The sequence below is a fragment of the Malus domestica genome, chromosome 16 (genome assembly GCF_042453785.1).
Source record: "Malus domestica chromosome 16, GDT2T_hap1".
NCBI lineage: Eukaryota > Viridiplantae > Streptophyta > Magnoliopsida > Rosales > Rosaceae > Malus > Malus domestica.
The window spans coordinates 4783886-4905990 of NC_091676.1; the positions used below are offsets into that span (position 1 = coordinate 4783886).

The window sequence follows — 122105 nt, forward strand, 5'->3', positions numbered from 1 at the left end:
CCAAAAATGTATGTACCTAAATATCAATACCAAAATGTATGTACCTAAATGTATTTACCAAAATATAATAATTGATTTAATGTACCTAAAAGTCAATACTAAAATGTGTGTACCAAAGTGTACGTAACGAAATACATTATATTGACCGAAATGCATTATATTGAATCAATGTAACTACATGTTTGTATCGATGGATATACCAAAATATTCAAATGTATTAATGTACCTAAATAAAGAACATACAAAATTGTTATCGGAATATATATTATAAAAAAATTAGTTGCCTAAATGTAGACATTAAAATATATTATGATGAATGAAATAAAAATTAAATTTAAATGTAATTAATACATTAAAATAAAAATAAAAGGATAAAATAAAACATCAAAATACAACTAATAAATGATATGATTAAATGTGCTAGGGACTAAAATTGGATTTTAATCTTACATATGGTTATAATCTAAAAATCATCTTTTTTAAGGATTAAAATGAAGTTTTCTATTTTTTTTTTTTTAGGAAAACTAATGAAAATGTCTTGAAAACTTTGAGTTTTAACAATAAGGACAAAATAAAGGATAAAATGAATAATATCAAGATTGACTTTTTAGTATAAAAATACGGTTTTTCTTTGAAGTGAACAATACTGGAAACGTTTCGTTAAAGTTCTATTTTTTTTTTGGTAAAGATTACATGTTTACTTTGGCAGTTGGCAATCACAACGTTTTATGGTGGTGGTTCTACAAGTTGGTTGTTTTTGCTTCATCATCTATGATCTATCTAACCTTTCAGTTCGTTTAGTTTGAAGAATCAATGGGATTATATTTATGGGATCATAACTTGGAATCTGAAAGGTAATCAATAATCCCCCTCCCTAGTATCATGTGAGGCAACAATATACTTTTGGCCCCCGAATCAAACGGTATGCCAAAGCAGAGCCGGTTGTCCCAAGGAATGCATCCTTGGGAGTTCGAACTAAACCAACGCCTTGGGGTTTTGTCCAAGTATAAGATAAACTATCCCTCTTTGACAAAAGAAAAATACGATAAAGCACCATTTCCTAACTGAAATGACACACGAATAAAGGTCACGAACCAAAACGATACATGGTTGTTTAGATATGGGATAAACATACCCTTTAGTGATATGGGATAAACATACCCTAAAATTGTTCACCATCCATTATTTTGGTCATTCCATTAAAAAACTCCGTTAAATGGTCCCTAAGCTTTTTAATGGAAAAACCAAAATGATGGATGATGGACAATTTTAGGGACCAAAGTTATGTCTTATGCAAATCTCAGGACCAAAATTATGTGTTATGCAAATCTCCGAGACCAAAGTTATGTGTTATACCCTTAACTTAATGGAGTTTTTTAACGTAATGATCAAAATAATGGATGGTGGACAATCTCAGAAACCAAAGTTATATATTATGCAAAACGCATGAACCATTTTAACTAAAAAAACCAATAAATAATACTTCTACAGAAAGCTTCAAGAATTGAGTTAGGCATTGGTGGGCTGAGAGTTCAGTCCAGTTCAAACAGTACACATCCTGAGCCTGCGGCCCATAACTACCAATTTGATACAGGATTTCATCTCCTACTTAGGCTATGTCAAAAAGGAATGTGTTAGAGCAGTTCCACCGGAGGTGGAATAGCCCAGCACCCAGTCAAAAAACCAAGCTGGCACCCTGTCAATTCACTCCATCCCGTGAAATCGACTGGCACCCAGCCCAAGCCAGTCCACAAGCCGGCCTAAAATCGACAGACCTTGGGACTGGCCTATCTGACGTCAGCGTGGCGTCGAAGGAGAATCCGAGCACCGAGACAACGAGCGGTGAATCGCTCTGGAGCTCGTTCTGGAACTTGAGCTCGCGCTGGAGCGACCCGGAGTCCACGAGCTTGACGGCGACGTCTTGGCGGGTGTGTGGGATTATGCCGAAGAACACGGACCCGGAGCCGCCTTGGCTGAATCGGTGCGTCGAAGAGAACGAGTCGGTCGCTCGGCGGAGGACGGAGTAGGAGTACCGGTGGGGGGGCTTGGAGTTGGATTCCGGGGCAGTCCGTTTCTGGGTGATTTTTCGAAAGCAGACCAGGAGGAAGAGGAGGAGAGAGAAGGCGGTGGTGGTGGAGGCGACGGCGAGAGGGTGGGGGAAGCGGCTGCTGACGCGGGGTTGAGGCTGAGGACTAGCTGCGGGCTATGGCGATGGGGAGTGAAGGAATTGGCGCATCGTGGGGACCAAAGACAGTCGGAGGAGTTGAAGGAGGAAGAAGAAGAAAGTGTTTATAATAAAAAATAATAATATTTTAATAAAATTGACTAGGCTATTTTTTTTTTAGGAGTGGAGATGCATTGGCCTATTACTGTTTATTAGGGTCTATTACTGTTTATTTGAGTGGATAAATGCGCTAGGTGCTGGCACAAAGTCCTTAGGGGTGGACTTGCTCTTATCCACACTCCATTTTACTTCTCACACACCCCTTGATAATTTCTATCCGTTGATCTTCTTCAATTCATCCGATCCGACGGCCGAAAATTAAAAAAGTGTGTGATAAGTAAAATGAGGTGTGGATATCACCCCTATCAAAAATGGCAGCTAAAGTTAATCACAGGTGTAAAGCTTTGAACATATAACTAGTCTATCTATAACTGTAAGAAAGAGGAGATCATACGAAAAGTGCAGCCGATATTTTCGCACTGAATATTCCTACGGAATAATCTAATGGGTGAACTGCAACTTGCCTATGCAAAACTAACTTGCTCTGCAAGAAGAAATGTTCAAGGGCTAACTGATTCTTCTTCTGTTTTGTTTTGAGTTTGTTTTGTATTGTTTTGTGTTTCAAATACTTTGGGACATATTGAGGGGACAAATTCCAAAACACAACAGAATTTCACTGAAAAGTGAATCTTTCTTCATTGCATATTATGAAGGCAGTAATCTTGAATGCTTGACAAAAGAAGAACAATTTTAAAAGAGAAAGAAAGAAAGAACGAAAACTCACGAAATTGATAATCCCATCGTAAGGGCATGCTGGCTCTGTATAAGCTTCAATTGACATGGAGTAGTATTATCAATGGAAGCCTGAAAGGTGAGAGCGGATGGCAAGACTCATCAGAAGGAAGAGAATCCTGCAATTTGTCGAAACTTCTCATACGAGACCCAGAAGACGAATTGCCAAGGACCGAGCCTTGCCCACGTAGGAAAGAACCCTTTCCACAGTGCACTTAAACCTTCAACTTTGACAGTCTTAACCAGACAATCATACGAATTGTTGTACATAATCTTACCTTCCTTGCTCCTCGATTGATTCATCATTCTCGTCTTTACCACGTCAGCTGGACAACTCAAAGCAGTTGCCGAAAGGCCTGACATGATCGACGCCAAAGTGTGAGCGTATATGTTGTCTTCAGAAATCCGATTCTCGATCACAAAACGTTTTGCCTGATCATAACAAGCCAATTCTCCCATGTTCACCAAGAATGCTCTTTGGACATTAGGGAAAACCCCTTTCCAAAGTCCCCCAACGCCTTCTGCTCGTACAATCTTGTTCAAAGCATCGAAACACCCGGAATACCGAGGCTGCATACCTTGGGCCACCGTCCGACCGTCTGCTTGCATCCTTACCTTAACAAGATCGGCAGGGCTTGCTACCAACTGCACTACTAGCAGTAAACAGAAGCATATCATTACTTCCGAAGCAAACGCAGAAATCAAAACAATTATTGCACCATTTGATTGGCAAGGAACCGCACGGCTAGAACAATCATGTCGAAAAAGCTTGTACTTTTCAGTGGGGTTTTTGTATGTGAAGTCGCAAGCTTTCATTTTTCTTAATTGTCCACTGCAAAAAGCTTCTTTACATAATTTTATGAATTTTCCCAATTCCCAAATCCAAATAACTTATCAAAATTATAAATTCCAAAAAAAAATTGAAAACCCAACATGTTAAGCACAACAAGAAAGCAAGTTACCTGAGCAACGACGCCGGAGATTCCACCGGAGAGAGCTTTGGCGGGGAGAGAGAGGGACCCACCGTCGCTCTTCAGCGAGCTTCTGAGCTGCTCGTACCCGACGATCCGAATCGGCGTGTAGAAGAGGTGTCTGAGAATCGCCGGTGACAAGCCCTTGTACAATCCGACCGGACCTTGCTCCCGCACGATTTCCGAGGTGACCCGGAACGCGTTGGTACGCCCGGTTGACCCAACCGACACCGACTCGCCGTGCAGCTGAAGCCTCGTCTTCGTCAGGTCGACCGGAAACGTTGTCGTCTCCGCCACCATCGCCGAGACCGACGCCAGTAATATCTTCCTGTACGCTCCGGGGTCTTCGCTCTGTTTCATCGTCGACGAGCAAAAGCTCGGAAATTGAATCAGTAAAGTTACTATAATCTAATCGCTGTAAACGACATCCCTTTTCAAAAACGACAGCGTGTTCTGTATGTCGTTTATTTACTATCTGAACTCTGAAGTTTGAACTCTCTGCAGCGTTTGAATTGGAGGGTTTCCAGTTTCGAGCTTCCGCGGCTTCTGCAATGGCGGATTCGATTTCATCAGTGTGTAACCTAGCGGTTCTCGACAAGCTCAGCGACGACTCCATCAACGAAATCCTCGAAAGCTACAGTGGCTTCTGCGCCGCAACAGACACCCTTCTGACCGGCGCCGGCGACCTCTCCGCCGGTCAGCAGATCGTATCACACGTGCACGGCCTCTGCAAGCACGGGCTTGAGTCCCTCCTCCGCGACTACTTCCTCGGTGCTCTTGAGCGAACCTTCGAGAAAAATGGCGCCTTGAAATTTTGGCGGCATTTCGAGGCGTACGACGGCGACGGTTCGATCGAGGAGGAAGTGTTCTACAACGCTCTGGAAGAAATAGCAATGGAAAAGCAGTACCAGGAGAAGTGCTTATTGATTCTGGTTCACGCTTTGCAGTCTTACAACCAAGGAAGCCATGATTCTGATGATTATAGAGCGCAGCTTTTTGCTAAGTACCAGTTATCAGTGTCATCGGTTCTTATGGCAACTCTCCCTCGACATTTTCCAGGTACCGAAAAGTTCATAAAAATCTCGACTTTGATCGATTTACATTTCCCTTTTTCTAATTTGGTTCTGCAATTACTGCAAATTTTTTATGCCTCAAATTTTCTGAATTCTAGAGGTACTCCACTGGTATTTTAAGGGAAGGTTGGAGGAACTGAGTACTATAATGGGCGGGGAATTCCCGCGTGACCACGATGAGGATGATGGTGCAGATGATATGGATGTGGATGACAAATGCAAAGTCTCATACAGGAGTGGACAGATGGAGATTGATGAGTGCTATCCCCAAGGCAGGTTCTTGGACAACAATAAATTGGTGAACAACATTGGGAAGGTTGTTCGCGATCTTAGAAGTCTCGGTTTTACATCTATGGCTGAAGATGCCTATGCCTCTGCTATATTTTTGTTTCTAAAGGTGATCACAGTCTCTGCTGTTTTTTTCGTCTATTACATTTTACTTTTTATTTCATTTGTCTTTCTAACTTCTAATTGTCTTGTTTGAGTGGCAGGCCAAAGTTCATGATCTTGCTGGTGATGATTACCGGGTTTCTTTTTTGGAGTCCATTAAGCGGTGGATACAGGTTGCTTTCGCGTGCTTGTGCTGTCTTTCCATTTTGTTGTAGAGTTGTGAAGCCACAATTATGTCGCACATTAATGGTTTAATCATACGTTAAGGCTTTACTTTATGTTTTCATAGTGCAAAGTTTTCTGTTATCATTTCCAATGTGTATTTTGCAGGCCGTGCCTCTTCAGTTCTTGCATGCTCTTCTTGCTTATCTTGGTGACACTGTTAGTTATGATAGTGCTTCATCTGGTTTCAAGTCACCTTTGGCTTCATGCCCTAATACATTTTATCCTGGAATTGACATTCCATCAGAAGGACTTGTTAGATGGCAGTTGCGACTTGAGTATTTTGCTTATGAAACTTTGCAAGATTTAAGAATAGCCAAGTTATTTGAGATTATTGTGGATTATCCTGACAGGTATGTGCTTGTCTTAACATGGGGTTCCCTTGCTTTCCAGTTGTTGAAGTCCACCATGATATTTAACTGGTTAAGGAGGGGGAATTCAGTAACTTTTACGAGCTGTATTGTGGCTTACCATGACCACTTTTTGTCTTTTTGGGGTTTTGCAGCTCTCCTGCGATAGAAGATTTGAAACAATGTCTTGAATACACTGGACAGCATTCTAAGCTTGTTGAGTCATTTATCACTGCACTGCGTTATCGTTTACTTACTGCAGGTGCCTCAACCAATGACATTTTGCATCAATATGTTTCCACGATTAAAGCACTCCGGACTATAGATCCAGCAGGTGTTTTCCTCGAATCAGTTGGTGAACCAATAAGGGACTATTTGAGGGGAAGGAAAGACACCATAAAGTGCATTGTGACCATGCTTACAGATGGCACTGGTGGGAATTCAAATGTGTCTGGAAACACTGGGGATAGCCTTCTTGAAGAATTAAACAGAGATGAAGAAAATCAAGAGAACACTGGTCTTGATGACGATTTCCACACTGATGACAAGCAAGCATGGATAAATGCGTTGCGGTATGTGCATCGAAGGCTATAGTTGAAGATTGAAGTGTAATTTAGTTGCTTTCAAATTTTGGCTCTTACTGTATATAGATGATGTAATTTCTGAGTGATTCTGCCATTTCAGCTGGGAGCCTGACCCTGTAGAAGCTGATCCCTTGAAGGGTAGCAGGAACCGAAGGAAGGTTGATATACTTGGGATGATTGTTGGCATAATTGGTTCAAAAGATCAACTCGTTAATGAGTACCGTGTTATGCTGGCTGAAAAGCTTCTCAACAAATCTGATTATGACATTGATACAGAGATACGTACTCTTGAGCTCCTCAAGGCAAGTGCTTCTTTTAATTATTATTTAAACTTGTGGTTTCTTTGTTTAATTGGGTCTACTGGATGAAGTTAGGATTTATTTATTTTGTGTTTATACTGTCTATTTTAATGTGTAATCATTCTTCAGATACATTTTGGAGAGAGCAGCATGCAGAAATGCGAGATTATGCTGAATGATCTGATTGATTCTAAGAGGACTAACAGCAATATTAAAGCAACCATAAGTCAGCCATCTCAAATGGGTATCTTTCAAATTTTATGTTTCCCCCATGAGTGATGGCTTTGGGACTTCTCTCTCCAGCATTACGAGAAGACCAGTTATTTTATTTGATTCCGCTAACTTGGGGTGGATGTCTTAGGTACTGATCTGGGAGATAAAGGGGTGTCCATGGATAATTTTGATGCTACAATCATCTCTTCAAATTTCTGGCCTCAAATCCAGGTAATGAATTGTTTCCTCTGGTAATATCATTTATGTTGAAGTTTTTGATAGAGGGAAAAGATCTTGGATCATGGATTTGCATGCTTCTAATTTGAAGTATCTTTATATAAATTTCAGGATGAGTCCCTCAATGTACCTGGGCCTGTTGACCAACTACTATCTGATTATGCAAAGAGGTTTAATGAAATCAAGACACCCCGTAAACTATTATGGAAGAAAAGTCTTGGTACTGTCAAGGTACGGTGCTTGCACAATGTCATCTCAAGCCCTTTCTATTAGGAGTTTTTTGACCTGCTTACTTTTTCTTTATTCCCTTGAATCACTTAATCTACGTTAACAACACGTATGGTGGTTGGTGCTGTTTTAGTTGGAGTTGCAATTCGACGATAGGGCAGTGCAATTCATGGTTGCTCCCATACAAGCAGCAATTATAATGCAATTTCAAGATCAGACAAGGTATCATAAGAAATATCTTAATATACTTTGTTATTCGTTACCTATTTTTTGCTATATTTATATTTTCTACTTTCAGCTGGACCTCTAAGGATCTTGCAGCTGCAATTGGGGTTCCAGTAGACATACTTAATCGCAGGATAAATTTCTGGATCAGCAAGGTATGCTTGATAAACTCAATACTTTCATGTTTCACGATGTGCTTCTCGTCATTCAGTACATAAATAGATAAAGAGTATTAGAAACTTTGGATTCAGCACCATCAGTTAGTTAAAATGGATCCTTACCTGTTATTAATTGAAGTTTTGAGATTTGAAAGTCTAGAAGAAGGCTCATGCACTCGTCTCTTTTTTCCTATAAAGGGAATTCTTGCAGAATCACCCGGTGCAGACTCTGAAGACCACATGTTTACACTAATGGAAGGCATGGTTGACACCGGTAAAAATGGTGGTAACAATGGGAGCATTGAGGATCTTGTAGTTGGTGATGAGGAGGGAGAGAGCTCTGTGGCTTCAGTAGAGGATCAACTGCGCAAGGAAATGACTGTGTATGAGGTATGTGATGTCTTCGAGATTTTCCAATCTTGCTTTCAGTAATGTATTGTCATCTGTAGATACGAGGGTAAGGGGGCAAAATTGCCGCTCATGACACTATTTTCCAAATAGTGCTGGATAATTGTGTCGAGTATTGATCTTGCGTATGTAAACTGTTAAACGCATGATGCCTTTCTGTTCCCAGCTTTTAAAACGGTATTTGGTTTGTTGCAGAAATTTATCTTGGGGATGCTCACAAACTTCGGAAGCATGGCATTAGATCGAATTCATAATACTCTCAAGGTAAGGATGATTTCAACATTCCCCGCGATATTTAGTTTCTGCAAAGCTGTTTTTAATATATCTCCACACACACATTCCTGCAGATGTTCTGTATAGCGGATCCACCTTACGACAAAACTCTCCAGCAGCTACAGAGTTTCTTATCGGGTCTAGTCTCCGAAGAGAAGTTAGAACTAAGAGATGGAATGTACGTTTTGAAAAAGTAATTACTAAACAGATTTGCAATGTATTCTTTAGCACCCTAATCATTTGGTAAATTTATAGAGCTTGGCAAAAAGCATCGGCTTCATTTCGTACACAATGCGTTGTTTTCCGTTTTGGTCTCTCTAAAATCTTTTCGTAATCTTTTAAATTAGGTACATTGAATCCTCTACATTAGGTTCATCATGTGAGAGATTTATCAGTATGCACTCAGAGATTTATCATATTGAATCTATACATTCTATATCTGTGATAATCTCCACGACGTCGTTCTGCTTTATTTACTGGCCATATCTTACGACCTCGTCAAGATCGACATATCCGTTTAACGTTACAAAAAATGCAGAAAAAGAAAAGGCAATGTGTTGGATAAAAAATAAAAAATAAAATAAAAGGCAATGTGACCGTTACATGTAATCCCAAATTCAAAAACTACAGGGAACCGAAACCCTCATTAACCCCAACAGAATCGAAAATACAGAGATGAGAGAAGAAACCGAACAGCAAGATCAGCTAGCAATGGCGGCGGCAGAAGAGCAATTGCAGCAGCTCCGATCCAAAGCCACGGAGCTCTTCCTCCGTGAAGAATGGCAGGAGTCCGTACAAGCATACTCTCACTTCATCAACCTCTGTCGATCTCACATCTCAAACACCCTTCAAAACCCCGACCCTGATCATCTCCCCAAGCTCCGAAAATCTCTCTGCCTAGCCCTCTCGAACCGTGCAGAAGCGCGATCCAGACTCCGAGATTTTGCAGAAGCTTTGAGGGATTGCGATCGGGCATTGGAAATCGGGAGGGCCCATTTCAAGACTCTTGTCTGCAAAGGGAAGATCTTGCTGAATCTGAACAGGTATTCGATGGCACTGAACTGCTTTCGAACAGCTCAGCTTGACCCGCAGGCTAATGGGAGCTCGGTGGACCTCGATGGGTACTTGCAGAAGTCCAAGAAGCTCGAGCTGATGTCGAGAACTGGAGCTTTTGATCTCTCTGAATGGGTTGTTAACGGGTTTCGCGGGAAGCCTCTGGAACCGGCTGAGTACATTGGTGCAGTGCAGATCAAGAAATCAGAGATTAGAGGGCGTGGACTGTTTGCGACGAAGAACATTGATGTCGGAACTTTGATGTTGGTTACGAAAGCTGTTGCCATAGAGAGGGGGATTTTGCCCGGTCAAGAATTGGATGAGAATGCCCAATTGCTCATGTGGAAGAACTTCACCGAAAAAGTTATGGATTCCATGGCTAAATGTTCGAGAATCCGCGATTTGATTAGTACATTGTCGAGTGGAGAAGATGAGGATGAGCTTGAGGTCCCTGAGATCAATCGCTTTAAGCCCGAGGCGGAGCACAATGGCGGCTGCCATAATGAGAATGAGCTTGATGCGAGCAGGATTTTGAGCATCTTGGATGTCAATTCACTTGTTGAGGGTGGAATTTCTACCAAGATTTTGGGGAAGAACAGCGATTACTACGGTGTTGGGCTGTGGGTGCTGGCTTCATTCATCAACCATTCATGTGTTCCGAATGCAAGACGTATGCATATAGGAGATCATGTAATGGTCCATGCTTCTAGAGATGTCAAGGCCGGAGAGGAGATAACATTCGCATATTTTGATGTGCTTTCGCCATTGGGAAAGCGCAACGAAAGTTGCAAGACATGGGGTTTTAGATGCAACTGCAAGAGGTGCAAGTTCGAGAAGAAACTGTATTCTAGAGAAGACGTGAGAGAGATTGAGATGGGTCTCGAAAGAAGAATGGAGGCCGGCGCTGCGGTTTATAAGCTGGAGGAAGGCATGAGGAGGTGGATGGTGAAGGAAAGGGAGAAAGGGTACTTGAGAGCATCGTTTTGGGATGCATGCTCTCAGGTTTATGGCACAGAGAAATCAGCAAAAGGGTGGGGAAGACGCATACCACCGATGGAAACGGTGGTTGATAGCGTCGTGCAAGCGGTGGGAAGCGACGAGAGGGTGTTGAGGATGGTGGCAGAGAAGTTGAAGAGAGGTGGTGGAGGAATGTTGGAGATGGAGAGAGCTTTGAAGTTGGGAAGAGGGGTGTACGGGAAAGTAGTGAAAAAGCAAGCAATGAAGAGCCTTGTTGGTTTAGGCATTCCTTAACCAATGCTATTAACTAATAGCCTAGGTTTATATTTTTCTTGTATTAGCCAATAATCCACCGATGAGCTGATTTTTTGTTCAACCAATGGAATACATTACGCAGGTTTTTTTTTTTTTTTAAACACGTAGATATTTTGAACTACTCTAAACAACGAAGAGGGAATTTGAATTCGGATGCAAAAACTTCAGAAAATGCAAGGGAAACAAATTTAATTGTAACATTGAAAGCCCCATCTTTAAGTTCATTCCCTCCTATCCTTGTGAGAAATCGTCAAAGGAAAATATACAAAAAAAATTCGGAATCCAAATGGCTTAAAACCGCAAATGTCAGTCATCTGAACGAGCTCTCTGTAAAAAAATGTGGCCGTCAAAGGAAAATACAAGAAATTTGGAATCCAAATAGCTTAAAATCTCAAATGTCGGTCATCCGAACGAGCTTTTTGTAAAGAATGTGGTCGTCCCTCCCGGTGTTGCTCTCTAATAATGCACTCTGCACAAGTTCCTGATGCAGAGAAACCAAGCATGACTAGACTCTCAACGGAAATAATACGAAGAAAGAACTGAGGCAAAAAACGTAAAGAAATTCACATGATTCTCACCTTGACATCCCTGTGGGAGAGGAATTTTCCCAGGTTGTGGATTATCAATCTCATATCTTCAACCTGAAAAAGTAACTAAAACAATTCAGTTCTCTCGCTTTTATTTTTTGGTAAACAAATCAGTTTTCTCTAATAAGACCACAAAACAATATCTGCACTGAAGATTGCATCTTACCCTGATGTAGCCGACTTGATTCCTGTCAAAGAACCTAAATGCCTGTTTCAGATGGAAAAAGAATAAAAAGCAAAAGGATGGGATTAATGCATTGATCGAGGGAGCACAACTGTTCACAATCGAACTATAATAATAAAGGTAGAAAGCTTCCGGAAGATACCTGCAATAGTTCCTTGTCAACAACCTCTTTTGCCTTGGGAGTTTCTTTCTTACCTGAATCCACCTTCCCCTCTATTCTTTCACCTGCATCTGCTTCGTTCTTGGCCTTTGTTTCTGCAGCCTTCTTGTTATCTTGTTCCTTGACATTTAGTTCATCCTTCTCATTTCCAGTCACTGGATCGACATTGCTCTTCCCCTCTTCACTGTTCTCATTAGAGGAGTGATGTGGAGGACTAGCATCCTCCATTTCTTCATCTTCTTCTGGATCTTCCTCTGGGTCTTCTTCTTCTTCTTCATCTGCTGTAGGCTCCATCTTCACCTCACCGACATGATCAACAGAGCTATTATCTTGGGGAACTGTTTTTCCTTCATCTTGTTTCTCGCCACCTGGCTCAGATGAACTCAACGTTTCCGATGATTTAACAGCCTGGTTCTTCACAGGGAGTTCATTCACTTTAGGGTGCTGAGCAGGTGATTTTTCATCATTTTCTTGCTCGTTCACTTTAGGGCGCTTAGCTGCTGATTTTTCGTCATTTTCTTTCTCAAGTTTTTCTACTTCTCTTTGCCTCTTACGTTGGTTTCTCTTGGTCACAAATTTTATGCGCAACTTCTGAAAAAACAAACTACATAAATGAGGATACTAATGTCACCAAGAAAAAACATTAAATCATATCCGTACTCAGATTAACTGTGTCAAACCAACCTGTAGAAATGTCAAAAGACGACACCCCATCTGATATTGAAGCATTTCATAGAGCGTTTCACCAAAAAGTGAAAGCTGAAAAGGAGGAGGGAAAAGGAAGGAACAATTAGCTCTATTTTGCTACAGGCATAATGAGAAATTAGCAAAGAGAACACGGATCCAAAAGGTCGGTCATAGAATTAAGGCAGACATTAAGACCAATAGATGCCATGAGAAAACATACCTCAAAACTTGATTCTTCAATGTCCTTGTCGGTATAGTCCAATAGCAAATCAAGTGAAAGTGATGACGAACGAAGCTGTTGCCAGATTAACTCACGATTAGAAAGAGTGAGCAACGAATAATAGATGAGGTTAACATGCAAATATAGGTAATGCATACAGTAAACAAACTGTACTATTCAGGCTATAGTAAACCTACTTTAGAATCCTTGTTCCACTTTGTTTGTAGGATAAATCCAGGGTGTCGAGGAGTTTCTTCAGGCTTTCTCTCTTTCATCTCTTTATTTGATTTGCTTTTAGAATCATCTTTCCCATCTCGGTCTTTTTTCTCCTTCTCCTCTTTTGATTTTTCCGCATCTTTCAACTTTTTCTTAGGAGCTTTTTGCGTGTCTGTCGCAGTCTCCACTTTAGTCACAGAGCCACTATTCTCACCAGCTGCCTTCTCATCTTTCTTTTCCTCCTTAACATCCTTTGCATCAGCTTTAGCTGAATTGGCCGCATCAATTTGCTTGTCACTGACTTGTGTTTTTGAAGCCTTTGGTTTAGAAGCAACCTTTTTTTCTGTTTCTACAGCATCGCTTGCTGGCTTTTCTACATCTGCTGTTTGCTTCCCCATACTATCATCTCCAGCAACATTTTTCTCGTCCCCGTCACCATCTTTCGTACTCTTAGCAACCCCTTCATTCAGTTCAACACCAGTGACCTTTCTTTTAGGTACCCTCTTAATTACTTTCTTCTTTACAATTGTTTTCCCACTTGTATTTGTAACACCGCTCGGTGGATCAGCTTTCTCCTCAGAGCAGCTGGCATCCTTCTCATCTTTGACCTTTGGGCCAGTATTATCCTCATTCTGAGCAGCCTTCGCCACTGGAACCTTTTTAATAACTTTTTTCCTCACAAAGGTTTTCACTGCTGCAGGATCAGCAGAAGGTTCCTCCTCTTGACCAGGAGTCTCTGAATTACCTTTCGTTCCTCCTTCACTGAGACTTTCAGGCTGCTTGGTTGTACTATCATTGGTTGACTTACCAACAACCTTCTGTCGGACAACCTTCTTTATAATCTTCTTCTTCCCAGTCTTCACAGTTCCCGTTGTCTGAACTTCGGCAATTTCTATGTGTTCCTTTTTATCCTCAATCTTGGCTTTGTCTGCTCCAGTCTCATCTTTTTTCTCAAGCTTCTTGTCATTCACATCACTCTTTCCTTCAGATGCATTCCCTTTCAAATTATTACCATCTTGCTCCATTTTCTTAACTTCTTTTGCATCTCCAGTGGATGCAGACTCTTTCTTTTTATCGTCTTTCTCAACTTTTTTGTGTTTTGATGGTTCCGTTTCCTTGTCTGAATCAAAAACCAACATAGGTGTGATGATAAACTAGATTATTGATGAACATCAAATCAAAAAAATGCAACATCATACACAACAAGAATACAAACTCCATTTACCTTGCAGCCCTTCTTTGTCCCGTGACCTCTGAAAGAACAAACATGCTAGTGTTAAAAAGCAAGTAAACAATAAGCTGGTCAACCTAAATCCTGCTGTTAAATGTTTTGGGAAAATAAATAAAAAGAGACAATATGATACTAGAAAAGCATTTATGGAGTGTTCAAGAGCTTCAGTCAAAAAGAGTGGTCAAGAAGACTATGCTGTTGGATGAAAGCCCAAAAGTTAATAAAAGCATTACTATAAGCTTGCATCCTCTGATCCTATCATTTTACTTCTTATTTTCCATCCAATGGTTAACAACATGGCAAGTTTGCTCTTAAAAGTACTTTGACATCAAGTTCTCAAATGTGTGTGTACCAATGATCAGCAGCAGGGTTTACAGGTAAATATAGGATTCCATGTAGTTAATCCCAAAACAATTTTACTTTTTTTTTTTTTTTTGAGAAGAATCCCAAAACAATTTTACTAAATCTTCTTAATCAGCAGTAGGACCCATGTTTAAATAGTTCCACTGTAGGATAGCATGATTACATCATGCTTGTCATAAATGCTAAAATAAGTAAATACTGAAACAAAGAAAACATATCCCAAACCATTTTACCGAAAATAAATCTATACAAAATCCAGGGAAACTGCAATTTCAAACAATAGAAGCAACAAACCTCTCTTTTCAAAGAAAGTTGACGCTCTCTTTCTGCAACAGCTTTCTTGTGAGCAAGCCAGCGGTCTCTCCATAAATCCAATGAAGGGAGACATTCAGACAAATCTGGGACAAATATTACAGTCACTTCTTTATGGCTAAAGAGTCCATCATTACCAATTCTGTCATAGTGTATCTGCAAATTTCAGATGGAACTGACGAATTAGTCGTGAACTAAACACCTGCAAAGTTAAAAGGCCTTGCAAGTGGAAACTAGGTAACTATCACAACCATTACATGCAAAAATTACCTCAAGAAAACGATTCCAGTGCTTGCAGTTCTGCAGATCAAGTTTAGCAACATCCTTTCCATATCTGCAAAGAAAAACTCATTCAAACAAATATAAAAAAATACTACTACTCTCCGTAATCTGTATCTTTATAACAGATAACAGACAGCACACACCTTACGGCAGTTTGAATCAAAGCACTATCATCAACTGATGGATCTCCACCATCAGCAGGATTCCATGGACCACCAATTGCCATGCATGAACGGTCCTTTTTGAGAACGGCAAACCTAAGGATATTGCAGATGTGAGATATGCGATCATCGGAACCTCTTTCAGATGACAGCTCTTCCAAAGCATTCCTGCTAAGTCCGCTCATCAAGATAATCTGAAAGGAGAAAGTAAACAACAGAAAATACTGCTCAAGCAAAACAATCACTGCTATGGCAGAAACAAAATAATAAGGTGGTACAATTACAATTTCACTCAACCAACATTTTAGTGGCTTACCTTCGCATTCCACACTATATCTCCACGTCTTGACTTTTCAGGTACTTCAACCAACATTTCAGTCACTGGCTCTGGCAGCTTAGCTGCACCATCTTCTTCAACAAAATCATGCTCAAAACTGTGCCACTCAACAAGGTAGTACAATTACACTTTCATTCCTTCTAGTTTCTTTAAATAAAAAATTAATGTTCCTCTTTTTAAGACACTTCGGGATTATATATCCTAAAGCAGAATAAGAACTCCAGAAAATTAATTAACTGACACAGCTTCAACAAGCAAATTACCTGACAGGTGTATGGATAGACAGTTGAAGGTTCTCCCTTGGCCAGTTCACAACAACCTAAAACAATACAAACCTCACTTAAAGTATGTACTTAACTATGTGTCCATAACCAATGAATGAGAAATGAAAACATACCTTGCAGAACTCTGAGGGTATAAAGAGTCTGGGATATCGCTTATCTATGGAAAGATAATCCCTTTCTACATCCATCAGACTGGTCGAGTAAACCTGCAAATAAATAACATTGTTACCAAAATGATCGAAACCGTAAAGACATTTCAGGTTGTAGACAAACCCTGTAGTTTACACTGAATGATCAGCCCACATGTTAAAAATTCTTAGACAACTGTATATTTCGTTTGCAGAGTTCGATCGGTTTTTGTTGTAGAAGGTAACCTTCTTCATTTGCAAGAGCTATTACGGCAACTGAAAACTATTCACCTTTATCTAAGATCCACAAAAACTTATATAAGATGATTTGGTGCAAGCTCTGGATTAAATTAATCCAGAAACTCCAGAATCAGCAATGGTCTCCAGGATGAGGAGGAATGTACAAGAACAAGCCCACAAACAGGAGAAAGAAGGTATAGTGAGAAGATAGAGGTGCCAAAGAACATGGTGGAGCCAACTATAAACAATAAGCCTAGGAAGGCAGAAATACAACATTTGCACATAGAGCCAAAAGACAAAGAGGAAGCAAAATCGAAGAGAATAGAGAGGGGTTAAGGATACCCAGGAATTAAGAATGAATCCAGAACAGAAATAACAGGAAGCATCACGATTGAAACCACTGAATAACTCAATTCCAAACACAAGACTAAGGGCAGATTTGAAAGGAATATATTTTCAACATCATTGAATGGCTAAGCTCTTGCAGTGGTCCTTTTACCTTGCAGGCATAATCTCTCCTTTTATCTTTAACAGGTGAATGACGCCTTCAGCATAACAGAACACCAGGTTAGTTAGAAAGGCTGTGAGACAAAGAAGCTATTTTCAAGAACTAGAGCAGGACGCAAAATAAAACATCAAGATCCACCTATGCACAGCTTCATGATGTGGGGAATCCCTTCGTAAAGGTTTCCTCTCCTTTGCCAAAGAGGACCCGCGGCGATCCTTAGAAATAGAAACTCTTGGTGGAGTTCGTTCCCGCCTGGTTTCAAGTGCACGCTTGCGCTCTCGCTCTCTCTCCTTCACCCGCCGCTCCAAAAGACGTTCTCGTTCACGCTCTCTTTCTCGTTCACGTTCGCGATCGCGTTCGCGTTCCCAATCCTTGTCCCTTTCTCTGTCTCTCTCTCTCTCACGCAAACGCTCCCGACGGCGCGCCTCCTCCATTAGCTCAAATTCTTGAAGATAACTAGCCCTGTCATCCTTGCGTTCATCAATTCGTGGATGACCACCATGAGACAAGCTGCTCGGATAATCTGACTCAAGTGATGGGCCACGGAGCCCTTTTCCCGTGGCATAGTCCCTACCAGGAGGTAAGCTCACTCCATAACCAGGATTTGAGGAACTTTGTGAAAACATGAGATCATCTGCATTTCTCCGTGGAGCTGCCCCTAATATTGATGGAGCGGGTTGTCCGCCATATGAAGAACCACTAAGCATCGATAAACTCCGTGGGTCAGCATCCATTCTTCCTCCAAAAGAAGTAAGATCTTGAGTGGGATGACGACTAGCGGCACCCCTTGCTGCAAGATAATCAGCTTGTCTGCCAGAAATGTGTTGCCACTCAGTCTAATTAGAAATATATCACCATCTAGCATTGCTGTGGACAGACTCATTATTAAGATTCAGATGATTTTGTTACTGAGAAAGGAAGAATGACGTCCTCTGCTATTAGTTAATGGGGAAGGAAAACAAACTACTAGTGATAATAACTGATCATGAAATGAAAACCAAGTTCCAATCACAAATGTAGCACAAAATCAGCAGATAAAAGTACCTTGCACTCCCATCAAGAGAAGCAGACTGCAGTGATTGAGATTTGAGCAATTGTTCTTGCCGAAGCAGCACCGCCTTGTCAATGCGATCATAAATCTCGGACTGTTGAAAATTTGATGTGGAAACAAAAAAACTAAAAATCATGACTTATTCAAAGAGATACAAAGAAAATAACAAATTTTCTAAATTAAAAGATGAAAATGCAAAACCTGATGTTGAGGACCAAAACCAATGGAATCGGCATATCGACTAGTTGGTTCACCTTGCAAGTCCATCCCTATATAAGTACTATGACGTTCACCATATTGCCTTCTGTCTATCGCTGGATACTCAGGGGCCTTTTCACCATACAATTGATCCCCTTTATGACCATACCTATGACTTGAAGATGTGATATAGTCACCAGATGAGAACTTTGGCGAATCTGTTTTAGCTGAGGCATAGCCACCACGACCTTCCAAAACCGATGGTCCAGAAGCTTTAGTACTCATTGAAGGAACCTATGCACAAAACTCCAAATCAGGCACCAGATGGTTCAACAAACACTTCTCCACAAATCAAATGTAAGCTTGGTTGGGAGAACTACCACATGACTCAAACAGTAATTTCCATGAAACCAGCCGTGCGAATACCACCAAAATACATTTAAGTGAAAAAAAAGGCAGAAAATTTAAGATTTTGAGGGACCGGGCTACACATTTAAGACATATAAGGCTTACCAAAAACTGGATGTGAAAAAAGCGAATGGACATTTAACGCATTGAAGGCTTACAAAAACTAGGAAAGCAGTAGGCGTGCAAATTACACTACCCAAGTCACTTTCCTATGGTCTTCTGTTATTCCACTCCACTTGTATGTGGGAAGTCTTAGGTTCAACTCCCGTTAATGGCAAGTTCGATACCTAATTATTACAGCAGGCCTATTGTGTGGCTTAACCCAAATCCCCTACCCCTTAGTGTAAAAAATATCGTTTTATTAAAAAAACTAGATTCAAAAACTGGATGTGTTGTCAGTATTAAATTTCAACTTTATGAAGATATTAAAACAAATGAAAATTTGATTTATGCTTTCCTAAAGTTGAATCAGAATAAAAGGAAAGCAGAAAGGGAACAGAAAGGAAAACTATCGTGGAGATAACTGTGGAGTACAAAGGTTATATGACAGGTCATAATGTTACGAACTCCTCGGTAGCCTATTCTTCTTTGCAACATGTATCAGCGTAAAAATAAAGCTCACATTTCCAAATACACAAACACGAGTTATAGAAGAAATCCACAAACCTGAGTTGCGGTGCTCAAAGCAGCTGAACCATAGAGAGAACTGTACTGTCCCCCATAATGAGCTGCAGCTGAAGGGAGAGGTCTATAGGCATCAACTTCCTCCGAACCACCTAACATTGATGTATGCCGCGAAACCAATGGAATTTGCGAACTCCCGTCAGTCGCTCCAGCTGGATTTCCAGAATAAGCAGCTCCCAGCTTCAAATATCACAATAAATAAGAATAAGATCAAAAAAGCCCCCTCTTTCCGCATGCTTACAAAAAACACCCGAATGTAATCAATTGGACGAAGAACAAAACAACTTAACGGAAATTCTTAAAACAACAAAGCGAAACGAAAATTTCCTATAAGGGAAAACAAAATATCACAATTTAAAACACACCCACTAAGAATAAATACAAAAATTCTGTAAAAAAAATTCAATCCCATGAAATAAATGAAAATTATATAACAATTGAAGTGCATAGGCTTACATTTTGGCCATATGCAGATTGACCACCATATGACTGTTGACCGTACGCATTATTCCCTCTGGAATACATGACGTCTCGAGTGCAACCCTAATTCAAAATAATTGAACAAATTAATCAATTGCAAGAAAAATACGCCAATTCGAATTCTGTACGGAAAATTCTGGCCAATAAGAGTAATGAATTTTCAAAAAAAAAATTGATTAATCGAATAATTAAAAGTATAAATAGATGAAACAAACCCTAGGGGCGACGATTACTGAGGGGCTGACGAACGATTGAAGCTTTCTGTGATGGAGCAAACGAAAACCCTGAATCTCTGATTATTCTGAAGACTGGAAGACGAGACTCTGTTATTTCGTTTATCCGGGGTTAGGGTTCGCGGTTTTGACTTTTGACCATACTTGGATTGGGCCTTGGTGGGTCGGCTTGTAATAATGGACGGGCCCAGATAACTGGCCTTAGAGCCCTAAATGGGCCCGGTATATCTTTTATCATGGTTTGAAATTTATTTTAATTTGGGAAAAATTGCACATACGGAAAGTAATTTTTACACATTCTTATTAATCCCGACTATTGATTATATATCGTTTATTTAATTCGATGATCAGAAATAAAGATGAGTGTGAAAAGCTAAAAAGTGCATAAAATCACTTTCCTTGTGGTAGTTGAATTTGTTCAGGTTTTGAAATTATCGACTGAACTAAAAAAAAATGGATATTTTAGATGCGGTCCCTAATCCTTAACATTCTTTGACTAAAACATTAATAATATTCAAAGTTTGATCAAAGTCCCTTGACTTTGTACACCTCATTATATTACAATTTATATTTATATTTTTATAGTTTTGACATTAATTGTTTGATATTTTATGAGATTTATAATCTTATAAATTTAAAATACCTCATTATAATACTATTAGAAACGATTACAATAAAAAAATTCAAATATTTTGATTGAATAAATGGATAAAAACTATGTAAAAATAAAAAATAATAAATGGCAAAAGAATATATCCATAGTGTTAAAAAAAAGGAAGTTTTAACGAAAAGCCCGTGATACTGTTCACTTTAACGAAAAACCATATTTTTACACTAGAAAGTCAACCTGATACTATTCACTTTACCCTTTATTTTGTCCATATCATTCAAACTCAAAGCTTTCAAGCTATTTTCATTAGTTTTCCTTTTAAAAAAATGGTACATTTTACAAAAAAATTGGTACATTTCACATATAACAAAGTGGTACATTAATAAAGAATGTGTACATTATAAAAAAATTAGGGTACAGATAAAAGATTAAAAAATTATGAGTACAAATGAATTTAAAAAAAAAAATATAGGCGCTAAAAGAAATTAATACATAGGTACAAAATAAAACTAAAAAGAAAATACTACAAATTTAAAAAAATGCTGCAAATTAAAAGTGGGTACAAACTAAAATATAAATATATGATACAAAGTTTAAGTATAAAACATAAATATATCATATGTAATTTTTCTATCATTGATTAAATATACAATGTCAAGTAATGGTGTACACATGAGTACAAACACAAATAAAACTTTACAAAATATGGGTACAAATTAAAAATGAAAAGAAAATTGGTACAAATTAAGAATAGGTACAAACTAAAAATAAAAATATATGATAAAAAATTTAGCCATAAATATAAATATACTAATTTTAACATTTTTAACACTAAAGGAATTTATTTAAAAATAAAAATATTTTAGGGAACTTTAACGAAAAGTTCCCGGTACTGTTCACTTTAACGAAAAACCACATTTTTACACTAAAAAGTCAATCCTGGTACTATTCACTTTACTCTTTATTTTGTCCTTATCATTAAAACTCAAAGTTTTCAAGCCCTTTTCATTAGTTTTCCTAATATTTTATTATTCAAATAATTAATTATGTTATTAATACCAAGGACCTTGATCAAAATTTGAAAATGAATAGGATTTTAATCAATGACGTAATAAAAAGAACGATATGAACCTAATTTCTCCTTAAATAAATGCCTCCAATAACCAGATTGAATTACAGACTAAGAGATCAGTTTTTTTTCTTCTTCTCGTCTTTCAGCATCAACCCCTGCTTGAACAATTGCATGGAACCCGGGATGCAGCTCATTGCCGAAGAAAGCTTTGCAGAGTCTGAAGCAACGAAAGAAAACTAATGCTCACATGACTTCAAAGTTTAAAATCCATCAAAACTACCTCAAACGGAAGCAAGAAATCCAGAAGTTACCTTCCAAGAGAGGGAAAACCCGAGACGGGTTGCAAGTAAACAGCCAGCAACCCAGCAAATCACACAAAGCAGAGCAGCCATGGAGCCAGCTTTTGCATCCAAACCGGCATGAAACACCGAACAGATTAAAGCCAACAAGACGCCAATGTTGAAATTCACAGCAACATGGTTCCCAAACACTGAAAACCCGAAATGCAGCAGCTTTCGCAATCGATAACATTTTTGTATGACAAAGAACTCTACTGCATAATGCACCTACAACAAGGCCACTATTTCTTTTCCCATACAACATTGGAGGGAAAGTAGAAACATCGTTCTAATGTAAAACAAAACTAACTTTCAATTAACTAGGACAAGCGAACGTTATTATACGAACATAACCTAGCAAGAAAAATTAGGAAAATCCCATTCATTTTAAGCAGAAACAAAAGACACCACTGGGAAAAATTATGTTATTAATCAAAGGGAAAAACAAATCTCCGAGCTCAAACGCAGAATGGAGAAAGATTTATAAAGTCTTAGTTGAAGTCCTTCAATCTTTTCTTAAGCACATCCATTGATTTCTTACGAGCGCTTTGCTTGTTATTCCTGTTTGAAAGGCTCCCGAAAATACCATCAGCAGAATCCTTCAATTTCTCACAGATACTAGCCACCTTTTTATAATCCAGAGCATTGTAGTTCTTCTCCCTTATCACAGGATTCATGAAGTTCTCTGGCTGACTGCTCGACAAAAGGTTTATCAGTTGTCGTGCTTCTATCAAGCAACCTCTAAAACTACCTTCTTTGTAAATTTCGCTCAAGCCGGTACTCTGAAACCTCTCGTCTGCAAAATTCTCCAAGCTCTTCAAATCATTGTTGATACCCATAACTGCATTAGCGGTGAACCTCTTGACGCTATCACTTAGAAGAGTCGACACTATAGTGTTAGAAATGTGATCGAAAGCCCCACTACCGACCTTGTACAAAGCATCCAAAGGCAAAATTTGTTGTGCTGTCGACATAAGAGTATCGAGGTAAATAACAACTTCATTCATATACTCATTTCCATTCTGCGGCATTTCCTCCATAGTCCAATCGATATTCTCTGTAAGTGCCATGAACTCATCCAACTTAGTGTTTACCAGATTCAGCAAAGCAAGATAAGCTTCATCCCTTGAAGTCTTTAGAACCACCTTAGCAGTTAAACTAGCTTGAGGCCTCTCAACTGAACGGATTGGGATCCCACAAAGTTGGGCTGCATGACGAAGAAAATAGTCACAAGCTCTTTCAACTACAGATATGTTTGCAGCAATCTGCATGGCTTGAGAGACACCAATGTTACCACCATGAATTGTATTGAGTATCACCTCATTTAACACATCTATCAAGAGTTTGTCCAAATACTTCCTCACAACATCGTAATAACTAGTATGTGCCCCATGAGACAAGTAATCAACAGAACCTTTGATGAATGATCTGACAATTCGACAGGTGTCAGGTACTGCAGAGGAGAATGGTGCAATGTATGGAAAAGCCGGTATTATATCTGATGTCTGGAGATTGAATGACAGGACATTAATTTCGTAGTCAGTGTCCTTTTTCAAGACCATCTGTTCATATGTATCATTGGCAATAACATTTGCAATTTGTTGACGACACTCTTCTAAAAGAAGCTCGTGGTACTTCTCTCGGCTCTTGTCAAGCGTTTCAAGAAGTGGTCCCACTTCATACCCATATTGTCTGAGAGTAGAGCCAAGAAGAGTCACATAATCCTTCACTAAGAGAAGGTGGGTTACTGAATTCATATGGGAGAATTGCTCCTCTAACAGAGATTTCATTTTCGCTATAGCTGTGTCCCACATTGTTTCAACTCGCTCAGCTAACAGTAGGCCCCCAGCAGTCCTCAATACCCGATCCTCCACTATGAAGTATCCAGCAATTTGAGCCAAAAATGTTTGGTAGGATTCAACAAAAGGCTGTGCTGAAGAGATCTGCAAGTCTGAATTAAGCTGCAACAATCGATTTCTATAGTAATATTCCCAAAACTGCTCTTGGATTCCTAGGCAACTTTGGATGTGATATGCCCTGTATAGAGGAGTCAAGTCAACCTTCAAAATAGATTCTTCATCAATCTCTTCGACATCTAAAGTATATGTGAAATCTCCCAAACCCGAAAGATTCTGCTCCTCAGCTTTCCTTTGGCGTTCGAGCGTTTCCTCATCCCTCTGACGGACTGATGCAGCATGGCCTATTGCTGTTTGTCCAATATCCTTTGCAGAACTCCTTATGTGAACCAGCCATTCATTAAATTGACTGGTTACTTTCTTCTCAATGTGCAATTTAATGATCGGAATTCTCTTCTCTATAACCATTCTTAGTGTCCTGACGGGAACTTTCTGCAAGTAATTTTTCTCAATTAAATCCAACGTTTTCAAAGCTGGGTAAAACTGACCTTCAGATATGTGTTTATTAAACTTGACACAGAGCTCCAACACCTGTACGCAGTTCTTGGACATTTTGATAGCTTCAGTCACATTCTTTTTTATTGAATAAGATTCAAGAAGCTCCTCGAGTTTAATCAACAAAGCACTCCCAACCTCCTGCAACTTGAAATTATCGCTAGAGAGCTCGCTTTTCAGCTCCTCGGCGTCCACCAACACACCACGAAGCTCGTCAACTGCAAGAATGAACTCCTCATAATGAGTCTTGCAGAGCTCCTCAATTTCAACTTCCTTCTTTTTCACAACATGCTTGAGCTGGTGAAGGAGTGATTCCGGCCTCCCCATCTCAAATGCGTGCCGGACAATAGGACCGAGGTCATCCCCATTCCCAATCAATGTAGCAAGAACCAAGTCCTCACCAGTATCCCCATTCTCTGTAGGAATTCTTCTCCTCGCTTTTGACTCCATTATTCTGAAGAAAAAAAAAACATAAAACAAAACAAAACAAAACACTTCGAAATCAAATTACACACAATGAGAATAAAATTAAGTAGAAAATTAAGATGACCAAAAAACACAAGCAAAGCTACATCCTAAATTAACCCTAATTAAGTTACCCAATTACTAAATCAGAAAAATAATCAGCAAAACAGGGGGATTTGGTGATTCTCAAAAAGGGGGCTAAATCCACATGAGAACAACAACAACAATAAAATCAATAAAAATGGAAACTTTTTCTTAATATGTTACAGGAACACTCTATTTCACCCTAACTATCGACATTAATCACGCAATCACAGCCTAAAAAAGGTGAAAAATCGAAACATCAGTAAGAAAAACCAAGATAAAAACAACCCAGAAAAGGGAAAAAAAAAAAAGGAATTCAATCAATCAATCCAAAAAATACAAGAAAAAAACATAGAACAAAAAACCCATATGTATTCTCGACAAAATGTGAAAGCTTTGATTGTTAAAAGCGATAACTTACAGAGACAAGCTGTTTATTTTCTTCTTCTCCTTCTTCTTCCTCCAAATCTAACAACAAAAATACGATGACTCCAAATAATTATTCGGAAAAGGGAAAAGCAAAAAGCAAAAAGCAAAGGGTTTGCTTTTCCGTTGTTTTACTTTCTGTATTTTTGCTTTTCTGCGTGCAACTTTTGGAGCTGGGAATTTGCCATTCCGCAACAAAGTTTTCAACTTTTCATCTTTTCGCGATGCTACCTATGTGTGTGAGGTGGACTCCGGTGTCTTTGGTCCATGGAGCTTTTCGTGCACTCGGCATCTTACTGGCGGGTGAAAGAGAAGGCGGGCCGGCCATTCATTTCTGGGTCCCATTTGTCTCTCAGTTCTCGACCGGGTTCAAATGTTTATTTTATGGTTGGACTAAAGTGAAAATTTGGAAAAATTTCAAGGACTACAATGTCATTTGACCCCTTCTTTCTAGGCAACCACTTCATTTCTCTCGTAGCAACATTTCCATGTTTCATTTTTCTATCTTTACACATAAAAAAATTATTTATGTAAATAAATAAATAAAATCATATAATAGATATACATAGACATATCCATAATAAGAATAATAAAAATGTGCAGAAATAAGTTTTCTTTAGGTTTGTAGCTAGAATAGTTTATAAGATTGGCATAACTTCTCATTTTAGTCTCTAGATTAAAAATTGATAGAAGTGGTCCTCAAATTTGTATACCATTAATCATTTTGATCCGTTTGTGAAAAATCTCTGTTAAATTGAGAGTATTTTTGTCTTATAAACATTTAACGGAAATTTTTCACAGATGGTGGACAAATTCATGGACCACTCTATCGATTTTCAATGTCAATGACCTATCTCAGTGACCATTTTAACTCACTCAAGTAGTTAAAACACATTCACTAATTTTTTCTTAAAAATAAAAAAAAAATAGAAAACCTCGAAAAAGCATTTACTACATGCATGCACTTGAAGTTCTATAGACGAACTCTTCTTGTTTCAATATTGTTTGTATAAAAAAAAATTGTATATAGTCATTTATTACGTAAGTGATAGTATCAATGTGATTAATACTACTAGTCGGAATACTTCAAGATAACATTTTTAATTTAGAGCAAACGCGAGCAAATCTTAACCATTCTCTAAATCGAATGACTACTCTTGACGTGTTACAAAATGCTTAACATAATCTTGATTTTTGGATAACCTATCTCCCATAACTTTTGGAGCTTAACATAATCTTAATTATTGGATAGCCATTCTCTAAGAAAAAGCATTCACTGCAATTTTTTTTTTAAATTAGAAAACCTCGAAAAAGCTTTTACTACGTGCATGCACTTGAAGTTCTATGGCCGAACTCTTCTTTTTTCAATATTGTTTGCATAATTTTTTTTTTTGTATATAGTTATTTATTACGTAAGTGACAGTGTCAATGTGATTAATACTACTAGTTCGAATACTTCAAGATAACCTTTTTAATTTAGAGCAAACGAGCGAACCTTAATCATTCTCTAAGTCGAATGACTACTCTTGACGTGTTACAAAATGCTTAACATAATCTTGATTTTTGGATTACCTATCTCCCATAACTTCTACAGCTTAACATAATCTTAATTATTGGATAGCCATTCTCTAAGAAAACTAATCAAAAGACCAATTATACAAATGAATACATATTTTATTCCAGTTTCATTTGCATATGCCATGCACATGCCATAACTTACCTCATCAACCCTAAGATTCTAGGACCCACAACACAAGCGTTTACTATATGTTATATTATATGTACCCTGCCATAATTTAATTTATTTAAAGTTATTTACAAGGTAGCTTTTATTTTAGGAAATTATTATTAGCACTCCAAAATTCTCATTTGTCGCTCCATACTTTATATAATTATAAAAAAAAAATAGACTTGTGAATAATGTATAATGAAATTTTTGGAATGCTAATAACAATTCCCTTATTTTATTGGTATTTATATTTTCAATGTAAAGATGTTTCGAGATTAAATTCTTCATATCCTCTTCACTAATAATTATTAGATTGCCAAAAACTCAGTATATACGACATTACCTTTTTTGCGATGATTGTTGCAAACCTTTTGGAATGAAACTAACATCTTAGAGCAACTTCACCGTTGTTTATTGTCTTGGGAATAGGTAACTCAATCCACTCCTCCCTCTCCTCAAAACACTCCAATTCACTCGGGTAATTGGGTTCAAGGTGAGCCCGATAAAGAAGTTAGGCAAAAATCACCTAGCTCAACACCCTGCCTATGTGATGCAAGGCTGATGTCATCTGGATGTCAGCCACAATTTAAATTATTAAAAAATTTATAAAAAAAACTAATTAAAATATTAAAAAAAACTATAATTCTTTTCTATAAACACCTAACCATATTCTTCCACTTTACACTATATTTCAATATTTTCAAATACTTTCAACTAATTTTTCATTATTATTCAAAATTAAAAATAAAGTTATCTTTTATTATTTATAACATAAAAATACTAATATTTTAATACGAATTGCCTGGATATTCAGTTAGGGGGGGGGGAGAGATTTACTCGGGTAATTACCATTCAGTGCAAATATTTACTGTTCATTTAAAGAGATTGAGTTACCTATTGTCAGGGGCTTTTACTACATTGGAAGTACTCTTAAGTTAAGGACAATACCGATTTTGGATCCTTAACCTGTCATTTTCAAAAATATCTTAATTGACATGCATCAAACTCCATTTGTTGATCTTCCATTGAGTATATACACCTATCCTTTTTTTGTTCTCGATTTATGAAACCCCTGTTTGGGTTTTCATAAAACATGATTTGGCTCTAATATTATCAAAACAAAAATTATACAAAGAGGATTATGATGCCAACTAATCATGATTAGGATTAACAAGTTCTCATAGTAACTATTAATCCCAATTATAGAAACACTAATATATTATATTTATCAAACGTCAATGAAGTTAAGCCACCTAGCACTCCCGTTCATGCTATAATGGGAACGGGCCCGAGTAGAGTACAAAGTAGGCAGCCGAAATATAGACTGTTAGTTTATCTCGTTGAAATGGGAAAAGGATCATCGCTGGATCTATTTGTTTGGAATTTGGGGTATTTCGTGATCATAACTGTTTATTGTACATCATATAATTAATTTTCGTTAGGTATTATTTATATTTAATTTTTAATTTTTAATACCTAATGAAATCTGATCGCAAGATATACGATTAACGATCATGATAACGGGATTCCCCGGACCCTCAGAAATAGAATCCGACGAGAATCTTTTTTCGTTGAAATACTCATTAACATTTTTTATTTTAGTTTATTTTAGTTGATATAGCTTAGATAATATTAAAAAAAGAAAAAAACATGCTGCACACGTGACATTTAAAAAATAATAATCGAATCAAACGGCTAACGCCCATCCACTGCAGTCTTCAGCATGGGCCCCACGGATAACATGGCAAGATAAGCACCACAAGTAAACCCGCCCACAATTTTTATCGTTGTGCTTATCCTTCCGGACCCATCTTGGAAAGGACACGCGTCAGCTCCAGTAAATGGAAAGGCTATCTACCCCAGCCTACCTGGTAGACTAGTCATTATTCTACGCTCCCGTAATTCCTCGAGTAGGAATAACCGACCTACTCGCTCTCCACCTAACTTTCTCAATTCTCAATTTTCCACATTGTGATTTACTTGAAGCTGAATAATGTTGAATAGAATAAAAAATAAATTTGATTGTTTTGTATTCGAAGTGTAGTCAATTACGTATGTATTAAGAGAAAAATATTGTTTTAAACATGTGTTTATTGTTAGTAATTTTGGCTGGTAGTTCGTATACGCCAAAAGGTTACTGTTATAATATTTGTCTAAACATTGATGAATAATCGTATAAACTATGTGAATTGCTATACATGTTAATAACGTATTATTTATTTATTTATTTTTTTGTAAATTTGACTTAGTATTATAGACATATGTTATTGCATGTCAATTCAAATAGTACCCTTTAAATAGTTACTAAATTATATCAAATATTAAGTAATACACGTACGTTAACGTATAGTTACAAGAGTTTAATTTTTCTTGACTTATTATTTAAAAATATTCAATGATTTCATGTGTACAAATCTGTACAATTCAAAGATTTTAATTTCATTTTATATAGGCTCTAATTACGTGTCTGTTTTATTATTTAATAAAATAGTTTTCTTTTTACTAAAGCGATATTAGTGTTCAAATTAATATGGAAAGACCAAATCAAAATTGAGTTTACATATGAGTAACACATTATGAATACATGTACATCGGATTCTTTATGAAAAGAGTAATGCTCGGAAGACCTCATCAAAGTCACATTGGTGTATCATCTCATGTATCAAGTGATGCATACAACCGACATCCAGTTAGATATATTCATTAATTGACATAGCATATACACATCGCTTGCCACGACAGATAATTCAAAAATGTGGTATTTCTAACATTTCATGTCCTTACTCCTACTGTTTTATTGGATTTAAGTTGAAAGTACCCTATAGTCAAAATACTACAAATTTTCCATTGAAAATTTTCACACCATTTATTAAGAGTACTTAGCAATTTTCCTCTTTGGGTTTTTTTTTTTTTTTTTTTTTTGTCAAGCGATTGATTTGTTATATTAGGAAACCGATAGGATTCGATCCTACCATGTTGGGCAAGAACACTTTCAGAATTCTTAATATTTGTCTTCTTCTTCTTTTTTTTTTTTCTGAGAGAGCTCTGAAAATGGAGGCAAAACAAAGCTCTCAACTTCCTCTTGGTTGAGAATTCTTAATATTTTTTTCTGAGATAGCTGTGAAAATGGAGGCTAAACACTTTCAGAATTCTTAATGTTTTTATTTATTGGATTTAAGTTAAAAGTAGCCTATAGTCAAAATACTACAAAATTTCTGTTGAAAATTTTCACATCATTTATTAAGAGTACTTAGCAATTCCTCTTTTGGGGTTTTTTTTTTTGTCAAACAAGTGATTTGTTATATTAGGAAACCGATAGGATTCGAACCTACCATGGTGGGCAAGAACACCCCTTTTTTGGGTTCATATGTAGTGTGAAAGAGTGGACAATTGCAAAGGATATTCCCAATGAATTATGCTATCCGGATAAAGTTTGTGACAAGTGCAAGGAACCTTGGACAAAAGCCGAATTATTGGAAAATATCAAAAGCGAGTTTGGTTACTTGCGCGAGTACGCTTTCCACTTCCCATCCTAGGTGTCAAAGTCAAGGGATCAGCCAATCAAAAACACGTGACGCACACAAAACGACAAAACAAATCAACCATAAAAGGAGCAACCCTCTCCGTTCAAACATTTCAAATGCCCTCGTTTCCCCTCTATTTCTGCAACCCCAGAACCTAATCCAAGCAGCAGCTAAACAGTTTCAGAATTCTTAATATTTTTCTTGTTTTTTTATATATTTATTTTATTTTTTTCTGAGAGAGCTCCGAAAATGGAGGCAAAACAAAGCTCTCAACTTCCTCCTGGTTTTAGGTTCCACCCAACTGATGAGGAACTCATCATGTTTTACCTCAAATACCAAGCCACCTCAAGGCCCTGCCCTGTGTCCATCATCCCAGAAGTTGATATTTACAAGTTTGATCCGTGGGAATTGCCTGGTTAGTAGCGTAAATTCGTAATTAAGACGTCCAAAGCCAAGAAGGACTTACCTACACGCTCGGGATGTCACAATGATAGTATCCGATCCCAATCACGCTCCCCACCATGCGAGAAAGTCGTGATTGGCTTGAGATACCGCTATAGTGGCAACCCGTGCGCTAAGTAAGGTCCTCTCGGCAAAAGCGGGCTTTGAAAGAAGCCTTGCTTACCATAATTTTGTATTGGTTACAAACTGGGATTGTTTATGTTGTGCAGAAAAGGCAGAGTTTGGAGAAAACGAATGGTACTTCTTTACCCCTAGGGACAGGAAGTACCCGAACGGGATACGCCCGAATCGGGCAACCGTGTCGGGTTATTGGAAAGCCACGGGAACAGACAAGGCGATTTACAGCGAGTCCAAGTACGTGGGGGTGAAGAAAGCTCTAGTGTTTTACCAGGGCAGACCGCCGAAGGGGGTCAAATCCGATTGGATTATGCACGAATATCGCTTAGGCGACACTCGAAAACAACAGGCCAACAAGCAACTCGGGTCCATGAGGGTAAGCCGCTTTGCCAATTCGTGACATTACATTTCTTTCAGGCATTTTATCAAACAGTTGGGCTGCAATCTGACAATTGCTATGTATTTGTTGGATTTTAGCTGGATGATTGGGTCCTCTGCAGGATCTACAAAAAGCGGCAACCGGGCAAAGCTTATTTGGATCAAAAAGTGGAAGAAGATGAAAAAATTGAGATGACAACACCAGAAACAGCGAAAACCAATGAGGAACAAATGATGTTGAAATTTCCACGGACTTGTTCGATAACTAGTTTACTGGACATGGACTACTTGGGCCCGATGTCCCAACTTTTGGGTGACAATAATTCTGGATACGATTTCCAGAGCAGCTTGGCCGGCGCAGGAGCTGGCCACGCGCAAATGTTTCAGTTCGGTGAAATGCCTAATTACCAAACCACGACGGACTCCGGGAAATTCCAGGCGATGGCTCAGACTAACGTTTTGAACCACCAACCGTGGTTTGGACCGTAATTAACAATTGAATTTGGGGTGTTTTAGATGGGAAATTAGGTTGGGAAATTAGGATGTTGTAAAATGGTGGGTTGTGAGAGGAGGGGTTGAATTAGTTTAAACAAATATGAAATGGATTTGAGTTGTTTAATTTGAAATTTTACAAAGAAGATGATTTGGGTAATTTTTATTTTTACCCGTATTCTAAAACTAGCACCGTTTATTTACATTATAAGTAACTATCCTTCATGCACGCGCGTATAAATAAAATATAAATTAAAACATGTTAAAGACGATAGTTTTCAAAAATGATATTTACTCACATAAAACTAATTACATTATCGTTAGTAGTCGTTGTACATGAGTCTTGTCATACAGTTGTACGACGCACCTCTATTACAGAATGTGTCATCGATATTATCCACATTGTGTCTAAAAAAATATTATTATTACCTTCATGACTAAAAGACAATGAAAACATCCAATTATTTTAGGTACCGAATCCAGTTATATCATGTTGTTTAATTTTGATTGCGGTTTTTGTTTAAAAATAGAGGAATGTTTGTTTTTTTTCAAGTGTTTATTTACTTATATAATGATATATGATTAGGGATGGGCAATGATTATGGTGGGCGGATAACTGTGGTTATTTATTCATAATCGTTTATTCTCATACCCGTATAACCGTTTTTCCGTTGGGTAATTGACTAAACGGTTATAAAACTATATTGTACTAGCTACAAAAATCATGCATTATAGTCAATAACATTATTCTAAGTTTTGTGCGATAGGGAACATGGTTTGTATTAATTTTACATATATAAAATAAATAGGTAAACGGTTACCCATTTATAACCGCTGTTAATATCCATAACTGCCCATTTAAATTTTGCGAGTAAACGGTTATATCTATAACCGTTTATTTATCTAAACGGTTACCCATAACCGTAACTGTAAAATTTAAATAGACGGGTAACTGCTGTTACCCATAACTTATAGATATTTGCCCATTCCTACATATGACGTATATGTTAATGTCTGTAAACTAAAAAAATCTCACATGACAGTGGATAAGATCGGTCAAATAAACCGGGTAGAATTGTAACTAGAGGTGGCGCATACTAAGGACTGCGTTTGTCGCGCGTGCATGGGTTGAAACTTGAAAATGAAATGTTGATGGGGCTGCTGATGACGTTTCAGGTTTCTATTTTGGATTTTGTCTTTGTGTTTAAGATGCTCGCCGGCTTTTTGTGGCGGAATTGATGGATTCGGATATTTGAAGGTAGCTTTAATGAAAAGTATCTGGTACTGTTTATTTTAACAAAAAATTATATTTTTATACTAAAAAATCAATCCTGGTACTATTTACTTTATCCTTTATTTTGTCCTTATTATTAAAACTCAAAGTTTTCAAGCCATTTTCATTAGTTTTCCTATATTTGAAACAGAAAGATATTTAGAATGTTTATAAATTTGGGATATTTGAAACGTTCAAGAACAAGATATTTGAGATATTTGGGATATTCAAGAGAGATATTTAAGATATTTAAGATATTTAAGATATTCAAGAGAGAAATATTTAAGATGTTTGAGATATTTGAGATATTCGAAACATTCAAGAGAGAGAGAGATATTTAGAATGTTTATAAATTTGGGATATTTGAAACGTTTAAGAGCAAGATATTTGAGATATTTGAGACATTTGAGATATTAAAGAGAGAGATATTTGAGATATTTGAAACATTCAAGAGAGAGATATTTAGGATGTTTAAAAATTTAGTGCTCCAAATTTTTAAGTCAGTGATCAGGGAGTCTCGACTCTTTATTATAAGAAAAATTTATTCATAAGAATCATAACTGAACGCCACTATAGCAATATACCAACCCAATCAAGCATGATATCACGAGATACATGTACCATGAGGTGTAGCTTTTACATGAAACATTACTTGACCGGTTTGAAAAACCGCCACAATAACGTATGAGTTAATAGTAAATTTCTCCTATCTCACCTCAACCTCAAGTCATGAATTTCAGCAAGCTTTAATAATAATCAAATTAAAAAATATGTTGGAAAGAATTAGGGTAAGAACGCAAAAGAGGTGAAGCTCTTTCTTTTATCTTTATCAACATGAGAGCATGTAAAGATTGTTCGTTAACAAAGCCATAGCTAATTTCTCACTAATCCCCAAGTCCCAACCACTTAACTAACTAATTAGCTAATTAACCTTTTAACTACTTCATCTTTGCCATTACAAAATCAACATTGCCTTCTATGTGAGGCAGTTAATTAATAACTTCCTCCTTCTTCCCTTTATTTTTCATCCTCTGATCAAATGGAAGATCAAGAAAGTAACATTTTGTTAGCCTTTTCTTCCCAAGATGGTGTTTTCATGGTGGTCTGCAGGGTTTTGTCATGGATAATCATCCACAGATGGAGCCAGAGGCACAAAAAGGGCCCCAAAACATGGCCTCTCGTCGGAGCGGCGATCGAACAGTTCACCAACTACGACAGGATGCACGATTGGCTCGTCAAGTACCTCTCGGAGTCAAACTCCGTCGTCGTCCCAATGCCATTCACAACTTACACTTACATTGCAGATCCTGCAAATGTAGAACATGTCCTAAAGACCAACTTTGCAAACTACCCTAAGGTGATTTTTTTTTCCGGCGGTGTTACTAAGCGCGTTAATTTGGTGCTTGTTTTTGTTTAATTTTGCGTTGATCTTTGGCGTGTTTTGTTAATTGAAGGGTGAAGTGTACCGTTCGTACATGAAGGTCCTGCTCGGAGATGGGATCTTCAATGTGGACGGAGAGCTTTGGAGGAAACAGAGAAAGACTGCGAGCTTTGAATTTGCATCGCAGAATTTGAGGGATTTCAGCACTGTGGTCTTCAGAGATTACAGCCTCAAGCTCCATTCGATTCTGAGCCGAGCGTCTTTCCAAGGCCAACAAGTCGATATGCAGGTGGAAACACATTCGTTATGGCATCCACATTGTCTGCCGTCTTGATCAAGACGGTTTTATTTCGTCGGATATTCATATTCATGAATATCCGACGAACCAACTTTTTCCCTGGCATGGAGCTTGAATATGTTTTCTTTGTGCTGGAACTGCGGATGAGGATGACTTTGGACTCCATATGCAAGGTGGGATTTGGTGTGGAAATTGGAACTCTGGCTCCCAATCTGCCGGACAATCACTTCGCCAAGGCCTTTGACACTGCAAAAATCATCGTGACACTTCGATTCATCGATCCGCTGTGGAGAATAAAGAGATATTTGAATGTGGGATCAGAAGCTTTGCTTGACAAGAGCATTAAAACCATTGATAACTTTACATATTCTGTTATTCAAAGAAGGAAAGCAGAGATCAAAGAATCTCAGCAGAGTTCCGAAAACAAGGTAACACGAAACATAAATTTTTTGCAGTACGACGGAAACAGATTCATAATCTGAAACGTAACCTAATTTTGTGATCAGATGAAGCATGACTTAGGTATCGTTTGGTATGCAGACGGGACGGGACAGGACGGAATGGAGAAGGAGCAAAGATGCCCTCGGATGGAAACAAGGAGGAAGAAGAAGGAGACGGAAATGTTATAATTTTGTATTCCACGGATGTGGAACGAGTCGTTCCAGGGGGTGAGGCGGAACGAAAATTCATCCAAAATTCATCCCGTGGAACAGCGCATTCCACCCATTTTAGGCGCAACAAACGTGGGACGGAACGCCTCGACCCATTCCGTTCTGTCCCGTCCCACCTACCAAACGATAACTTACTGTCGAGATTCATCAAGTTAGATGAAGATTCGGAAAGCAATTTAACGGACAAAAGCCTCAGAGACGTTCTCAACGTCGTAATAGCTGGCCGGGACACAACGGCAACTACTCTCTCATGGGCCATATACATGGCAATGACTCATCCCCATGTAGCTGATAAGCTCTATTCCGAGATGAAAACTTTTGAAGAAGATCAAGCAAGAGAAGAGAAGGTTTTGTTGCTCCCGTATGACACGAAGGACCTCGACTCCTTTAATCGAAGAGTCGCACAATTTGCAGGACTGCTGAGTTACGACTTGCTGGGGAAACTGTATTATTTGCATGCCGTTATTACAGAGACGCTTCGTCTGTACCCTGCAGTCCCCCTAAGTAATCTATATGGCGCCAGGATCCTAAAGGCATTTTGGAGGATGATGTTCTACCGGATGGAACCAAAGTCAAAGCAGGAGGAATGGTGACTTAGGTTCCCTACTCAATGGGAAGAATGGAGTACAATTGGGGACCTGATGCTGCCTCGTTTAAGCCTGAGAGATGGATGGAGGAGGGTTTCTTCCAAAATGCATCGCCGTTCAAGTTCACCACATTTCAGGGTAGATAACTGAGCAATCTTAACCGAATACATCCACAAAATTTAAAGGTCATTAACACAGAAACTCGATTACCTCAGATTTACAGGCAGGACCAAGAACATGCCTAGGAAAGGACTCTGCTTACCTCCAAATGAAGATGACACTGGCCATTCTGTGCAGATTTTACACATTCACTTTGGTCCCCGGGCATCCAGTTCAGTACCGGATGATGACAATTCTGTCAATGGCGCACGGCTTGAAGCTTACTGTAGCCAGGCGCTAATCATCTGTGTCAAAGATAATTAAAAGCAGATTAAGTGTCTTCTAATATATATCAAACCTTTTTAAACAGGCAAGAGCCAAAAGAGAGAACTTTTTGGATACATATAGCTTTGCATGTCCTTCTCAAAAGCTCATGTGCTATATTTATTTCAAGGCTTCCAAGTCACATGTTTACAGATAAAAGCTTTGGTACTGCTTTTAACCACACCCAGATATTACAGTAAAAGTAAATCCAGTTACAGATTAGGAGATCAGTTTCTTCTTATTCTCTTGCCATTCACTGATTTCAGCATCAATCTTTGCTTGAACAATTGCTTGAAACCCGGGGTACGGTTCGTACCCGAAGAAGATCTGCAGAGCCTGAAGCAGCAAGAGAACACACAAATTATGATTGCCAAATCAGGAAATTACCTCAGAAGTTAAAAATCCATCAAAAAAATTACCTCTAACAGAACAAAGAAGGGAGCCATGATAAAGGCTTGTGCAAGATTGTCCAACAAAGCTGGTGCCCTTTTCTGCAGATTACATCACGTTTCAAGAGTATAAATACAACAAGAAAGATATGAAGTCACAAATATAATTAGGTAAAAAAATAAAGATTTAACACCTCAAAGACTCCATGGCCGATAAATTGTCCAGTCCAACACACTATCTGAGCCACCAGAACAACCTGAAAAAAAGGTTTACTGAGGTCAAATTTATAGCTAAAAAGTAAAGAAGCAATCAATTTACTGAAGTTTAAACAAAAATCTGAAAAAATAATATATATACATATATATATATATATAATTTGACATAATAAACGAAACCCAGAACAGATTTCTTGATAAAAAGTTAAAAACTAAGAACAACTGCAGAAATTACTGAACTTTAAACAAAAATCTGAAAAAATAATCAAAACCCAGATTTTTTTCACAAAAATTAATAGCAACTCCAGACGTACCTTCCAAGAGATGGAAAATCCGAGTAGGGTTCCAAGGAAACAGCTACCAACCCAGCAAATTACGCAGAGCAGAGCACCCAAGGAGCCAGCTTTTGCGTCCAAACAGATGTAAAACGCCGAATAGATTATAGTCAACAGCAGGCCGACGTTGAAAGGCAGAGCGACGTCGTTACCAAACACCGAAACCCCAAAACTGAGCAGCGAGGGCGTGAAGTAAAGGATGAGCAGAGCGGTGAAGAGGATAGGCCAGACGAAGAGCATATGAATCGCTATGTTGACCGGGTTGCTGTGGTAAGCTCCATAGAAAGCAAAGTGCTTTTCGAGATCAAACAGTCCGGTCTTCCCCATTTGAGAATTTTCCGAGAAAATTAGGATCCTCTGTTGCGATTTTTCTCGATAAATTTTTTATGGGTGAAGGGTGATGGCGATTTCTTTGGCTCGTTGAGAAGAAAAGTAAGATGCTTTTCTGTGCGCAACCGACCAACAACTGAAAGCTCACCGCCAACTTAATAAATTCGCTTCTGGTTAGCTTTGTTCGCGAAGAAACCTTTGAATTTGTCAAACACGGTCGCTAGAGGGCTCCATTTTCCAGTCAAAACGCACGGAAAAGCCAAAATAATTTCAAGGTTTTGGGTTTTTTGTTCACCATAAGTGTACAGAGAATTGGGCTTTTGCAACAGAAAAGGGTTTGGGCTTTTTATATTGTTAGCTAAAATTGACCCAACAGTTACATCGATGCTTTGTGTTACGGATTATGAGTTAGTTTAGTATTGCTGTGTTTTTAAAAAAAATTATTTTTGCTATGCTGTAAGAATAAACCGTTGTAAGAAGCAGTGTTTGAGCGTTTGGTAAAAATTGCTTTGAATATGTTAAATGACTAAACAAAATATAATATTTAATGTGATATAATAATTATCAAAGACAATAATGTGGGGTAAAGATTGTAATTTTGTTAAACATGTTGGGGTATACTTGCCATTTGAAGATTTCATTAAAAAAAAAACACTTTTTTTAGAAGCATGGTAGACTCTGCTTTTGCTTTTCTATGTTTTTCTACCTTCATTGACAACATTTAAAAAAAAAATATTTGATTTACCAAACACATTTAATGTTCCATATTTTTTAATAGGGATGTGCTATCCACACATCCCATTTTACTTCTCACACACCCCTTGATAATTTATGTCCGTTGATCTTCTTCAATTCATCCGATCTGACGGTTGAAAATTAAAAAGGTGTGTGAGAAGTAAAACGGGGTATGTGGATATCACACCCCTTTTAATAAACTGTTTTTTCTGAAAGCACCACAATCTCAAACCAACCATATATTATCTACTCATAGTATGATAGTAATGTGAATAAATGACTCAACATAGTAGTGTGACTGTTACACTTGGAAAATTTTGAAATGTGATTTTCGCTCTAAATTTCTATCAATGCTCCTCCCCCTGAGCTTAGAGATTGAATGATCAAAAGAGAAGAAGAGACAAAAGTAAGAAGGGAGTGCATAATTAAAAAGCAAAAGTGTAAAAGTCACTACTTAAAATTTTCTTCTAATTTTGACCGATTACCAAGAAGTTTTAAAATATAAATGATCGTGTCACCTTAATACTTCAACCTACACACAAATACATCTCACCATCCTTTGCATTATGGCCCCGACCCTCTCCAAATTTTTGGCCGCAAGTTTTAACCAAACAACCACGTGGTCCGACCACCGGACCAAATAATTTCTCCTCTTTCACTAATAAAACAGAGAAGAGATGAGCGTGGTAGTAAGGAATGAGAGAGTGAAAATCACCGTACAAAGATTTCTCCAAACCTTTTTTTATTAAATAAATTTCGCAAGATAATGAAGGCCACGTGGTGGCAAGCAGGTAAGGTCCATGTCGGATTAACGGGCAACACGGTCAGCCACAAAAACCTGCCCAAGGAATCCACATCGACAACAATCCTCATCAGCCCATCACCACCATACACATTCGTGAAAAATTCGAACTTGTTCATATTTTCCCCAAAGCCATGAGCAGCTTCACTAACACCACCACAACCTTCCTCCAATCCCACATCGTCGCCAACCCCCAAAATTTCCGTCACAAAGTCTCACTTCCCGGTAATCAGAGCCTCATTTCCAGGAGAAGACGATCAAGAAAATAACGCCGCGAGTCGAAGAAAAATGGTGACAATTGATCGTGTAAAAGTCACTACTTAAATTTGATGTGTATTACCTGGCATTCGTGTCGTGTTTTCCGTGTTCGTGTCGTTTTCGTATCATATCCGATGTTTTAACGGGTTGTGTCATGTAACATCCGTTAAAATAAACAGGTAAAATGACCTGACCCAAAATCGACCCGATAATATTAACAGGTAATATAACCCGACATGTTACCCGTTAAGGAAAATATATTTTAAACCAATAAATAATCAAATGAAAAACATAATACTAAATAAGTATATATATACTATATTGTTACATTCAAAACATAAAAACGCATTTTTCTTTTAAGTATATTTTCACTTACCTAAAGTCTTTAATAGTTTTTTAATTAATGCAGAAATGTAAAAAATATAAAAATAATATATAAATGCTCGTAATGACAATCTTTACAACTTTCATGAAAAGCTTAACTTCGAAATTCGCTATTATAATCATATAAATCATAGATCAAAATTTAACCGTTGATTGTTGTTTACATTTATGCTTCATTGTTCTCAACAAATTTTGTTTTTTCAGATTTTCTTTTTTGAAAACTTGAGATATTAGAGGATGCAAGAAGATGAACGGTTTGGATCGTTGATATTATATTCAGAGTTTTACGGTTAGTGAAAATATTGCTTGATGTTTATAAAGTTTCTACAAATTATATGACATTGACTCATATTTCAGTTAACCGTAAATATCGAAACGTGATATCAAAGATTTGAACCATTCATTTTCTTACATCTGCCAGATGATCATGTTTTAAAAAAAGAAAATTTTAAAAATGAAATTTAGTAAGAAGAATAAAGCGTAAATAACAATCGACGGTTAAATATAAATTTAAGGTTTATGAATTATAGTGTTGGATTTCGAAGCTGACCTCTTCATAAAAGTTGTAAAGTTTGCCACTATGAGTGATTGTATATTTTTTTTACATTTTTTACACTTCTACAATAATTATTATTAATTTTGCCCTCAAATAAAAAAACATTATTTATGAAGGTTTGGAGGATTTTAAAACGATAATGCAAGTGTAACCATAATCTAATCGTGGAGGAATAATGATGAATCACGAGTGTTTATATATTCTTTCACATTTTTCATTTGTGTATGTATGTCTTCTTAGTTCTTGCATATACAAATACTATATTAGTTCATTTTAATTTTGGACAACAACATGTGAAGTAAAATTTATTCTAGTAATGATAATAAGAAACTCTCATAATAAAAATAAATAACGACAAAAACTTTTTTTTAAAACTTATATAGAATAATAATACAAAACTATATATTTAATATAGAATATATTGTATATATTAATATGGCTATTGTATTTTATAATAAATCTTTTAGTAATTAAACTTTAAAATTATCAAAATAAATTTTTTCTTAATGAGTTGAAACGAGTTATTCACGTGTTACCTGCGTGTATACTCATTAAGAACCCGTTATTAACGGGTTCTTAACGGGTCACCCGATAATGACCCGATAAGTTATCGTGTTGACCTAAAATCCGTTATTTTTGTGTCGTGTCAAAAACTGCCAGGTTACGCATATATAGTGTAAAAGTCACTACTTAAATTTTTCTTTTAATTTTGACCGATTACCAAGAAGTCCTCTCCAAATTTTTGGTCGCGTGTTTTAACCAAACAACCACGTGGTCTGACCACCGGACCAAAGAACTTCTCCTCTTTTACTAATAAAACAAAGAAGAGACGAGTGTGGTAGTAGAGAATGAGAGAGTGAAAATCACCGTATAAAGATTTCTCCAAACCTTTTTTTATTAAATAAATTTCGCAAGATAATGAAGGCCACGTGGCGGCAAGCAGGTAAGGTCCATGTCGGATTAACGGGCAACACGGTCAGCCACAAAAACTTGCCCAAGGAATCCACATCGACAACAATCCTCATCAGCCCATCACCACCATACACATTCATGAGAAAATCGAACTTGTTCATATTTTCCCCGAAGCCATGAGCAGCTTCACTAGCACCACCACAACCTTCCTCCAATCCCACATCGTCGCCAAACCCCAAAATTTCCGTCACAAAATCTCACTCCCGGTAATCAGAGCCTCATTTCCAGGAGAAAACGATCAAGAAAATAACGCCGCGAGTCGAAGAAAAATTGTGACAACATTCTTGGCCACTACATTGGCAGTTGGGGCGCATCAACACGGGGTTGCCACCCCGCTCGGGCTAGCTGAAAATTGGGGTGTTCGTTCGTTTATAAGGGAACGTTTTTTCGAGCCCGGACTTTCGCCCGAAGATGCCGTTGCTAGGATAAGGCAAACAGCTGAAGGGCTACATAGCATGAGGGACATATTGGAGGCCATGGCTTGGAGGTACGTCATATTTTACATCCGTCTGAAGTCGGCCTATCTATCCCAAGATTTGAAAAATGCCGTGACCTTGGTGCCAGAAGGTCGCCGGAACGAGTATGCTAAGACGGCCAATGAATTGGTGGATAACATGGCAGAGGTATGTTTCTCCTCAAGTGATGTTACGCGTATATAGTATCAATTATCATGCATTAATTGGCGTTCAATTTGATGTGTATTACAATGTACTTATGTTTTTGTTGCACTTGCAGCTTGACTATTACGTTCGAACGCCAAAAGTGTATGAATCGTACTTATACTACGAGAAGACATTGAAATCGTTGGATGATTTGGTTGCGCTGTTGGCCTAGTTTGAAGATGGTTGGACATCTTTTGTTTGAAACTGGATTGAACCAAATATGTTTGGGTATGTACAGAACTACAAGTGTATTGTCAATTAAGAATTATTGCAATTTTTGTAGATTTGTTATTAGATTTGTAAAACGTTGCACTTTGCCATAATAACGGGAAAGAACATGACACCACTTCGACCATCATTCCTCATCATCCACCATCATGACTTAACCTAACTATCAATCCCTCAAAAGAATTTTGTCAAACGTATCTTTCAGATGATCGTCGAGGAACCGATGAGACCTTGATGCACGGTGTTGTGTTGGAGATTAATTCGGCTCAAGGCGAGTTGCGGAGTTATGACTCAATGGTCGCTTGGTACATGATCCATCTCTTTTGGATCCAAGCTCAGTAAGAATGGTGAGCCTAAGGGTAAGAAGGCGATTCCTTAGATTGAACAACACGACAAGTAATTTCACTGGTCTTCTGTTTTAATTGTATATATACGTACTCTCATCAAAGCATTCTTCTCTTCATCATGTTATTGAACTTTAAGAATTTCACTACGATCATGTCGAGTTTTAAATTGAATAAGAAGCGCAGAGCTGCAGTTCGCTTGAGCAGTACTATTCTTTCCGATTTGGATAAGTTATTCGAACCCATTGACCATGTTCGTTTTGCTGCGTTTGCAGGGAATTGTCTTCTCTTTCTAAATTCTAATGTTTCAATGCAACGGTAGCATAAGGTACTTCCCATGCTCTTGATCCCGAAAACTGACCTCCCAAGCGACCACCAAAGAGCGCTATACAGCATTTCCGATGGAAGAATCAACGACGATATTCAGTTCCATGTGCCTTTTAGGACTAAGAGGTGTTGTGGCTGTGGATATGTTTAGTTGGCCAAAGTAGATCATACAAAGGAAGGTCTGTTAATAGCACACAGGGACCTTTCAGAAGACCAAGTGATTCCATTCATCTCCCTCTCTTGAAGGCGTGGATAGACGATTGTGATTCGAAAAGCTGCAATGATCATTACGTCAGTAAGCTGATCCCATTCTGTTTCCAAATTCTATAATCTTGCAACGCAGTAGGCGGCGCAAGGTACTTCCCATGCTCTTGATCCCCAACCCCCACCACGACAACCACTGTAGACTAATATTATACAGCACTTATGAAGGAAGAATCCACAACAAATTCAGTTACAAGTGCCTTTTACAAAGAGGTGTTGTGGCAGTGCCTCTAGCCACGGTTGGCTGGCGACAATTGAAGATCGAACGGACCAAGGTCTGTTTATAGCACTCAGGAACCCTTTCAACAAAAAATTGCAGCTCGTTCTCCACCCTCCCTTGAATAAAAGTATCCCTGGACATAACACATCCTACCCTATCACGTCCATAAGATTATCAGCTGATCCCTCAATGAATCCGGATAATTATGTGGTTGTAGCACTTTTTGCAGGTTGGCTTTCTTCAAAGCAGGTCAGAGGTTTTGGACTTACTTCAATCTTTCACATAGCATATTTGTTGACGTTATATTTTATAAAAGCCAACTCTAAGCTACTAACTGGTTGAGAAGTGTTTGGTCGCTGGATGTTGATAGCAGTAAATTGACCATTCACTGCCGCCTGAACTGAAGCTACTCACACCTGAAAACGACTTCCCAGAAAGTGTTGTCATTATGCATATCTTGTGGAATCAGTTAAGGGTGACTGACCTATTGCATGTCCTAAGATTTTTGTTGGATAGTGGCCAAATTAGTGGCCAACTTGGCATTCACTTTCGGCTAATAAAATAGAATAAGGAAAAGGGGGACATCATTATGATGTCTTGCCCTTGATTTGTGGCTTTTACAAAGGCAAAGAATATGTGGCCTTGTGTGATGAGTGCAGCCAAAAGAGAGAAGAGGAGAGAGAGAAGGCGGGGCCTTTTGTTTATATTAAGGCATTTGGTTATGCCTTTGGATGAGGGGGGAGCGGCAGATGAGAGAAACCAGGGAGAGCATTCGGCTCTCCCATTTGAATATGAGCTGCTCCTTCCCACCATTTGTAATAATCTCATTTTGTTAGTAATCACTCAATCAAAGATGTTGGTGCTACTTGTGTAGCTTTTGGGAGAGAAGGATTTTGATATGTGTTTCTTCTTCTCCATTTGTTTCTTAGTTTGAGTGAGAGCTATTGATTGTATGTGGGATTTGGGTTTGAGAGTTAAAACTCTATTTGTAATCTCCTTTTGATATTAGTGGAATTTCCTTGCCGTCTCGGAACTGGACGTAGGCTTACGCCGAACCAGTATAAATCCTTGTGTTTTGGATTATTTGTCTTGTCATATTTTGCCGTTGTAACTTATTGGTTTCATATTTGACGCTTCCGCACAACAAGTGGTATCAGAGCTCTGGGTTTTGACTTGAGGTTTTGTATTAGTATGTCTATGAAATCTTCGAATGACAGTGAAATATGTTTTTTTGAAAAAATTGGACAGGAGGAATGACTTTGGCATTTGGTCAATTGGAGATGCAGAGTTTGGCTGCAAAATGCGTGGCGTTGAAGAAGGATAGTAAGGGACTATGTTGCAGTCACTGAGCTCGCAGATTGGAGAATGGTTTCGGAAACAGCGTGTCTGCTGCAATGTTGTTGTCGATGTTGTTGAAGTGTTGGTGTTCGACGGTTGCAGGTGTAGTGTACTGTTTTGGTAGATTCTCCGTTGGTCATCGCTGCACCGACGATGTTTGTGGGCTGTTGTCGACGAGTTGAGTGGGAAGGAGAAAAAGTAGAAGTTGTTGAGAATTGAAAAGAAAATGTTGGTTCCTTTTCTTTCGGCATTTGTTTTGGCAAAAGGACATCATGATGACAAATGATGTTGTTGGCTGAAAAAAAAGGGTTAAGTTTTCTTCTCTTTGGCATTTTTTCAAAGGAAAACTAATGAAAAGGGCTTGAAAATTTTGAGTTTTAATGATAAGGACAAAATAAAGGGTAAAGCGAATAGTACCAGGATTGACTTTTTAGTGTAAAAATGTGGTTTTTCGTTAAAGTGAACAGTACCGGGTGCTTTTCGTTAAAGTTCCCTTTTTTCAATGGTAGAGAAGTTTTTCTTCACTCCCACTAGTTACCTTTGGAGCAAGTTGATGGAAACATTGGAGGAGTTTGTGAGGGCCAATTTGTTAAGTTCTGCAAGTTTGGATAGTGAGACACCACACTATTTTGGAGACACCTAATGCGGAACATTTGTGTGGAAACCTCTTGTAGAAGGCAAGTTATATGCTTTCTAACTTTGGTCTATGGACATTTGGTTGGATTTGTTTGCCACTGCTATTTGGTCTGTTGGTCTCCATCATCTGCAATTAGTTTTCTTGAAGACTCTAGTTGAGGTATGGTTTTGGATCTCCTGCTGATTATTTGAATTTGAAATTTTGGTTGTCCTGTTGGTGCTCATGTGATGATGGTAAACTTGAGTGAAGGGCATATTTTTTGTATGTGGTATGTGAGACCTTGTTGCCAAATTTGTAATCAGTTTTGACTTGGAGAATGTGCCATGCTATGTGAATGAGTCTATTGGTGCAATTTAAGACCATGGTGTTTGTGAGCAGGTGGAGTTCGTTGTGTGTCCAACTTTGGTATGGTGTGCTTGATCTTTTGTCGGTGATATTGAAGAATTTCAATTCTTCGTTTGAATCACCTTTTGTTTTGATCAAGGCACTTATGGTTTGCAAATTTGGAGAATACGGTAAAGAAATGGTCTACTTTTGTTGGCTTTGGTACAATTTGAGTCGAGGTGGAGATCATTATGAGTACCGAAAGTTTGGGGAATTTGATTTAGTTCCTGTTATCTTTAGTTTGTACTTTGGGTGCTTATGGTGATTGTTGATTCGATTCTCTGTGATGTTTTCGGAATTTGGCCAAGGTGGAGATTGTTGGATAGTGGCCAAATTAGTGGCCAACTTGGCATTCACTTTCGGCTAATAAAATAGAATAAGGAAAAGGGGGACATCATTATGATGTCTAGCCCTTGATTTGTGGCTTTTACAAAGGCAAAGAATATGTGGCCTTGTGTGATGAGTGCAGCCGAAAGAGAGAAGAGGAGAGAGAGAAGGCGGGGCCTTTTGTTTATATTAAGGCATTTGGTTATGCCTTTGGATGAGGGGGGAGCGGCAGATGAGAGAAACCAGGGAGAGCATTCGGCTCTCCCATTTGAATATGAGCTGCTCCTTCCCACCATTTGTAATAATCCCATTTTGTTAGTAATCACTCAATCAAAGATGTGGTGCTACTTGTGTAGCTTTTGGGAGAGAAGGATTTTGATATGTGTTTCTTCTTCTCCATTTGTTTCTTAGTTTGAGTGAGAGCTATTGATTGTATGTGGGATTTGGGTTTGAGAGTTAAAACTCTATTTGTAATCTCCTTTTGATATTAGTGGAATTTCCTCGCCGTCGCGGAACTGGACGTAGGCTTACGCCGAACCAGTATAAATCCTTGTGTTTTGAATTATTTGTCTTGTCATATTTTGCCGTTGTAACTTATTGGTTTCATATTTGACGCTTCCGCACAACAATTTTATGCGTGGGTAAAAGATGCCTCTATGTCGACGAGGTTGCAGTGCAAACTATGGGATTCGAGGTTTACAAGTGCGTGTTTGATGGTGAAGACGGATCTCTTGTGAACCGGATTTAGGTAAAAAGCATGGGAAATGAACCATGTGATATGGCTATTTACAATTTAGAGGACGAAACCATCACACAACATTACTCTATGAACACAAGCTCTCAGACAGCTTTGGTTGTGCCGCATTTTGATGGACTATGTTTGCTTCGGATCAAAGGATGATCTGGTCGCACTATTGGCCTAGTAGTAGGTGGGGTGACATAATTAACCAAATATGTTTGGCTGCGTATGATTGATTAATCTGCAATTTTAGGAGATCTGTTTGTGCTTAGATTCATTGCGGTGAGTGTTGGTTTTATTTAGTGCAAAAGAAATTGTAATTAGATATTGAAAATATGGTTTACAGTTTAATTAAATTTACACAAGGTACGTAACACACTTGCAAATCCATATATTTGTATTCCCACGAATAGATGGCATTCATCGCCAACAGTTGCTTGCAGCACATCAGCGTCGAGAAATTGCCACAGATGACATGATGATTAGCAGTAGAAGTACAGTTATGGCAATGAAGGAGCCAATGAGAGACCCGGAAATGCGCCCACAGAAGCTGTTGAACTGCTGACAGAATGCGAACCAGTTGGTGCTGGGGTTCCCGTAGTGCGCCAGGTACACTATGGCTGTAGCTGCTGAAGCTCCGGCAGTAACAAGCCCCATCATCACCTTCACAACATTTGTATTTACTTATTAAACAAAGTAGCATTTACCATTTGACAAAGGCTATACGATTGAGTGAATAAAAAGCCAAGGTAAGCTTAAATATTAGTTAGTTAGAGAAAGTGATTTCCGCATATCTATTTTCGGTGAAAAAAAAAAGAGAAATGGTGAGTGCGGAAATAACTTTCCATTAGTTATCAATGAATTCAACGTCTTTTACCGTGTCCGAGATGATCAAGATGATCCTACTGTTTACTGCTGCAGTCCAGATGATATGGACAATAGATACAGTAAGGGAAAGCACAAGGTAGGCACATACGATTGAATTGGTCATCACAAAGAACCTGTATGTGACATGAATCACAAAGTTTGAGCAATTTCGCTTTGGAAAAAAGAAAATAGTACCTTCAATTATTTTCGCAATAACAAAATATCCTTACGTTAACGTGGGAAGATCCTTGTACCGAGCCCTGAAGCGAATAAACCGCGTGGCGAAGGGAAGTGTTTCCCTGCTAGTTCCCATAGCTATGGCACTAGCTAATGTTCCGAGGACTGCAACTACTCGAAGAGTGAAGTCTAGAACAGCGAGTACTCTGCTCGCCTTGATTTTCGGGATCGGTTTCGAGGCTTCAGTAAACTTAACAACTGGTCCTCCTCCTGCCTTCATGTTTTTTTCTCAGCTATATTCTTTGAAGCTGAGCTCTACAGTGGGTGGTTCTGCTCTGGAGAAACGGGGGAAGGCATGCTTATATATGCTAATGTGCATGTCGGAGTGCAGCCTATGTTTGTCTAAGCATGCCATGTGTAAACCTCTGATAGGCTACAAGATATGTTATTTTATTTTTACCTGCTGCACTTGCTGTGTATATATTATTCTGAACCATGAGGATCATTTCTCCAACTCCAACAATGAACAGATAATACCATGAAATCTTGGGACATAGGTTTCTAGAGATTCTTGTGACATGTCCAGGTACTAGGAAAATGGCCAATGAGCTAGGATCATGAAGTCATCTGGAAATGCTGTGGAGAATGTTGTCACTGTTTTAGTGGGTTTGGTGCTTAGGTTCCAAACATGTATATTTCTTTTTCTTTTTGGTGACAAAGCGGTATTTTAAATTATTCTAACTTGTTGGAAGGGTGAGTCCAACTTAGATGTAGGGGGACGTTCACATTACCTTAATTAACTGGCCTAACTTAGATCTATCGTGTGAGAAACAAGTCTAGTCCTAGATCCAAATCCACCAAACCGAAAATGCTATAACAAATACAAAGCACGTCAGCTAGTTAGCTTATTTAATCAAAGTATGGTACTAATTAAATAATTACAACCCTGATCGCACGAGGATTAGCGAAACAGATCGAGAAAACTTACTTAAGCCATGGCATGTTGGATCAATCTTGGCCTCTTCCCTCGCCGTTTCGTTTATCATCGTAGAGATCTAACATGCAAACATGAGATAGACATGTAGCCACGGACAACTTGCAGGTTATCTCTGCTCGAAATACACCTACCTCTTCCTAATTGCCACCAATCCACGCTTTTAGAGCTAACGATCGTAGCAAAACAAATCCTAACCTATGCTTTGGACTAATTTTCTTGCATCATAATAAGTTATAACGGTTTAGAGTGTTCAGATACCACCCATGCGTTCCGGATTTGAAACTCTCATCTTTCTTAAATTTTTGTAATAGTTTCAAATCCTATTCTCTCTAGTAATAAAATTTAAAAAAAAAAAAAAAGTTATACCGATCGAAGAGGAGGAGAAGTTGGTTGATGCCGGCAAGTCATCCTTGGCTGCAGCACGTATTATTATCTCATGTTTGCATGCAAGAACTTAGATGAATATTCAATACTTGCACTCTTCTGCGGGGATGGTTGGAAGAAGGGAGGGAAGGAGCAAATGACAATGCCTGTTGTGCTTGCTAGCTCACATCATGAACTAGAAACTTTTCACTTAATTATATACGTATATATATGAGACAGATTCATGGTATCAATTTTTTTACACAACTTTTAATACACGGTTTTGTGGATCCTACTTTGTAATATATTTCAATGATCCGAATTATTTAATCTTTTAGGTCTTGCCTTGAATATTATGTCTACATAAACTTACCCAAATCTAAAACCACATGATCGTTGGATTAAGGGTTTAGAGTTTCTTTGTAGAACCATATTCGTTCATTTTTTTCACTACAAATGAATGTCTTAATGGTTTTGATTTTGTCTATTTTTTTTTTTGCAAAGATGATATATGAATGATGTTCTGAAAGATAAACGATTCAAATCGTTAAAATACATTACAAAGTGAGCTTTACAAAAATACGTGTCAAAAGTTATGTAAAACAAGTAGTATCACGGATCTACCCCTTATATAGACATGTTGATGTCAAGCAAAATAATGCAGAGAAATAGTTATGATTCTCATTAGATTAAGTAATACTCTAAACTGCTTTAATCGATATTGCATTTTAAATTTGAAATGTATCCACAACGAAGGATAGATTGAGGCCATAAGCTTTTTTTGGTAAGCAATTCCTGTTGTTGTTGCCGGAATTGATCATTGCAATGGAATAAAAATCTTTTGCACATGGTGGGTATCTCTAGAATGATGAAAATAGTTATGGGCGTGACATGACAATTATAATCCCTTTTTCTTTTTCAACTTTGCTACTTTGATGGAGCAGAAATTAATACCACCAGGTACATCATCATCCATTTTCAACCCTTTTTTCGACATGGACTACACGCACAGATTTAAATATCGATATTATCGGCGAAATATCGCCGATAATATCGATTTTTCCGGTCGGCGATATTTTAACTGGTTTCCGTGGGGTTTTCGGCCAAATATCGCGATATTATCGATAATATCGATAATATCGCGATATTTGAAAATTATCGGCGAAATATCCATGGACGGTGGAATCGGAATCCGAGGCGACGTCGGAGAAGAACACCGGAGACGGTGGGGCGATTCCCGGGCCGGTTTCGTCCCAAAAACCTTGCAAAAACACGAATCTTAACATTAATTTCACAAATATACATCAGATTTCACAAATATACAAACGATTCAAGGCAGGGTGAAGTCGGAGAGATTAGGGTTTAGGGTTTCATGGAATCTCACCTGACGAAGCGGAATACGAACGATCCTTGCTCCGCGGCGCACCTCTGACTTCGCCTGAGCCACGATCAACGGCGATCTCTGTGTGTGTGTGTGTTTGGGAGAAGAGAGATCGGAGATCTCTCTTTGTATGTGGGTGTTTGGGAGAAGAGAGATCGGAGAAGGGAGAAGAGAGATCGGAGAATGGAGATGAGAGATCGAGAGATCTCTGTGTGCATGTGTGTGTTTGGCAGAAGAGAGATCGGAGATCTCTGTGAGTCCGATCTCTGTGTGTGCGTGTGTTGGACTTGGATCCGATGTCAACCTGTGGAGCTCTCTGTGTGAGTGTGTGTGTGGGAGAAGAGAAGGGAGAAGAGAGATGGAGAAGGATGATCGAGAGAGAGAGAGACTGAGGAGCTCTCTGTGTGTGTGTGTGTTTGGAAGAAGAGAAGGGAGAAGAGAGAACGAGAAGGATCGAGAGAGAGAGAACGAGAAGGATCGAGAGAGAGAGACTGAGGTGTGGTCTGCGTGCGTGCGTTGTGTGTGCGTGCGATGTGTTTTTGACAGTGATGATGTGTGTGGGTTCCTCCTGTCAGGAGGATAAACTCACTCAATATTTTTACAATTATTTAGACAATTTCATGCAGCTTTTACAATTATCAATTGTATTCTTTTCAGACCATGAATGGTGGTCATTTGTGTGTGTGTGTGGGTTCCTCCTGTCAGGAGGACACATGACTCACTCCATATTCTCGACAACACGAACAATTATTTGGACAATTTCATGCATCTTTTACCATTATCATCAGTAGTCTTTTGAAAAGACTCTTTTCAAACCGGTGGTTTCATTCAAAACCGTGTGCCAATATTGTTTTAAAAGGTGGAGTTTCAGAGTTATTGTGTGAACTCGTTCAAAGTTGTCATTGTGAAAAAATTTCAAGAGGTGGAGTATCAGTATCAGATGAGCATTTTCGATTATTTTATTTCCCTTACCCCTTTCAAAGTCATTCCAGATCCAGAGCTTAAACACAAAGGGTTCCATATTTAAAGTAAGTTTACAAACTTATATTTATATTCTTATAATTTATACAACAACAAAAAAATTTGTGTGAACTCGTATGTAAATTTTTTAAGTAATTAATACTTGCATGTTAGTTTTTGTAAGTAATTAAGTAATGTTAACAATTGCATGTTAATTTTTTTTAAGTAATTATTACTTGCATGTTAGTTTTTGTAAGTAATTAAGTATTGTTAACAATTACATGTTAATTTTTTTTAAGTAATTAATACTTGCATGTTAGTTTTTGTAAGTAATTAAGTAATGTTAATACTTGCATGTTAGTTTTTGTAAGTAATTAAGTAATGTTAACAATTGCATGTTAATTTTTTTTAAGTAATTATTACTTGCATGTTAGTTTTTGTAAGTAATTAAGTATTGTTAACAATTACATGTTAATTTTTTTTAAGTAATTAATACTTGCATGTTAGTTTTTGTAAGTAATTAAGTAATGTTAATACTTGCATGTTAGTTTTTGTAAGTAATTAAGTAATGTTAACAATTGCATGTTAATTTTTTTTAAGTAATTATTACTTGCATGTTAGTTTTTGTAAGTAATTAAGTATTGTTAACAATTACATGTTAATTTTTTTTAAGTAATTAAGTAATGTTGTATAATTATTCCCTAGGATAATTTTAATATGTTTAATGTTATTTATTATTTTATTTCCCTTACCATTTTCAAAGCCATTCCATATCCATTCCAAAGCTTGAACACAAAGGGTTCCATATTTAAGGTAAGTTATTTATATTATTGTAATTTATACAACAACAAATAAATTTGTGTGGACTCGTATGTTAATTTTTTTAAGTAATTAATACTTGCATGTTAATTTTTGTAAGTAGTTAAGTAATGTTAACAATTACTTGTTAATTTTTTGTAAGTAATTAAGTAACGTTGTATAATTATTCCCTACGATAATTTTAAAATGTTTAATGTTATTTATTATTTTATTAATATTAGGTTTTATTATCAAATGGGATTATTAATATTGGATTATTCATTAAATTGAATTATTATTAAAGTGGATTATTATTAAATTGGATTATTATCAAAAAGGAATATTATTCTTCACTATGTTTTATATTAGGATTATTTTCATGAAACATAATTATCATCATTTATAGTAGGATTATTTATATTAGGATTATTATCAAAAAGGAATATTATTCATCATTTATATTAGGATTATTTTTTTATCAAATTGGATTATTCTTCATTAATATTAGGTTTTTTTATTATCAAATTGGATTATTATTCATTAAATTAGATTATTATAAAATTGAATTATTATTCATTAAATTGGATTATTCATTAAATTGGCTTATTATCAAATTGGACTATTCATTAAAGCCCACTTAATGTATTCTCCAAACTTGACCTTAGGCCCAAATCTCAAACATAACCACACTTGGGTTGGGTTAGGTTGAACCAAAAGGTCCAAAACTTAGGAAAAAAAAAACGAATTATTCATTTTTATTCATTAATATTAGGTTTTTTTTATTATCAAATTGGATTATTGATTAAATTGGATTATTATTAAAGTGGATTATTATTAAATTGGATTATTATCAAAAAGGAATATTATTCTTCACTATGTTTTATATTAGGATTATTTTCATGAAACATAATTATCATCATTTATAGTAGGATTATTTATATTAGGATTATTATCAAAAAGGAATATTATTCATCATTTATATTAGGATTATTTTTTTATCAAATTGGATTATTATTCATTAATATTAGGTTTTTTTATTCCATATTAATTTTTTAATTACTTAAATTTTTACAATCATTTTCTTTACTTCATATTGTATTCTTCTGCAGAATAACTTTATTATTTAGGTTCTGTAGAATAACTTTATTATTTAATTCTTTTGTCTAATTTTCATGAAAAATAAATGTAGGTACGTTTAAGATGTCTAGTGGAGCTAGTAAACGTGATCCAGCTTGGGAACATGGCGACCCAATAGACGGAAACAAACATGGCACAATTTGCAAATATTGTGGTCGGGTAATGAAGAGTGGTGGAGTGACACGACTTAAGTACCATCTTAGTGGATTAGATCCAGCAAAAAATGTCCAACGATGCGATAATGTCCCCCCAGAAGTGAAGGCATTCATCAGCACATTATTAAAAAATAAAAAACAGCAGAAGGAAAAGATGACACAAGGAATGGAAAATATTCGAGCTGGGCTACGGGGAGAAGTCTATGGCCAAGCGGTTGACAGTGATGATGATGACGATGAGGACGAATGTGATGATGACATGGGACCTGAAGAACGACGCAGTTTGAAACAAGCATTACGTGCCTCCAAACAGTCAGCATGGGAAAGAGAACACCTTCATAAAATTCCTAATAGGGGACAAGGTTCCGGGACAAGTGGTGGTGCACAAATGAGACGGGGAGGCAGTCTTAGAGAATCACAACCAACACCACCAATAGCCCCAAGTTTATATAAGTCATCCAACGCACGTCAAAAGAGTGTTTGGAGTTATTTCAAGGGAGGTAATGTGAAGGAGGGAATGGGGCGTCTAATTAGCAAGTTCTTTATCTATGAAAATGTCCCTGCTGCGAAGGCTTCATCACATCATTTAAAAAATATGGTAGTGGGATGTCAACAGGCCGGTGTTGGAGTACAACCTCCCACTCCCTATGAGATAAGAAACAAATATTTGGATATGGAGTATAAAGACATTGGCGAGTATGTTAACAAGTTGAGGTCAAAGTGGGAAACTAATGGTTGCACAATCATGTGTGACGGATGGACCGGCCCGACCAGATTATCTATCATCAACTTCATGGTATACTCCAAGGGCAAGACAATTTTTTTGAAGTCTGTTGATGCTTCAGACCATATAAAGAATTACAAGTATATTTACAAATTATTGAGGGATGTAATCATGGAGGTGGGAGAGCATAATGTTGTCCAAGTCGTGACCGACAACGGTTCTGCATTTGTCAAAGCTGGAAAAAAGTTAATGAAGCATCATAATGTGTTTTGGACATCATGTGCAGCACATTGTATTGATCTTATGTTTGAGGCAATGGGGAAGAGAGAGAATGTTGCTGCTGTGGTCAAAAGAGCCAGAACGATCACTAATTATATTTACAATCACGGTTGGTTGTTGGCAAAGATGCGTGAATTTTGCAGAGGAGAAATTATTCGTCCAGCTACCACTCGATTCGCCACCAACTATATTGCATTAAACAGCCTACTCAAGAAGAAAGCAGGGTTGAAGCAACTATTCACTAGTGACGATTGGGCCAACCACAATTTCAGCCGCTCAAATACAGGTCGTATGGTGGAAAGTATAGTGCTTGATCATGCTTTTTGGAGTCAAACAGAACATGTGTGTCAAGTGTTTGAACCTCTTTACAAAGTTTTACGCATCGTTGACACAGAAGTGTATCCTACTATGGGGGCTGTATATGAGTTGATGCGTGTAGTGAAGGATGAATTGGAAAGAAAACATGGTGCAAGGTGGGTCGTAAAAATAATTGAAGACCGATGGTATAAAACATTATACCACGATTTGCATGCAGCAGGTATAAATTATGTCATAATTTGCAATTCATTTTTTTAGTTGCATAAGTATTATTTATCTTATTAGAGTATGTGTTTCTTTGAACAGCATATTATTTGAATCCCCGATACCAATACAGACCCGGTGTTGGAGATGATGGTAACCTTATACGTGCTGTACATAATGTATACAATAAATTAGACCCTGCATCACCAGCAGTTGGCCAATTTGGAAATGAGGTACACAATTACTTAAATTATAATAATTACTTTGTTGGATTAAACTAACACAATTTATTGTATTCAGCTAACATGGTTTAAAGATGCAAGAAGAACATTTGGAGAACCAACATCAGTTGCTGCTCGAACAAATATGTCTCCTAGTGAGTATAAACATATTTCACTATAAGTTTATAATAGAATTTGTTGGAGTTATTAGGCTTATCAACATTATTTTTCATTGTAGCTGAATGGTGGATCATGTATGGGACCGATGCACCAACTGTGAGAAAGTTAGCAATAAAAGTATTATCACAAACGGCTTCCTCATCTGCTTGTGAAAGAAATTGGAGCACATTTGCACTCATCCACACAAAGCAAAGAAATAAGTTGGCTCATAGTAGCTTGGAAAAATTAGTTTATTACTACTGCAACATGAAGCTTCAAATTTGAGATAAGGAAGCAGAAATCGATCATGTCGACCGTGGTGACCCACTAGATGTGTTTGATATTGTTGGTGAAGATGATGATACAGAGGGTAACCAACTTTTTCAATGAATTAGACCTCTTCATTTAGATGATGATAAAGGCAACCCAGCTCCCAGAGTTGTTGAAGAAGCACGTAATGAAGGGATAAATGTAGAAAGAGTATTAGAGGAAGATGTGGGATCTAGCAGCGCTGACTCTTTGGAAGAACTTTTACGCCAAAGACCAAGAAACACTGGAATTCCACCTTCTTCCAATCCTACACAACCACAACATCGTGCTGATACTAATGATAGCTCTAGTACAAGATCAAGAGACTCACGTACCACCGGAGGTGGGAATGATGAAGGACATAGTGGAGCTGGAGGTAGTGGTGGTGGATATGGAAACTATTATGGACCACCACCTCCCGGATATATGAGCCCCTTCACTGGTGAGGCAAACTTCACGCATGCAACCCAGGATGATGACCATGGCAGTAGGCGGGCAGGACCAGGAATTGGTGCCATAAGGAAGGACTATACTCGCAGAGAAAGAGGCAAAAAGATTTTGTCAAGTCAAGAAGATGACTCGTTATCTAGAACTTCAGACTCTGTTGGATTGGGAAGTAGTAACTATGGTTATCCTCATAACCAACCATTTCCCTACCCTTCATATCCCATTCCTGTTGGGATGGAATCGAGCGACTCATGGAATCAATCCCAGCCTCAATCTTTAAATGATTTTTCTTATGGACAACCTCAACCAATCTCGGATCCATATGGGTGGCATATTAACAATTACATGCAAAACTATTTTGGGGATTTATCATTTGATAACTACTCTTCACAATACACTCATTCTACACATAGAGATGATGAAGATAGTGACAAATTTGAACCTCATAGGAACTCTATGTGGTTCTAAAGTGTAAAATATTGTACTAATTCATTATATATAAATGATTATGGTGTGTTTAGACTTCTTTCATTAATTACTACATATTTTCTACACTCATAATGTTTGTCAGATCGCTATATAATCAACTTGATAATGTTAAATCCATCATGCAATGCATTTTCTTCCAATTTTTTGTGATAAACTAATAGATAATTGACTAAATAAACATCCTACAAAGTTTCAATAAAAATTTCCAAGTTTTTCTTACAATTTCCGTGGTTTCCATGTAATTTTTATCGATATCGATATTTTACCGATATTTCCATCGATATTTCCGTGTTTTCGGACTACCGATATTTCCGATATCACCGATATTTTCTTCCTTGACTACACGTTTTCTCTTATTTTGAAAAATGTTACTGTAAGAGAATATGTGTTGCACTATAACTAATTCATGTTATTGAGTAAGAACATATAATTATGAGAATTTCTTATATATAGTGTTTTACCGCCTCTTTTGGGGGGTGTTGGTGCGAATAATACCGAGGACATGACTAATTAAGATCTTCTCATGCTAATCGCCAATTACATTGTCACACGAGTCCACATAAATGTGTGAGAGCATCTCAAGGAAGAAAATATCGGAAATATCGATAGTTCGAAAACACGGAAATATCGATGGAAATATCGGGATAATATCGATATCGATAAAAATTACATGGAAACCACGGAAATTGTAAGAAAAACTTAGAAATTTTTATTGAAACTTTGTAGGATGTTTATTTAGTCAATTATCTATTAGTTTATAAAAAAAAATTGGAAATAAATGCATTGCATGATGGATTTAACATTATCAAGTTGATTATATAGCGAGCTGACAAATATTGTGAGTGTAAAAAATATGTAGTAATTAATGAAAGAAGTCTAAACACACCATAATCATTTATATATAATGAATTAGTACAATATTTTACACTTTATACATTGCATGGTAAGATATATGAGTGACTTAGTACCACATAGAGTTCCTATGAGGTTCAAAATTTTCACTATCTTCATCATCTCTATGTGTAGAGTGAGTGTATTGCGAAGAGTAGTTATCAAATGATAAATCCCCAAAATAGTTTTGCATGTAATTGTTAACATGCCACCCATATGGATCGGAGATTGGTTGACGTTGTCCATAAGCAAAATCATTTGAAGATTGAGTCTCGGATTGTTTCCATGAGTCGCTCGATTCCATCCCAACAGGAATGAGATATGAAGGGTAGGGAAATGGTTGGTTATAGTATTACCATAGTAACTACTTCCCACTCCAACAGAGTCTGAAGTTCTAGATAACGAGTCATCTTCTTGACTTGACAAAATCCCCTTGCCTCCTTCTCTACGAGTATAGTCATTCCCTATGGAACCAATTCCTGGTCCTGCCTGCCTACTGCCATGGTCATCATCCTGTGTTGCATGCGTGAAGTTTGCCTCACCAATGAAGAGGCTCATAAATCCGGGAGGTGGTCCATAATAGTTTCCATATCCACCACCACTACCTCCAGCTCCACTATGTCCTTCATCATTCCCACCTCCGGTGGTACGTGAGTCTCTTGATCTTGTACTAGAGCTATCATTAGTATCAGCACGATGTTGTGGTTGTGTAGGATTGGAAGAAGGTGGAATTCCAGTGTTTCTTGGTCTTTGGCGTAAAAGTTCTTCCAAAGAGTCAGCGCTGCTAGATCCCACATCTTCCTCTAATACTCTTTCTACATTTATCCCTTCATTACGTGCTTCTTCAACAACTCTGGGAGCTGGGTTGCCTTTATCATCATCTAAATGAAGAGGTCTAATTCATTGAAAAAGTTGGTTACCCTCTGTATCATCATCTTCACCAACAATATCAAACACATCTAGTGGGTCACCACGGTCGACATGATCTATTTCTGCTTCCTTATCTCAAATTTGAAGCTTCATGTTGCAGTAGTAATAAACTAATTTTTCCAAGCTACTATGAGCCAACTTATTTCTTTGCTTTGTGTGTATGAGTGCAAATGTGCTCCAATTTCTTTCACAAGCAGATGAGTAAGCTGTTTATGATAATACTTTGATTGCTAACTTTCTCACAGTTGGTGCATCGGTCCCATACATGATCCACCATTTAGCTACAATGAAAAACAATGTTGATAAGCCTAATAACTCCAACAAATTATATTATAAACTTATAGTGAAATATGTTTATACTCACTAGGAGACATATTTGTTCGAGCAGCAACTGATGTTGGTTCTCCAAAAGTTCTTCTTGCATCTTTAAACCATGTTAGCTGAATTCAATAAATCGTGTTAGTTTAATCCAACAAAGTAATTATTATAATTTAAGTAATTGTGTACCTCATTTCCAAATTGGCCAACTGCTGGTGATGCAGGGTCTAATTTAGAGTATACATTATGTACAGCACGTATAAGGTTACCATCATCTCCAACACCGGGTCTGTATTGGTATCGGGGATTCAAATAATATACTGTTCAAAGAAACACATACTCTAATTAGAGAAATAATACTTATGCAACTAAAGAAATGAATTGCAAATTATGACATAATTTATACCTGCTGCATGCAAATCGTGGTATAATGTTTTATACCATCGGTCTTCAATTATCTTTATGACTCACCTTGCACCATGTTTTCTTTCCAATTCATCCTTCACTACACGCATCAACTCATATACTGCCCCCATAGTAGGATACACTTATGTGTCAACGATCCGTAAAACTTTGTAAAAAGGTTCAAACACTTGGCACACATGTTCTGATTGAGTCCAAAAAGCATGATCAAGCACTATACTTTCCACCATACGACCTGTATTTGAGCGGCTCAAATTGTGGTTGGCTCAAATTGTGGTTGGCCCAATCGTCACTAGTGAATAGTTGCTTCAACCCTGCTTTCTTCTTGAGTAGGCTGTCTAATGCAATATAGTTGGTGGCGAATCGAGTAGTAGCTGGACGAATAATTTCTCCTTTGCAAAATTCACGCATCTTTGCCAACAACCAACCGTGATTGTAAATATAATTTGTAATCGTTCTAGCTCTTTTGACCACAGTAGCAACATTCTCTCTCTTCCCTATTGCCTCAAACATGAGATCAATACAATGTGCTGCACATGATGTCCAAAACACATTATGATGCTTCATTAACTTTTTTCCAGCTTTGACAAATGCAGAACCGTTGTCGGTCACGACTTGGACAACATTATGCTCTCCCACCTCCATGATTACATCCCTCAATAATTTGTAAATATACTTGTAGTTCTTTATATGGTCTGAAGCATCAACAGACTTCAAAAAAATTATCTTTCCCTTTGAGTGTACCATGAAGTTTATGATAGACAATCTGGTCGGGCCGGTCCATCTGTCACATATGATTATGCAACCATTAGTTTCCCACTTTGACCTCAACTTGTTAACATACTCGCCAATGTCTTTATACTCCATATCCAAATATTTGTTTCTTATCTCATAGGGAGTGGGAGGTTGTACTCCAACACCGGCCTGTTGACATCCCACTACCATATTTTTGAAATGATGTGATGATGCCTTCGCAGCAAGGACATTTTCATAGATAAAGAACTTGCTAATTAGACGCCCCATTCCCTCCAGTGAAATAACTCCAAACACTCTTTTGACGTGCTTTGGATGACTTATATAAACTTGGGGCTATTGGTGGTGTTGGTTGTGATTCTCTAAGATTGCCTCCCCGTCTCATTTGTGCACCACCACTTGTCCCGGAACCTTGTGCTCTATTAGGAATTTTATGAAGGTGTTCTTGTGAACACGGAAAATTCCTGAAACGAAAGAGACAAGAATGACGTGCACAAACAAATATTTGTATTTGATGATTTTGGGTTACAATCTCTCTCTAATTTGATCCTCTGATTCGATCTTCGTAAGGTGTTAATTGGTGGATGTGCGATTGATCCAAGGGCTGTCGAGGCTTGATCTTGGTTGAACGTTCTTTAAGGGCCGTGGGCTTGACCTTTGAAAGTGGATTTGAACGGATCTTCAAGGAGCCGTTGGGGCTTGATCTTGAGGAACGGTGATGAACGGATCTTCGAGGGCTTTTGGGCTTGATCTTGAAGAAACAGTGATGAACAAATCTTCAAGGGCTTTTGGGCTTAATCTTGAAGAACGGTTGGATGTGTGTGGATTTGTCGACGTTGTTGATCCAAAAGGCCGTTGGGGCTTGATCTTGGATGAACGGATTATGAACGGCGGTGCTTTCTTCAAGGGCCGTCGGGGCTTGATCTTGAATTGGTGGATGATTGTTGATCTAAAGGGCCGTTGGGGCTTGATCTTGGAAGAACGATGAACGAAGAACACTTTCTTCAAGGGCCGTTGGGGCTTGATCTTGAATTGGTGGATGATTGTTGATCCAAAGGGCCGTTGGGGCTTGATCTTGGAAGAACGATGAACGAAGAACACTTTCTTGATTCTTCGGGAACCTGGATGCTTGAGAGCCTCGGAGTTTCAGAGCTTCAGAGCTTCAAGGTGTAATATGAATTCGTTCAAAATGAATGAAATGGGCTTGTATTTATAGAATTTTCCAAGGCCTAATTTTGAATATAATATCCCAGATGAAATAAGTCGTTTCTGCCAGGTGTTGACACGTGTCCTATTTGATGACTTTTCCAACTCATTTCAATTTTCGTTGAGTCACACGCTACGTGTAAAATTTTATGTAATACATGAGCGTTGACACTTTGATTTATCGGTCAACATTTATTTACCGAAATTTCGATGTCTACAGGTATAGTTTGACTCTACCACATCGTCAAGATCTAACTCGATGATTCCTTTCTGAGCCAGCTTCATGATGAGATCTTTCAGCACGAAACATTTTTCTGTCGGATGACTGATGAAGCGGTGGAATTTACAGTATCTTGGACTGTCAGTACGATTCATCTCTTCCGGCCGTCTGCACTCAGGCAAACTGATCACCTTCTTGTCCAACAGGTCATCTAGCATGGCAACCACATCAGAGTCGGGGAATGGATAAGTCTTCTCCTCAAGCTCCTTCAAAGTGCGTCTACGCGTCTCTTGATCACGAAAAGCTTCGGTTTGAATCGCCTTGCCTCGTGTGGATATTTTGACAGGAGATGTGTTGACCGTCATCGCTTCCTTGGTGGGTTTCCATGCAGCCTTTTCCACCTTTGTCCCAAGAACTTTTTCGTTCTTGTAGTCGACGATCGGTTCTTTCTTCCCATGATGGGCGATGCTCAACTTCATGTCATGGGCGCGAGTGGCCAATTCCTCGAAGGTCCGCGGTTTAATGCCTTGAAGGATGTATTGCAAACCCCATTGCATGCCTTGGATGCACATCTCGATTGAAGAGGTTTCCGAGAGCCTGTTTTTACAGTCGAGGCTTAGAGTGCGCCATCTGTTGATGTAGTCAATGACTGGCTCGTCCTTCCACTGATTTGTGCTCGTTAGCTCTAACATGCTCATAGTGCGGCGGGTGCTATAGAAGCGGTTGAGGAATTCCCGCTCTAATTGCTCCCAGCTGTTGATGGACTCAGGCTCTAGGTCCGTGTACCACTCGAAGGCATTTCCTTTCAGCGAGCGCACAAACTGCTTGGCGAGGTAGTCTCCCTCCGTCCCCGCGTTGTTGCAAGTTTCGACGAAATGTGCAACGTGCTGCTTTGGGTTTCCTTTTCCATCAAACTGCATGAACTTTGGTGGTTGATAACCCCTTGGCATCCTTAGGGCATCAATCTTCTTGGAATAGGGCTTCGAGTAGAACAATGAGGTATGTGAGCTCCCTTCGTACTGTGCCTTGATGGTGTTGGTGATCATCTCCTGCAGCTGCTGGATAGAAAGAGATCCCATGAATGCCGCTGCTTGGTCTGGCTCCGGCTTCACATCGTTTTTCTCCACCTGAGGCTCATCTTCTTCGTCGTCTCTTCTCTTTAATGGATCATTCTCTGGGTTGGGGTTCTCGTCGTCCTGTGGCTCCAGTCGGCTGACGAGTGCAGCGATTTGCAAGTCTTTTTCTTCAACAATCCGTGTTAGCCTTGCGATCGCTTCATTCATTTGAGCCAGTTGTTCTTCAACGGAGGTAACGCCGATAGTCATGACTTGTGTGACCAATAGACGTGACTTTCCTTTAGACATCCAGGATGCTGATGAAGAACGTCGTTGGCTGCTTTGGGATGTCATCTTGTGTGCCCCAACATCATGCTTCGGTGCCCCCAGCGAGGTCAGGTTGATGACACACTCACACCTTGGATGCTCCCCTTGCTCTTTTAGCGGTACCAATTTTGAAGTGGCATGTTGAAGAGCGGTTGTGGCGCCAATGGATTGTCCGTTTGCGGCAGAAGTGCTTAGGATCCTTCCCTCAGTGGTTGCAAGAACGGCTTGTCCCTTGCTTGATGCCATTGACTTTGAGGTGTGCTTGGATTCCTTAAACGGAGAAAGAGATGAGAGGTAGAGATGGTCCCACTGGGCGTGCCAATTTGTGAACACGAAAAATTCCTGAAACGAAAGAGACAAGAACGACGTGCACAAACAAATATTTGTATTTGATGATTTTGGGTTACAATATCTCTCTAATTTGATCATCTAATTCGATCTCCGTAAGGTGTTGATTGGTGGATGTGCGATTGATCCAAGGGCCGTCGAGGCTTGATCTTGGATGAACGTTCTTTAAGGGCCGTGGGCTTGACCTTTGAAAGTGGATTTGAGCGGATCTTCAAGGAGCCGTTGGGGCTTGATCTTGAGGAACGGTGATGAACGGATCTTCGAGGGCTTTTGGGCTTGATCTTGAAGAAACAGTGATGAACAGATCTTCAAGGGCTTTTGGGCTTACTTTTGAAGAACGGTTGGATGTGTGTGGATTTGTCGACGTTGTTGATCCAAAAGGCCGTTGGGGCTTGATCTTGGATGAACGGATGATGAACGGCGGTGCTTTCTTCAAGGGTCGTCGGGGCTTGATCTTGAATTGGTGGATGATTGTTGATCTAAAGGGCCGTTGGGGCTTGATCTTGGAAGAACGATGAACGAAGAACACTTTCTTCAAGGGCCGTCGGGGCTTGATCTTGAATTGGTGGATGATTGTTGATCCAAAGGGCCGTTGGGGCTTGATCTTGGAAGAACGATGAACGAAGAACACTTTCTTGATTCTTCGGGAACCTGGATGCTTGAGAGCTTCGGAGTTTCAGAGCTTCAGAGCTTCAAGGTGTAATATGAATTCGTTCAAAATGAATGAAATGGGCTTGTATTTATAGAATTTTCCAAGGCCTAATTTTGAATATAATATCCCAGATGAAATAAGTCGTTTCTGCCAGGTGTTGACACGTGTCCTATTTGATGACTTTTCCAACTCATTTCAATTTTCGTTGAGTCACACGCTACGTGTAAAATTTTATGTAATACATGAGCGTTGACACTTTGATTTATCGGTCAACATTTATTTACCGAAATTTCGATGTCTACAATTCTCTTTCCCATGCTGACTGTTTGGAGGCACGTAATGCTTGTTTCAAACTGCGTCGTTCTTCAGGTCTCATGTCATCATCACATTCGTCCTCATCGTTATCATCATCATTGTCAACCGCTTGGCCATAGACTTCTCCCCGTAGCCCAGCTCGAATATTTTCCATTCCCTGTGTTATCTCTTTCCTTCTACTGTTTTTTATTTTTTAATAATGTGCTGATGAATGCCTTCACTTATAGGGGGACATTATCGCATCGTTGGACTTTTTTGATGGATCTAATCCACTAAGATGGTACTTAAGTCGTGTCACTCCGGCACTCTTCATTACCCGACCACAATATTTGCAAATTGTGCCATGTTTGTTTCCGTCTATTGGGTCTCCATGTTCCCAAGCTGGATCACGTTTAGTAACTCCACTGGACATCGTAAACGTACCTACATTTATTTTTCATGAAAATTAGACAAATATTTTTTGGCCAAAAAATATAGTAGTGATGACGGTTATATAAGAGAACCTAAATAATAAAGTTATTCTACAGAAGAATTAAATACGAAGTAAAGAAAATGATTGTAAAAATTTAAGTAATTAAAAAAATAATATGGAATAATAAAACCTAATATTAATGAATAATAATCCAATTTGATAAAAAAAATAATCCTAATATAAAACATGGTGATGAATAATAATCCAATTTAATGAATAATAATCCAATTTCATAATAATCCAATTTAATGAATAATAATCCAATTTGATAAAAAAATAATCCTAATATAAAACATGGTGATGAATAATAATCCAATTTGATAATAATCCAATTTAATGAATAATAATCCAATTTCATAATAATCCAATTTAATGAATAATAATCCAATTTCATAATAATCCAATTTAATGAATAATAATCCAATTTCATAAAAAATTAATCCTAATATAAAACATGGCGATGAATAATAATCCAATTTGATAATAATCCAATTTCATAATAATCCAATTTAATGAATAATAATCCAATTTGATAAAAAAAAATCCTAATATAAAACATGGTGATGAATAATAATCCAATTTGATAATAATCCAATTTAATGAATAATAATCCAATTTAATGAATAATAATCCAATTTCATAAAAAAATAATCCTAATATAAAGCATGGTGATGAATAATAATCCAATTTAATGAATAATCCAATTTGATAATAATCCAATTTAATGAATAATAATCCAATTTGATAATAAAAAAAACCTAATATTAATGAATAATAATCCAATTTGATAAAAAAATAATCCTAATATAAAACATGGTGATTGTTAACATTACTTAATTACTTAAAAAAATTAACATGTAATTGTTAACATTACTTAATTACTTACAAAAATTAACATGCAAGTATTAATTACTTTAAAAAATTAACATACGAGTCCACACAAATTTATTTGTTGTTATATAAATTACAATAATATAAATATAAGTTTGTAAACTTACCTTAAATATGGAACCCTTTGTGTTCAAGCTTTGGAATGGATCTGTAATGGCTTTGAAAATGGTAAGGGAAGAAGAAGAAACGAAAATACTCCACATCTGATAAGGTGAAAGAATATAACAGAAAATGGCACATTGTTTTGCATGTGAAAGAATATCACGGACTTACAGTGAAAGCACTATTATTTGCTGTCCATGGTCTGAAATTGCAAAAAGTTATTTGGATCATTGGATCAGAGAGCTAGAGACAGGTTTTGAATTATTTGGATCATTGGATTCTTTTTTTTTCTCACACTCCACCACACACACACAGAGAGTCAGTGAGTGAGTCACACTCACACGCCACCACACACGCACACAGAGTCCAGAGATCGAGATTCCCCCCCACACCACACACGCACAGAGACTGAGCTCAGTCTCTCGATCCTTCATTCTCTCTCTTCTGAGTTCTCCATCCTTCATTCTCTCTCTTCTGAGTTCTCGATCCTTCTTCCTTCCCTTCTCCCTTCTCCAGTTCTCCCACACACACACAGAGACTCTCCTCCGTCGTCCCCATCGGCGCGATCCTCCTCGTCTGCGTCTCCCTCTGCTCCTCCCTCGCCTTCTTCCTCGTCGAGCCCGTCACCATGTCTCGCGGGCCGCGACCTCTACCTCTCCTCCGTCATCCCCATCGGCGCGATCCTCCTCGTCCGCGTCTCCCTCTATTTTCTCTCTCTCTCATCTCTTTCAGCCGCTGATCGAATACGATCTGTGAAATGCTTGCTCATTGATCTTTCAGCTCCGTCCGATCCGTGGCCTTCCAAAGATGATGATCTTTAGCACTGTAACTGCCGGTGAGGTACTCGATTTCTCAGCTTCTACTGTTTTCTTCCAGATCTTGCTCGAATTCAAGCCCTTGCTTCTCGGATTAGTGTAATTTTGTCACTGATTTTGGTATAAAGTGGTGATTTTTGTTGAAAGATAGTGATGATTTTGTTCCGTTTGGTTGCAGGTTTCGTTCTTGCTCGGAGTTATTCTCCAGCGAGGTTGTGACTGACTGTCGAGAAACCAAAATATCGCGATATTATCGATAATATCGCGATATTTTGACGAAAATTTCTTGGATACCTATTAAAATATCGGTAAAGCAAAAAACCGATAACATCGGCGAAATATCGCCGATATTATCGATTTTTTCTTCCATGGAGCACCTTCAACAACCTAGCTAAATGAGGTTTTTTTGCTACATTAGTAAAAAATGCAAAAACAATCGAGCTCCAAACTTCAACAAGCTAGCTAAATGACTAATTATCTTAACTTTGTAAACAGTAATTAGCTAAATTTAACCAAGAGAAGAGAGAGAGCTAAATTTTTGCTAAACATTAAAAACTATATATAATGCATTGCTTGTAGCCTTAAACTAATATTAAAATATTATATATGGGTTTGAGGCCGAGCTATATTAAAATAAAGGCCCAAGAGACGTAAAACTGAATCCGGCCCAATTAAAAAAAGGCCTCAATTGTCACAGCCCAAAAGTTCACTCTTACGCGCTCTGCGTGTGGCGTAATCTCTAGGCTTGCTTCTTCTTCTTCTTCTTCAGATATCATCCGCTTCTGCAATCGGATCCGATCTTTGATCAGGTAAGCTTCCAACCCTTTGACTTCTGCTATTTCCCAGTTCAGAAATCTCGATATTTACCAATCAAAGCTGTTAACTTTCTGCTGCAAATCAAGCAACTTAGCTGCCCAGTAGCAAACTCACTGATATCTCTGATCTGGGTTCTTCCAAAAGTCCATGATCCAATTGGTATTTACTCTGATTTTTTATGATTACCCCCAGAAGGAACCGTATTTACAAGTTTTGCCATATTTTCAGCTCTTCTTTCACCAACCGAAGATTTGCATGTTAAATGAGTTTGAATTCTAGTTGTTTTTGTTGGTGCCTCTGTGCTTGCGGAAAGATTTGCTTTAATTTGTTTTGCTGCAAAGATTTGACTTTCTTCGTTACCATAGTTCCATGTCATCTTCAAGATGCTGCTGATCCGAGCTATTTCGGGTAAAGGTTGAATCGGGAAGTTAAACTTCAATCCCCAAGTAGCTGGAGTTTGATCTTCGATGTTGGATTGTGGACTAGGAGTTGGGAGGGCACGTTGAAAGGCTGCATCTTCCGTGATGCGCCGGGCGCTGGGAGTGTAGTTTAATGGAATTAGTGCATTTACTTCAATGTGTTTTCATGGCATCAAACATTTATCAACCTAGTCATAGTGATATTTCTTCGTAGGGGTGTATTGCTGGATGGTTTTACAGACATTTATATGCATGTCAATGATTTGATGGATAGAGTTGAACCAACGAATAGCCTGATCTTATTATAAACAATTGTTATACGAGATTTAAAAAAACGGAAGGAACTGGTTCGCTTATTTGGAACCCCCAACGAAATGACTACATTTGTTTACATGTGTTTTGATCGAGTAAACGAGTCTTTTGTTTTTGCAGTTGTCGCCAGCACCCTGAGCAAAATATGTCTGGTACAAACATGGAGGAGGTTAAGGACCAAGAGGTTGCTGATAGCACTCCAATGGATCTAGGTGATGGTGACAATGCCGGGGTAGACCCAAAAGCTTCAAATGAAAATCATGGAAATCCCATGCCTTCAGCCCAGCAGGAGGTGCAACTCTGCACTACAATTTAGTTCCGAAAATTTTGACATGTCCTACATGTTGCCCTGTTGTCTATTACTATTAGTACAGATTTTTTCCGACATTGGAATTCTCTTTTTGCTTCAAACTTTCCCTTAGCCTTAAACATTCGCTATGGAGTTATGCAATAGGATCATTGTCTGTGATTGTGTCTTCTGCAGGAGGCAGCAATTAAGAAAAAGTATGGAGGCATACTGCCAAGGAAGACTCCCCTAATATCCAAGGTAATTGTTCGTCTTGTATCTCTCTTTTCCCCTATCACACCGCATTCCGCTGTTGCGATTCTAGTTTTCTCTTTATCATGGTAAGTCACAAGTTGAAATTTTCTGTCAGGACCATGAGCGTGCTTATTTTGATTCTGCTGATTGGGCACTTGGAAAGGTATTTGTGTGGATTTTCTTAGACTTGTTGTTGCTGTAACTATGAAGTTTGAATGCCTAATATCTTTGACTATCTATGGTTTTTTAACTTCTTTAACAGCAAGGTGCAAAGCCGAAAGGGCCGCTGGAAGCACTCCGCCCAAAGCTGCAGGTATGCTTGACCGGATCTTTATGTTTTTCTTACCTCAAGCGGGGCTAGAAGTTGTTAGGGGTTGAAAGATCCGCCGTCACTGTGAAAAAACTAAACTTGTTTTCGCATATGCTGATTCTCGTATTTGATCTTTCTTGTTGTCATCAGCCCACACCGCACCAGCAAGGGCGTTCAAGGCGCTCAGCTTATTCTTCTGGAGGCGAAGGTGATGGTATGTGCAATCAATCGCCAATAAACTTGTCATGTTGTAAACCTCTTCAGCTGCTCAGCACTTGAACTCCCTTTTCTTTTCCAAATGGCAGATGGCGGAAATATGAACATTTCATCGGAGGACCAACTAGATGGTGGCAGCGGTGACAACACTGGCGATGAGGATCAGACCCGCCACCACGAGTAGCTGCTGCCTCCCACATCTTCGCAAATTAGAAGCCGAGGATTTGATCATTAGTAAAATACCAGATCGAATAAGATAAACAATCCGAATTTTCGTACTGGTTTTGTAGCATGTATAACATATTGAATCATGTACACACTCTTGAACACATGATGTTCATTTGCTTAAAATTGCATTCTTTTTGTTTAATCAAACAATATATTTGTTAGATTAGATGTTAAATTAAGGAATCGACGAGATTCGAAATACAAGGGCAAACATTTATCTTCAAGACGCGTAATAATAAGATAAAACGACATTGGTTATATGGAAAATGATCCTCTCCGGATCCTCTTTATGGGGATGCGGATGATCCATCAATTACGATTATTCATAATGTGCAATCAGATTTTATTAAACACTATTTATATTCAATTTAAAATGATTTCTGCCGTTGGCCAACAACTCGTTAGTCAAAACTTCCATTTGTCCGTATTTCGAGAAAGAAGTCTCGTATGTTTTTCTTTCTTATTCACACTGAGCTGACGGCTGAAGAAAATGATCCATTGCGCCATTCCCTCCATGTCCAACATCGCGCCACGTGGCCTAATCACGTCGGGTTCCAATCCTTCTCCGACCCGAGTCAACTCGGATTCTTCAGCCGACGGGTCACTGGCGCCGGCCTCGCTCTGCGTGAGCAGCGGATTATGTTCGTGCGGAAGACGGCGCTTCATCGAAGCAGCAGTGGCGACGCCATCGTTATTCCCAATTCGCCCTTCCAAAGCCTCCGCGGCTTCCAAATTGACTTCTGAAGATTATACGGTATGTGCGTACGACCCCGTCTTCTGATTCTTGCTCTGCAATTTTGAAGGGTATTTTCGTCTGATGAGTGCATTGATGAGTGCATAGGCCATGTTAGAAGAAGTTCACCCTCCAAGACCGGGCTGGTACGAGGAGCTTTATGCATCCGTTTTGAATACCGCCATGAAATCTTATGAAGCCGAGGTTAGTGATTATATTTAATTATAACGAAATCTAATGAAAAATGCTTAAAAACTTTTAGTTTTGAACGATATGGACAAAATAAAGGGTAAATTAAATAGGATCATGATTGATTTTTTTCGTAAAAATATGATTTTTTTGTTAAAGTATACAGTAATTGGAGTTTTTCGTTAAAATTCGCTTAATCATAATTTAATTTAGTAGAATAGTTTTGATTTCAATTTGGACTAATGACCTGTTTGGGATTGCTTCTTGACGGGGAGCATTTCTATCCTAGGTTAACTAAAAATGTTCTGAGTCACATAAGCGCTTTCTGGAGAAGCATATGCTCTTGGAGAAATACTTCAACTTTTCAGTTAGCCCTTGGATTTTTAGTAAAATATCAATTTGCAAAAATTAACACCTCTAGCAGAAGCAATTTTGAGGAAAAATGCTTTCTACAAAAGCACTTCCAAACTAGTCTAAATTTGAGATTAGTGTATGGTATGGATGTTTTAACTGCGATATCATTTGGTGGGTAGATTGCAGGTTACAAGACAGAGCTCTTTGCTGAATTGAAGGGAAAAGCTGAGCAAGTGTTGGAAATTGGTATTGGGACCGGTCCTAATCTGAGATACTATGCTGCTGATAGTGGTGTTCGGGTTTTTGGGGTGGATCCGATTGTGAAGATGGAAAAATATGCTCGGGCTGCTGCTGTGGCTGCCGGTCTGCCCCTTTCGAATTTCGAGTTCATACATGCTGTATGTGAAAACTTCAGACTTCCCTTATGGCAGTGCAGAAAAACACAGAAACTGGTTGTCAGTAAAACTTATATTTTCCAATGCATAATTTCTTATTAAGATGATCACCGAACGAACCTAGTAAGATGCAAGTTTTCCTTTGAGCTACTTTGTTCACCCGTGACTGATTCAAGTTTTTGTTTTCGTTTGCAATTATGTTTGCTTTTTGTTTGTGATTCATACTCGGGAAATGCTAATCTTAACCAGGTTGGGGAGGCTATTCCATTAGAGGATGCTTCTGTTGATGCAGTTGTTGGAACTCTTGTGTTGTGTTCTGTTAAAGATGTCGACAACACTCTGAATGGTAATTTAATTTAGCTTACGAGGGGCAGAATTTCCTTTTCGTAAACTTGTAGCACCAAGTCATTGCTATCTAGTCGTTACTACTTGTGATTGTGGATGCCTTTACATTCTAAGTTGATCTTTCATATTTCACCCAAAGAAACTTCTGCAGACCATGTTAATGTAAAATCCGAACTTTAAACGAGTTCATTTGTCCTGTGACCTTCAGAGATAAAGAGAGTTCTAAGACCGGGCGGACTTTACCTGTTCGTGGAGCATGTGGCTGCAAAAGGTAGTGTGAGCTGCAAATCTCAGTTCATTGATGACATTTAATGCAAGAGTATTGTGGCTTATCATTTTGTTTGCAACTGTTATGGTGCTGCTGCAGATGGTACAATCCTCAGATTCATACAGAGCGTTCTTAATCCTCTGCAACAAATCCTAGCCGACGGGTGTCATCTCACCCGGGACACAGGAAGGAGTATATCCAACTCCGGGTTCGCGGCCGTTAATCTACAGACGACCACCTTGTCCAGTGCCTCATTCGTAAACCCTCAAGTGTATGGAATAGCTCGTAAGTGACAACCTAAGGCATTACTCCGTCGCTCAATATTGGTCTCAACACGTGACGGGAGAGATGAAAAAAGAAAGTGGGTGCATGAACCTCCGTTTATCATTCGGCTTGTGGGCCTCTAGGTGTTTGCTTCTGGCTGAAGGGAAGTTGAACTAACAATTGTATAATTCCTTATGAATTAGCAATTAGTGTTATCTGTTTGTTACACCTATAAGCAATAATTATGTGTGATTATCAACTTACATAAAAAGGGGTCCCATAAATAATGGCCAATTATTCCAAGCTCAGAGCCGCAGGTGACGATTATGAGCTAGTTTGTAAGTGTTTTTAAAATAATTAAACGCGTTATGGGAGAAAATGTTTTTGAAATCAGTGATGTAAGTGAATCTTGAAAAAACACTTGAAGTGCTTCTTACAATAAATACATAACTAGTGCTTCTTGTAGGAAGCACTAGTTCAATCATTTTTAAACCTACTAGAATAAAAGGAAAACTAATGAAAATGGTTTGAAAACTTTGAGTTTTAACGATAAGGATAAAATAAAGGGTAAAGTGAATAGTACCAAAATTGACTTTTTAGTGTAAAAATATGTTTTTTCTTTAAAGTGAACAGTACCGAAAGCTTTTCGTTAAAGTTTCTTAAAACAAATTCTATAGCTCAAAAAACCACAGGCCAGTTAAATAATTTTATCTTGAATATCTTAATGCGCTTTTATGTGCATTAGGTTGGCCCATATAAAAGAATATGTGACAACACTTATATTTGGTTGGCCCCATAATATATGTGTATACAGTACTTCGTCTGGAAATTGCTTTTAAACAACCTGATTCGCTTAGTTATATTTTTAAAATGACTAGAGGTATTTTTAGTAAAGTTAATTAAATTGTTTATTTAAAAAAAATATCAGATATGTGTTTTTTGTATGAAACATTTAAAATACTTTTTCAAAATTCATTTGATTTTTTTAATAAACAAAACTTAAAATATTTTTACAAAAGGCGATTTCGGTTCACTCTAAAAACACTGTTTTTTTACCACAAATTATACACAGGTAATAATCAATGAAGTTAGAATAAACAGGGAATTGAATGGGGATTATAGAAAATTATACAAAAAAAGGAGGATCTTAATGCAAAAAGGTCCCCTAAACATGCTCTTTCTTTTTCTCCCTGATATTTAGGGTTTCCATTTCTTGCTCAGTCCACAACCAGTGTCGTCTAGGTCGCAGCTCAGACTCAGTCAGAGAGTTTCTTCTCGTGCTTCGTCACTGTCGTCTAACTGTAAGCTCATTTCTCTCTCTATTTCTCGATTACGTTTCAGGGTATTAAAAATACCCAATTATTTGTATCCAATTTATGCTTCCAATTTCTAGGGTTTTTCACTAATTTCAACTCCCAAATTTGATTTCTGTGTGTGTGTTTTTTTTGTCTGCACTGTAAAGTTTTGGTCTTTTTAATTATCTTACTGAGGTTGTTGAGTAATGCGTTCTATGAGGTTTAACCAGATGCCTCGTCTTCTATTTGATGAAAATATGAGAAATTTACTTACCGCAAGACTTGAAATTTGGGTTAAGTTGGGTCTTTATAAAAAACCCTTTTGATATTGGTGGTGAAAGTCAGTGGATTTGTCTAATGTATATAATTTTTCGATTCTTCGTAGTTATTGGTAGTTAGGTATGCATTTCATTTTTTGTTTTGTTTTAATAGCTGAGAAATGCTAATGGTGATGGATTCGTTTGTTGTTGAGTATTTCTGTTCTGGTGTTGTACTTTGTTGAACGCTTGAAGCAAATTGCGTACTTGGTGTTTGAACACAGCTTTGTCTGAATTTGTTATCTTAACTTTGTTCGTAGGTTTGCCACCGTGACAGTTGAAGAAATTTGAAAATTTTCTACTTTGTTGAAGAAGTTCAGGGGCGTAAGCAGCGTACTTATGTTATGTCTGGTTAATGTGGAAGAAACTCTGATCCTATTTATATGTGCGTTTGCCCGTTTTACCCAAGTTCATAAGGGTATACAAAACCCTTGAGTTTGCCCGTTTTACCCAAGTTCATAAGGGTATATAAAAAATAGCTAAAACGGGGTCTCTGTGTTGTGTGGCCGCAAGGCCACATGAATCACATACGCCCAGTAGGGACTGGTCAATGGGTCCAGAAGAGCCATGCTGGAGAACTAATACGAGCTTCTCACCACCCCCATCAAGATGGGATTTCCGTTTCCAACCTGAAGAATTACAGTACGGTTTTCATGATGGTAATCAGCAATATGGGTCTTCTACTTCATCAAACAGTAAAGGAAGTAGGGGCTGGGTGAGAGGCAACAATCTCTATAATCATCACTACTCGGTGTCTGATGGTGCTGGGCTGTTTTTAAGTAGTCCATCTGACCTTTCTCAAGGTCCTCAACGGACACCTCCAGCAATACAGGAAATCAGTGTAGATGATTATGAAACTGCAAAAAAGAGAGGTAACAATTGACAATGAATCTTTATTCTGTTTTATCTGTGCAAACACACACATGATGCTGTCTGTGATGAATTTCTACTTCTTGGCTTTAAATCTGGTGACAGAAAGTGCAGATGAAATTATCTCCGGTAACCTCAATGATTAAGATACTTTTCGGATTCCATATATTTTTCTGGTTCATTTAGTTGGAGTGAATGAACCAGAAAAATATATGGAATCCGAAAAGTATCTTAATCATTGAGGTTACCGGAGATAATTTCATCTGCACTTTCTGTCACCAGATTTAAAGCCAAGAAGTAGAAATTCACTCCAACTTAGTGATAGCCGACCCCACTTAGTGGGAAAAGGCTTTGTTGTTGTTGTTGTTTATTTAGTTGGAGTGAACTGAGCCATGGTACCATTTTATGTCTTTTACATGATCTTACAGTGTACCAATGAATTTTTGCAAATGATCTTGCATGATTGTTGTTCATATTATTGAGCTACACACACACACACACATCTGCATATGCTGCTACTGCACAATTTGAGTGTATGTAACAGTCTCGGAAAAAGATTATTACACATATAGTTCTTGTTAACATCTGTGTGTGTGTGTACTGTGACGGTGTCACAAAAAGCTAAGCCATCTGAATTAGGTGATCTGATATATGGTTCTTACTAACTATCCTATGTACATGTCCCATTTGATTATTATAGAGCATGCGTTGAACACTTCAATAGCGATAACTAGTGTCATGCTTGACTACTTATACTTAACTACTTAAGATGGATCTCTTTCTTCTCTATAATGTAGGTTGCTAGTGTAAAGAATTTTTTGGAGCTTATTGTATCTGATCTGGAATTCCATTGGTTTCAAGATCATTAGTAAACTTGGATGTGGACCTTTGTTGTGCCCTTTAGATTCCCAAGTTCCACATTGCAGATGATCACAAGTTCAGTTGACATTTCATACTTTTGGGATTCTCGATAGAATATCGTCGGGGATTCTCAAGGTTTCCATTTTGAAGGATTTGGTTGCATCATTTGAAGTGTTTCCCTGATTGAGTTCTTACCTTTTCCATTGATTCTAACAAACCATGCCTAAACAGTTACCATGATTGATCATTAATCAGATCCTTTCAGCTTTGTAAAAATAGAGAACTCAAAATTTATACTTATTAAGGACATTCATTCTCAAGATTGTGATCATTGGCTACTATTCATGTTGTGACTCATTTGTGTTAACTTCACCTCACTCCTGCTTACTTGCTAGGTCAAGCTTTGGGGCATACATCCATTAGACCTACCATGGAGGTATTGTATAAATTTTAACTGTGCTAGTTTATTGAATTAAGGAAATTTGTTTTAGCGTTTCCTTTCATGGTATCTTCGCAGGGAACCTCAGAAATTCAAGAAATGGGGGATTCCACCTCGTCCCGTTCAGACGGTAGCGAGTCTGAACCCACAGTGAAGCCGTACCTATCTTCCCATCATACATATCCAAGTCGGCGTTCGTTCATGGCCAAACCTATTCATCCCTTGTCCTTTCCTGCACAAACACCGCCCAGAGAGGCTTCTGATCTCACAGTTACTGGGTTTCTGGAGTATGATTCTGCCACTCCTCAAAGAGATGGCCACCGCTGGAGTAGTGCCAGTAGCAGCATTGATTTTGCAGATGTTTCTGAGTCATTTGAGGCAGAGATTTCTGGTCAACCTTGTAATAATGTGAATGTGTCTGATGGTTTTAGATGTGGCTTGTGTGAAAGGTTTCTTTCACAGAGATCGCCTTGGAGTTCTCGTCGGATAGTGAGAAGTGGAGATATGCCAGTTACCGGTGTTCTTTCTTGCTCTCATGTTTTCCATGCAGAGTGCTTGGAGCAAACAACACCCAAGACACGAAAAAGCGACCCTCCCTGTCCCCTATGTGCTAGACTTGAGGAGGAAAATCTCCAAGACCAGCAAGGCTTCTCAAGATTGCGGGCTGGTTTTCCAAGGCATAGACCAATAAGTGATGATGGATCATCCAGGCCTTGGGGTTGTGCACAGGTGGGAGATTGCGTTGAAGGGGCTTTGCATGCTCCTCCGCGCAATAGTATGCTGATGCTTAACAGGAGTCGCATAAAAAAAAACCTTTCTTTGAAAGGTAATTTGGGCAAAGAGTTTCCAGGTAAGCTAAGAAAAAGTGGATCTCACTCTTTACAGCATTTGAGTGGAAAGTCAGTTGATCAGGGAATGGTTGGAAGCTCAAAATCGAAGATGACAGCAGGCCCGAGTTTTAAAACCTGAAGAAAATACATCACATAGCTAACTGGAATCTGAAAATTCTCCCAAATGGCGATCGTTGAAGTCTGCTAATTGGTTGTAAGTCTCAGTAGATCATTATATATCAGCCATGTTTGGAATTATCGCCTTCATTGTATAGATTCGATCCTGCGCAGATTGTGGGTTCAAACCCATTTTAGTAGGCAACTGCGATGTTTAACGTTGTTATTGTTCCTCTGTATTTTTGTTGTGAATGATTCTTCTTCCCCATACGGAAATGAATATCTTGTTTTGTCTAAAGACTTGAGTCCTGTGTTGCACATTTTCTTTCGACATGTCCTTCAAAGCAACAATAATATTGCCAAGGTAGCTCACTCAAGGCAATCTACATCGACCTTTTTTTTTTTTTTTAAATCTTTTTGAACAATTGGTTAACAGTAACGTGGTTCAAATTGGTTAACAGTAATGTGGTTCAAATTCGTCTTTGGCGAGAATCGAACTGAAGACCTCTCATTTACAAGTGAAGAAAAATATCGCTTGACCATAGTATATGGACCTGATTTACACTTGATTTCTCATTCTTCTCAAGAGGTCCATCTGATAAATAATGGGCAGTAAGCAGTAACCACACAAGGAAAAAATAAATTTGAAGAAAATATGTTCATGTACTGGTTGAAATTTGAAAATTGAAATCACAAGCATCCTTTTATGAGTACTGGTTTTCAAAGACTTTTACTTTAATTAGAGAAAATATTGTTAGTCGGCCTGATTACGAGTCTTGTCGATCATGTAAACAAGCATTGTTACATTGTCTATACTTCTACTAACACTTAAAGGGACACAATTTTGACACTCATGTATGAAAGTGTTGATAACATCAATATATAGACGATGTGCCGATATTAAATAAACAAACTACGCGGTCAAGCAACATGAACCAAGATTCTCTTATTATGCACAACGTCTTCCACACAAAAAAGTTGAAAGTACTTGGTTGATATTTGAAAAGATTTTTATTCACTTGGCATGGTAGTAGACATATTAGCTGCTGTCACTCACTCACATCACATGGTGCTATCCTATATACAAATCCATCTTTTTTTATTTTCTTGGCAATATTCGAATTATGTAATTTAATAGAGTACAAATGGAAATGTTGTTTCTTTCTGACCGAAAAATCACGAATTCAAGTTGCAGAAGCAACTTCTTTGCAAAGTAAGTAAAGCTTCGTTCCATAAACGCTTCTCTCCCAACTCTCACAAAACAAAGAGCCTTTTTGACTTGAGATCACCTTTTTTTAGCAGAGTAGAAACAAGAACAAAGATATTGGGAAAAAGAAAAAGAAATTGGATTTAAGTTGTGCGGGGACTGCAAGTCTGCAACGTAACATATTAACATGCACATATTGAAACATACAATTTCACTGTCAAGTATGGTCCTCTGCAGATCTTGAAATTTGCATGCATATATCGAAAGGATCTAACATGCTGCTGCAAAAACTTTATCATATCCTTATTGAAAATAACCATTTTCTGGACCAGATTTCTTTTCAGGGGTCAGATTTCTTGGCCACCTCCACCACATAAATTATTTTGTAAAGATAATAAAATATAATTTTACCCAAGTGGGAACAATTTTCCCTAGCCATCGATTTTTTTACCATTGGGGTAGTGGAATATTTTCTGCGCGGCCCTAGGGTTTTCAGAAATGGAGGACCACGATGGGGGGGACCATGATCTTCTTCTTCTTCTTCTTCCCCACAATCATGTGCTAGTCGGGTTTGCCCCAGACAAATGCATGCAGAATGTGCCACCATGCCCAGATGTTTTGTTCTTTCTTTCTTCCTTCTCTTGGAACCATCAACCGTCACTATTTCTGCAACTGGGCCATGTTTGGATCATCACAAATGGAACTGTCACCCACCAGCCTATTGTAGCCATGTTATGGTCCTTTTCCTTGTTTATCAATTTGCCACACTCAGATGAACTATTTACTCCTACAAAAAAATTAGATAGTATCGTGATTGTGACTAGATTATGGGCCCATAGGCTAAGTATTTAGGTTTATAATATACTGTTCTAAGTTACTCTAATTTACAAAGTGAATGATTCGAACTTGAGCGCATTAACCAGCTGACCTAACCACTTAATATTTTTATTTTACAATACGATATTTTAAGTTATTCTAATTTACGATGTGGGTGATTTAAACTTCAATGAAGAGGATAAAATACTTCCTTGACCTAGGGGCGAATCTTATTAGAGCAACTCCAGCGGATGCTGGTTGCTCGGGCGACAGGGGAGGAGAAAGGGCCTAAGGGCCGGTGGGAGCAGCTCCAGCGGGGAAGGGCCCGAGTGAGGGTGGGAGCCCGAGCGAAGGGGGGGTGGGGAGTCGACGGGCCTGTGGCCCGAGGGCTTTGCAATTTTTTATTTTTTTTGTGTCAGAGAGAGAGAGAGAGAGAGAGAGAGGGTTTTTTATTAGTTAAACAAACAAAAAAAACTATTATTTTAATTGCTTATTGCCAAGGGGAAGGGTTCCAAGGGTGGAAATGTAAATGGCAATTACTGTTCATTAATGGTAGTTACTATTCATTTAAGGCAGTTACTGTTTAATAGGGTGGATTGAATAGTGGATTGCCAGGGGGAAGGGCTCCATGGGTGGAATTGCTCTTAAGGGCCGAAGGGGTGCACGTGGCCCCCTTAAGTTTTGGCCTAAAAAATGTGGTCTGAGGAATAATCATGGCCCTCTTAAATCGCAGCTATCTTTCGTTGTTCAATACGACGTCGAATCAAAGCACAGTGAATAATAATCAACTCACCATAATCACCAACTCTATCACTCGTTCCTCATCCAAAACCACCAGGAGGTAGATATAACACAAAAATATTTAGTTGTAGAGTTGATTCTGGCAACTCAAAAAGAAGAATTATCTCTTCCTTTACATCTAATAAATTTGACCTCCCAACCCTATAGATATATAATTTATCCACTTGTTCACCATAACAATACTAAACCTAAACATACAATTAAAATGGCACAAAGTGTGAGGATGTATGCTAAGCAAAGCACACAATGGGGATGGGTTGGCCAAGTGTTTGGCAAAATATCTCACTTAAAATTGCAAAAATTAATTTGATGCTAAGTTATTCGTCATTGTTTAGTTGTGCCCACATGAACATTATTTCTAGATTCGTTCCTGCCTTGACTAGTTGACAAAACTCGTATGCTTTTGAATTTCGTTTTCCAAATGGGAGTGATAAAGTATGGCTAAGATTTTGAACTTGTCAAAGAATGTACAACTTGGTTAGTTTCCACTCTCTCAATTTGTGGGAGCATCTTGTCATGTCTGGATCTAGTGTTCTAGTTATCCATAAACTTATCTTTTCGCAGCCGGCAACAGTAATGTGAAGTCTCTATTCAACTTATTTGATTAGCTTAATTGTGAAAATATAACAAAGCTTCATCATGCATGATGTAAATATTTATCGATCTTATGAAAGACGTGTCACTTTTTTTCTTTCTTTCTTTTGAACGACTTTATAAATTACAAGTGCTTGTTTTCTTGCATGTCAAATTCAATTGGCGCTCAAACTGAATGGAATAAGGTTCAAGAACAAAGTATTTTTCTATGACAAAAGTAAAAACTTTAATTAGGTATTAGGTTGCATGCATGTTGGTTTAACTTGACAAAAGGGGTAAGGACGAAAATAGGTCCGAAACACCAGTCAGAATCCTACATGTCCTTATGTAATCGGAGGAAATTTTTTTTTAAGTGTCTCTCCAATATATAATGACATGTAGTATTCTACGTGAAAAATCTCTCCTAAATCTGGCTTGAGCATGCAAAAACGCACGTGAAATTATGAAATATCATCCATTAATAGCTTAGCACGTAGCTTATAACTAAACCTACCACCTAGAAGGCTCAGCCCATCCCGATATATTTGGCCGATCGAGTTGGTGCCTAAGCTGCATGCCTGCATGTTCTTTAACTAGTTATCTGATGAGGTAATTATACCAGTTCCAGGCTGTTTAAATTTAATAACAAAAGATTAGGGTTTTGCTCCTTTAAGTAATTTTGTAATGAATTTCGACACAAAAACATAGGAGTCCATAACCCGAAAGTAACAATTAAGGTGAGCTGCATGTGAGGGGGGGGGGTCCAATTTAGAACAAGCGTGCATGAAGAACTTTATCAGTTGAGAGTTGATAGAGGAAGTCCTAATCAAAAACTTATAGTGCTCCACATGATGGACTCTTTCATGTGGGATTGTTTCCTAACAAACAGTAATTGATCTGCCCCAACCCAACTTCACTCTCTTCTCTTCGAGTCCTAGCAATCGCCCGTCTCATGAAACCCATAACGACACGTGATACTTTTCAGACATCATTATTTTAGGTCTTCCACGTTCTTGTTTTATATGAGTCTCACTTTCGAACTGTGATGTCAGATGTCTTCATATTCATTAGTTGATCCTTAAAACTGAAAAGTAGGTCGTAATAAGTGGGTTTTCTTTTGTTTAGGGGTTCCAAAGCTCATCACCCTGTCACTGAGGCACGTCTTCAAACTCTGTACTACGTTTTAGTAGGTGACCTTGCGTGTTCTCGTTCAATGGATTTTTACCTTTTTTATTAAGGCAAACTAATGAAAAAGATTTGAAAACTTTGAATTTAACGATAAGGATAAAATAAAGGGTAAAATGAATAGTAACAGGTTTGACTTTTTAGTGTAAAAATATGATTTTTCGTTAAAGTGAACAGTACCGTGTGCTTTTCGTTAAAACTCCTATTTTATTATCGTCTTTTTTCTTTTTTTCATTTGGTGCAGAGCTGGATTCAATTAGTAGTGAAATATGGTTTTCTTTTTCTCTCTCATATATCAAACTCATGCACCATAGTTGCAACATAAAAAGTTCCATTCGGACAGTCACACCCATGTCACGCTCAGTCATATTTATCCTTTCCTAAAATTCTTTTCTCAATGTCTCAATTTTAATGGTTATCTTGATACATGGAGAATCCTATTCTAGCAAGGATCGGGATTTTTTTTTTTTCCAACAAATATGTATATCAACGTTAACTTTTAATATGCTTTTTTCTTAAATACGATAAAAATCTAACATGTTTTTTTTCTTACCATTTTGTTTTGTCATGTTTAGACAACCTAATTATTCGAATTGAAAACTCTATAATCGTTATATGCATGACATGTGCTGAATAAATGAAGAGTTGAATATGCAACTCCATATTAGAAAATCTCGTACTTTAGTTAGCCTTTTTTCCTTTTTACTTTCCATTCCAAGTGAGGCCTTCCACGCGTGATGCTATGACAGATATTGTATCCATGTGCCCTCCTAAATTTCTTACTCAGTATTTCAAAGCGTAGGACCATTTTGCCAGCTACTGGTGGTGGTGATAGAGTCCCTCCTAATTTAGCAGCCATTACTGTGAGGTAGGGAACCTCAGGGTTAATCTATATCCATCATAAAATGGGCTTAATCCATTGCAAAACATTGACCAATTAGAAAGAAATTCAAGAATGGTAAAACTCCAAGCTTTTTTCTTTTATTTAAAAAGAAATTCTTATTAATTGCATGTGGACTTCTCCACACCTAGACAGAAAACTTGTTTCAAACGTTTCAAAAATATGAAATTCAAACGTCCAAGCAATTTTTTTTTAATTGATAGTTAAAGTAATGGTTGAATATTGTACTCCAACTTGAACCATCAAACTATACATATATCGTCATTAACACTATAATTTGGTTGTATTTTTGTCTATTTTTAAGTGATTTGTCTTAAATTTAACTCTCCTAAATAACAGGTTCGATATCAAATTATTGTTCGGTCTCCAAGTGAAGGTAATATGCAATGAAATAAGAGATGGGGAAACAAACACAGGGCATACATGATTCACACTAGCTCGAGCTACATCCACGAGGGTAGATGAGTTTTCATTAATAATGTAGAGTTTACATGATACAAAAATTTAAGCATAATCATCATTAGTGAGTTCTAATAATGAATTAGTGAATCTTAGATCAGAAGAAGCTTATTTGCAAGAGAATGGTCTCTTTTTATAGTAGAGAAGAGTTCCATATTTTTGTCTACAGTTGATGTAAGACTCTAAAAACTTTATTCTAGTGTTTACACGTGTCGCGTTGTGATCAATATCTTGACAAAAAAGAAAAGAAACAAGAAGCTTCGCATTGGCTGGGGTGCCTCAGCACAGAACCTTCAGTGGGTCCTGAAAGTTTAAAGTTGACCAGTTGGGCACGTGCAATTGCAGGGGACGTAGAAAGAAGTACACGCACGTGCGTCGGTGAATGCAAGTGTGACTCTACGTACACACGTGATGGAACCCACTCGTTGTTGCTTGCTTGCGATGGGAGAAAGATGTATGTTATATTGCTTTGAATGAAATCTAGAAAAATATATTTTCTCCTCATTTTCCATCCATTTTACAACAAATACTATTTAACTTCTTACACTTATGGAGCTATATATGTTTCGTTACCTACAAATTATGAATCGACACATATATTAACTGAGGAACGAGAGAAAGCATCACAATGTAAGACAACCAAGAAAATGAAATCTCTCTATACAAAATTGTTAATCATATGATTATTACGTTAACCAAGGAAGCTTGTGATTTAGTTTTTGGTGCAGCAAGTAGCTAGGGTAAAACATATCTTAACTGTTGGTACTAAAAATAAAGCAACTGATTTAGTAGCACAAGTTGCAATAAATACACTTTTTGCCCTTAAGTCCAGGATACGCAAAAATTCCTCTGGAAGGATTGAGAGTGGATTTTTGGTTTGATGGTGTCGAGAAGGTGAGGGGCCATACTTAACCCTCAGTAAGACAATTGCTTCTCACAACTAACCACAAACAAAAACAACTAATCATATTTATGATCGGATTAATTTGCGTATTGTATATGTCAGTTGCTTAGGGTTTCTCTCTGTAAAGTTCTTAATGCAAGTTCATGGTTTATGTCATGGAACCTTTGACATGGCTATACGGTTTTTATGATCTTAAACAAGTGCTCGACTTAGACCCATTTTGGATGAGTTCATCAGAGTTAGTTCTAGCTAGCAATGTGATCTAAAACCAAAGGAGGCCGGTTGAGGAAATATTCCAACGCTGAAATTTGGAACTAATGTGTGGTTAGCCATCACATCGATTTAGGTTTTGTGCAACACGACTCAGGTTTTGTAGAAACAAATCGACTCGAAAATGATAGTTTGAAATGCTATTAACCCAAGATTCAATACTTCAAACCAATTTTTCAACAAAAAGATTGCGTGACAAGAAGTTGGTAGCTGGATAATTTAAATATAGGAAAACTAATGAAAATGGCTTAAAAACTTTGAGTTTTAATGATAAGGACAAAATAAAGGGTAAAGTGAATAGTACCAGGATTGACTTTTTAGTGTAAAAATATGATTTTTCGTTAAAATAAACAGTACCGGGTGTTTTTCGTTAAAGTTTCCTTTAAATATTAGGTTCGATAAGATGGAATCTATCCTAAACCAAACATTCAGAATGTAAATTGCTTACTGAAAGCTGATAATATTCATTACAAAGTTTTTCTTAGAAATGACCATTGTGAATTTGTGATAGTGAGGGGTCACGTAACATAAAAGTATCCAATAGATTTTCATGCATATTTGAACTATGGGACATGCATGACCCAAAGGGGAATAATGTGTAGCCGTTTGACTCCGAACCTGTCATACGCTAATTTAAAATTCAAAGCAAGATCCAATACAAACTTTTGCATATGTAACTTGCATTCCTCTCCTAGGGGATGAGCTCATTCCATCTTTGTGAAAAACGTATCTTGACAGTATAAATTTCATTATCGGAATAGTTTAATTTCTTATCCCTACAAAAAATTCACTTCAATAGTAGATCACTTAGTCATTTAAATGCATAGAACAAATCGACGGTGTAGCTACCAAGTAACATATTTATGATGAATTATCAGTTTATTTTATTCGTTTAGATGATTAAACGATCTTCAATTCACATAATTTTTTTGTAGGAGTAATCTTCAAATGAATATTTGAATAGTTCCAATCGTCGAATTTATTCCATCCCGGTATTCACAAATGGCTATCCATAACGTTTTATGGTTTATTCTAATGAAAAAGTCAAGTGATCCATCATTGAAGGTTGTAACAAAAGGATCTATGCAAATCTTAAACATAATTAGTGTCGGTAACATTTTCTTCTTTCTGCAACATCACTGGACATCATCGTTTCTTTCAATAATAACACCAAAAAATAATGTGATATGCGAGAGTTGTATTTTACTTGTTACAAATAAAAAAGTTTAAAGTAGTTTCAAATATAACATACAAAACACAATCATTGGTTAATTAGGGTTCAAAATTTTGAAACTTATTTTGGTTGCGTAATTTTACATTCCTCAAATTACAAAACTAGAAAGACAATCATTTTTACTCTTCTTCCCGTTATGGAATGAAGAAACACTTAAACTTTTTCCCCATCAACCCTAAACTTTGAAAGCACTTCACCAAATCTCCATTGGGTAGTTGGAAGTGCTTTTACTGGCCCAGTGCTATGGAAGAGAGAATCCTAGAAGTAGTTGGGTTGGTTAACCTATAACTGTAAGGCAGTTTAAAACATAAAAGAAAAGAGCTGACAAGAAAATCAGTTCTGAGAAAAGCCAATCTGCCACAAAGGTATATATCTTCGATTCACGGGCTTGATCTCCTCCTCACATTCCCTAACTCGCGCCTGCCTCCTTCTGCTTCTGCTTCTAGAGAAATGTCCTGGGGCTTTATTCCCCCTCCCCCAAAATCCCCGTGCAAACTCAGCTTGTAATAAGAGAACAACATTCAAAACATATGGCATATATTTTCGTGTTCTCACACTAAAAAATATCTTCAAAATTACAACTTCTCCACCGTTCTTTATTTTATTTTTTGTTCATTCCAACTGGAGGAATTCTATTGCGGGAAACAGTTTTTTTTTTTTTTGATTGCTGGACCATATGTTGGTGGTGATTAGTTATTGATTGATCATATCTTTGTGCTGGAAGTCATGCTCCATATGATTAGCATGTGATGATCACTTTTAACAAGCACAACAAAAGAGGTGAGACAAGACATCAATATAGAGATTAGGAGGAGTTGCGAATTACAGTCATCCTCACGGGGTATATAATTAGCACTTGCTGCAATCTAATCAAATCTTTAATTCCCTTTTAACAGATTCTTATACTGTTCCAGGAGAAAACACTACTATGCAAGTAAATATTAGGCTTTCTGCACAGAAAGTTGGAAGTTTTATCGTAAAGGTATAAAATCATTGGTAACACGAAGAATAACCACATCTTATAAGGACATGCAGATTTTTTTATACTGCCAAATGACAAATTTTTTGATCCTCTCTACTATCTTCAGTCTAAACTATCAAAGCAATAAAGTTTTACTAATCAACTATAAAGATAATGTTCGCATGTCATACTATTAGTGTGTCTAATGATTTTTGAATCCAAAATTTGTTCAATATGAACTTACGAAAGGTTTACTTGTTATATGTTTGTAGTTTAATTTCTAACAGTTTAGATTGTAGATAATTGAGTAATTGACAAAAACTCAGGCTTGATATTGCACATCTTATGTTTTGACATCGTTTAAACGATCATGTATGATAATTTTATTACGAACATTAAGATTTAACGGTCCAGACACCCAGAGCATAACACCTAAGAATTTGCGTCGATATATTTGACTTGTGGTCGCAGCCTTGCCGGGTGCAGAGTATCAAATCCTGGACTTAGACATGAGGGGCCACAGAAGGCGGTGAACCCTTTCGAAACAGTGAAAGGTGTGAGAAAACAGAAAAGGTTACAAAATGTAGAACGCCATCACCTTTTGATAGCGGTCAGAAATACTTGGGACTATGGACGGTCCAGATGGAATCTTACACAAAAGGGCACAGTTGAAAAAGCAACTTGGACTGAGGGACTATTTCATTTGGACATATCTCAACTACAAGTTGGTTATTGGCCGTTGAACTTTCAATTTTCAGATATAGTAAATCTCATAAAGGGTTTTGTAGTGTGATGCTGAAGATCTTAGTGTTGGAAAACAATTTAGAAACAACAAAATAACAGAAATACTTATATTTTATTATTCAAAAATACTTGTAATATAGAATAAAATTACACAATAAATACATAAATTAAAATGATACTAACTTGAATGAATTGAAGGTAGAGATTAGCGCAAAAGTTATATTTTTCGAATAGTATTTCCGTCTCACTCTTATGCTTGTGGCTCTACAATGTCTGCTTGACTATGATACAACTACCTAATTCTACAACCCGCACTGGATTATAGAATTCTAACGAATTGCTTTGTGTGTTTACTCTCTGGAAATTTTGTACGGAAGAAAAGATGATTTTCGATGGAATTGAGGATTCCAGTTATATAGGCTCTTTCATACATCTTCAAATACCTTTTGGATGTATCTGAAGCTATTCAACTCTTTTTCAAAGAGTTGTGTTTATTAATCAAAACGTTTTTAATTAATTTTAATTAAAAACTTAATTCGAAATTAAAACTAATTGATCAAATTAAATTTAATTCTTAGGCCCCAAGGCCCAAGGTCCTTGTCTTGATTAATTAATATTAATATTATGGTATAATCATCAAGCTTAATTCACACAATTAGTGGTCCAAACCTTAATCCCCATTCCAAATAGTCCAACACCTAATTACTATAAAAGGGAACCTTAAGTTCCCTTGAGTTCCTTGATATGGGACTTAAAGAGCTCAAAACTCTAACACTTAGAGCAAGTCCATCCCTAAAGACTTTGCGTCAGCACCCAGCGCATTTATCCACTCAAGTGAACAATAATAGACCACAGTGAACAGTAATAGGCCAAGGCATCTCCACCCCTAAAACTAAATAGCCTAGTCAATTTTATTAAAATATTATTAATTTTCATTATAAAATAATAATTTGATTTATTACAATATTATCAATTTTATAAAAATGTTAGCCCCACACACACTCTCTTTCTCTGTGCAATTCCTTGTGCACGGTACATCCATCTCCCCCAGCTGTCTCCCCCCCCCTCTCTCCCCTCATCAGAACCTAGAAAAAATAAGCAAACCTAATACCACTGCCGAACACACACCCAGCGCACCCTGGGACCTCCCTCTGCATCTCTCTCTCCCTCTCTCTCTCTACCCATTTCGCTCTGCACCCCTGGGACCTCCCTCTGCATCTCTCTCTCTCTCTCTCTCTCTCTCTCTCTCTCTCTCTCTCTCTCTACCCATTTCGCTCTGCACCCCTGGAACCTCCCTTTGCAACTCTTACGGTCTTCCCCCACATAAAAATGAAAATCCGCACCCCCGGGTTTTTCTTGGTTTGCCGTTACTTTCTGGGTTTGTTTATATGTTGTTCTGTTATGCTGTAGCTCGAAATCGGAGGTTGTCACCGGAAAAAAAAACCCAACGAAATTGTTCTCCAGCTCGGCCCAAATCGGAGGAATCGGAGGTTGTCACCGTGAAAGGCACGCGCCAGGCAACTAGCCTAGCTCCTTGGTCAGTCAATTTTGGACTGGCCCAGAGACCAGCTTGGGCTGGGTGCCAGGCAAGTTGCTGGGCTAGAGTGAATTGACAGGGTGCCAGTCTGGTTTTTTTACTGGGTGCTGCGCTATTCCACCTCTGGTGGAACTGCTCTTAGAAACAGTATAAGCGATACGTGTCAGTTATGTCGTTCATTTTTATATTAAATCGTTAAATCAAATATTACGACACGTATATTTTGATATCTACGAAAGTGTCTCAAATTTTAGACAAATTGCTGTACAATTTTTGCATATCAGATTCGATTTTGAAATGCGTTGTCTGTTTCTATGTGTTATTTTCATCTGGGTTTTATTATTTAATGGTTCTGAGTGGAAAAATATATGAGAAAACAAAAAATTAAAAAGGGGAATCGGAGAGAAGCCAAATGGGTTTTGAAAAAAAGGACAATAAGCCAAACAATTGCATGTGCAGCTGCTGCAATTTGGCGCCGTTAAAGGGCTCAATGAGTCTCTTTCACCGGACAATCGGCACTTATCTTGAAAAATCCACGTAGTTAAAGTTAGTTCGTTAGCCTGTGCCTAGAATGTTACCTTTACCGCAATCAAACACGATTATGTAGATTCTAAATTGTTCTTGTATGCGTATAATTCAGTTGATTAAAAACATTTGCTTTTTATCTGGGGTCTTGTATTTAAGTTTTCAACCTTAAATTTTAATATAGATTGTCCTATATTCTAACCTGTGAAAAATTTCAAATATTATATTCTATATATGCGTAATAAAAAAGATTAAATTAAAAGTTAGTCGCAAGGTTCCATCATAAATTAATTCGCAAGGTGAGAAGTAGTCCAGCCTCTTATAAAGCCTTGCATGGTTTGGTCCCTCATCGATGTGGCACTTTGTCCTCACATTCTCACACGCCTCTCTCACGTGTGGCAAATTTTCAAACATAACACATGAACAATACAAACAAATTGCGTATCGTGGAACCTGTGTGACCGTTGAGCTTCTCACGTGAGCCAACCTGTTCTGATACCATAAAGAAGTTGATGTTTCATTATAAAATCAATGATAATATGGAAAGTAGCTCAATATCTTATAAGCACTTGTATTTTTTTGGTTCCTCACCGACGTGGGAATACTATCATCGACACACCTAATACATATATGTCAAACAACTGAAATTTGCATGTTCTCATCCGTGCGAATCGAACTGGAAACATCCATCCTCCATTAAAACTCATCTCAATTACGATTAAACTTGCCTCAAATTGCCAATTTTCTTTTGTTTTTGTGAACGGTACACATGACAATGAAGCCGTACAACAGGAAAGATAGCGTGTAAAAAATAAAACTTTTGAAGTCAATGAACATAGTTACTGCTGCTACCATGAATTACGTACAATACCTCAATTTTCTACTCCGTAATTTGGACACTAGTTAAGATGATTAAAACACTAATGCCGAGAATCACGGTCTTATTAATATTTCGCCAACCAAGCTGTACTCGAGACGTTATCGTTTTCCATGCAAATCTTATCTTATTAATAATAATCAAGATTTAAGATCTTGTGTTTAGATTACGTGATTAGCAACCACCATTAATTAAATATCAGAGGAAAATGTTGCAGCAAGATAACAGACCCATGGTTAGAAGCCGCTCACAGGTTTGTCACTTGTGTTAATTTCATAGGTCAAACAACAACCGCCATGTGTGTTTTTATTTTTGGATCTGGATTGACTGCCCTCCACATCTCATACCCTTCCTATCCCCTCATATTTTTGTGGTCACGGTTAAGTCATGTCAACATTTTATATTGATTTTTTTATATAAATAATAAAACAAAAAGCAATGGGAATATAAAATATTAACGTGGTTTAACCGTGACCACAGAAATAGAAGGGGATGAGAAGGGTATGAGATGGGAGATGGCAGACAATCCAGGTCCTTTATTTTTAAATTAAGGCATTGGCGTTATCAATTATAGTATTCACTTTTACTTGTATAAGGTCTCAGATTTAATTCATATTAGATGATGATTATCAATATCTCGTTATGTTAGATCATATTGTTGCTTACCCACGCGCCCCATTTCAAGTTAAATATTGTTGTATTGAAAAAGCAATCTAAAAGAATGCTTGTGTCCACCGTAATGGTACATCCTGGACGGAGCCATGAGATTAAATTAAAATTTTGATACAATATATTAAATTATTGTCCAGCAACATGATTTTGGGTAACTGGTGTTTAGAACGGTTAATTTGTAAACCATTAGCTAATGAAAAAATTTACATGGCTTGGAAGGGTTTAAGGATAAGAAAAGAATAGGATGTGAGAGTGCATGTTGTGTTGTGTTTGGAATGAGACTTCATTTCTAAATATATATAAGTAATTTGTAGTTTTAATTGGTACATTTTTCAAGACAAACAAAGTTGAGTGGGAACAACTGCCCCCAGTAGGCATATGCGGCCTCCGTCCATGGTTTCACCAATGGCTGCACATTTTTGTTCACTTAGTTGCGATTAACATTTTTATTTTGTAATTCTTTTGTCTAATGATATTCGTATGATTTGTTAATCACATTTGAGAGGCAAAAGAAAGTACAGTCTTGAAGTGGAAGCAAGTAAAGAAAATAAATAAATAAAAAGTTGGGAATTAATTTAATTGGATGGAGGTCTTGTTCAGCTAGAAGACACGTAAGCCGCTAAAAATGTCATCACCCATGTGCTTCTGCATGTGTACGTGGACCTTTTGCTTTCTTTTTTTCAGATTTTCTTCCTGTTATGATTTGATAGAATCATCCTCTAGTAACTCAACCTATTCACATGAAAACGAAAGGAAGATTACAGTAATTTAATATATAACTACGATAAAAATTATATATAACAAGTCATCAGTTACGTAACGTCACACTTATTACGTCGAAACATCACAATAACAATGAATTTGTTTCATGTAAATTGCTCGTGATTTTTGTTTTTTTGTTGTAGAGAAGAGATGCCATTAAACGAGGAAGGATGAAATTCTCATGGATTCATGGGTCAAAAATGCTCATTCAATTCGTTTACCAGAAAAGATTTGGGAATTGAATTCCTCCTTTCCTGCTCCAAGTCCTAATAAACGGCTGTGTAATTAAAGCTTCTCTAACCGTGTGAGACGTATGTCTCAATGTGTGCCATTGCAGAGAAACAAGAGGGACACAGACACAGACACAACACATCTCTCTCTCTCTCTCTCTCTCTCTCTCTCTCTCTCTCTCGTGGTTGGGACAGCAAAGTTGTGCTTGTGGTGTAGAAATAAAATCAGCCCTGCAAATTTTTATTCATGCACATTCAGTTATGCAATAATCTAAATAAAGTTGGAAGCTTTCTGTTACGTAAGAGAGATTCTGTCCGCAGCAAGAAAACCCAGTTCACCAAAACTCTTTAAGCTGTTTTAAAATGGTTGTTGTGGTAAGTAAGGGCTTTTCGGAGTGAATTAATATATCTTAATAAATCTATATTATTTCATTTTTAATCGGCTAATAACAGTCCGTTCGTTCTCTTACGCTTGAATTTGAATCTCCTTTTCTCTTCCGTAACAGATTAAGCTAGATGTGAATTATATTTGTTGACCTAGGGCGGTTTGCTAGCACATTTCTACCAAGTTCGAATCTCAATTTTCAGAAACTAAATTGGTTTAAAAATCGTTTAGATAAAAGAATAATAATTGATAATATAAATAATGAAAAAAAGAAGTGGAAAAGTAAAAGCAGAGAGAAGCATAAAGGAGGGAAAAGGGTATTTGCGGCAAATGGGCAATGCTTGCATGTGAGGGTATGGATTCTATTGGAATGATCATCTGTCAAACCCCCAAAAAACCACCATCTCTCACTTGCATTTGGGAAATTTCCCCCACAAAACCACACGCTTTGTCCTTCAAAACTGCCCTTCCACATCAAAAGGTCGTGTTTTCAACTATTTCAAAACCAGTTAGCCCTAGCAGTTTATGGTCCCCTTCCAAACACTTAACAGAAAATTAAAAAATTTAAAAAAAGTCTGTCAGTGAGTCAGTGACCCACTGGTCATGGTGGCTAAACAGTAAAGTCTCCTAACCCTACCCCTTACCCCAAAAGTTCTATATAATCCCCCCAAACCTCTCCCACATTCCTCACTCATCTGCCTCCTCGCATTTCCTCTCCCCTGTTTTTTCCAAACCTCATTCGTTTCCAATCCAAATGTAATAATCTTGTCCCTCTCTCTCTCTCTCTCTCTCTCATTTCCCCTTTTAGTTAGAAATAACGAACAAAATGATGCATTGTTACATAAAATGCTGAATGGTTTTACTTATGTGTGCAGGAAAATGGCTTTTCCATCTGGTTTTTTCATGGTGGGTATTCTTGCAATGTTGGTGGCCTCTGCGCATGCTTACGGCGGAGGAGGGTGGGTTAACGCTCGCGCCACTTTCTACGGCGGCGGTGACGCTTCTGGCACAATGGGTATGCACCTAAACTAAAAAAGATTCCATTTTTACCTCCAGTTATCAATTTTAAGCACTCTCTCTGACCTACGTGAATTTTTGGGATTTTGTTTCTGAAGGCGGAGCTTGTGGGTACGGCAACCTCTACAGCCAGGGGTACGGAACCAACACGGCGGCCCTGAGCACTGCTCTGTTCAACAATGGGCTGGGGTGCGGATCTTGCTACGAGATTAGGTGTGTGAACGACCCCAAGTGGTGCCTGCCGGGCTCCATTGTGGTCACCGCCACCAATTTCTGTCCACCAAACAACGCCCTCCCCAACAATGCCGGCGGCTGGTGCAACCCTCCCCAGCACCACTTCGACCTCTCTCAGCCTGTCTTCCAGCACATTGCCCAATACAAAGCCGGAGTTGTGCCTGTGTCCTACAGAAGGTAAAACCCACTGAAATTTCAACGTTTCATAGTTAAAGATCCAAACTTTATCCCCAAAAATCACTAATTTTGTTAAGAGTTTTTGTGGGTTATTTCTGAAAATTGCTAATTTTTTTGGGTTTTAACAAAATCCAGACTTTTAAATGAAAAGGGCATTAAAGGAATTTCACAACTAACATTTTGTTTAGAGAATGACATGCATACAGATGGGGGATTTTTCTTTTTTTTTTCTTTTTCCCCTTAATGAGTAACAGAAGTTTGGAATACTTTTCTAATTTTATTTTGTTGGGGGTTTGTAGGGTACCCTGCAGTAGAAGGGGAGGCATCAGATTCACAATCAACGGTCACTCCTACTTCAACCTGGTCCTCATCACAAATGTTGGTGGAGCTGGTGATGTGCACTCTGTTTCCATCAAGGGGTCCAGAACCGGCTGGCAAGCAATGTCCAGAAACTGGGGGCAAAACTGGCAATCCAACAGCTACCTCAACGGCCAAGCCCTCTCTTTCAAGGTCACAACCAGTGACGGCCGTACTGTTGTGTCCTACAATGCTGCCCCAGCTGGGTGGTCCTTTGGGCAGACCTACAGTGGTGCCCAATTCCGCTAGGTCACCCCCACCCAACCATCTAATTTACCCTCTTATACTTACCCATTTCCTAGGTCATTAAATATATATACTGAGTATTAAATCTTAATTAAGATTAGTATGACTCTCAAGTATACTAAGATATTAGTTAGTATTCTGAGTCGTTGAGTCAAGGTCGTTGGCCTCTGCGGTCAAAAGTGAGTAGGGCTTATTTTAAAAGGGCTCTCTCCCACCAAAGTTTAATTTTTAAGTTAATATGTGTCTTAGGTGTAGGGTACCCTACCATCTTTGGGAACCCCAACTCCTTCTTGGGTATTGTATTGTTTTTACTTCTGCGGTAATTGTAAAAGCGGAAGTTGGCAGAGGTTGTGGACTTTGACCACCCGCCATTCGCATCCTGGGCTTGCTTTGGAGGGGCATTGTTGTAAATCAACCGAGGCTGATCAGCAATTCAGTATTGTCCTTGGTTGTTATATTTGAATATTGAAGACTAAATGTAAATTTTCCATTTTCTACTAAGTAATGGATTTGCTAATTTATTATTTCTTGCTTCTCATTTATTTCTCCTTTAACAAACAATCAATTAGTATTTTTATCTAATTTGTGCTTGTTTCAATATAATAATTCGGACACAGATCCAATCCGGACTATTCGGAGCTTAAGGATTAATCGATTCAAACCACTAAAACTTGAACTCGACCATCTCTATTAACTCATCCCGCTGATGTATTTCACAAAAGCAAAAAATTCTAATTTTTCTTTCACACAAACCAAGAGCCCCAATTTTTTTTGTGCATAAAAATATGAGTTACACCAGTTGATTAGAGTTGTGTGCTCGTATCACTCGATTCAAACTACGGAAACGAGAGAAAAACCATGAATCTATGGGTACGGGCCTGCTATCTATAATCAACATGGGTAGCAAATAGTGAATCTAACCCAACCAAACAGCCTAAACCAAAAGGGCCAACACAAGACATAACTTCATGATATTTAGAGAGGAAATCTAGTAGGAAAGCATGATTCCCTAGCTCGCTAGCTGGTTAGCCACTCACAAGGAGTAAGATTATCATTCACTCAGAATTTGTAACTACGTGAGGCGGATGGTACCCTAACGTAAAAGGGCATGTTCCCTTGTGAGTGTGACCTGATCAATCAGGGGTCAGGCTGCCCTATTGAGGTACTTTCTTTCGTCCTTTATATTACAGCCCCCCAAAACAAGAAACAATAAACAAAAGTTATTTCACAAGACAAGAGATTAACCACAGTAAATCTAGCTATTTTCACAAGGCAAATACAATAAATCTGTGACCAGAAATTTTGAGTGGTGGGACTGAATATTTGGTTGGTGTTGTACAACGTTACATGAATTGGAGTAAAAAATCTTGTGTAAAGACATTTCATCTTAAAATTTTCAATGTCTCGTCCATTGTCCCTTTGCTTTCCATGTCCCTTTCAACATAGATTGCCTCAAAGATTCATACCAGTTAGCAACAAAAGACTTGCCGCAGAGAAAACCTATGCAGGAAACTTCACATAACCAAAACTTTTTTTTATGTGGTTCCAGTTGAATGTTTTGCAGTGTGTATCGTCGACAGATAGCAACATGGAATTGTAGCGGTTCATGTGTATTGAACAGTACTCGTATACTTTTTATATCAATAAAACATTCCCGTACGAAACTAATACACTTACTAATATACGCGAAACCCACATACAGTGATAGCGGTCAATGTGTATTTTTGGATTCTAAATTTTAATTTCTAGTTTATATTTTTCACGCTTTAAAATAAAAAGTGTAAACCGAAACCATGTCCCTCCGGGGACCCCTGTTAAATTGGCACGAACGAAGAAGAGAATATTTAGCATGGCCTTTTGCACGCGCAGGACCTTATTCTGCAGGTAGTTGCCTTGTGGTTCCAACTGATGTTTTCCAGTGTCTAAGACAGCAACAAGAAATAGTAGACAATAATTTACACACACAAAAAATGGAATTTAAATTTTTTTTCCAATATGTTATGTTTTTTGTATATTGTTATATGTACTTTTATTTACAGCTCAGATCAATGAGAGGGGAAGCAACGGAAGGCAATGTCCTAAACTGCCTCTGGAAAACTTGACAGCCAAGACATGGGGGTGAGGAGGGAGCAAAAAAACACTCAACAGAACACCTATATTTCTATAAATAATGAACGTATAAAAGATCTCTCGTTGGAGGTTTGGTGCTTCATTCTTTGGGCATCAGCACCGTCGTTCCTTCTCGCAAGGGTACTAATGACTATGATAGGGCCGTTTATGTGTTGAACCTGCGCTGTACACTCGGTGGTTGCCTTCTATATTACCACGACAAAAAAATATATAATGACCGCGAAAACCTTGATGGATGAGTAGGTTTTTCAAGCATTCGAGCAGATTTCTCCAGCAACTCCCCATGGACTTCAGTTTGTCTGCTGCATCAAGCAAAAGAGATGGTTTCAATATAATACAGAGAAGTGCAATACGGAGAAGTAAACCGCCGAATGTACTTCAGTTTGTCAACGGAATACAGAAATGCTTTCTAAGGTAGAATATGCCAGGTTTAACGCAATGGGGAGGAAAACAATTGACTTTGCATTTTATCTCCGAAGAAAAATAAATTGAATTACATTGTAGCTGAAGGACAATCACATTACTGTATAATATACATGGAAAAAGCAATATTACATAAAGCAATGTCTAGTTTCCATGCCAGGTAATTTGCTATTTCAGCCATATACAGCAAAGGAAGCCATGCTAGTAACAACCAAGAAAAATTTATTGAGAAGATCCGGGAAGAAAAACTGACCTGGGAAAATAAATGCTCGTCAAACATGGTAACCGCACAAGGACCAGATGTGGAAGCCCAACTATGCTGAGTAGGGTAAAACTCAGGTCTAGGAGCTTCAAAGCTTCCATTAACATGATACTCAACAGGGTTTTCTTGAGGACTCATTTCTGCCGGTGGTTGGAATTTCGTATCAGTCATCATATTAAGATTGTACGGAAGATAGGGAAATTGCCCACCCAGCTGTAGCCTCAGTGGTGCGGTTCTGCTCAAGTCATTAAGAATACCATTTTCTTGTTCAGAAGTTGAAATCTCTGGATTTCTTCCTGTGCCAAGGTAACCAGAGTAACTCCCAAAGGAGGAACTTGCTGAGCATTCCATGTCCCTATAACAAGAAATTCTTCCAGTAACACTTCTAAGATAAAGCAATCCACCATTAGATGAATTTCACAGTTTTTTTTAATTGACAAAGAAATAGATGAAGGAGCCATTTAATGTTCTGTGTTATAAAGAACTTCATCTCATCATATAACATGTTGCTTTTCTTTTCAACTATATTTTCATCTTACACAACAAAAATTCCTAGGAGAGCTAGTATGTACTTCTGAACAATCACCCACCTATGTGGAAGCAAGGTCGTGTCCTCAGGTAAATCCATATGTCGGCTTTCATTAGTCGGAATCCATGACAAAGGTTGGAGCTGTTGCTCAGCATTCATGCTGAAGGGTATATGCAACCCATTTTGGAACTGCAAGATGAGAACCATAAAGATATTATGTTTGCCAATATCAGTAAGTAAATAACACCTTAAAAAAGTTTCTCGTAAAAGAAAAGAAGCAATGCTTTACCTGACTAGTGCATTCTAACGACATAATTTGCTGCTTTTGTAAATTTTCCTGCCAATGGAAAATTGGATTGCATTAGTATCAAGAGGTGCAGTAGCATCAGAACTAAAGGTAGCACAAGGTCACTTGAAAACTACAGAGAAAGGATACTCAGAAAATTATACACTCCTCATTTGTATGTAATTGTCAACGCTTTCTTGCTAGAACTCCAATGATGTCATACTACTATTCACATCATTCCCAAATTAATAAGTAATCAAATTCTAAATTGCTACAGTCTAAGGCAGTACATCGTTTCTGCAACTTCCAATTATCAGTGGTAACATTTCAGTAGCATATAATATTGGAGAGCTAGGCCAATTACAATAATCAGATAATTTTAAAAAATTTTAAAATTTTGAACCAGACAATGAGTTCACTTGGATGCAGAGGATACCTTATGTGTTCGAATCTGGTTAAGCGACTCTCTAAGTGAACCTTCCATTTGCCCCAACTGTTCTACACTGTTGATCTTATCAAGGCTAGTCCAGCAGCTGCAGAATTCAAGATTGGTAAAGCATTTGTTTAGGGGGGCATAGACCATAGTAAAATTTCACTGGAACATAAATTAATGAAATGTAAAATATGGCTCTCCAACCTAAATTTTCAGGTATTCACCTTAGTCTCTTTTTTATTTCTGAAAGTTGGGTTTGCAATAAGCTAGACTGGTTACTCAGGTCCTGTCGAAAAGAGAGAGAGAGAGAGAGAGAGAGAGAGAGAGAGAGAGAGAGAGAGAGAGAGAGAGGAATATAAAAAGCATGCAAGAATGAAAAGTTAAAGACCAAGAGACTCGAATGGTGAAATATCACACTGGAAACATGGGTTTGCATTCTTACCTCAATCGTTTGAGAACTGAAACAAAAAGAAGAGAAAAACATATCAATTGTAATCCCATGATTTCTGACAAAATTTTAACCCCGTGTGTTAGCTTGTGTACCTTGTACCCAAAAATTCTTGTATATTAACATCATGATCCAACTTCTTGAATGTTTTCTTCAGTGCCTACACTTTCAACAAGAAAACAGAAAATTAAGTTAAGAGACAGCAGTAGTAGTATCTAGGTTATATCCGAAAAGAAAAAAAGAAGAAGAGAAGAATAACATCATTAATAAATAAATACAAGGTTATCAAAGGGGACTTACTTCGAGGCTTTCCAATTTCCTGTTAGCATCCAAAGAAATTAAATTTCCATAGGATACTTTGAAAATTAATCCAGATACATGATTGTTTCTTTCAGAGAAGAAATTACCTTTTAGCTCTTTCCTGTGGAGTAAGTTGAGCAAACTTTGCTATAACCTCTTCGATGCTACTAAACTCAACAAGAAAACAGAAAAGGCCAAGTTACTGATGACAATGGTGATTGATTCCCAGCGAAAGGTTATATTCTTACAGACGGATACACACAAAACAAAAGTTAATAGACACATGATTTAATAAATGCAACTGCATCATCGTCATACAGCCCTCGTTACCAATACGCCAAAGATACTAACCTCCATTTAAGAATAGAGCAATCAGATTTGTTCAGAATTAACAGAAAACAATTAAAACATTAGGGTAGGTCACGTGATCTAAAGAATTATACGTTCCTTACTAATTCTTTACTAATGAATTAAGGTGCCTTACACATGAAACATATCCCCCAAATCAACTGCTTCGATTAACTAAAAAGCTTAATCTGATAAACCTGAATCGTTTTCAAACGCAAACACAAAAACCTTGTGCGCGTCGTTACATACTATCCTCTAAACAGGCTATAAATTCTTTAATTTGTTACTACATTAGAATGAATGTACAGTTGTAGATACATACCTGCGTTTGCCACTGCACAAAGAAGGTTTTCCAGTCGGCGAAAACATGAGAAGGACAATGTCAATGTCGCATAGTATAGATAATTCATTAGCCTTTTTCATGATGCCGTTCTTCCTTTTAGCATAAGTTGCTTGACGCCCATTTGTATTCTCCAACCTCTTAATCTTTAGCTTTACCCTTCCCATCCTGCACTTTCGACCACGAATCTTACGCTTGAACTCCCCTTCTTTGACAGTCCAAAATATCGAAAAGCCTACCCCAAACACAAAAACCAATCATTTCTTCATCACAATCTATCCAACCACACAAAGTTCAATATCCTAACTCGCACAATTCAGCAACCAATTTAAAGCGTTAAACAAATATTAGCAGGATATGAACATGCCACCGAAAGTTTGCAAATTTATCAACGCCAATCACCAAATTAAATCTTACATAATCAGGGGTGATTAAAATTGCATTAAGCCCAGAAAAGAAAACCAAAATTCAACAAAATCCCAATTGAGAATTGGAGCTAAAAAATCGAAATACAATACCTTTACGGAGAATCAGAGACTTGTGGGAGATATTTGAGAAAAATAAGGCATAAATAGTAAAAGGCAAAAAGGATATCTTAAAAAACACAAAAAATGGAAACTCACCCAGAAGAGGAAACGAAACAGGGGAGTTTCTAGAAAAACATAATCCAAACGTCGGAAAATGTCGGAACAAAGAGGGAGAGAGAGAGAGAGAGAGAGAGATTGGCTGTCGAGGGAAGCCAATAGGGAGGAGATTCAAAAGGCAGAGAGAGAGAGACGGAGAGAGAAAAAGAGAAGGGTGTGTGTGAGCTTACATATAGCTTTGCATAACACGACCGGGTGACCGGAAAATTCGGGTAAACGAAATTAGCGGGAGAATCGGAAACGTCGGAAATTCCCAAACCAACCAACCAAAAGCAATTTCTTTTAATTTTGCGTCTCCATCGCCCTCCTCCTTCCCCTCCGACTCTGTCCTCTGATCGTACACAGGTTTCTGTTTTTCCAACATGTTTTTCTGGGTCGAAGTGAGTCGGTGGGTTTTGGAACTTAAATTTTATGAAATGACTTTTTTGCCCTTATCTCCCCTCACATTTCGATACAGAAGATACTGTCTTTATGGCCATTTTGAAAAACAACAAAATGTGAGAATACGTTTAATTATACACTTATCTACGTATGATTATACATACACTTCAATGAAATTAATTGTAATACTCCCATTGAAGGTGAATATTTGTAAATAAAGTCCAAATTATTTTTGTTTGCTCAAATTTTGCCAGCATCGATATCAAATTTTCCTGATGAAGGCAGACTGTGGGTTGATTTTAAGTACGAAGGGCTTCCTAAATACTGCCTCATTTGTGGTCTATTGGGTCATGTGACTAGAGTGTGCAAAGGCCCCCAGGATCTAGGGAAGATAGATGGGGAAACCTCTGAGGATTTGGGGGAGGGGTTTGCGTTTAAGGGCCTGGACGCCCTCACGGATCTGAGGGGGTAAACCAATAGGTGCAGGGGGCAGTACCAGGACTCCTCGTGGGTCTAGTGGTGGACGCATGGATTCTGGAAGATGGAAAGATGATCGTAGTGAGGAACTTGATGGAGGAAAACGATCTGGCCGTTCATCCACAGCCTCGGGCATGGGCAGTCACACGCAATTTGGGGCTTCGAGATTGTTCAGTAGGAGTGACTATACTGATACGGTCAATGTGGACGAGGCTGATACTGCCATATCTCCAAATAAACCTCGATGGTCTTCAAGTAATCTGAGTAAAGGGAGACTTAACCTAGCTGACAAAATTCGTCAACAACGACAGGAGGAAGAGGATGCAAGAAAGGCCAGAGAAGTTGCTTTCGATACAGGGCTAATTGGACCAGGAGGAGTGATTGCGGAAGGCGCGGAACACGTTATTCTCCATGAAATCCCCGAACAGGAGATCCATGGGAACCTGCCGGGCGTGTCATATGAAACAGGTCAGAGCTTTGACTTGAATAGTGAACCAATTAATATTGATGGAACTGGTGATGGAATTATTGACAGCGGAGAGGAGGCTGGAAGACTGGAGAGTGCAGATGGTACTGATGTGAATGGAATGGGTATGGAGGATGACCCATTTCAACTGGCCCCTATAATTGAGGCAGTTATGAAGGAACAGAAAGGGAGAAAACGTAATATCCAGGAAATGGCGCTAACATCGACAACTACACTAGAGGAGCCAATAGCTACCAGACCAAGGAAAGGTGTTTTCTTTAAAGAGGCGGATGAGACCAGCCGTAAGGGGTCCCCCACGGATCCATGAAGATAATCACGTGGAACTGTCAGGGTATCGGGGGTGACCTGACCGTTGACAATTTGCTGGAGCAGAACCGGCTTCACACCCCTGACATGGTTATTCTGCTAGAAACTAAGAATAAAAGTAGGAGCTTCATCCATCTGAAAATGAGTTTGGGTATGGAACACTGGTTTGCTGTTGAGCCTCGGGGCATTGGAGGTGGTATATGTGTTTTCTGGAGAGATGAGACTCATGTGGTGTTAATGAAATCGGAGGAATTTTTGGTGGAACTCAAACTGAGGGATGACATGATGAACTGCAGCTGGAGACTATTCGCCATTTATGCTAGTACTGATGAAAATAAGAGAAGGGAGCAATGGCAAGAATTATCAAAACGTATTGGCCAAGTAAGGGACCGTTGCCTCCTCCTGGGAGACTTCAACGACATCCTTTGTAATGAAGAGAATGAGGGAGGAAATTACAGACCGGCTGTTAGTCTACGTGACTTTAGGGATTTTGTGGCTCGAGATGAGCTCATGGATTTGGGTTATGAAGGCTACCCCTTCACCTGGAGAAACAACAGAGAGTCCATGCCTATCCAGCAACGCCTTGACCGTGGGCTGGCAACTATGGGTTGGTATGAAATGTACCCTAACACAAAAATCAAGCATGTGCTCTTGGAAGGATCTGATCACGCCCTCTTACTCCTCTCGACAGATAAAGGTCTGAATAGGAAGGGAAGACAATTCACGTTCGATGGGCGTTGGAGCAGGTCGGAGGAGTGTCGTAATCTGGTCGGGGAGGAATGGCACGATAAGATTAATGGATCACATGCGTTTCGTTTTTGCGATAAACTGAAACATCTAAGGAGAAGATTAAAAGCCTGGTACAAAGGAAGATGAATGAACTCTTTGAAACTGATTCAGCAACTGAAGGAAGAGATAAGGGCGGCCTATAACACTAACGAGTTCGCCTCAAAGGATGTTAAGCAAAAAGAGAAGGAGCTCAATGCTGCTCATCAACAGGAGGAGGCTTACTGGAAAGTCAAATCCAGGAATCAATGGCTTCGAGAGGGCGATAAGAACACTAAGTTCTTCCACGCTCAAACGCTAAAAATGCGACGTTTTAACATGATCCGAGGGATAGAGGACGACCGTGGGATCTGGCAGGAGAGTCTTGAGGGGATTGGTGATACGGCTATCGAATACTTTACTGAACTCTTTCAGTCTTGTAAGCCTAATCTTGTGGAGGAAGTTCAAAGTTGTATGGAGGGTCGGCTCTCCATTGAGGACAACCGGGGGTTAACCGCTATGGTCACAGAATGCGAAATTATGGAGGCTGCATATCAAATTCCCCCTATGAGATCTCCGGGACCTGATGGTTTTTCTGGCTGCTTTTACCAGGACCACTGGGACACGGTCGGGCCGGACGTAATCAAGATTGTTAAAGCCTTCTGGTACTCGGGAACCCTTCTTCGTAAACTCAACCATACCAACTTAGTGCTTATCCCGAAGGTGAAATGCCCAAAAAATATGTCGCAATACAGGCCCATTGCATTATGTAATGTCATCTACAAGATTATTGCCAAGGTTCTTACTAATAGGCTTAAGAAGGTGATGCAGAAAGTGATTGGGGATAACCAATCTGCCTTCGTGGCGGGGAAGCAAATCCAAGATAATATCCTAGTGGTGCACGAAGCTCTCCACTCCCTACTCCACCAGAAAAAAGGAGACCATCCTGGTATGGCTATCAAGCTTGATATGGCCAAGGCATACGACCGAATTGAATGGGATTTCCTCCTGGGCATGATGAGTAGTTTGGGTTTTGCGCCTCTCTTCTGTAGCTGGATAAAGGAATGTATATCTTCTGTATCTTTCAGTGTTCTTATAAATGGTTCCCCAACGGGGTACTTCCGGCCGAATCGGGGGCTTAGACAAGGTGATCCCCTCTCCCCATTTCTATTCCTTCTCTGTACTGAAGGGTTCTCAATGTTAATTAGGAGAAGCTTGGAAAGGGGTGTCCTCCACGGTCTCAAGATTTCCCCTACTGGAGTACCGTTAACACATCTTTTCTTTGCGGATGATTCTGTGGTTTTTGGAAACACTTCTGTGGAGGAGGCGGAAAGTATAGTGGAAGTTTTAAAGACCTATGCTCGGGGCTCCGGTCAGGAGATTAACCTGGCCAAAAGCTCGGTCTTCTTCGGTGTTAATACGTCGAAATGTTTGAAAGCTAAAATCGTGGACTCCCTGGGGATTCAATGTAAACAGGGATTTGGGAAATACCTAGGCCTGCAGGCCGATTTTGGGCACTCTAAAAAAGCTGTCTTTGCCGAGATCCGGGATAAGATTGAAGCTCGTATGTCAGGTTGGGCTGAGCAGTACCTGTCCTAGGCGGGAAAATAGACCCTTGTGAAAATTGTAGCTATGGCCTTGCCTAACTTCGCTATGAGTTGTTTTAAACTCCCCATTGGCGTGTGTCGGGATGTTGAAAGAGCCATTCGGAATTACTGGTGGCGTGGTAATGAACACAGCAAGGGTATTCACTGGATCTCCTGGGATCGGCTGATGAAACAAAAAAAGGCTGGTGGCTTGGGATTCAAGGATATCCAATGTGTCAACCTTGCTTTTCTTGCCAAGATTGGATGGCGAGTCACCCAGAATCCTATGTCCCTTATTGCTTCGGTTTTGAGAGATAAATATTTCCCGGGGAAAACTTTTGGAGAAGCTCCTAAAGGAAAGAACACCTCATGGGGTTGGAAAGGCCTTTTTGAAGCTCGGAAAGTGTTAAACCTTGGGCTTAGATGGCGGGTCGGAAATGGGAAAAGCATAAACATCAGGAAGGACCCGTGGTTCCCCAAACCCTCAACTTTCAAAGCCTATCCGACGACTAATCTCGTAGGAACCATGGTTAGTGACTTGATCGACCCGGATACTAATTCTTGGAGAACGGACTCGATTGCGAACGGGTTTCATCGGGACGATGTATTACCGATCTTAAGCATTCCATTAAGCCATGCTGGCATTGATGACAGACTGGTGTGGCACTACACTACTAATGGGATCTATTCAGTTAAATCTGGATACAGTCTGGCATTAAAGCTGATGGAAGAAGGAGCTTTGGGAAGGAAAGGGTGAGGCACCCCCAGTGAGAGTAACAAGCTAAATCTGGTATGGAACAACATCTGGAGACTGCAGGTTCCTAACAAAATCAAAATCTTCATTTGGCGTTGCTGCAATAATGCTCTGGCGGTCAGACGGAATCTTAAAAGACGTCATATGCGAGTTGACAATGTTTGTGGTGTTTGTAATGCCTTTAATGAAACTGAAAACCATTTGTTTTTCCGATGTGAATTGAGCCATGTCTTCTGGTTTTGTTCTCCTCTACACCTTAATTCTCATGTCCTAGAGGGCAGTGACTTTCTAGAAAGCTGGAGTAATTTTTGTGCCCAAGTAAAGGACATGATCAATGCAGATGATATTTGCCAGGATTTTGCCTTTGGCCTGTGGAGATTGTGGAAAAACAGAAACGATGTGGTTTTTAAAGGGATCCATCGCCAGCCTTTGGATATCTTGGAGGCCTGGAGAAAGAGTACTAGTGAGTATAAAGACAGTTTGGCGCGGAACGCTGATGATTTCAGCCAAAGGCTGCCGAAGACAAGCAAGGCTACAGCACTTAACTGCACAAAGTGGCAGAAACCAAGGTTCGGAACTATTAAAATTAACACTGACGCGGCTTGGTGTAAAGATACAATGCGTATGGGGGTAGGTTGGCTGGGGCGGGACTTCGCTGGTTTGCTCCAAGCTGCTGGTGGGTCTGGATCCGGATTCTGTCACAGCGCAGCTGCTGCGGAAGCTTCAGCCATCAGGTATGCTTTATTATCATGTTTTGACCATGGGTTTGATGACATTATCATCGAATCTGATGCAAGTACGATTATTATGATGCTGAAGAAAGAAGTGTTGGTCGATTTTAGTATCGAATGCATTCTCAGCGACATTGAGGTTCTAGCGCAAAAGCTGAGGTCTGTCTCTTTTGCTTTTGTGCCTAGAAAGGGCAATCGTGCTGCTCACTCGGTGGCTAAGTATGCCTTTAAGGAAGGACGATCTTTCTCTTGGGATTGTATTGGCCCTGAATTCCTGTTTAATCTCCTTGCTAAGGATGTAAACCTATCTATTCGTCTTTAATATATCTCTATCTTTGGAAGAAAAAAAAAGATAAGAAAAAAAAAAATATTAGCATGTCAAAATTCTCATTTTGTATTTTAAATTTTTTATATTTAAAAAAATACAGTTAAGAAGAGTGTAAAATGAGATTTTTTAAGTGCAAACAACAGTTTCCTCCCTGAAAAATAACGTTTGTTTTATCATTAGATTTGTTTTTTTGCAGAATCCAATCAAGAAAATTTTAATTCACCGTATTAGAGGATCTTCAACAATTTTGTTAAATATTTTCTAGTTTAACATGTGAACAGTGTTGAAAACTACCTTAACTAGTCTTTATAATTTTGAATCTTTTATTATTAAAAAATTATTCTATTTAATATTTTTTATCATGGAAAAAACTCAATCTACTAATTTTCTAGAACCATCTTCGCCCTTTTCTTTTCTCCTTGACTCATCGGTTCACATATCAATTTTATATTATTAATTTTTTAACATTTAGCATTGAACAACCACTTTATAAACTTACAAGGAATTGTTCACTTGCTACTAGTTGACGATTTTTTTCAGAAAACTACTCGGATGATCAGGGAGGGAGGTAGGTCGACGGCTGGCGGGGAGGTTGGACCGGAGAAGGCCCAGGGTCTCACGATTATGATAAAATAAAAGGTAAAATGAATAGTATCATGATTGATTTTTTAGTGTAAAAATGTAGTTTTTTGTTAAAGTGAACAGTACTAGGAGTTTTTCGTTAAAGTTCAAAAAAAAAAAAAAAATTAACAGTGATAAATAAGGTGTGAACAGTACCACATTTGAGGATCGTAACGTGAGCAAAAATACACAAAAAAATATAGGGTTGCATTTGCCACGTCATCGTAATGTTCATTTTAACAGATTTGTCAACTAATGTATCACATTACAACCAAATTGTAAGTTTGTATATAACATTGCAATGCTTTGAGATAATATATGAGTTTGCAATTGAACTTAAACTTGACTGTGTAAAAGTAATTTATCATTTTTCATAAAAAGTAACCAAACACCTTAAAAACCAGAAATTTTAATGTAGAATGTAATCAAAGAGCTTAAAATGTTATAATGTTTAATTTTTATGTAAACAGTTATGATTGTTTAAATAACCAAAGTGGGCATAAAGTTTATGTACTTTTCTTCCTTTTTCGTCATTTTCTTCCTTTTCTTTTCTTTGTCCGTCTTCGTAAATAAATTGTGCACGTTATTTCCTCCTTATTTAAATAATCAAAGTGTGTTTATTTCATCCTTATTTATTTTATCGTCTTCGTAAATAAATTGTGCACGTTATTACGAGACTGCGTAGATTTTATCAGTGTGAAAACACTATTCCGAATAGATTTTCGATTTCCTTTCTGTAAAAAATCTAAAAGTTTATCCCTAGCCTTCTATTTAGGCTATCCCGTGCACTCCACCAATCCCATCCATTCCCTCATTTATGTCCACCAATCAGAAAAAGAGAAAAATGGACTCTCTCTCTTCCTTCTCTTTCTCTCCCGTATACTCTTCCTCTATGCAAACCCTTTGAACGAACCCTAAACCTCACAGATCGAACCCAAAAACTACTCCATTGTACTCCTCTCATCTTCACAAACACAACCATGTTCTTGAAACCCGGAATGGACGAGTTTTCAATGTCGAACTCGTGAGGTCCGAACTCAGTGATATGAGTTCATCAGATTTCAGGGCGAGTTAAGGAGTTTTGAAGGTAGAGGAAGCTTTCCCACAACTCCTCAAGGCCTCTAGGATATTTTTGAAGTAGCTTGGACGTCGAAACAACCGAGTTTCGAGAAGTTCACTTTTGGCTGGAACTTTCGAGGCGTTTTTCGGCCACCTCCATCCACTTTTTGGACTCCAAACAAAAACCAGGCAAAAAATCGAGTTGCAAACGGCAGCGACGACGAGGACAATCGAAGAAAGTGACGGAATATTCCGTCAGAGTTGACGGAATATTCCTGACGACGTCAATTATTTCACATATAGGGGAAACGTATCCCGAGGACGTTCGAGGCCAAGCTAGGCTCGGGGGCTATGACCCAGCAACGTACTTGTGAGTTGGCAGTTTATTTTTATATCTATATGTATTTATAGTTTCCAGAATTGCATAAATACATCACTTTACGTTTATATTGCCAAATAATTGATAACTGCGATATAATTGTGATAAATGCTGCTATATGGTTGAGATATTACTATCATGGCATTCATACATATTTGTACATGCTCATCTTGATGCACCGGTGTTAGTACTAGCCCCAGGGCCAGGGTCAGTCCTTCATGTGTATGTTCACATCGCACCGTTTGCTCGTCTTGGATCCAAGTTAGGTGCCAATCCTATCGAGTAGATTGCATTAGGCAATCCGACATGTATGTGACCATGCTTCTGCACCAGCCTACACGTGATCGTATTACTATAGCATATTGATTACACCCAGTCCTATTCGTGTCAGAAATTATCTGTTCGAACTCGTGTGTCAGCCTAGATGGATTAGCACTTAGCTATACTTGATTATCACATGACTATATTATTGTGGCATTTGATACACCATGACTTGGCATATTTATGGTTATATTATTATGACAATGTTGTTGATTTATTGTTTACATATTTACCTAATATGTTTTAAGGAAACTATACTTGTTTTACGGCGATGAGTTAGTATATTCGAAAATAAAGGATTTCGTATAAGCATTGTTTTGCTGACCCACTCAACTTTGTTTTTCGCCCCTCCAGGACCTAGATAACTGTACTCTTTGTGGCACTCGAGGAATCTCGACAGTTCTGACATTTCCTTCTGTTTAGACGTATGAACTTATCACTGTTATGTAATAAGTGTACTTTAGTTACTTTGACTACTCCTCTGTAGTCTCACTGTCTATTACGCTCTGAATAATTGTAGTGGGTTCCTCCCACGATTGCGCACTATTTCACTGTTTAACTAATTAATTCTAATTAGTTTTAAATTTATTCATTTCTTACATTACTTACCCTTATGGTTACGCCACCTCACGGTGACGGCCAGCATGCTTCAAACTTTCCAAGTCGGGGTGTGTCATTTAATGTGTTTGCTATTTTTAAAATACTTGATATTTTTATTTTTAAAGTGTTTTATAATTTTTTTTAATCTCACTCCTTGCCTATAGTATACTATAAAAATAAATGAAACTTATTTTTTTTTTAAATTTATATAGAATAATAAAACAATAATACATATTTTAATATAAAATATATACATATACACTATGGCTATTGTATTTTATAGTAAGTTTTTTTTAAAATAGTTTAAAACATTAAAATCAACAAAATAATTTTTGTCACATCCCGGCCCAGGCCCCCATCACATCCCGAGCTCGACTCCGTCATAGCATGATATTGTCCGCTTTGGGCCCCGACCACGCCTTCACGATTTTGTTTCTAGGAACTCACATAAGAACTTCCCATTGGGTCACCCATCCTGGGATTACTCTCGCGCGAACTCGCTAAACTTCGGAGTTCCGATGGACCCCGAAGCCAGTGAGCTCCCAAAAGGCCTCGTGTTAGGTAAAAATGAGAATATACATATAAGGTTTACAAGATCCACTCCCCTGGGCGATGTGGGATGTAATAATTTTTTTCTTAACGTGTTGAAATAGGTTTCCCGTTTGTCACTCTCGTGTAAACTTGTTAAGGACCTGTTATTAACGTGTTCTTATCGTGTGACCTGATTAGTTATCGTGTCGATCCGAAACCTGTTATTTTCGTGTCGTTTACATGTCATATTAATAGGTTATGTAAGAAATTGTCAGGTCTACTTTTGGGACTCGATAAATGGTACGATCGGATCCACAGATCTTGTAACATTTCTCTCAGCTCATGTGCATATTCTATACTATATAAATTTTTATTACAATTATTAATCAAATTTCTATTTGCGTTAAAGTACAAATTTGGTCAGTGACACATCATTTTGTGCACAAATTTGATGTGCTTAGCACTATTCTTGAAATAATAAGCATTTTTTTTTTTTACTTCTTTTATTATTGTCTTGTTTCTCCTAAAATAAGATTAAGCTCAACTTGCAAGTGATGAACTGTAGTACTGTACCGGTGATTGAGACATTTTTTTAACCAACTGTTTGTCAGATTAAACAGTCTTTCTCTCCCTAATATAAATTAAACTTGTAATGTCGCTTTATAAAAAAAATTAAGCTCAACTTTAATAAACTACATGCATGAAATTAATGCAACCAAAAAAAAAAGAAATAGGAGGTTACAACTTACAAGTCCGAAGGTGAAATCATATAAAACAAAGGGGACCATGAGTGCAGTTCAGGGAGGAGCCAACGACAGGTCGTTTTGATTTGGGATAAAGGGATGTCCACCTTCACAGTTCCTCGTACACACATTGACACATACCAACCAGCCCCCGTCCGCCACCATGATTCGCCATCTCCAACCTCAAACCTTCCTTCCCCAAGCTTCTCTCAGTCCAACTCCAAAACCCTCCATAAACCCTAACCTTATCCCCAAATCAATCTCCAACTCCCTCAGGCCGACTCTCAATTCGCCAAATTATCCCTCACTTTCCCACCACCCAAGCACCTCCGCCGACCCCGGCCTCCTCTTCCGCGAAAAGGTCCTCTACTTAGAAACCCACCTCAACGTCGATTCCCAAAAGGCCCTCCACCAAAACCCAGATTTCCGCTCCTGCCCCCTCTCCTCCCTCAAGTCCGTCGAGGGATGCCTCTCCTCCATGGGCATCGAGCGCTCCGCCCAGGGTCGGATCCTCGACATGTACCCACAGCTCCTCACCGTGGACCCGCACTCTGCCCTCTATCCAATCTTCGATTTCCTCCTCACCGAGGTCCGAATCCCCTTTCCGGATATCCGGAAGTCCATAATCCGGTGCCCGAGGCTCCTAGTCTCCCACTTGGACTACCAATTGCGACCCGCATTGAAGTTCCTGACCGAATTGGGGTTTTCGGGGCGGAGCTCCATCACGTGCCAGACGACAGTGCTGCTGGTTTCGAGCGTGCAATTTACCCTTTTGCCCAAGATTGAGTATTTGCAGAGCTTGGGGCTGAGCTACGAGGAGGTGGTGAACATGGTGATAAGGTCGCCGGGGCTGTTGACTTTCAGCATTAACAACAATTACAAGCCGAAAGTTGACTTTTTTCTGGAGGAGATGAAGAGGGACGTGGGGGAACTGAAGAGGTTTCCGCAGTACTTTTCGTTTAGTTTGGAAGGGAAGATTAAGCCGAGGCACCGGTTGCTGGTGGAGCACGGCTTTTCGCTGCCGCTGCGGGAGATGCTGAGGGTCAGCGACGGCGAGTTTAACGCCCGGCTGATTGAGATGCGGTTGGGATCCGCGGAGGGCAGCTGGGTCTAATATCCCAACTTGCTTGTAAACTTAAGAAATTTTTGTATATGGAATTGAATGTTGAGATCGTGTCATATTTACAAATCGATTGTAGAATGGTATTTGGTTTTGTATATGCTCCTTATCAAACATTAAGCTGTTTTCGTATGCAAAATTGCAAATACATGTTTACGTACTTGAAATCAGAATAAGAAGTCGTTTCTTAACGTAGGTTTCCGTGATGTGGAACTCTGACCGGGATAATCGATTGAGAAATGATTTCTGTACACTTTTTTCTAACTTGCTTTTCTTCTAGCAATTTGCAAATCAAAGGATTGTACAAATGGTAAAAAGTAGAGTACCAGTCGTTTTTGTTCAAAAAATTATATTGTAGCAGGTTCACACAAGCTCCATAGTTCCCATAATTCATAAGATCCAATGATGTCTATTTAATGGGCCGATCGTCTGGCGAAGTGAGCCAGAAGGATTGGGCTGATTGCAGAAGATTTGTCCATAAAAGCAAGCCGCTCAAGAACCACTTTGGGTTACGTTACGTTAGATCAGATTAATCAGATAGCTAATTAACCATCCCTCTCTCTCTTCGACTTCTGAGTCACTTACAATATTATCTAACGCCAAAGTTGTGAGCCTTTATTCTCTGAGATGACCATCGAGGTTGCTGGTTTTAAGAAACTTTGAGCAATAATAACAAGCAGGGTTTAGTGTTTTGATGCTCTCTATCCCCTCCCCTCGGGCCTCAGTAATAACCTAATGACAGACGACTAGATGAGAGGGTCGGTCACAGTATTAACATTAGTCTAGATGAAAATCTAGAGACATCCAACCGGAATTACTGTACCAATTTTGAAGTCAATTACACACTGTTATGCTATGTTTTAACTATTTTATATAGTAATTAATTTTGTGGCGTCATCGTTGGTCATCTCAGAGCGGTGGTTTTGTTGACACACAGGGCTTGGTTTTGTTGTTAGGTCCATACTTTTGTTGTTGTGTTTGTATTGTACGTGGGTCTCTCTCTTGTAAATGTAAATATGTGTGTTGTTGGTAATAAAAAAAGATCCCAATGCTAGACCCAAAAAAACAAGTCATTTTCAAAGAGAAAGTAATCACCCAGTGTGTGTGGGATAGAGAGGGGGAAGCTAGCCAAATGTGGGATTCCATGGCTAGTTGTATCCGAAAAGTAGCAAAAGAGGTGTTAGGAGAGTCCAAGGGCTTTGCCCCACACCAAAAGGAATCTTGGTGGTGGAATGAGGAGGTACAAACAAAGGTGAAGGCTAAGAAGGAATGTTGTAAAGCCTTATACAAGGATAGGACCAATGAAAATGGTGAAAGGTATAGAAAAGCGAAGCAAGAGGCGAAGAAAGCTGTGAGAGAAGCTAAGTTAGCGGCTTATGACGATATGTATAAGCGACTAGATACCAAAGAATGAGAGTTGGATATCTATAAACTAGCTAGAGCAAGGGAAAAGAAGACAAGGGACCTAAACCAAGTGAGGTGCATCAAGGATGAGGATGGAAAAGTTCTTGCTACAGAGAACGCGGTTAAAGATAGATGGAGAGGTTATTTTCATAATCTTTTCAATGAAGGACAAGAAAGAAGTGCTTCTTTAGGGGAGTTGAGTAACTCAGAAGAGTGTAGAAACTACTCTTTTTATCGTCGAATCCGGAAGGAAGAAGTGGTTGTAGCTTTGAAGAAGATGAAGCATAGAAAAGCAGTAGGCCCAGACGATATACCAATCGAAGTGTGTAAAGTTTTGGGAGAGACAGGTATAACATGGCTCACTGACCTTTTCAATAGGATTTTGAAAACGAAGAAGATGCCAAATGAGTGGCGAACGAGCACTTTGGTGCCTATCTACAAGAATAAGGGCGACGTACAAAATTGCATGAACTATAGGGGTATTAAGCTAATGAGTCATACAATGAAGCTCTGGGAGAGAGTCATTGAGCATAGATTGAGGCAAGAGACACGAGTTTCGGATAACCAATTCGGGTTCATGCCAGGGCGCTCAACCATGGAGGCAATCTATCTCTTACGAAGATTGATGGAAAGATATAGAGATGGGAAAAATGATTTACACATGATCTTTATAGATTTGGAAAAAGCGTATGATAGGGTCCCAAGAGACATTCTTTGGAGGATTTTAGAGAAGAAAGGAGTACGAGTAGCATATATCCAAGCTATAAAGGATATGTATGAAGGAGCAAAGACTACCGTAAGAACTCATGAAGGACAAACCGAAAGTTTTCCCATAACTGTAGGATTACATCAAGGCTCATCCTTAAGTCCTTACCTTTTTGCGTTGGTAATGGATGAGTTAACAGGACATATTCAAGATGATATTCCTTGGTGTATGCTTTTCGCAGACAATATAGTGTTGATAGATGAAACTCAGGAAGGGGTAAATGCAAAGCTTAACCTTTGGAGAGAAGTGTTGGAATCTAAAGGTTTTCGCCTAAGCCGATCAAAGACAGAATATATGGAGTGCAAGTTCAGTGCAAATGGAGGCCAAAACGAGTTATGGGTGAGGATCGGAGATCAAGAAATACCAAAGAGCGATCGTTTTCGTTACCTAGGATCTATCTTGCAAAAGAACGGAGAATTAGATGGAGATCTCAACCATAGAATACAAGCTGGATGGATGAAGTGGAAGAGTGCATCCGGCGTATTGTGTGACCGTCGTATGCCACTGAAGCTCAAGGGAAAATTTTATAGGACGGCAATAAGGCCGGCGGTGCTGTATGGCACAGAATGTTGGGCGGTGAAGCATCAACACGTACACAAAATGGGTGTAGCGGAGATGAGGATGCTTCGTTGGATGTGTGGGCACACAAGAAAGGATAAGATTAGGAATGAGGATATCCGGGGTAAAGTAGGAGTAGCCGAAATTGAAGGAAAGATGAGAGAAAATCGGTTACGGTGGTTTGGACATGTGCAAAGAAGGCCTACTGACGCTCCGATTAGAAGATGCGACTATGGGACAGAGGTTCAGGGCCGAAGGGGTAGAGGAAGACCTAGGAAAACTTTGGAAAAGACTCTAAGAAAAGACTTAGAGTACTTGGATCTAACGGAAGACATGACACAGGACCGAGCACAATGAGGTTCAAAAATTCATATAGCCGATCCCACTCAGTGACTTGGATTTTCCAAGTCTCCAACCGAGAAGTTTTCCTCACTCGGGAAATTAAGGGAATACTACCTCAACCTACATGCTCCACTCACAAAGCTTCAACATACAAGCTTTAACAAAAGAAAATTCAGAGAACTTAGCGAAGAAGGCTTTGGTGTATTCAACACAATACGTTGAAATGAAGGAAAGCTATTTATTGATATCCCCGATAAGTCACAAATATGTACATATACATGAGTCAAAATAAACAAACAAGAGGGAGCCTTCACAAAGGTTGCTTAGGAGAAGTCTCAGTAGTCGGTAGAGCCCCAGAAAGAGCAGGCACTGGAGGGGGATCATTTGGAGCCTCAGTACTGGACAGAACCCTAGAAGGATGAGGCAGCAGAGGTTGATCATTTGGAGCTTCATTACGCGGTACAACTCCAGAAGACGAAGGCAATAAATGCCTTTGGAACAAACCCACAAATCTCTGATGATCAAGTAAAACCTGACCATCAGATTCCTTCATCTGGTCAAGCTTCCTCTTCATGTTTGTAGCATAGTCATGTGCGAGCCGGTGCAACTGTTTATTCTCATGCTTGAGCCCTCTAATCTCCTGTTTGAGACTCATCACTTCAGCCGCCAATGATTCAACTTGGCAGGTTCGAGCAAATATGCGTTGGGCCATGTTAGACACAGAACCTGCACACTGAACACTGAGAGCCAGAGAATCCTTAACAGCCAACTCATCAGACCGTTTGGAAAGTAGTCTGTTATCTTTGGGAGTGAGAAGGTTCCTGGCCACTACCGCAGCGTTCATATCATTCTTCATAACGGAATCCCCAACAGTAAGAGGACCAGTAGGGGAGACGAAGGATGGGCGCCATATGTTGTCTGGAGAAGGTGTGGCTGCCTCTTTAACAAGGTTCAAGTCAAAACGACGGTCGGAGGGGCCAGACATTTTCAAAGGTGTTGAAGAAAGAAGAGGTCGGACAAATCAAGATCTTAGAAGTGCAAGAATGGAGCTTCTACTGGTGGAGATTCAAGTGTGCTTTGGAACTTAATGCCAGCCTCTATAAAAATCTGCACTCGACGGAGCTTCAGAAATCGAAGAGGCATTTGCTTTCTCAAAAGCTGGGCTGCTCAGAGACCACGAGACGTTTGCTTTCTCAAAAGTTGGGCTGCTCAAAGACCACGAAGGCCGATCTCAGAAATCGAAGAGGCGCTTGCTTTCTCAAAAGCTGGGCTGCTCAGAGACCACGAGGGCCGATCTTAGAAATCGAAGAGGCACCTACTTTTCCAGCCTTGTCAGCACCTGTCAGCTTTGCGGAAATTATGGGCATTATGTCAAAGATTTCTGGTGAAGTAGAGACACATGAATCTTACTGTTCAATCACCCACTTCCCACACGCAACATTAGCTCATGGGTACCACAGATAACTTTGCCAAAGTTCTCTGACAAAGTTGAGACACGTGAAGCTTGCAGCTCCCACTACACCGCTCTGACCAAGAAGGGTAAAAAAATAGCAAAGAAATAGCACTAACAAAGTTTAGACACATAAATTTTGAAGGTCTAGCTACCATATTATTACCCACAAGGGTAAAGGAACAGTACCACTGCTGGATAATTGGAAATTCCCTGTGTGTCAACCTCTGTGCTTCGTTGCAAGATAGACTAGCAAACATGCCCAACCTTTTCTCACATTCGAGAAAACACTCCCAACAAGACTGCTTGCTCCAAAATCGAAGAGGCACCGCCCTCCGAATCTCGAGAGCCAGACTCCCAACATGATTACTTTCTCAAAAATCGAAGAGACACCGCTCTCCGAATCTCGAGAGCCAGACCCCTAGCAGGATGGCTTTCTCAAAAATCGAAAATGCATCGTTCTCCGAATCTCGAGAGCCAGATCTCCGACAGGATTGCTTGTTCGAAAATCGAAGAGGCACCACTTTCCCAACTTCAAGAGCCGGATCTCCTTGGATAAAGCTTGTCTGTAATCTTTACACGCAACATCAGCTTTCCAGATACCACAGACCACTTTTTCAAAGTGCTCTGACAAAGTTAAAACATGTGAAGCTGGCAGTTCCCACTACCGTGTTATGACCAAGCAGGGTAAGGGAATAGCATTACTACTTGTTGTTAGGGAGACTTCTATATATGTTGACCTCCATCCCCAACAGACAGGCAGACTTGCAAAAATGCTCAACCCTTCCTCATATCTGAGAGGGCACTCCCAAAGAAGCCTTTCGAAATATTCAGCTTTCTTTCCCCCCGATAATACCTCTGTAAACAAGTTATACTAGAGCAAGAATATCTCATATCATCAGGGTTAAAAGCAAGAGTATCCCATATCATGTTTTTTCCCTGTCTTTTCCTTTGGCCTTGTTCTTACCTACAAGACAAGGAGAAAGAGAGCAATCAGTCAGCACTTGGAATCAAGCTTCCAGTCAGGAACTGACTGCCTGGAACCCCTTACTTGATTACTTACCTGGCATTGCTCTCGAGTACTCATCTTCAACATCTTATGCTTCCAGGGAAGATACCGCATCTGCCTGAGGAACATATAGGGAAAGTGAGAAGGATACAAGGAAGCATGTGGAGACAAGCGTAACAGCAAACGTGCCGATACATCCACTACTCTGTCAAAAGCAAAAGTATCCCATATCAGCAGGGTCGAACGTACTATAGATTTGATGGACTTGTTTTGACCCTCAAATTCTTCAGTCGGCCTTATACTCTGGAGGAAACCAGAAAACCCTCCAGCCCAGTTCAAGAATAAGCCTGTGGAAAGTTACTTCTTCAAAAGCAAAAGTATCCCATATCATCTCTTCTCATTTTTCTTCTCTTTATCCTTCATGTTGCCTGCAAGATAGGGAGAATGTGAACAATCAGCCGGAACTCGAAATCAAAGTTCTGATCTGGGACTGATTGCTTGGAGCTCTGATTGCTTACCTTGTCTGTCACCTCTTTCAGCAGATCCCCTAGCTCGGCGACTTGGATGACTCTTACTACATGGTTTGTATCGCGCTTGACCAAGCCTGAAACTACAAGTAAGCTTCAAGTGAAATTGATACATTACCTTGTGCATCTCCACCAGTTAAAGATACCACCCCTGGATGGAGAAAGAGTACTTCCAGAGAAGATGCCACATCTACCTACGAGACAGATAAGGCAAGTCAAGACGATACCACACTCCGGAACTTAGAAGTTTCGTGATTACGAGATCATTCTCCCACAATATTTCCTAATGTCATTTGTACTAAATCATTCACTTGTACTCACTAAAAGAGAGCTTGAACCTATGTACTTGTGTAAACCCTTCACAATTAATGAGAACTCATCTATTTCATGGACGTAGCCAATATGGGTGAACCACGTACATCTGGTGTTTACTTTCCTATCTCTATCCATTTATATACTTATCCACACTAATGACCGGAGCAATCTAGCGACGATCACAAAAAGCAACCGTTTTCGCTACCTAGGATCTATCTTGCAAGAGAACGGAGAATTAGATGGAGATCTCAACCATAGAATACAAGCTGGATGGATGAAGTGTAAGAGTGCATCCGGCGTGTTGTGTGATCGTCGTAGGTCACTGAAGCTCAAGGGAAAATTTTATAGGACGGCAATAAGGCCAGCGATGTTGTAAGGCACAGAATGTTGGGCGGTGAAGCATCAACACGTACACAAAATGGGTGTAGCGGAGATAAGGATGCTTCGTGGGATGTGTGGGCACACGAGAAAGGAGAAGATTGTGAATGAGGATATCCGAGGTGAAGTAGGAGTAGCCGAAATTGAAGGAAAGATGAGAGAAAATCGGTTACGGTGGTTTGGACATGTGCAAAGAAGGCCTACTGACGCTCCGGTTCGAAGATGTGACTACGGAACAGAGGTTCGGGGCCGAAGGGGTAGAGGAAGACCTAGGAAAACTTTGGAAGAGACCCTAAGAAAAGACTTAGAGTACTTGGATCTAACGGAGGACATGACACAAAACCGAGCGCAATGGCGTTCTAGGATTCATATAGCCGACCCCACTTAGTGGGAAAAGGCTTTGTTGTTATTGTTGTTGTTGTATCGTTGCATGAAAATAGTTCACTATATCAACGTGGATAGTTATATTAAGCTTCATCTTCTATTGTGTAAGAGAACTCTCATGCAACAAATTTTATGCTTATTTTTCTCTGTTTCGCTCATCACTTTACTATTATGAGACGAGGGATGTAAAACATGGGATATGGTTAGGGGTTGGATAGGATTGGACTGGACATCCGCATCCCCAACAAACAAAGCCTGATCTGCCGTTTAGAAAGTGGTTGAATGTTTTTCACAGCAATCATTAAAAGTGAGGTATTACGCAACCCATGATGATCATACAAATAACAGCAACAAATGAGTTTTTTTCCACAAGGATTTGCAATAATTTGTATCTGTGCATGCATTTGATTTCGTATACATAGATAAATATAATGAAGCACTATTTTGTGTTAACTATTTACTGCAGAGTGCAGGCAGAAGCTTCTTCAATTGAGTGAAGCAATTTCTTGGCGGAGTTGGACCACAGAAGATGATCACTGTTGGGGTTCTTCAGGACAGTCCAAGAGTCATGAGTCTCATGACTGCATTTGAAAAACCAATACGATGGTCCTTGCTCACCATTTATCAAACTTTAAGAAGGTGTCGCATCAATAAGCACGTTAAACATTGATTAGACTTTTGGATAAACATCCCATTTCCCTGCAGGTTATACCAGAAAAATCAAATGAACATATGAATGTTTAAACCACCGGCTTTTCGTCATACGACTGCTTGATTAGAACAATGTTCACACAAGGTAGGACCGTGCGAGAGGTTTTCTTAGTTATTGGTGACCTAGTGAGACACTCCCATCGTAGAAAAGTGATGCAACATACAATTAGGTTCCGTTCGCAACGAGGACTAACTCACTAAGACAACTCTCACCCGATAGAATCATATGATGTTTATGTTAGGTGTGACTAAAATATTGTTCATCTCATGTTTATACGAGAGATATTTTACAATTCAAATTAGGGGTGGGCAAACGGGCCCTGGGCCCGCGGGTAGGGACGGGTATTAGCGGTTCGGGACGGATCCATATTATTTTATATACAAAACGAGGCGGAGTGGGGCGGGTCCAAGTAAACAAAGGGGTGGGCCATATCCAATTTTCTAAAGTCATGGGCCCCCGGCCCGAACCGTATCACACACACACAATCAAATCTCTCACACATCGCATCTTTCTCAAAGACTCTCCCGAGTCCTCCCTCTCGATCTCTCTCCCAGATTCTTCCCTCTCAATCTCTGTCTCCCATAGTCATCCCTCTCGATTCTCAATCCCTTCTCCTTCCCTCTCGATCTGTCTCTCCCAGAGTCCTCTCAGTCCCCTCTCCCACTCGAGTTGAGTCCTCTTGTGAACACCACCATTGCCATCGTCTCCTGACTCTCCTCACAAACGTGACCACCCATCACCGTCGTCGAAAACACCACCATCATCCTGCAATTTGAAATATCATGTCATATTCTCTCAAATTAAGGTACTTTCTAAATTATGGTTTTTGAATTATTTGGGTTTCTGAGTTCAGGGATTTAGGACTTTTGAATTAAGATTTTTGAAATTTCTAGGTTACTGAATTTAGGGATATAATTTCTCAATTTTATGGATTTAATTGGTTTTGGTTTTTATTTTAGTTTAGCTTTGGAAAATCATGTTGTAAAGGATCTTGCTAGACTTGTTGAATTCTTCTTTTTATCCACTTTGGGGGCTCGATTTGGCTTGATTTTAGGCCACTAGTTCGAGTTTGGTGGTCCTTCTGATGGCAGCAGCAGTGGAGGATGCGGGCTGTTAGGGTTTTTTCTGTTGGGCTTGGTTTTGTTGTTAGGTCCATACTTTTGTTGTTGTGTTTGTATTGTACGTGGGTCTCTCTCTTGTAAATGTAAATATATGTGTTGTTGGTAATAAAAAAAGATCCCAATGCTAGACCCAAAAAAAAAACGAAAAAAAAAGGTAATTGGACCTGTGGACCTGTGGACTCGTCCCAAACCGACCAGTTTCAAACAGGCCGGGTTTGGTCCAGTTCCCAAATGTAAAATCTCTCTACTCGGCCCGGCCCGGCCTGTTACATTTTAAAATAGGTAGGTTCGGTTCCTCCAAATTTAGGCCTGACCCGGCTCGTGTCCAGCCCTAATTCAAATAGTCAAATGCCCCTAGAGTTTTTTTCCCAGTAAAAAATGATGCAACATAGGATTAGTTTTCCAAGAATAACTCTCATGTTATCGGTTAATTTTTCTCTCCCTCGTCTCAAGTAACTTATCATGGGACAAAAATATATATAACAATAAACAGCTTAACCCAATTAAACTAAATGAATTAAGCACAATTTTCCTTGGGATGGCTACATACACATACACACATGCATGGCTGTCTAGCAACGACAGGCTTTTATGGGTACGTACGGGTGTCCAAAAGGACCATGAACCGTTGGCTCTGTTTCGTTTCTTAGCAAGCAACACAACGCACGTGGACTTCTGCTACAAAATCACTCAATTGATCAGTTGTTCCCCTTTCTCATCTCCTCAGACAGATAAAGAGGGAAAAAATTGGGATTCAACTTTGAATTCGGGATATCTTATTCTCAGGCGCTTTTGGTCGTCAGATTTTTGCTGATTGCATTTTGATCAATGATTTAAGGGTTAAGAATTACAAAGTATGAGATAAATCTTGGAGCATTCTAAAATCCGGACTAATTAAAGTTAAATGGTAGTTATATATGCATGGGAATATAAATGATAAGTAAGGATTTTTTTTAAATAAAAAATAAACCTAAAGTATAAGGTACAGAGGCAATTCCTCAATGTACACAAAGCTGTCTCTCTTCCTTCCCCAATCAATGAATGAAAATCTCAAACAAATCAACCCCGTCCTTTTCTCTTCTTACACCTCTGAGACTCTCAGTTACTTGACTTCGTACACACACAGATGCACTGATATATCATACACCTCCCATTAATATTGTACCAAAAAAAAATATAAAAACCCAGCTATACCCCAATTCCCTTTGGCCTTTTCCTAACTGTACCCTCTGATATTTTTCACGTTACTGATAAGTTAGTACTACTGAATCAGATATTCACAGGGATTCAATTTGAACAAGCAATGAGAGACTGAGGGGTCCAATTAAATTATACAGTAACCCTTTTTTTCTTTTTGAACTTTTTAACGAAATCATGGAAAAGAGAGGGGTAAAAACTGAAAACCAACCTTTATTTACCATATATTGGGTTAGTGAATTTGCAAAATTATGAGAGTGGTACGTCATGTTCAAGTGGAGCCTTACTGACTGTTAACGCTTATGACAGTTCACCTCCTTTACTATCTACTTATGGCATCATATGGCTTTGGATGCCTCCCCCTTCTTTGGATAATTCACCCCCAGTCAGTCAGTTTAGCTAATTAACCAGCATCCATTATGTCTATTTTGACCCACAGATAAATTCGAAGACAGAAAACCCATTCTCTTTCTCTCTCTCTCTCTCTCTCTCTCTCTCTCATAATGCATGTATATGCAGTAGTTAATATCTGGAAACATCTACCTGTACATGACTTCATCAGCTGGTGCAGTGATGAAATGTAGAGATCATAGAGTTGTA

The 122105-nt window shown here is 38.6% G+C and overlaps 19 protein-coding genes and 1 pseudogene across 37 annotated transcripts; 14 read left to right on the top strand and 6 right to left on the bottom strand.

Annotated features, from left to right (window-relative positions):
• Positions 1 to 2895: 2895 nt before the first annotated feature.
• On the bottom strand, positions 2896 to 4347 carry LOC103402874 (mitochondrial uncoupling protein 3). Its single transcript, XM_008341652.4, has 2 exons — positions 3979 to 4347; positions 2896 to 3661 (listed from the first exon to the last, which is right to left on the bottom strand). Exons 1-2 carry the CDS (start codon positions 4345 to 4347, stop codon positions 3119 to 3121), a joined length of 912 nt encoding a protein of 303 aa, XP_008339874.3. The 3' UTR covers positions 2896 to 3118.
• On the top strand, positions 4239 to 8939 carry LOC103402875 (anaphase-promoting complex subunit 2). The gene is made up of 15 exons (XM_008341653.4): positions 4239 to 4379; positions 4492 to 5046; positions 5159 to 5457; positions 5552 to 5623; positions 5781 to 6025; positions 6178 to 6594; positions 6707 to 6908; positions 7035 to 7149; positions 7267 to 7349; positions 7467 to 7586; positions 7717 to 7805; positions 7882 to 7963; positions 8165 to 8356; positions 8570 to 8638; positions 8722 to 8939. Exons 2-15 carry the CDS (start codon positions 4539 to 4541, stop codon positions 8842 to 8844), a joined length of 2616 nt encoding a protein of 871 aa, XP_008339875.3. The 5' UTR covers positions 4239 to 4379; positions 4492 to 4538; the 3' UTR covers positions 8845 to 8939.
• Positions 8940 to 9069: 130 nt separating this feature from the next.
• Positions 9070 to 11037, top strand: LOC103402877 (methyltransferase FGSG_00040). The gene has a single exon (XM_008341656.4). It carries the CDS (start codon positions 9323 to 9325, stop codon positions 10949 to 10951), a length of 1629 nt encoding a protein of 542 aa, XP_008339878.3. The 5' UTR covers positions 9070 to 9322; the 3' UTR covers positions 10952 to 11037.
• A 107-nt stretch (positions 11038 to 11144) lies between these two features.
• On the bottom strand, positions 11145 to 20068 carry LOC103402876 (protein SHORT ROOT IN SALT MEDIUM 1). The gene is made up of 21 exons (XM_008341655.4): positions 19909 to 20068; positions 19670 to 19756; positions 19196 to 19393; positions 18125 to 18415; positions 17917 to 18017; positions 17011 to 17682; positions 16864 to 16909; positions 16110 to 16202; positions 15976 to 16031; positions 15692 to 15809; positions 15358 to 15569; positions 15203 to 15266; positions 14915 to 15088; positions 14252 to 14279; positions 13008 to 14146; positions 12811 to 12885; positions 12588 to 12662; positions 11886 to 12494; positions 11726 to 11767; positions 11551 to 11613; positions 11145 to 11453 (listed from the first exon to the last, which is right to left on the bottom strand). Exons 2-21 carry the CDS (start codon positions 19736 to 19738, stop codon positions 11364 to 11366), a joined length of 4215 nt encoding a protein of 1404 aa, XP_008339877.3. The 5' UTR covers positions 19739 to 19756; positions 19909 to 20068; the 3' UTR covers positions 11145 to 11363.
• Positions 20069 to 22357: 2289 nt separating this feature from the next.
• On the bottom strand, positions 22358 to 25599 carry LOC103416509 (exocyst complex component SEC15A-like). Its single transcript, XM_008354754.4, has 2 exons — positions 25328 to 25599; positions 22358 to 24811 (listed from the first exon to the last, which is right to left on the bottom strand). The coding sequence occupies exon 2, from the start codon at positions 24805 to 24807 to the stop codon at positions 22438 to 22440; it is 2370 nt and encodes a 789-aa protein (XP_008352976.3). The 5' UTR covers positions 24808 to 24811; positions 25328 to 25599; the 3' UTR covers positions 22358 to 22437.
• A 5095-nt stretch (positions 25600 to 30694) lies between these two features.
• On the top strand, positions 30695 to 32220 carry LOC103431845 (NAC domain-containing protein 1). The gene is made up of 3 exons (XM_008370016.4): positions 30695 to 31000; positions 31257 to 31540; positions 31642 to 32220. The coding sequence occupies exons 1-3, from the start codon at positions 30835 to 30837 to the stop codon at positions 32029 to 32031; spliced, it is 840 nt and encodes a 279-aa protein (XP_008368238.3). The 5' UTR covers positions 30695 to 30834; the 3' UTR covers positions 32032 to 32220.
• Positions 32221 to 34214: 1994 nt separating this feature from the next.
• LOC108169307 (cytochrome P450 704B1-like) lies at positions 34215 to 36710 on the top strand (annotated as a pseudogene).
• A 50-nt stretch (positions 36711 to 36760) lies between these two features.
• LOC103403278 (2-hydroxy-palmitic acid dioxygenase mpo1-like) lies at positions 36761 to 38255 on the bottom strand. The gene is made up of 4 exons (XM_029095845.2): positions 37587 to 38255; positions 37251 to 37313; positions 37087 to 37158; positions 36761 to 37003 (listed from the first exon to the last, which is right to left on the bottom strand). The coding sequence occupies exons 1-4, from the start codon at positions 37932 to 37934 to the stop codon at positions 36887 to 36889; spliced, it is 600 nt and encodes a 199-aa protein (XP_028951678.2). The 5' UTR covers positions 37935 to 38255; the 3' UTR covers positions 36761 to 36886.
• A 3429-nt stretch (positions 38256 to 41684) lies between these two features.
• On the top strand, positions 41685 to 44772 carry LOC103402879 (photosynthetic NDH subunit of lumenal location 2, chloroplastic). Of its 3 annotated transcripts, XR_011577447.1 has the most exons (4): positions 41685 to 42267; positions 42380 to 42534; positions 42740 to 42893; positions 43154 to 44772. XR_011577447.1 is itself a non-coding variant. In XM_008341657.4 (2 exons), the coding sequence occupies exons 1-2, from the start codon at positions 41761 to 41763 to the stop codon at positions 42476 to 42478; spliced, it is 606 nt and encodes a 201-aa protein (XP_008339879.3). In that variant the 5' UTR covers positions 41685 to 41760; the 3' UTR covers positions 42479 to 42588. The 3 variants fall into 3 exon arrangements, 1 of the variants encoding a protein (XP_008339879.3); XR_001786058.3 differs by lacking the exon at positions 43154 to 44772 and having other exon boundaries at positions 42740 to 43084; XM_008341657.4 differs by lacking the exons at positions 42740 to 42893; positions 43154 to 44772 and having other exon boundaries at positions 42380 to 42588.
• Positions 44773 to 47407: 2635 nt separating this feature from the next.
• On the bottom strand, positions 47408 to 49718 carry LOC103402880 (casparian strip membrane protein 1). The gene is made up of 3 exons (XM_008341658.4): positions 48212 to 49718; positions 47992 to 48115; positions 47408 to 47777 (listed from the first exon to the last, which is right to left on the bottom strand). Exons 1-3 carry the CDS (start codon positions 48436 to 48438, stop codon positions 47562 to 47564), a joined length of 567 nt encoding a protein of 188 aa, XP_008339880.3. The 5' UTR covers positions 48439 to 49718; the 3' UTR covers positions 47408 to 47561.
• A 4066-nt stretch (positions 49719 to 53784) lies between these two features.
• Positions 53785 to 56154, top strand: LOC139192806 (uncharacterized). Of its 2 annotated transcripts, XM_070815576.1 has the most exons (4): positions 53785 to 55490; positions 55577 to 55707; positions 55775 to 55850; positions 55934 to 56154. In XM_070815576.1, exons 1-4 carry the CDS (start codon positions 53858 to 53860, stop codon positions 56137 to 56139), a joined length of 2046 nt encoding a protein of 681 aa, XP_070671677.1. In that variant the 5' UTR covers positions 53785 to 53857; the 3' UTR covers positions 56140 to 56154. The 2 variants fall into 2 exon arrangements, 1 of the variants encoding a protein (XP_070671677.1); XR_011577218.1 differs by lacking the exon at positions 55577 to 55707 and having other exon boundaries at positions 55934 to 56005.
• Positions 56155 to 67480: 11326 nt separating this feature from the next.
• LOC103402881 (uncharacterized) lies at positions 67481 to 69820 on the top strand. Of its 2 annotated transcripts, none has more exons than XM_008341659.4 (7): positions 67481 to 67626; positions 68485 to 68656; positions 68849 to 68911; positions 69021 to 69068; positions 69168 to 69218; positions 69366 to 69429; positions 69521 to 69820. In XM_008341659.4, the coding sequence occupies exons 2-7, from the start codon at positions 68510 to 68512 to the stop codon at positions 69613 to 69615; spliced, it is 468 nt and encodes a 155-aa protein (XP_008339881.1). In that variant the 5' UTR covers positions 67481 to 67626; positions 68485 to 68509; the 3' UTR covers positions 69616 to 69820. The 2 variants fall into 2 exon arrangements, with proteins under 2 accessions (XP_008339881.1, XP_017178903.1); XM_017323414.3 differs by having other exon boundaries at positions 67582 to 67792.
• Positions 69821 to 70013: 193 nt separating this feature from the next.
• Positions 70014 to 72510, top strand: LOC103402882 (uncharacterized). The gene is made up of 6 exons (XM_008341660.4): positions 70014 to 70413; positions 70501 to 70596; positions 71115 to 71333; positions 71580 to 71676; positions 71884 to 71946; positions 72043 to 72510. Exons 1-6 carry the CDS (start codon positions 70150 to 70152, stop codon positions 72234 to 72236), a joined length of 933 nt encoding a protein of 310 aa, XP_008339882.4. The 5' UTR covers positions 70014 to 70149; the 3' UTR covers positions 72237 to 72510.
• Positions 72511 to 73126: 616 nt separating this feature from the next.
• LOC103402884 (uncharacterized) lies at positions 73127 to 77234 on the top strand. The gene is made up of 4 exons (XM_008341661.4): positions 73127 to 73508; positions 74080 to 74691; positions 75946 to 75986; positions 76068 to 77234. The coding sequence occupies exons 2-4, from the start codon at positions 74370 to 74372 to the stop codon at positions 76956 to 76958; spliced, it is 1254 nt and encodes a 417-aa protein (XP_008339883.3). The 5' UTR covers positions 73127 to 73508; positions 74080 to 74369; the 3' UTR covers positions 76959 to 77234.
• Positions 77235 to 92318: 15084 nt separating this feature from the next.
• On the top strand, positions 92319 to 94534 carry LOC103425476 (expansin-A1). Its single transcript, XM_008363560.4, has 4 exons — positions 92319 to 92735; positions 92855 to 92994; positions 93095 to 93407; positions 93707 to 94534. Coding segments are annotated over exons 1-4 (762 nt in total). The 5' UTR covers positions 92319 to 92733; the 3' UTR covers positions 94014 to 94534.
• A 1430-nt stretch (positions 94535 to 95964) lies between these two features.
• Positions 95965 to 100532, bottom strand: LOC103402885 (agamous-like MADS-box protein AGL30). 15 transcript variants are annotated; one of them, XM_029096181.2, is made up of 12 exons: positions 100133 to 100532; positions 99492 to 99744; positions 98929 to 98988; positions 98822 to 98840; positions 98617 to 98681; positions 98516 to 98531; positions 98298 to 98359; positions 98077 to 98173; positions 97644 to 97691; positions 97416 to 97543; positions 96817 to 97180; positions 95965 to 96439 (listed from the first exon to the last, which is right to left on the bottom strand). In XM_029096181.2, the coding sequence occupies exons 2-12, from the start codon at positions 99674 to 99676 to the stop codon at positions 96431 to 96433; spliced, it is 1053 nt and encodes a 350-aa protein (XP_028952014.2). In that variant the 5' UTR covers positions 99677 to 99744; positions 100133 to 100532; the 3' UTR covers positions 95965 to 96430. The 15 variants fall into 15 exon arrangements, with proteins under 15 accessions (XP_028952014.2, XP_028952013.2, XP_070671896.1 ...); XM_029096180.2 differs by having other exon boundaries at positions 95965 to 96442; XM_070815795.1 differs by having other exon boundaries at positions 95965 to 96442; positions 96817 to 97210.
• Positions 100533 to 101801: 1269 nt separating this feature from the next.
• On the top strand, positions 101802 to 102680 carry LOC139192776 (uncharacterized). The gene has a single exon (XM_070815445.1). The coding sequence runs from the start codon at positions 101802 to 101804 to the stop codon at positions 102678 to 102680; it is 879 nt and encodes a 292-aa protein (XP_070671546.1).
• A 1521-nt stretch (positions 102681 to 104201) lies between these two features.
• Positions 104202 to 104912, top strand: LOC139192777 (uncharacterized mitochondrial protein AtMg00310-like). The gene has a single exon (XM_070815446.1). It carries the CDS (start codon positions 104202 to 104204, stop codon positions 104910 to 104912), a length of 711 nt encoding a protein of 236 aa, XP_070671547.1.
• Positions 104913 to 105236: 324 nt separating this feature from the next.
• On the top strand, positions 105237 to 105962 carry LOC139192778 (uncharacterized). The gene has a single exon (XM_070815447.1). It carries the CDS (start codon positions 105237 to 105239, stop codon positions 105960 to 105962), a length of 726 nt encoding a protein of 241 aa, XP_070671548.1.
• A 4110-nt stretch (positions 105963 to 110072) lies between these two features.
• On the top strand, positions 110073 to 111509 carry LOC103425478 (transcription termination factor MTEF1, chloroplastic-like). The gene has a single exon (XM_008363562.4). It carries the CDS (start codon positions 110386 to 110388, stop codon positions 111334 to 111336), a length of 951 nt encoding a protein of 316 aa, XP_008361784.3. The 5' UTR covers positions 110073 to 110385; the 3' UTR covers positions 111337 to 111509.
• Positions 111510 to 122105: the final 10596 nt, after the last annotated feature.

What these genes read in the sequence shown, in the direction of transcription:
- LOC103402874 (XM_008341652.4), bottom strand. Translation starts at nt 4,347, where the DNA reads ATGAAACAGAGCGAAGACCCCGGAGCGTACAGGAAGATATTACTGGCG. An exon ending in TCTCCGGCGTCGTTGCTCAG is followed by an intron (nt 3,662 to 3,978) that starts GTAACTTGCTTT and finishes CTAGTAGTGCAG; the next exon opens with TTGGTAGCAAGCCCTGCCGA.
- LOC103402875 (XM_008341653.4), top strand. Translation starts at nt 4,539, where the DNA reads ATGGCGGATTCGATTTCATCAGTGTGTAACCTAGCGGTTCTCGACAAG. An exon ending in TCTCCCTCGACATTTTCCAG is followed by an intron (nt 5,047 to 5,158) that starts GTACCGAAAAGT and finishes TCTGAATTCTAG; the next exon opens with AGGTACTCCACTGGTATTTT. An exon ending in GAATTCATAATACTCTCAAG is followed by an intron (nt 8,639 to 8,721) that starts GTAAGGATGATT and finishes ACATTCCTGCAG; the next exon opens with ATGTTCTGTATAGCGGATCC.
- LOC103402877 (XM_008341656.4), top strand. Translation starts at nt 9,323, where the DNA reads ATGAGAGAAGAAACCGAACAGCAAGATCAGCTAGCAATGGCGGCGGCA.
- LOC103402876 (XM_008341655.4), bottom strand. Translation starts at nt 19,738, where the DNA reads ATGTATTCCAGAGGGAATAATGCGTACGGTCAACAGTCATATGGTGGT. An exon ending in TCTATCCATACACCTGTCAG is followed by an intron (nt 15,810 to 15,975) that starts GTAATTTGCTTG and finishes TGAGTGGCACAG; the next exon opens with TTTTGAGCATGATTTTGTTG. An exon ending in TTGAAGAATCAAGTTTTGAG is followed by an intron (nt 12,663 to 12,810) that starts GTATGTTTTCTC and finishes CCTCCTTTTCAG; the next exon opens with CTTTCACTTTTTGGTGAAAC.
- LOC103416509 (XM_008354754.4), bottom strand. Translation starts at nt 24,807, where the DNA reads ATGGAGTCAAAAGCGAGGAGAAGAATTCCTACAGAGAATGGGGATACT.
- LOC103431845 (XM_008370016.4), top strand. Translation starts at nt 30,835, where the DNA reads ATGGAGGCAAAACAAAGCTCTCAACTTCCTCCTGGTTTTAGGTTCCAC. An exon ending in TGATCCGTGGGAATTGCCTG is followed by an intron (nt 31,001 to 31,256) that starts GTTAGTAGCGTA and finishes TATGTTGTGCAG; the next exon opens with AAAAGGCAGAGTTTGGAGAA. An exon ending in AGCAACTCGGGTCCATGAGG is followed by an intron (nt 31,541 to 31,641) that starts GTAAGCCGCTTT and finishes GTTGGATTTTAG; the next exon opens with CTGGATGATTGGGTCCTCTG.
- LOC103403278 (XM_029095845.2), bottom strand. Translation starts at nt 37,934, where the DNA reads ATGGGGAAGACCGGACTGTTTGATCTCGAAAAGCACTTTGCTTTCTAT. An exon ending in GATTTTCCATCTCTTGGAAG is followed by an intron (nt 37,314 to 37,586) that starts GTACGTCTGGAG and finishes CCTTTTTTTCAG; the next exon opens with GTTGTTCTGGTGGCTCAGAT. An exon ending in TCGGCCATGGAGTCTTTGAG is followed by an intron (nt 37,159 to 37,250) that starts GTGTTAAATCTT and finishes TGTAATCTGCAG; the next exon opens with AAAAGGGCACCAGCTTTGTT.
- LOC103402879 (XM_008341657.4), top strand. Translation starts at nt 41,761, where the DNA reads ATGAGCAGCTTCACTAGCACCACCACAACCTTCCTCCAATCCCACATC. An exon ending in TGGTGGATAACATGGCAGAG is followed by an intron (nt 42,268 to 42,379) that starts GTATGTTTCTCC and finishes TTGCACTTGCAG; the next exon opens with CTTGACTATTACGTTCGAAC.
- LOC103402880 (XM_008341658.4), bottom strand. Translation starts at nt 48,438, where the DNA reads ATGAAGGCAGGAGGAGGACCAGTTGTTAAGTTTACTGAAGCCTCGAAA. An exon ending in AAGGATCTTCCCACGTTAAC is followed by an intron (nt 48,116 to 48,211) that starts GTAAGGATATTT and finishes TGTCACATACAG; the next exon opens with GTTCTTTGTGATGACCAATT. An exon ending in TCTTGATCATCTCGGACACG is followed by an intron (nt 47,778 to 47,991) that starts GTAAAAGACGTT and finishes AATGTTGTGAAG; the next exon opens with GTGATGATGGGGCTTGTTAC.
- LOC139192806 (XM_070815576.1), top strand. Translation starts at nt 53,858, where the DNA reads ATGTCTAGTGGAGCTAGTAAACGTGATCCAGCTTGGGAACATGGCGAC. An exon ending in CCACGATTTGCATGCAGCAG is followed by an intron (nt 55,491 to 55,576) that starts GTATAAATTATG and finishes TTCTTTGAACAG; the next exon opens with CATATTATTTGAATCCCCGA. An exon ending in TCGAACAAATATGTCTCCTA is followed by an intron (nt 55,851 to 55,933) that starts GTGAGTATAAAC and finishes TTTTCATTGTAG; the next exon opens with CTGAATGGTGGATCATGTAT.
- LOC103402881 (XM_008341659.4), top strand. Translation starts at nt 68,510, where the DNA reads ATGTCTGGTACAAACATGGAGGAGGTTAAGGACCAAGAGGTTGCTGAT. An exon ending in AGACTCCCCTAATATCCAAG is followed by an intron (nt 68,912 to 69,020) that starts GTAATTGTTCGT and finishes ATTTTCTGTCAG; the next exon opens with GACCATGAGCGTGCTTATTT. An exon ending in TTCTGGAGGCGAAGGTGATG is followed by an intron (nt 69,430 to 69,520) that starts GTATGTGCAATC and finishes TCCAAATGGCAG; the next exon opens with ATGGCGGAAATATGAACATT.
- LOC103402882 (XM_008341660.4), top strand. Translation starts at nt 70,150, where the DNA reads ATGATCCATTGCGCCATTCCCTCCATGTCCAACATCGCGCCACGTGGC. An exon ending in TGAAATCTTATGAAGCCGAG is followed by an intron (nt 70,597 to 71,114) that starts GTTAGTGATTAT and finishes TTTGGTGGGTAG; the next exon opens with ATTGCAGGTTACAAGACAGA. An exon ending in TGTCGACAACACTCTGAATG is followed by an intron (nt 71,677 to 71,883) that starts GTAATTTAATTT and finishes TGTGACCTTCAG; the next exon opens with AGATAAAGAGAGTTCTAAGA.
- LOC103402884 (XM_008341661.4), top strand. Translation starts at nt 74,370, where the DNA reads ATGGGTCCAGAAGAGCCATGCTGGAGAACTAATACGAGCTTCTCACCA. An exon ending in TGAAACTGCAAAAAAGAGAG is followed by an intron (nt 74,692 to 75,945) that starts GTAACAATTGAC and finishes CTTACTTGCTAG; the next exon opens with GTCAAGCTTTGGGGCATACA. An exon ending in CCATTAGACCTACCATGGAG is followed by an intron (nt 75,987 to 76,067) that starts GTATTGTATAAA and finishes GTATCTTCGCAG; the next exon opens with GGAACCTCAGAAATTCAAGA.
- LOC103425476 (XM_008363560.4), top strand. An exon ending in TGACGCTTCTGGCACAATGG is followed by an intron (nt 92,995 to 93,094) that starts GTATGCACCTAA and finishes TTGTTTCTGAAG; the next exon opens with GCGGAGCTTGTGGGTACGGC. An exon ending in GTGCCTGTGTCCTACAGAAG is followed by an intron (nt 93,408 to 93,706) that starts GTAAAACCCACT and finishes GGGGGTTTGTAG; the next exon opens with GGTACCCTGCAGTAGAAGGG.
- LOC103402885 (XM_070815795.1), bottom strand. Translation starts at nt 99,676, where the DNA reads ATGGGAAGGGTAAAGCTAAAGATTAAGAGGTTGGAGAATACAAATGGG. An exon ending in TTGTGCAGTGGCAAACGCAG is followed by an intron (nt 98,989 to 99,491) that starts GTATGTATCTAC and finishes TGTTGAGTTTAG; the next exon opens with TAGCATCGAAGAGGTTATAG. An exon ending in ACCAGATTCGAACACATAAG is followed by an intron (nt 97,692 to 98,076) that starts GTATCCTCTGCA and finishes TTCCATTGGCAG; the next exon opens with GAAAATTTACAAAAGCAGCA.
- LOC139192776 (XM_070815445.1), top strand. Translation starts at nt 101,802, where the DNA reads ATGAAGATAATCACGTGGAACTGTCAGGGTATCGGGGGTGACCTGACC.
- LOC139192777 (XM_070815446.1), top strand. Translation starts at nt 104,202, where the DNA reads ATGGCCTTGCCTAACTTCGCTATGAGTTGTTTTAAACTCCCCATTGGC.
- LOC139192778 (XM_070815447.1), top strand. Translation starts at nt 105,237, where the DNA reads ATGATCAATGCAGATGATATTTGCCAGGATTTTGCCTTTGGCCTGTGG.
- LOC103425478 (XM_008363562.4), top strand. Translation starts at nt 110,386, where the DNA reads ATGATTCGCCATCTCCAACCTCAAACCTTCCTTCCCCAAGCTTCTCTC.